The sequence below is a fragment of the Nuphar pumila genome, chromosome 2 (assembly GCF_984573655.1).
Source record: "Nuphar pumila chromosome 2, dmNupPumi1.hap1.1, whole genome shotgun sequence".
NCBI lineage: Eukaryota > Viridiplantae > Streptophyta > Magnoliopsida > Nymphaeales > Nymphaeaceae > Nuphar > Nuphar pumila.
In genome coordinates, this window is record NC_143250.1 from 84,713,889 (window position 1) to 84,849,805 (window position 135,917).

General features: G+C 36.4%; 4 protein-coding genes across 5 annotated transcripts; 2 read left to right on the forward strand and 2 right to left on the reverse strand.

Moving 5' to 3' along the window:
- The first annotated feature begins 6,459 nt into the window (after positions 1-6,459).
- Positions 6,460-7,195, forward strand: LOC149845902 (histone H3.2-like). The gene has a single exon (XM_089997782.1). The coding sequence runs from the start codon at positions 6,584-6,586 to the stop codon at positions 6,992-6,994; it is 411 nt and encodes a 136-aa protein (XP_089853908.1). The 5' UTR covers positions 6,460-6,583; the 3' UTR covers positions 6,995-7,195.
- Positions 7,196-9,693: 2,498 nt separating this feature from the next.
- LOC149845903 (protein MOS2-like) lies at positions 9,694-11,728 on the reverse strand. Its single transcript, XM_089997783.1, has 2 exons — positions 10,928-11,728; positions 9,694-10,272 (listed from the first exon to the last, which is right to left on the reverse strand). Exons 1-2 carry the CDS (start codon positions 11,462-11,464, stop codon positions 10,057-10,059), a joined length of 753 nt encoding a protein of 250 aa, XP_089853909.1. The 5' UTR covers positions 11,465-11,728; the 3' UTR covers positions 9,694-10,056.
- Positions 11,729-12,330: 602 nt separating this feature from the next.
- LOC149845904 (uncharacterized) lies at positions 12,331-55,150 on the reverse strand. Its single transcript, XM_089997784.1, has 9 exons — positions 54,945-55,150; positions 34,989-35,232; positions 34,709-34,858; positions 29,082-29,139; positions 28,918-29,010; positions 28,634-28,732; positions 26,790-26,881; positions 12,922-12,981; positions 12,331-12,828 (listed from the first exon to the last, which is right to left on the reverse strand). The coding sequence occupies exons 1-9, from the start codon at positions 55,124-55,126 to the stop codon at positions 12,559-12,561; spliced, it is 1,248 nt and encodes a 415-aa protein (XP_089853910.1). The 5' UTR covers positions 55,127-55,150; the 3' UTR covers positions 12,331-12,558.
- Positions 55,151-93,760: 38,610 nt separating this feature from the next.
- Positions 93,761-101,142, forward strand: LOC149845905 (putative inactive purple acid phosphatase 29). 2 transcript variants are annotated; one of them, XM_089997786.1, is made up of 4 exons: positions 93,761-94,094; positions 97,250-97,668; positions 98,009-98,465; positions 100,808-101,142. In XM_089997786.1, exons 1-4 carry the CDS (start codon positions 93,836-93,838, stop codon positions 100,843-100,845), a joined length of 1,173 nt encoding a protein of 390 aa, XP_089853912.1. In that variant the 5' UTR covers positions 93,761-93,835; the 3' UTR covers positions 100,846-101,142. The 2 variants fall into 2 exon arrangements, with proteins under 2 accessions (XP_089853912.1, XP_089853911.1); XM_089997785.1 differs by having other exon boundaries at positions 93,804-94,094; positions 100,813-101,142.
- Positions 101,143-135,917: the final 34,775 nt, after the last annotated feature.

Sequence of the window (135,917 nt, forward strand, 5' to 3'; positions counted from 1 at the left end):
CCTATGATATGATAGCATTTGAAACAAAAACAAGTACATTTAATCAAGTGGGAGATAGTTTGTCTTCCTGAAATAGAAAGTGAAAAGATCAGGTGCAATATGATTGCACAAATATTTGTGCATTAAGCACCTGATCATGGGGACAGGGCCTGTCAGTTGTGGGGCTCAGGGCCTGATGGAAGGCAATCAGGTGCTTAATGCACGAATATTTGTGCAATCATATTGCACCCGATCCTGACTCGAATAGAAAGTGGTTAATTTGGGACTGAGGACAATGAAAGAACTAAACGAAGCCTGCTTAGCCAAAATGAGTTGGGTGGCAGCATCTAGATCACTAAGCGCTTGGGTTATATTGGCAGGGACCAAATACTTTCGAAGAGAATGATTTTTGGTTGAGGGTGCATAAAAGCCATTGTTCTTATGGATGGAAAAACATCAAGGCATGAAATTATGTATAGTGAGCCAAGACAATCAATGGTTAGTGATCAATGGCTGTACTATTAGCTTATTGTTAGTCTTTCCTCTCAACAAAGTAAGAATGAGCTAACGCTCTACTGCCAGTGAAGGTGGCCGATATAGCACGTAGGCGTTCCTAAAACCAATGAGAAGCCCATCCAATTGGCTGGCTGAAATTTAATGTGTGCAATGTTTACAAAGAAGCATGTAAATTGGGATACATTCTCAAGGACCAGGTGGGGTTCTTCAAAAGTGTAGGCTGGGTGGTTCACAAGGGCCAAATAAGATAGGTGATAGTGGGTGTGAGATAAGATCGAAAGAGTGAAGTTGCAATCCTTGGCAACAAGGCTGACGATATCATCACAAATGAAACCGTCATTGCTTTCCTATCCAGATGCGTGATTCACATAGATTTCAAATTTCCTTGTAAAGACAAACCTGTAGATAACATTTCCTGTTTTGTACCTGTATTTTGTGTTTTGTAATCCTTAGAATCATGGGATAACATCCTATATAAAGCCATGTACATGAGTCGAATATTATCAAGAAAGTTTTATCTCCATTTTTCTCTCTCGTCATTATGAATATCCATTTAACATGGTATCAAAGAAGTGGCTGTTATGTACTGGGATTGTGAATTAGTCCGTTGTCTCCATCAAAGTTTTGTTCTCTTCACAAACAAGCTGCTCAAATCATTGTTTGTGAATTTGGTGAATGTTTGCAACATCAGCACTGCTCTTAAAATCCTTGCAGAAGAGTGACTTGATCAACGTCAAGTTGCGCATTTGAATGACTTCAGAAAATACAAAGACGAATGGTGAGAGAGATGCAGACTCGAACGTCAACACATTCTTCTTACATCACTTAGATAATCCAGGTACCATGTTAGTCTCACAACCTTTAACCGATGAAAATTATCTCATGCGGAAACAAGCGATGTGCATATCCTTTGAGTGCCAAAAACAAGCTTTGATTTGTCGATGAATCGATTTCAAAACAGTGCTTCCACTTCATTTGCGGCTTGGCAAAGATTCAACAACATGGTTCTTTCGTGGATCTTAAATTCAATCCACAAAGTCTTGTCTTGTAGCATCATATATTCGGACTCGGCGTTTGATGCCTGGACAAAACTTCACGATCTAATTTTTCAATCCAATGCACCGTGCGTTTATCAAATTCAATTTGAAATCATCAACCATAAGCAACTTCAATCATCAATTGCTGTTTATTTTACAAAGCTTAAAGGGATGTAGGACAAATTAGCTTTGTATGTTCCATGTCGAACATGTTCTTGTGTAGCAATGAAAACAGCTTAGGAGATGCATCAAAGAGATAGTGCAATTTTTAATGGGTCTCAATCATGGTTATAATACCATTGAAAGTCAAATTCTTCTTATAGACCCAATTCTATCAGTTTTAAAGACACATGCACTTGTTTGTTCAAGAAGAGAGGCAAAGAGAAATGTGTATCTTTCTTTCACCCTTTGATCATACTATCTTGGCCACAACCATTGAATATGGGAGCAGCAAGAATGTGCCCCCAAAACTGTACTCAAAAGAAACTAAAATGAGGCTTCGTCAGAATCACCCAAAGACCCAAATGCGATCATTGTGGAAAACTAGGCCACATCAAAGCTCGTTGTTATCGGCTACATGGTTATCCTAATATTGCCAGCAATGCAAATGAAAAGCCGAAGGCAAATTCAGCGACCACCAGAGAGGTTGCCATACCTCAAATCACGCCTAAATAATACAAATAATTCATGGCCTTCATATCTCAAGGTAAATCGGAACCCCATGCCAACTTAGCAGGTAAAACCTTTAATCTTTTCCCTCACTCTCCTTATTGGATTGTTGACACATTCGCCATTGATCATATAGTATCTAATATAGACTTTCTCCATTGTAAACACACATGGGTAGTGTCAATTTAAATCCACATATATGTTTGACTAACGTCCTATGTGTTTTCAATTTCAAATAAAATTTGATTTTTATTAGCAAAATCATACGTGATTTGCCATGTGATATCATCTTCACTGATGAAAATTGTATTTTTCAGGATCGTAACTCGAAGCGGATAATTGGAGTGGGTAAACTGCAAAATGGTCTGTACATGTTTGAGTCCAAGGGTGAAGTCACTCACTCTATTTTCAGTTTGGGTCATCTTTGGCATCATCGTCTAAGACATATTTCACATCCTTGTATTCAACCTTTTATTGATTTCAATAAAATAACATCTAATAAATTTGATGGTGTATGCTCTATTTGTCCACTTGCCAAACAAACTCATTTTTTTTCCAAATAGTAACATTAGTTCCACATCACCCTTTCAACTCATACATATTGATTTACGGAGAGGATACCAAACCCCATCGTTATTAGGTGCACACTATTTTTTAACTATTGTGGATGATTATACTCGTTTTACTTGGGTTTATTTGATGTGATACGAAGTGATTATGGGAGTGAATTTGTCTCTAATGATATGCAAACATACGTTCAAAGCTAAGGAATAATTCACCAGCATATTTGTATCTCAATGCCTCCACAAAATAGAGTAGTTGAGCATAAACATCGAGACCTCCTTAATATAGCTCATGCTCTATGCTTCCAAGCTAATTTGCCAATTAAGTTTTTGGAAGAATGCATATTAATCACAACTTACCTCATTAATCATGTACTCAGCAAGACTCTAGCCAGGAAAAATCCATATTAACTTTTGTTTTATAAGAGCCCTAACTATAAGCACCTTAAAGGTTTTCAGTGCTTATGTTATGCTCAGAATATCAATCATTCTCACAAATTTGATAGCAGAGCCAAAAGATGTATCTTCATCAAATATTCTTTTGCCCAAGTTGCATATTGTTTACACGACCTTGAATCACATACCATTTTCACCGGTCAAGATGTAGTTTTTCATGAACAGATCTTTCCTTTCCCATCTATAATGTGTGCATCAAATAATATTGGGGTTATTGTTCTACTGGTTGCCATACCTGAGTTCATAACCGACAACCATCATCCAAGCCAAGTAGTTGATGTCAACCCTGTTAATGATACCTAACTGACTCGTTCAATAGAACCCACATCGATTTTTCACATCAATCCAAACTCGTCTGAAACCACATAACCTGAATCGTTTGATGCTATACCACTTCGACTTTACACCAGAGAGTAAAGTCAACCTTCCCATCTCAAGGATTATAAGTGTTATGCTACATTTGCCTACCCCCATCGTCGAATGCTCAAAGTGTAGCAAAAAAAGGTATACAATATCTCTTTTCACGTTACCTCACCTATGAAAACTTTTCCACTACTCATTGTGCCTTCTTTGTAGTTGTTATAAAAAATTCTGAACCACAGACCTTTACCCAAGCCATGAAATGTATGCATTGACGAGAGGCTATGTCTGTCAAAATTCAGGCTGTTGAAGATAATCACACTTGGATGGTTACTTAACTTCCTTAAGGCAAACACCCAATTGTTTGTAAATAGTTTTATTAAGTCAAGTATAAACCATATGGTTCCATCAAACTCTACAAGGCATGCCTTGTTGCCAAAGTCGATTACTCTCTCTTCTCGTGTATCACCAAACTGGATGCACATTTGCACTTGTATTCATAGATGACATTATCATCGTTGAAGACTATATGGTACAAATCGACCAATTAAAGGTACTCCTCAATAATGCATTTCACATCAAAAATCTAAGAGTACTCAAATATTTTATGTTGATTGAAGTGGCAAGTTCAAGCAAAGGTATATTTCTATTACAACATAAATATACCTTAGATATTTTTGGGGATCATGGTTACTTGGGAGCCAAACCATCGGAGTTTCACATGAAACAACATTTTAAGCTAAACTCAGTGAATAGCAAGCTACTAAATGACCCAACTCATTATCGTCACCTAGTTTGATAAATCTCACCATAACTCGTCCGAATATAGCTTATGGTGTAAATATTCTAAGTCAATTTATGTATATATGCACCAAAGAGGCCAAAACTCAAAGGTCTACTTTGGGATATTACACTATGTTAGGTTCAAGTCCCATATCTTGGAAAACAAAAAAGCAGACAACAGGGATCATCAGCAAAGTATAGATTGATGGCTCTTGCCAGTTGTGAGTTGACATGGTTAAAATATTTATTGATGGCCCTATGAATCAAACATCATCAACTCATGTTGATGTTTTGTGACAACTAAGCAACATATCACAATAAATCCTATTTTTCATGAGAGTACCAAACATATAGAAATCAATTGTCATGTCATAAGAGAAAATGTCAAGTTGGGCTTAATCAATCCCCATGTTCCAACTTGAGGGAGATCATGTTGGAGATAAAATCAAAAGAGATTGCCCAATACTTGCCAACAAGGCTGCATCCCAAATGAAACTGTCATTGCCTTCCTATCCAGATGCGTGGTTTACATAAATTTCAAATTTTCTAGTAAAGATAAACTTGTAGATAACATTTTCTATTTTGTAGTTGTATTTTGTTTTCTATAATCTCTAGAATCATGGGATAACATCCTATATAAAGTCGTGTAAATGAGTCAATTAATATCAAGAAAGTTTTATCACTATTTTTTTTTATCAGGGAAGGTCCAATATAGTTCTATCCAATGTTACAGAATTACTACATTTTTTTTCAAGGGAAGGTCCAATATAGTTCTATCCAATGTTACAGAATTACTACATTTTTTTTCAAGGAAAGGTCCTAATCATGCCTCGAAGTCATAATATTCTAGCTAAAACCTTGTTGTTTTTCTTCTTCTTCTGATACCATGATCTGCCTATGGGTGGATAAACTCCCAAGTTGGCTACCTTTTGTTACATTGTATAGTATTTTTTATAGGCAAGTTGGGGTTAGTCCGACCCATAGTAACAAATATAGCGAGATTAATGAAAATCTCGTGATAATATCGCGATAAATTACCCGAAAGTTTAAAATGACATTTTCTTGCGAGATTTTCAAAAAATCATGAGATTTATGAAAAAACATAAATACCACGGTTTAAATATGATATTTACTTGATAAATGGTTATTTATCATGAAAAAAATGTGTTTTTTATTTTTAAATAAATTTTATTAATATTTTCTTATAATTATACAACTATACCATTGGTTTTTGAACATGCAACGTCCCATGGTGACGTGCACTAGCTGCTCCTACCAGACAAGGTAGGACCCCCCGTTGGATGTATATATTGTATAGTTGTGCTTTTTCTTTTTGTGAATTTATTGATAGGTATCTTACAAACCCCATCTTGACTATCTAAGAAAAAAAATTATAGCCATGAAACTTATAGATGACCCGGCCAAGTCATCCAAACATTTGGTGGTATAAGTAAACCATAGTCTATAGGCTTGCCCACAATTTTGGACTAAATAAACCCACTTCGAATCAGTCCTCCTCTCTTTCATAGACTCCTTAGCCAAGCCCAGTTTAATCTTGGACCAGTTTCCCCTGACGTAGCTTGACTTGAGAGGTTGCAAACGGGTCGGACTTGAGCTGGATCTTATCAGATTCCAATATAAATATGAAATATAGAGCACAGATCTGAAACCGGATCAGATCCAAGGCGGTACATAAAAATAAGAAGAAAAACAAATTATTGACATGTAAAAAATGTAATTGAGTCTGATTTTGAATGGGATCAATTCAAGATCCAACTTAAAATGATATCCAAACCCGAAAGTAATCTGATTGAACAGATCTGAATTGGATCTAAATATACATTAGTGTATTACTTGAAAGATTCATCGAAAGAGCGCGCAAAGCGCTCCAAACGAAAACCGCCCGCGCGCGCGCAGAAAAAAAGAAGAAGAAAAAGAAACACAAAAAACGGAGGGAAAAGAAAAACCACGATCGATCCGTGTGCGCGGACGAAAGAGATTATCAGCCGTCGATAAAATCAGGATCGGACGGTTCGTATCCTCTGGCAAAAAATTTAAAAAAAGATTTTCCGATCCCGCCGTCATCTTTCGCTCCCTACAAATACCGCTCTCTCCTTCCCCCGATTACCATCACCAGTGAGATCGATCTCTTTCCCGTCTCTACTCGGTTTCTTCTCTTTTTTACACTCTCTATCTCACCTGTCCTCTCGGTATCGATCAATGGCTCGCACCAAGCAGACCGCCCGGAAATCGACCGGGGGGAAGGCTCCAAGGAAGCAGCTCGCCACCAAGGCCGCGCGGAAGTCTGCTCCGGCGACCGGAGGAGTGAAGAAGCCCCATAGGTTCAGGCCGGGAACCGTTGCGCTGAGGGAGATCCGAAAGTATCAGAAGAGTACTGAGCTGCTTATCCGGAAGCTGCCGTTCCAGCGCCTCGTCCGCGAGATCGCCCAGGACTTCAAGACCGATCTGAGGTTCCAGAGCGGCGCCGTGGCTGCCTTGCAGGAGGCGGCTGAGGCTTACCTTGTCGGCCTCTTCGAGGACACCAACCTCTGCGCCATCCACGCCAAGAGGGTCACCATCATGCCCAAGGACATCCAGTTGGCCAGGCGCATCAGGGGAGAGCGCGCTTGATCGATTGCAGTAGAGCATCGGTAGAAGCTTTGGCGTCGTCCTACTAAAAGTGTGGGTTTTTGTCTAGTCTTTTTTTCATGTCTTTTCTTTCTCTCTCGTTAAAAATGGTGCTTCCTCATACCATGGACGTACTGTTTGTTGGTCGGATTATCACCTCTCTGTAATTATTTTGAAATTCCTTCAATGAAGCATCTTTTACCCACTTGTTTAAAGTGTGAAGCGTAGTTTTCTATTTTCTAAGCCTACTACTGTGTATGACCAATGCCGAACTTTTGGAAATGTATGAGAGATTGTAGCTGGGACGGTAGTTGAGAATTTGGGTTTGAAATTACTGCGATTGTTTGGTAGAATGATATTGAAAAGGCGGTTTACTGTAAATGAGAAACGAGATGAGACATGCTTCCCTCAAAAACCAAATTTTGGTGAGATCTGTGGGAGTGAAGGCAAGAAAGAAAACATGGTAATTCGGGAAGAATAACCATCACAAGACTATCATGAGATACAAGCAAGGTTGTCGAAGGTGGCCAAAGGGAGGGATGGTGCATTCATATCAGAGAGAAAAAACAGTACCAGCTAGTCGATTTATCATATGTTACAGATGATAGAAAGGATGAAGCCCTCACATCATCTAACAAGGAACATATTAATGCAAGCAAGAACAAATGAGAATTTGCTTTCTTAGCAACAGTAAATTTTCTCCAATCTACCGATTTTGAAATTGAATTTCCATTTGTGATTCATTAAATTATTTACATAATTATTTTTTTCAATTTGAAATTAGAGGGAGAGATCACGTTCAAATATTTTTACATTAGAAATGGATCTCCATATGCTTTTGCTTGATGCCCATGTTTCCTGCTTCTCCGCAGTTTTTTAATATTTTAAAAGGTTTTGTGACGTTCCCCTTCTCGTCTATGAAAACCCAATCAAACTCACTGAGAACCAGGTCACTTAATGGGCCTGTCCCCCTGCTAGGTAAAACCCCGGGTGGGGTCACCAACACCCGAGCCCTTAAGCAGCCCACCAGTTAATCTGCACTCCCACTAGACCATATGCGCAGATATGAAATACGAGCACTAGAGATAAGCATATCTCACACCTTATCCGATGCAAAAAACAAGCCCGGTTTGGGGATCTGAGATTCAGTGTCTGTTTACCTGGAATCGAAACTTGGCGTCATTCCCATGCCAAATTCAACACATATGATATCCATGGCAATCAACGCACCCTTGGATATTCGGGCGCAAAAAGGTTAACTAGAGAACCCACCATTAAAATTTCAAATGATGGTTCCATCCATTAACGTCTAGCTTTCAGAATCAGCAGTTGCACATCACCAATGACCATAGCGACAAATATCGCGAGATTTATGAAAATCTCACGATAATATCAAGAGAAATTGCCTGAAAGTTAGAAATGGCAATTTCTCGTGATATTTTCAAAATATAGCGAGATCTATGAAGAAACATAAATACCATGATTTATGTTTTAAATGGCTATTTATCATGAAAAAACAGTGTTTTTTTATTTTAAAATAACTTTTATTAATATTTTTTATAAAAATTATTTTTAATTGCCAAGATTTTGCCAAAAAATGCGAGATTTATGAAATGTTTTCAAATTCTCACGATTTTTTGAAAAACCATATTTTACTGTTTTTAACGTTTGTCACTATGCCAATGACGACCATACTATCAATGAATCCCCATCATTCTTAGTTGACATGCAATCTTAGCTAGCCAATCATGCTCACGCATTCAAACCATACTATCAATGAATCCCCATCATTCTTAGTTGACAATGTTTAAAATAGGAGAATGAAAGTCACTCGGTGAATTATTTGAGAAAAGATATTGGTGTTGGTGCATATGGGATAAGGCATAGTCTACAAAGGATGAAAGAAAACATTGTTCATTGTTGTTTGCTATGTATCCTCTTCTAGTTGAATAGCGTGTGAGGTGGGGTGGGGGATAATCAGAAAGGATTTACAGATATGGGTGCCGGTTTTGATCCATCACAGATGCATTAGAACAGTAAAGAGGTTGAACTTGAATTGAATGGTAGCTACTATTTTACCCAGTATGATACTCAGGATTACAACCAGATATTTGTTTTGTCATTGCCCTTATGTGATTGTCTTGAATGCAGATGTAGGCCATTTCTTTTGTGATGTATGTGCTCCTTTTTAGTGCTAAACACTTGCCAACTTGAATTTTTTCCAAATACCGCTGGTAAATGAACTGAACACGTTCATTTTGGCCTAGAGCTCAGGTTTTAGCGTCATCTTGTGCACGGTTGCTTTGTTCAGTCACTTTTATAGTTTATAAATTGGTTGAGTTTAGTTGGGATCAGTACACTGCCAAAATTAAACATATTTGAATCAGACCCAGATCCAAGTACACGCTAGATCCTTTGTAAGAATCAACTGCAATTTGGGTGATGTTCAGAATCTGATCCATTGCCATCCCTAATCATTAGTTACACGCTGGGAATCTCTCTCTCTCTCACTCACTCACACACATGCATGCATGCACATGTAACATTTGTTCATCAATCAGGTCCTGCACGCTCCATACGCATGTCAAAGGAGCATTGTCGCCTCCAATTTTATCAAGATGCAACTTCTAGTGATTTCAGTCGTATCAAGTCAAGGAAAAAAATCGATGATTCATGGTAACCACGGTCGAATATAAAATCTCTTGCCTGTGAACAAAGGAAATTTCGTAACATAGATGCATCTTCCAAGCCTTTCAGTGCTGTCAAGTGATTGATAACTTGAAATCATATCAAATGCAAACATAAAATAAAATATCTGGACGCAGTAAGTGAGCATTCATGCCCGCCCAATTCAAAATACATATATTAAGATCAACACACGCTGATCATTTCAGAGGTTTCTGCATCCTGAACCATCCATCCCAGTCTCTTCTTCTGCATCTCTCGCTACAAGCTTGCCAAAAACACATTTATGCTTCCCATACAGAATGATAACTGGGCCGCCTCGCTTGGGGAGGGCACCCTCCAGAATATCTTGGTTTACTACTCCGATTATTTCCTTGATTTCATCCATGGATATAATGCATTTTGAGGGCCAACAACATCGCCCACTTACCCTTTTTCAAGTAGAACTTACCTCTGAATTCCTTGCTTATCACCCTTACCCGAATATGATTGGTAAGCCAGGAAATACCTTTTGCTTCAACTTGCCTTTTATCGACAAACTCATCCTCCCTTCTAATCCCCTTCTCCCTTTTAGCATCATCACCATTCTTACTGTGCTCCTTTCCATCTTTGCTTCTAGAGTGAAGCTTTTCATCTCTTTTCCTATTATCATAATCTGTTCTACTCTCTTCATGGTGGGCTCTACTTCTATCATAATCTGTTCTATTCTCTTCATGGTGGGCTCTACTTCTATCACCACTTTTCTCTGACCTCCTCCTATCTTTCTTCTCTTCATAACCAGCCCTTGAGTCATGATCTCTTCTGTCATTTTCGCGAAGGTTTTGATCCACCCTTTCCTCATCTCTGCTCCTATCTCTTCTCTTTATAACCGATACTCGAAGCATAATCCTTCCTGCTACCTTCATGAAGGCTTTTATCTACCCTTTTCTAATCTCAGCTCCTATCTCTCTTATCTTCATGACCACCATGCGATTCCTTTCTCTTCAGTCGCTCATCTTCATCCCTTCCATCACGATTCCTGTCCGTCGACTCTATTTGATCATGCTTCGCTGTTTCCTCCCTCTGAGATCTCTCCTCCCGAATCGAGTCCCCTCTCGACTGCCCAGCAACATTCCTCCCATCACCACCCTGACCTCTCGCACCCACCCCTTTCTCCGCGAAAATTTCACTCTTCATCTGTCTCCGTGTCTCCGGATCGACCATAGCGCCAAACCCTCCCCCCATTCTCCTCGGGTGCTCATAAATCGGGACGTCCTTCTTTGCGTTCCTTCCGATCCCTTTGCCTTCTGACCATCCATAGCTAGCGAGCACTGCGGCGGCGAAGCTCTCCACCGGAACGTCACGATACTTGTCCGGACCATCCTCGTCTGCTAATTTCTCCATGTCTTCTTGGTACTTCTGGTCAAAGAGGCTATCCACATACGAATTCCCGGGCTCCGCCGGAGGCGGAGCGGATCGATCTTGTTGGTCGCTACCATTAACCCTATTCCTGAGGTTTAGCCCATACCCAACGTCCGTTTTCGGCTCGTCGTCGACGTCCACGGCCTCGAATTGGAGATCGGCGCCGGGGAGGTTGATGTTCTTCATCTTCGCCGGGAGCCATGTATTCTCCTGCCTGGGGATCGTTACGGATCTGGGTTTTAGGGTAACGGGCGCGGAGCTATCGAACTCGGTGACATATTGGGGTCTTTCTTCCGCTTTCTCGGCGGGCTCGTCGGAGAAAGTGTAGGGTTTGGTGATTTTGGAGGAGGGTTTCGAGGGGATGGAGAAGGACGTCAACTTCATCATCTTGGGTACCGAATCGAGAAGAAGAAAGAAATCCTATTCTTTTTCTTTTTTCAACAACAGGAGAAACGAAGAAAGGGAGGTGAAAGAATTGGTAAGGGAACTGACCTTTTTCTTGTGGCTGCAGCAAATCGAATGCCCTTCTTGATCAAGAGATGATGGTTGCTGGAGAAGGCCTCAGAGAGAAATTATTAAGGTTTAACACGAGAAGAGGTTCAGGAACGAAGACTCGCCCTCCCCCATTTCGAGCGTTTTGGTTCGTTACATTTCTCTTGTAAACGTGGCAGCATTGGCATCTTGGCTGCACTTTTAAATGCTTTTCTTGTCACCTTTAAATGCTTTTCTTGTCACTTTTAAATGCTTTTCGTAGAGATAGGCTCTTAATGAGCTCAGGCTGGGCTTGGCTTGTGACAAGTTGACAAGCTGGGTCCAAGCAGAAGTTTGCCCTTGACAAGCCAGCCTGAACAGCTCAAGCTCGGCTCACCTGCCCTAGCCATCGATGAGAAGCAACAAACAAGCGACGAGTTCCATCTGGTTATTTTGGATCTGAAGCCCAAGGCATGAATTTGCTAAGAAACCACCCACAATTCTAAGGCGTGAACAAACAAGGGATCTCAGATTCATATACATCCGAGATCCTCAACTTTCCTTGCAATCACGCTAGGCCAAATATACGTGAATCTCTCTCTCTCTCAGATAGCCTTGATCTTAGATCCAAGGCAGTAAAACAGCGCCTTTGGAGACCTCCAAGAACGAGTCACTCTTGACCGAGTTCACCAATCATAGGTCACTCGTGTCCAACTTTGCTAAATATCAACTTAATCGAAACATACTTTGCGATAGTTCAGCCTTTATGTAATTTTTTTTTTGAAATTTCCATGTGTGCATCTGGGCATCACCACCCAGTACTTGTGATGGAATACAGAAAACTTCCATTTGTTACAGTATAGATCTCAACTAGGCCGACAACAGAAGGGAAAAAAGAAAAATCAGGAATTCCCGATATTTAATAGGACAAAAAATGTCACAAGACTCACAACTAAATGCAAGATCCAATAAAACTGATCTGCTCGACTCATTCAAAGGAACGGTTACCATCAATTAGTATCTTTCTTGCTGCTTTGTAGAGTAAAAACTACATCATCAGGGGAGGAATTAGAGGATGAAATGCTTGAATCAGATGCAAGGCTCTCATCACCAGCTTGTTTAGAGGACCCATCAACTTTGCTCTCATCAGTTGAATCAGGGGGAGCACTCTGATTGGTGTAACTTAGACCGTTCCCGATCAGACTTTTGTATATCGTCAAAGCCTGACCCATCATGCTAGCAGGATTTGCAGCAGTACTAGGAAGCAATAGAGTTGTACCCTGCAAGGAAGCAACAGAAACTCAGGAATGGCATCTAAAACTCAGGAGAGAAAAAGATGGTAGCATGTCTTTTAATCCTCCGCTATTAGCAACCTCTTTCGCGATTTTGCTGAATGCATGTATATACTGCTCTGCGATCCTCAAGCTAGCTGCCTGCACACAAGGAACTTACATTCAAAATCTCTGGACCACCCCAGTTAAAGGAACCCAAACACGACGGGTATCTATCTACATGAAGCTCATTTGCAATCCAGATCCCTTAATGGAAGCAAATTTTAAAAGTTTCACAAATACAATTTTCAGTTACCAGATATTCCAGGAACCAAGTGTGATAAGCACATTGTATCCAATTATTTCAACAGAAAAGAAGGAAACAAACCCGATCAAGAACGTGCCAAAGATATAATATTTAACCAAAAATATAAGCCAACAACACACACATATATGTATATATGTGGAGAGAGAGAGATGAAATCAAAGCATGTCATCAATAATGCAAACAAACTAGAAATGTGAATATCTCAAGAATATTGTGCTTAATCCTGATTCATCAGTTTTCAGCGGGGACCTGATAAGCTTACCATGAACAACTAATCAGGTAAAAGTGCAGCTCATATAACCACAACGATTTTTTGGCTTCACCTCGCCCGACTATGAGTGCCCACTTGCTTACCTAACCACAGTCTAATGTTACAATAAGACCACTACATCTGCAGTGTCTAATAGCAAGTGGTACAAACAGAACAGGCACAATGAATTTTACTGTTGGTTTGACTGAGTAACTTTTTTTCTAGGGATATCGTCACATTTGAATACTATTTATAAAGATGATATTCCTAATATGTGTTGACTTTTTTCGGTTCATTATCTTGTATTAGTGGAAATTTTCATCTCCAAATAAGCAGTTATTGTTAAAATATATGTATATATATACTTATATATATAGTATATTTTTATTCTTTTTTTTATGTTATTGTCAGGAGTATTTTGATTTTTTCTCCTTGTAATAGAATCTGTCCTCTAGGGACAGTCTTTTATTTATTTATATTTATTTTCTTGGTCCTTTTCCCAAAAGACCAAGGGCGCTTTGAGCATTCACCCAAAGAGTTGTTGGGGCTCTCCAATGGTCATTTTTATGATCATTGGGAGCTCCCAATAGCCTCTCCCAGTGTCTGTTTTGTGTACAACTAGGAGTTGAACCCCTCTTGTATAAATAATGCTTCTCTTAAGCATTTATGCTCAATAAAGATCAAATTTTTTTATTTTTTATTTTTTATTTTTCTATTTAGCTTCTTAATGTGTTATATGCACTTAGTGCTTGTGTTGTTGCCCCTTTGCCATTATTTTGTCCTATCGTGGACTTGTGCTTGTGCACATTGTGATTATGATCTTGTAAGCTCTTAGTAGCATTGGTTTGTGCCAGTGTTGTGAAAAGCGTTGAGGCGTAGCGAGGCGTAAGCCTCGAGGCGTAAAGCGTAAGCCTCAAAGTTTTTTTTTTAAAACTTAAAAAAACTATAAAAAATATCTAAAATTATAAATAAATAAAAAAATCTTTATTGATGAAGCAACAACCAACAAGAAATAAAAAATCTCAAAAAATAGTGAGTTCATAAAAAATAATAGTGAGTGAGTTCATCAAAAATAAAACTTTAAGCCTTAGGATTTTTCTTCATAAGCTTGAAAATACAACACACATATCTCCAATATTTAAGCCCAAACAAGAATAGTGAGTTCATCAAAAATAAAACTTTAAGCCTTAGGATTTTTCTTCATAAGCTTGAAAATACAACACACATATCTCCAATATTTTCAAACTATCACAATGTTTTAGCAGTATTTTCATGAAACATTATTAAAGTATTTTGTCATCATTTTTTCAAAATAATGAAAATTTGAAGCATGCAATGATATTATCATGAAACATTGTGATATTTCCCCTTCCTAGATTTCTGATTTAACATCTTTTTCTCAATTTCATATTATTTCTATCTATTATCTTTTTTCTATTTTCCATAGTTTGGCATGAAAGACAGCCTATTTCTATTTTGTTTCATGACTTTTCCATTGAAGGAAGGCAAAATGTCAGCCAGCCCTTTCTTTTTAATTTTCCTTTTTTTTATGATATGCAGGCTGGAGTTAGCCGGTCAGGTCTTGAACATGAGACTCTTTGTTGTGACAGTGCTACTTTACAATCCAGCTATCTCATTCTTTTAGGCCTGTCAACATGTCACCTAGCCCATGTCGACAGACCTAAACAGAAATTCCACAGGTTCCCATGTTGATCATCTATGTCACATAGGTGTGGGTGTGTGGTTGTGGCACTTTAAAAAAATTGGGGTGCGTGGTTGCGGGAGGGTACAAATTTGCGCGATGCAGCACCTTTATTAAGGGGCTTATGGTTTTCCACATTAACTGAAAACAAAAAGAATAAATTAGAATAGTTGAATGCATTTTCTGTGCATGAACTATAGCAAAAAGAGGCGTGTACGCCTCAGTCCGAGGCGCGCCTCGCCTCAAGGCCTATGAGGCGCACGCCTCATGGGTGTTGCGCTTTATACCTGCGCCTCAAGGCACAAAGGCCCTCGCCTTGAGGCGAGGCGCGCATTTTGCGCCTTGAGGCGCACTTTTAATAACACTGGTTTGTGCTTATGCGCTTTTGTGATCGTAATCATGTAAAGCCCTTAGTGACATTATTTTTGTATTTTCCGTTATTTCATTACATGGTATCAGAGCAAGAAATTATTCTTGACATTTTGCCTCTTTTGGGTCTTGGGATTCTTTGGCTCAAGTTCGTGCTCCGTGAAGGATTTATCATCGTTGTGTGGCTTGGATTCAAGGAAAATATAGACCTGGTATGTATCTTATATCTTTAAGTATTTTTTGTGTTATCTATTCCATGCATTATGCATGAGAAAACACTTATTTTTTTTATCGTTAAAAAATATATATATACATATATATATATATATATTTGTTATTATTATTAAAAAAATCTTTTTAAATGTTTTTTTAATCATTATTGGACTTGTTTTTTATTAAATATCTTATAAGACTTATTTGTTTATTTTTGAAAAATTAGATATATGTATGTTTAAATCATGTTTGAATCTTATTTTTTCAAAACTTGCCTTATTTGATATATATGTATACAATCGTGTATGCTTGAGCATATATTGTTGGCATTTAGATGCTTTATTTGAACAAGTCATGATTATAAATGTCGAATCATGTTCATATTGTTGAACTTGGTTTTGTTCTTTTTTGATAAATTGCTATATATTTTAAAATAATTTGAGATATTTCAAAATAATGATGTGTGTATTTCACAAGTATAATTTTATGAAATTTTGCTTGAACTTGTGTTTAATATTTTTCTTTATTCTTGGTGTATTAAAAGTATCATATAAAGTGTTAAAAATTATAATCTAGTTTATAAAATAATTTTTATTGATATTTGATCTTTGTGCACTTATGATTGCCTTACATGACGAATAAGATTGTTTATTCGTGCATAAGGTATTGAGCATAATTTCTTAAGGAAAGTCATTCACTTTAATAAATGTCTTTTATGGGTCTTTTGTGGGACAACAGTTATGATATTAGGTGTTTATATTGTGGATCCTTTTTATGGTACTTATGATTATGTTATTAGTCTCATGGCATTATTTTACATGCGATTTAAATATTGTGTTACATACTTGTTATTTATAAAATATAAATTTTTATATTGTACCCTTAGTACCTTAAATGTATCACTTGCATATATGATTAAATTTGTTCCTATGCATGTCTTTTGTATAAGATATGTGGCTTTAAGTTATTTAGATTATTGCATATACATGAGCTCTTTAGATCTCTTTGTGAGAATCCATAATTAGTTGTACTCTATGTCACATAGGTGCGGGTGCGACACGGGTGCGGCGCAATTTCAAAAATTTTGGACACGGGGACTCGGCTATATATATATTAAAATAAAATAATATATATATATATATATATATATATATATATATATATATAAGACTCGGTCAAAGTTGTGCCCATTAGGGGACAGGTGATGAGTTGTGAAGGCATTCTGTACACTTTCTTCATATAGGAATAATTCACTTTTGGGCACTTTCTTCATACACTGTAATAATTCACTTTCTTCATACAGGAAAAAACCACAAAAACTTGAGTTGTGCCCATTCTGTACTTAAAACTTGAAAGTGTACAGGTTTTTTAGTTGTGATGGGTTTTTTTCCTTACAGCTGTAGCCCAGAAAATTTTTTTAAAAAAAAATTCAAAATTTTTTTTTCCAAAAAATGGACCAAAATGACCCTGGGTGCGTTGACCGCACCCAGGGTCAGGTTGACCGAGTCCGAGCCGCACCCGTGTCCGCACCCGTGTCGGTGCGTGTCGACGCGGGTGCGGCGACCTTGGAGCTGAGTCTGTGTGACATAGGTTGTACTTGTGTATGCGCTTGATTTTTTATATGGTCATTTGAGAATCTCTATATATATTTTGGTCCTCTTTAATGGCATTGATTGTCACATAGTAGACTTGTAATCTAGATTGAGATATCTCTCTATATAGTTTTCTTATATTAACAATGCTTATGATTGCATGTGCATATGATTGCACTATATTCAGTTCCAAGTTTTTCATCTACAGTTAATAGATTTGATTTGAAACTTTGTTTTTTCAAATCGGTTCTTAGATTTGAACTCACTTATTTGGAAAATGATTTTCATGAGTATTTATTGCCTTCTTATGGCATTTGTTGCATCCATCACAAAATTTTATATGATGCATCATTTCTCTTGGCCTTGTTATTTTTTATTCAGAGATATTATTGGGGTGAGTTGTGTGCACCTTGTTTTATGTCAGTTTAGATTGTCAACTTATAGATTGGCTTTAACCGGCAGTTGTTTGATCTGAGTGTGTTGTATTACTCATTTGTTATATGGTCATTGTTATTATGGATGCTTGTAACTCTGTTTATCTGTGATGACTGTTTCAAAAGATGGTTAAAATTAATATTTTTATTGATAACATTAGTGTGTTTTCATTACAATCTCTCTTACCTTTTGTATTTCCTCCTATAATGTCTCTTATCTAAGTATCATTATATGTAGACAAGAGATGTTTGTTCACACCTTCGTATGTGTTTTTAGCTCATTGTTGGCATTGTGATTATACTCTTGATCTAGTCGCTGATACACTTGATTTTTTAGTGTCATTATATGTAGACAAGAGATGTTTATTCACATCTTCTGTGTAATTTTAGCCTATCGTTGGCATTATACTCTTGATCTAGTCGTTGATACACTTGATTTTTTAGTGTCATTATACGTAGACAAAAGATGTTTATTCACACATTCGTGTGTGATTTTAGCTTATCATTGGCATTATACTCTTGATTTAGTCACTGATACACTTGATTGTTTGAGTGTCATTATATATAGACAAGAGATGTTTATTCACATATTTGTGTGTGATTTTAGCCCATCGTTGGCATTATACTCTTGATCTAGTCGTTGATATACTTGATTTTTTAATGTTATTATATGTAGACAAGAGATGTTTATTCACACCTTCGTGCGTGATTTTAGCCCATCTTTGGCATTATACTCTTGATCTAGTCACTGATACACTTGATTTTTTGAGTGTCATTATATGTAGACAAAAGATGTTTACACTTTCATGTATGATTTTAACTTATCATTGACATTATACTCTTGTTCTAGTTATTGATACACTTGTTTTTAAGTGTCATTATATGTAGACAAAAGATGTTTAAATACCCCTTCATGTGTGTCTTTGGCCCTTTAGTGACATGATGATTATGTACATTTGGTGTTTGAGGTTTGGAGGCCTAGTGAGGTGATTGCTTGTGGTGGTCAAACTATTGTTGAAATTTGCAAAATATTACTTCTTGATATTTGTGAGAATTTAAATCTTTTCATATTTTTTGCAAATTAGTGTTAATTTGTAAGTACCATTCCCTTTGTTACGAGGGATTTTTTAGAATCTTTCCATGAAATTTCAAAATGTTTTCTACTTGTGTCTCTTTATATAGGGAAAAATGTTTATTGACAAAGATTTCATGGATTTTGCATACTTGTGATGTTTAATAAAAATCTTATTCTTTATATTGTGAGCCTTCTTGCGTGTGTCGCTTTGTGGGTTTTTCAAAGTGTATTCCTTACAAAAACACTTGTGTGTTGTCCACTTGATATTGGTGGACACTTTTGTTCGTAATTGAAGGCTATTTGATTCTTTAAATTAAAACTATGCATTTTATTGATAAAAATAGTTATTTTTATTGTCTTCTTATGTGCATTAAATATGCTTTAATTGCATGTTGGATATATATGTGTGTTTCGTATTGATTATCTTGTTCACATTGTTGCATGCATAAATTTAATTAACTCCTCTTTTCTTGAGGGTTCTTTTTTTAGTGTTATACTTTATATATATGTTGTTTTAGTATAAATTGATGATTTGGCTTAGTTGAAGAGTTTTTCTAAAAATTTCGAATATTATTAATACATCATTGTTTATCACTTCTTGATAATTGATGTTTTTTAGTGATTAAGTTCCCTTATGATCAATACTTATGTTTTCATGAAAAATATGTTGATTTTGAGTCTATGATTGTCTAAATTTGATTTCATAAAAAATTCTCTTTTGAGGTATGCTCCTCCTATTTTTCTTAATGATTATCTAATATTTCTCAAAATTATCACTACTTTGCTTAAAATTTTTTCTTTGAGTATTATTCTTGTTCATAACATATCTATTTGTTTTAAAACTTCATAACTATTTGGTTAAAATACCTTCCTTTTGTAGTTGGGACCTTTGTTGTGTTTTCTCTACAGGTTCTTAAAGATGCGATGGATTGATAAAAAATATCTTTGATGCATCATGAAGATGGAGATAACCGATGAAGGTGATTGAGAATGATCACCAATAAAAGACATTTAAAGCCTTGTATTTGCAAAACTCTCTAATATGTCATAAATATGGAGATTTCCATTGAAGACACTTGAAGACTTGGACCCTTTCCACTGAATCTTTGTTGTATTTTCAAACTTTCGGTATATCACACCGTAAGTTTGAGGAGGGGTGTTAAAATATATATATATATATATATATAGTATATTTTTTTACTCTTTTATTTTCTGTTATTGTTAGGGGTGTTTTGGTTTTTTTCATTGTAATAGGATCTATCCTCTATGGACAATCTTTTTTTTATTTTATTTTATTTTTGGTCCTTTTCCCAAAAGACCAAGGGCATTTTGGGCATTCTCTCAAAGAGTCATTGGGGCTCCCCAATGTTGGAAGCTCCCAACTGTTAAAATGTAGCTCCTAAAAATCATTATTGTAAATATAAATATATATATTTATATACATAGAGATATATCTACATATAATATATTATATGTACATATATCTCTCTCTATATATAAATATATATATTTATATATTTATCTACCCGAAAGGGTATTTTTGTCATTTCCTGTTTTGCGCATATTCCCTTTTGGAATATGTTGTAACTTTCTTTTTTATTTTTCGTAATTCTTTTTTCTTTTTATTTTTTGATATTTTTAATGTGCATTGGGGGTCCCCCAATAGAGTCGTTGGGGGCCCCCAAGAGTCACAAATGTGACCGTTGGGGGGCCCCAAGAGTCACAAATGTGACCGTTGGGGGCTCCCAACGACTCCTTTGGGAGCCCCCCCTTTTGCACCTTCTTGCATTTGTATAAATAGGGGTGTTCCCCCTTCTATTTCTCAAGCTTGAGAGTCTCAAGCATTTGCTTCTATTTTATGAATTACATGCATTATTGCATGTTTATTATTTATACGCTTTTTGTGTATTTTGTTCAAGTGTTGTGAGGGTGCTTTCATGCACTTCTTTTATAAAGTATTTGTGCGTGTATGCGTATTGTCTCTTCGTAGACAACTTTACATGGTATCAGAGCTCGGTTGGTGATTGAAGATCGTGGGATCTTCCTTTGTTCGAGTGCCTCGAAAACCGTGCCTTTGGATCTTTAGAGATTGAAGTGGTGGATCTTGCTTCTCAAATATTTTAGAAGGATCTTGTGCAAACTAGAAGTTGAAACATTGTGTTGGTACGCCCTTTTTCTCCTTCTCTTTACGCATTAATGGGTGAGAAAGAGTCTCACTTTGCCCTTGGCTTCAAGTTGAATGGGTCCAACTATCATATTTGGGCCGGGAATATGGAGGCTCACATAAAAGGAAAAGGATTGTGGGGTTATGTGCAAGGCACAATTCCGGAACCGGAACCCAAAATAACCGTAATGGACGGAAGTGAAATCAAGATTCTTGAGGGAGAGAAAATGATCAAAGCTCTTGAAGAATACTCCAAGAAGCACGACGAATGGGAAATGAAGAACTTCAAGATTCTTTCTTGGTTCTTCGCATCCGTCGAAACAAAGATTAATGCCAACATTATTAAATTCAAAAAAGCATCGGAAGCTTGGCATTATCTCGAGAAAATGTATACATCAAGAGATCTATCCCATAAGTATTACCTTCAAAAGAAGGCCCTCTCCCTTACTCAAGGTGAAATGTCTATTAGGGAATATTTTGCCGATCTTTCCTCTATTTGGGATGAGCTCTCTATGCTTGAACCAAAATGGAGTGGAGAGGCAATTGAACTCCGCCACAAGCAACTTGAAGAAGATCGGTTCTTCAATTTTTTGAATGGGTTGAGACCGGAATTTGAGCAAATAAGGTCATCACTTCTATACTCATTTACTCCTCCCTCTCTTGAAGATGTTCTCACCAAATTAAGTGGTGAGGAGACTCGTATGAGTTTATGTAAACAAGGATCAAGTGTTCTTATGGTCCCTTGTAATCATGAAGAAAACAATGAGGTCAATGTCGTATCAAGACCCGAAAATAATGTAAAGACCTATCGTCCTCCTCATTTTAAATTCCAAAATCAAGGAGGAGATAGTGGACAAAGAGGAAAGAGGGACTATAGCAAGACTATATGTCATTTTTGTAAGGAACCGGGGCATATCAAGCCCGTATGTCCCAAATGGAAGAAGCTTCTCGCTATGGCCACCACCGGTGCACCACAAAAGGAAGAGGCATCATCAAGTGGGTCACTCTCGTTGAACCAAATAATGGAAGCCCTTCAACCTCTTCTCAAGAGAGCTACATCCGGTGCCGCCGTATCTACTTCTTCCATTCCAGGTAAAGTCTCTTGGCTTTTGAACTCAGGTGCATCTTTTCATATGTCCCCAAACATGTTTTCACTTTCCGATTATTCAAAAAATGTTTCTTCATCCTTTGTTTCCACTGCAGATGGAACTTCTCTTGAAATTAAAGGAATAGGTAATTTTGAAACTCAAGACTTTTTTATTCCAAAAATTAGATTTATACCTAAACTTAATTTAAACCTTCTCTCTGTTTCTCAACTCTCGGACCATGGTTGCGATATTAAATTTTCATGTGATAAATGTTTAATACAGGATCACCGGTCCGGGAAATTGATTAAGGAAGGCTTTAGAAAAGACGATTTATACTATATGGAATCTCTTCAGGTTCCAAAATCCTTTTGTAATGTTGCCCGAAACAAAGATATAAATGTGTGGCACAAAAGACTTGGTCATCCTAATATCACCAAGTTATATTATTTGCATTTTGCAAAGGACCTATGTAAAAGTTCTTTTTCTTGTAATGACTGTATTCTCGGAAAAATGCAAAGTTTACCTTTTGAGCAAAGAACTATGTTCTCATCTAAAACCTTTGAAATTGTTCATTCCGATGTTTGGGGACCCACACCTGTTGTCTCAAAAGGAGGCTTTTCTTATTATGTTATTTTTGTGGATGATTTCTCTAGATATTCATGGATCTTTTTTCTTAAGTTCAAAAACGAAGTTTTTTCGTGCTTTAAAACCTTCCATTCAATGATCAAGAATCAATTTAACAGTAACATAAAGATTTTTAGAAGTGATTCTGGAGAAGAATATCTCTCCAACCAATTTAAGATATATCTTGAAGATCACAAAATTATTCACCAAAGATCTTGTCCTAAAACCCCTCAATAGAATGGGTTGGCCGAAAGAAAACATAAGCATATCATTGAGACCACTAGAACCCTTCTTATTTCCCAAACATCCCTAAAAATTTTTGGGTTGAAGCAGCTCTTGCTTCTGTTTATTTGATAAATCGCTTACCTTCTAGAATATTAGGGAAAATATCCCCTTTTGAGATTTTATATAAACTCGAACCAGATTATGATAGGTTACGAGTCTTCGGGTGTAAGTGTTTCATACTTACGGATAAGAATGACAAACTCTCTCCCAAGGCTATCCCCTGCGCTTTTCTTGGATATTCTGAAACTCAAAAGGGATTTCGGTGTTATGATCTTCGAGAAGATAAATTATATGTCTCTAGAAATGTAACCTTTTTGGAAAATGAAAGTGGATTTGAAAAAAATGTTTCTCAACAAGAAAATTTTGATTACTCCTTCCTTTTTGACTTATTGTCTAGTAATGATGATGATGATGTATCATCAAACCATGATGAGGACATTGAGGATAATGTCGAAGAGCATAACCAACAAGAAGGTAGGATTTCAAGTGATCCAATAACATACTCACGTAGAAACCAAGACACCTTTAGAAGTGCTATTGATCAATATAGTGAACTTGTTCTTGTTCTCGATCATCGAAGATCTGAGAGGAATAGGAGACCTCCAACTCGTTTTGTCTCTTTTGATTCCTTTTCACCCCGATATAGGGCTTGTCTCAGTGCCATTCATTCTTATTTTGAATCAAGAAATTTTCAAGAAGCTAAAAAATGTATAGAATGGCAAGAAGCTATGCAAAATGAACTTAATGCTCTTAAAAGAGCTGAAACTTGGGATTTCCAAACTCTACCCATAGGAAAGAAAACTATAGGTTGTCGATGGGTTTTTAAGGTTAAAACTAAGAGCGACGGATCCCTTGAAAGGTATAAAGCTCACTTAGTTGCTAAAGGGTATGGGCAAGAGTATGAAATTGATTATGAAGAAACTTTTGCTCTTGTAGCCCGAATGGTTACCGTTAGATGTCTTATCACTATTGCATCTATTAAAAATTGGAATATTTTTCAAATGGATGTGAAAAATGCCTTTTTAAATGGTGATCTTAATGAAGAAGTGTATATGGATGCTCCACCAGGTATGGAGATTCCTAAAGATAAAGTTCTTCGTCTTCGAAAGACCCTTTATGGTTTGAAACAGGCCCCCAAAGCCTGGTATGACAGATTTACCAGTGTAATGCTGGAAAATGGTTTCTCCTCATGTTATACTGACACTGCTCTATTTACTAGAAAATCTAAGGCAGGGATTGTAATATTATTACTATATGTTGATGACATGTTAATTACAGGTGATGATGTTCAAGGAGTCAAGGGTATTAAGTCCGTCTTGACTTCAAAATTTGAGATGTCAGACTTGGGTTTTCTGACATATTTTCTTGGAATTGAGGTTGCCTATTCGCAACGTGGTTATTTTCTATCTCAGTCTAAGCTTGCTTGTGAGATTATTGACAGATCAAGAATTTCTGATGACAAAGTATGCGAAACTCCTGAAGTTGTGGGAGCAAAAATGAAAATTGACGACAGTGTTCCTCTAACCGATCCTACCCCTTACAGGCAGTTGGTAGGTTCTTTAATGTATCTTAGCATTACTCGACCCGATTTGTCACATGCTATACACATTGTCAGCCAGTTTCAGCATGCTCCTACAACTGTTCATATGAGTGTTGTGCTTCGCATCATCAGATATTTGAAGGGAACGGTGAATAAAGAAGTATTCCTATCCTCTTCTTCTGAATTAAAATTGCTTGCTTATACTGACTCAGATTGGGGAGGTGACCCTAGTAACCATCACTCCACCACTGGTTTTTGTATTTTCTTAGGAGAATCTTTGATCTCGTGGGGATGTAAAAAGCAACAGAAGGTCTCCTTATCATCCACTGAAGCCGAATACAGAGCCATGACATCTACCACCATGGAAATAGTATGGATTCGACGTCTTTTGGAAGATATGGGAGTAGTTGTCAAAGAACCAACAAAGCTATGTTGTGACAATAAAAGTGCAATCTACATTGCCAAGAACCACACCTTTCACGAGCGAACAAAGCATATAGAGATGAATTGTCATTATGTCCGAGAAGAATACTTGAAGAAGGTCATTGATCTACCATATGTGACATCTGAGTATCAACTTGCCGACTTCTTCACAAAAACTGTATGTTCGCCCAAATTTCATTTCCTTCTTGACAAACTTGCGGTTATCACACCGTAAGTTTGAGGGGGGTGTTAAAATGTAGCTCCTAAAAATCATTATTGTAAATATAAATATATATATTTATATACATAGAGATATATCTACATATAATATATTATATGTACATATATCTCTATATATATATAAATATATATATTTATATATTTATCTACCCGAAAGGGTATTTTTGTCATTTCCTGTTTTGCGCATATTCCCTTTTGGAATATGTTGTAACTTTCTTTTTTATTTTTCGTAATTCTTTTTTCTTTTTATTTTTTGATATTTTTAATGTGCATTGGAGGTCCCCCAATAGAGTCGTTGGGGGCCCCCAACGGTCACAAATGTGACCGTTGGGGGCTCCCAACGACTCCTTTGGGAGCCCCCCCTTTTGCACCTTCTTGCATTTGTATAAATAGGGGTGTTCCCCCTTGTATTTCTCAAGCTTGAGAGTCTCAAGCATTTGCTTCTATTTTATGAATTACATGCATTATTGCATGTTTATTATTTATACGCTTTTTGCGTATTTTGTTCAAGTGTTGTGAGAGTGCTTTCGTGCACTTCTTTTATAAAGTATTTGTGCGTGTATGCGTATTGTCTCTTCGTAGACAATTTTACACCAACGACTCTTTGGGAGCTTCCAATAGCATCTCTTAGTGGCTGTTTTGTGTATAAATAAGGGTTGAACCCCTCTTGTATAGATAATGCTTCTTTTAAGCATTTATGCTAAAAAAGATGAATATTTTTTATTTTGTGTTTTTCTATTTAATTCCTTAATGTGTTATATGCACTTTGCCCCTTGTTGGCTATTGTTTTGTCTTGTACTGGACTTGTGCTTGTGCACATTGTCATTGTGATCTTGTAAGCCCTTAGTGGCATTGGTTTGTGCTTATGCACTTTTGTGATTGTGATCATGTAAAGCCCTTACGGGCATTGTTTTTGTATTTTTCGCTATTTCATTACAATTATGACATGACTACCATGATCGGTGCACTTTCCTCCTATAGTCTGAATGCCAATCTCTAGAGCACCTAGCAGACATGTTTTCATTGTGTGGAGATTGGACAACTTTTTGGAATTTATAGGCACATATTTGCTTGAGCTAGACAATTATCTATCCATGCACACAAAGTACATAAGCATGTGACATGATATTTTTTAAAAGCTATTCAAAGTCCTAGTTAGTCAATCAACAGTTCAGTTATGGATTGACATGAAAGGAAGACCATAAATTTGAGGTTGATGATCTTACAATTGATCATTTAAGAGGTGACATACCCTAATATAAGTTATCCGTTTTTTTAATTTTGATAATATCCTTGTGTTTTGTTTTCCTTTCAAGACTGAATTAGAAGCTAAATGCATGTCGCCAAGCCATAAAAGGATAACAGTAATGGCAATGACAGCCCCAACCAAGGATCACAAAAACAATGATTACAGTTGTCCTCCATAATATAGTCATGCTCCTGTATCATGAATATTTCTACCAATCAAATAAAGGAAGCACCCTTAAGAACAAAACTAACATTTGAGAGATAAAAAAGTTTTTATAGAAGAACAAAGTTGCTCAAGAAAAAAGAAATAAAAAAACAAAAAGAACCATGAGTACCTTTCTCAACCTATGTTTTAACTTATTTAAAAATACCATAAGTTAAAGACAAAACACTACCTCTACACCTCCATTTGCTCTGATTGAGCCTGACAACAATGAAATTCCTTTTGCAGTTGCTTGAGCTCTAGCAATAATGGCTTCAGCTTCTCCTAAAATATATAAAATGTGGATCACATATGATGCACAGAAACCAACTTTTCCCATAATCATTCCTAAAAGGATAAAATTAAAAAAGTGCAAGAAATCACATGCTATTGGACAGAGAGAAGCTAGAATATCATTTTGAACTCTTCTTTTTTTGAGAATAAAAACAATTTATTAGAACAGCAATAAATAGTGGAGTTTTTTTTTTTACTTCATTTTATCTTTGTCATTTATTGCTCTTTAATATTATAAAAAATGCAAAAAGAGAACATAATATATTGAGCAGAACACAGGCAATTTTACTTGTGGTAGACAGATTGCAAACTGTGCAAAGTTTATGGCCACTGAATGGAAAATGGCGAAGTCACAACCCATGAAGTTAAGCCTTAGGGATGCCCAAGCTTAGGCAGCTATAAATTCAACAAAAGAACAAAAATTAACATGTATTCACAAGTAGAATCTTGTTCCTAAGCCTCAAGGATGATATTTCATACAGGCAGGATCCTGAGGACCTATGTCTACATGCTGCAATACAATTAGACAAGGAAAAGATGGCCCCACCCAAGGGTCTTGATGAATATTAAGCCAAACTGTTTGATCTAGGTAGGTAGAATACAATATTCCAAACTTTTATAAAAGCCAGAAAAAGATGAAACAGTTTTTTTCTCAATGAAGAAAGATGAAATAGTTTAATACAACCCAGTTTAAAATGAAAAAGGATTGGTGGTTCAAAATGATGAAAGTATTGAACAGGTACGAAATATTTGTTCAATCAACTATATAAAGGAAGAATGTTGGTTACAGTCACATGATGGTTTAAGCCTTCAAAACTCACATAACAATGAGGTAACATTAAGCTCACATAAATTACAGTGAGGACATAATATCGAGTGATAGTGGCATCTTGATAGTTTTGAACCTCTTCCACATGAAAAGGGAATGTAAATGAAAACAAATGTCAAATTCAGAAATGCTATAGATCAACTCAAGAAGCTCACTTTATGGAGTTAAAAATAGGAACACAAACAGCATTAGAATAGCACCAAGGCATACACTTTTTCCTGTTGAAAATATTCTGGCAATTCTAAATTCATAAATGGTCGGCATTGGTTTAATTCTTAGTGAAGCATAATAACTTGAAAAGTGAAGAATAAGTTGTTAAATTTATATCATGTCATCCACATAAACAAATCATTTTGTTACTCCAATAAGTTGCGGCGATGCACAAGGACGCTATGTCAAATGACCAGTCAAGTGGACAAAATTTAAAGGAAAATGGAAACACATAAATAATAAAAAAATAAATAATAATAAAGGAAAAAGTAACAGTTGAATACCAGCATAGGCAAAAAAGGTGCAGTAACATTACAGCAGATGAGAGTTAAAATCATTATCTCCAATGCTTGATAGCTTGCCAGAGTCGAAAGTGGACACCAAGATTTTTTTTCTTTTCCTCTCCTTTTGAATATTATAAGCTTCTCTCTCTATCTCACTCACCCTCTTTTCCTTTTGTATCAGACTAATTCCATCTGACTTTCGTGCACACACACACACACACACACACACACACACTACTGTTGAGATGCCTTATTATAGATGTTAACACCTTCTCCCTCTTTAGCAGCATATGCACTTATACGGCACCTTTGAGCTATGAAGTACAGATTCAAGACTTACTGTTTTGGGTCAAACTAAAATAATGAGGACAATAGACAGAATAAAATACACATGATAATTAAAAGGAGACATTTTCTTACCTTTAGCTCTGTTCACCTGATCCATCATCGCAGCTTCAGATTCCAAAATAACAGAATTCTTTTTCCCATCAGCTATGTTGATATTAGCCTGCCTCTCTCCTGTTCAAATTGACATTGATATGGTCATATATGCACATCAGTGTGAAAGAGACTTACAGTAATGTATTCCTTCTGCATGACATTCGTATGAAAACTATATGCTAAACTGTCAGAATCTTCTTAAAACATATTTTTTTTTTAACCACAGACATTATGCCAGATATTGCAATAGCTGAAGGAAAAACCTTCAGATTCAAGCACTTGAGCACGCTTCCTTCTTTCGGCTTCAGCTTGCATCTCCATAGCAGCCCTCACCCCAGGGGGAGGAGATATATCCCCTACAAAAATGTTGTGCTAATGTTAAAGCAATAAATCATCATAGAAGTCAAGGTGACTACAAAAAACTTACTTATCTCATACCGCAGGCACTTGAGACCCCATGCTGTGGCAGCTTCATTGATTGATTTCTGCAATCACAATGCATAATTAAGAACTTTGTTCACATGCCCTAAGGAGTTAAGACAAGTGTAATGTCTCTAAGAGGCCAAGTTTTAGTTATTGTACATATTCATTAATTGATATATATTGCATCCCGAATTTCAAGCACGCAATTTTGATCCCGGGACTTGTGGGTTATGGGCTGCATCTAGCCTTGAGAGAGTGGGGTATCTATCTTCAACAACTTCCAGGCCCTGGTGCAGACTACTTCTCTGGGTGCAATTAGGCTCAAAGGATGCTCCTCGCCAATAGCTTTCCACACACCAAGAATTGCCAAAATCGGCCGAGTAGTTGAAGAGATATGGCCTGCACAAGCTGGCCACAAGCTGTAGGTGGGACCCAACAGATTGGATCATCATGATCTGGAATTCGGTTGAGTTTGCGTCCAAACCAGAGGCTCTAGGATTTTTCTAGGGATGTGTGAAGAGGCCTAGGACAATTAGATATAGTCTTGAACACTTGGATAGGTTGGAAAAGGCATGAAACAGCCACACAATCCAAACAGATCCAAACGGCTAAATCGGGTAGGTCTGTTTAGGGTAATTGGGTTCTATGGGTCATAGGCTGAGTCAAGGGCTTGGTCCATGATTTGGATGTGATGTGGACAGGTTTTGGGATGTGGGTTGAGGTCTGAGATGTTGGAGAAGGTGCATGATGGTTTTGAAAGTCAGAATTGTCTCAGTACGTGGACAACACTCACTCGATAGGTGTAATTACGAGCGTTAAGGTAGATTCAAGTTGTGGGAAGCTTCAACGAGGCTTCAAAGGTTGTGTCAGGTTAGGTATATCTCTGATATACCTTTGGGAATACCAACAAGGGACTGGATCAGCAGAACCACGACTGGAGAGGAACATCACGATAAATTCTCGGTTCAGACGTCACCACTGGTTAATGCCTAGGAGCTAGAAGGGCTTGGGCCCTTGCAACGATTCAGCCAACCTTCTAGTAAGGGGCTGGATTCACGTCCAGGTAAGAGAGAGAAGAGAGAGAAACATGAGAGAGGTGAGAGAGAAGAGACTCAGAAAGTGCAACTTTATTTCATCAATTCCATAATTCTATCTATTGTTATAGGAGATTTTCATGCCTTTATTTATAGATTTAGAGGCTAACCTATAAAACCAAAACACCCTCTAGTTGTCAAAAAAAGAGTCCTAAGTAGCAACAAGAACTAAACTAGAAAGAGAACTCTATAGTCCTTTCCTGATAGGACTCTTTATTAAGCTTAGTTTTCTAAAAATCATAAAAACAAATAAAGTAGTATAATTGGACTCTACTCATTCTCTCCTTGGAAGGAGGGAGATGCCCCCCCCCCCCCCCCTTGTGGGCCTCACTGGCTTGCTCTCATTCGTTCCGGTGTTGACACATGTCATGTGTTGGAGATGCCATCTCAATTCCAGAAATCTCATAGGAAACTGACACTTGTCTTGAGTAGGGCCCACTCCTGATCCATCGCCTAAGTTGTCATCAGCAATGTGTGGGTCCCACACTGACTATGTTGTCTACCTCAACACTGGATCTTAGACGTTATTTGAATCTGGATCGTTGGCTGGATCTAGTTCTCCTCTTGGGCTAGAACTCTAGCTGGATTTGGGTGAGGGACAACTGCTGGACCTTGATCCATATAGACCCAACACAATTCTTTAAAAATAAATAGATCAAATACTAATATCCAAACCAAAAGACCCACGACACCCGCTTCATTGGAGCAAAAAATTAAAACATCAAATCTAACCAAAATTAAAACACCAAAGCAAATTGAGGTTGATTTCAGACCATAACAATATATATTGCGTGCTTCTATGGTGGTACCGTGGTACACGCTTGATTCACAAAGATCTAAACTCCAAATGCAAAATCTAGCCTTTAGATCATGTTTAACATGTTTTATTTACAATTTTTATGTGTTAAAGTTGACTGAAATATACTATTTTATACCATTTTTAAACCACCCTTGTTTTCATTAATTGTGAGACGTTGATTTTACAGTCTTATAAATTGAATCATATGATGTATTAGACATGATAAAACCTTCTAATAAGTAAATACACCATGCTTAACACATCTGTATGGTTTGATCAAACATTTGATGGATAGATCCATATAAACAATGGTGTGTACCACCATATATTTTCCCATATATATAAATGTATATAGGGTAACTGGAATATGTAAACCAGCAAAATATGTAAACTGGTATGCACCGAGATTTTCATAGTTTTTTTTTTCTAAAATTTCACCGCACAGATACGATCTAGATGTTTGGTTTTATAGAAACAGACTCTTAGATCATCCGGTTACGAGGGTTAGATTTTCAAAAACCTCTACGAAAATCTCAGTTCATACTAGTCTACATATTATAGTTTCCCTTGTATATAAGTCCCAATCTCTTGGAGTGAACACACAAATCAAAGTGACCGAAGCCCTGTTACTGCACAATAGAAAAAAAGAAAATTATCTTGTAGTTTTTAATTCACATTATATGTGTGGTCTCACATCTCAAAGCATGTTACTTTGTAAAAATGTAAATGGCAGTTCAAGAGTTATGCTTCATGTCTTCCTCATAGGGCCTTCATTTCTTTGTCTTTACCAGTTTTCAAGAAATCATTTATTGATGATCCCTACATCTCCCATTCTCTATGTAAACTTAATTGTTTTGGTAACACCTTTCCTTTTCTCTCTCAACCATTTGTCTTCCTCATTCAGCCTTCCATCGTTTATTCCCAGTTTACAAGAATTCATTCATTAATCCCTCCCTCTCTTTCTCTAAAAGTTACCTATAAGGTACCCACCTCTCTTTAAAAGCTTCTTATCTCTAATTACTCTTTCTCTCATTCTCAAAGCACTAGCCCTACTTTTCTAATCTTTCTATCCTTCTGGAGTGTTCATTGGAGGAACCACCTCTCTCTCTCTCTCTCTCTCTCTCTAACCGACAGATGAAAAGGGAGACCACCACTACGATTTCTTCCTCAAGAAACCACCATCTCTCTCTCTGTCTCTGCCTTAGAAGCGCTGAACCCTTAGGATGAAGAACTTGGTGATGTGGAGGTGGCAATCTCGTGCTTCAACCCCAAAGTGTGGCGAGTAATGGCCGAAAATAAAATCAAGCTCCTCCATTTCATGTTCTGCAAATAGTCGTCTTTGCCTTTTTTGTGTTTTGAACTTCTCTCTCTCTCTCTTGATTTTGTTTGTGTTTTCACTTTTTCCCTTCTGATATTCTTTTTTTCTTTTTTAAGTTTCCATCTGAAATTCTTAATGGATGCTTTTCCGCTTCACAGTCTGTAAGTAGTTCTCTTTTCCTATTTTCTGCTTTGGGGTCTTGCTCTACATGTGTATGCATGTTTCCCCTTTATTTTTGTTGTCATTTTGTATTTTTTTTACCTGATTCATTATCTTATTCTTTTGCTGCACTCAGTTACTTTTCCTTAATAATTTTAATTCTTTTTGTTTGTTTTTGTGCTTTGTGTGTTTTGGTGTTTTTTTTGCTTGATGTAGCAAAGAAAAGGAAGGACGGAAGCCATGCAAAAGGATGTTGCTGTTCAAGATGGAAAAATAGATGAATGCTGTTTGTTGCACAAGATTATATTGGTGAAAGCCAGTGGTACATGTTATATGTGTTATAATACATACTCTTTTCTTGTGTATTCCAAGATATAAGTTTTTGAGTATGCAAGTAATGCTTTCAGCATTGTTTGTTTGTGAATTATGGTGTTTTATTAATATTCTCTTTGGTTTATTTTATTTTCCTTTTTTTATCATTTCTTCTACAAGTGTTTAGGTTTATTTATTTATTTTTTGTGTCAGCCCTTGTTACCTTTTCTCATAAGGAGAGAATAACATATTTTTTATTTTCTTTGACTATATTAATAACACGAATTGTGGCAGTTATGAGCTATAAGAACTGTTCAATTGTTAAAAAGCACCACAATACACCATGGTGTTATACAATTCTTCTTTTTTACATTCCATAAAACTTGAAAGAGAGACCGAAACACAGCAATGTAATAGTTTAGGTTACATAATAGATTGCTCCAGTCCCCTTTCAAAATTTTAAATTATTCATCGTTTTAGATCTTATCATATATTCTTTCTTTTTGTATTCTTATTTTTTCCCATGCAAATGCACGGGCTTTTTACTAGTATATATATATATATATATATATATATATATATATATATATATATATATATATATATATATATATATTAGAGAGAGAGAGAGAGAGAGATTCTGCATGGTCGAATGTTTAGGAATGCATATGCAGTTATTTTCTGGCAATGGTGATGCTGGAAACCACCGAGGCCAGTTTTTAGAAATGCCAATACATTTCATAACGTTTCTCGGCAATGGTGATGCTGGAAACTGTTGAGGTATGTGTACCATCTCAAATATGATATGTCTTCTGTCACTGGCTTTGCTGTGGCCAGAAAATGGTGATGTCTTTTTGCATGAGTATTCTTGATATGAATACTTGGGTCACTTACACCATTTTGACCAATGAAAGGCTGGTAATGGATTGCCAGAAACAGTGGTGCGGCACCATCCATCATAGAATTAATCCAATGCTAAACGGTACCAAAAAATGCTAGAGGGCATGACAGTACATTCAAGTATACAAGAACACATTCATACACACATATACACATTTGTTTCTCACATGAAACCATACCAAATTAAAAAATATTTAGATAATTGTGTGGTGGAAGTTGGTTGGTCAAACTCAAAAAGGACGAGCAATGTGTTCAATTTTTTTTTCTCTAAGTCTTATTTTTAAGTTTCTAGTTGCAAAAGCAGCACAAGAAATATCACTTATCTAGAGCAAGACTCTGGCTAAACAATATGAAAAGTATCATATTTTATTACAGCTAAACTATTACAAAAAACAAGAAGCCAAAAAAGGGCCAATTTCATCTGCTCCTTACACTACTATAATGAAGATGGGAGACTTTATTGCAAATAAAGAAACTACTCCATGCTTTCAGACAAGTAAACAGTAGGCCAGCCTGTTAATGGGTCAACTATCCAACCTGGCATCCATATCCTAAAATATGGATCAAACGACGAGCCCCAACTTATGCCACATGAACATTTAATTTATGTTACATGTTCCATGTAAACATGACATGACATTGACACAATCAAAACTGCATCTGAGAGTCAATAGATACAAAAACTGCCTTTCAACCATATTATTGCTTCTGATTCCACATGTTTGGATCAAATCCTAAAACTATTCTTGCATGTTGATTTTGGATTTACAATCTAAGTCAGTTATGGGCCCAGCTCCAGCAAGGTCAATATAACAGTTAAAATCACAATTCAATAATTCCAACAAATTCAGTTCCAACAATATATAAAGACATCAGAATGCAGTTTATCTTTTTCGAGGACAAGATGTTCTAAGTTACATGTTAAATGGCATGTCAGAGATTAGAGAAAGGGCTGCTTCATTTAGTTTCTAATGACAGAAACATGTATCATGTTACTGACTATTTTGAAGCAAACTCCAAAACATTTTGAGATTTCATTTTCATCATACCACTATATTCTCGTTCAGTGTATCCCGTTCCTCGAAAGTCTTGTCCAAGGTAATTTTACCAAGCTCACTACGCATTGTTGTTTGTGCAAGCTGAATAACTGCAAAAATTGGATTCTCGACGCCATATGATGCTAGGAAAGGATCAACAATCTGGAAGAATTCCCAGAGAACATGTTAATCCACACAAAGTTTCTTCTCACCTGGAATATTTATATTTGCATCTCTAGGAATCCATAAAATATGAAATGAAAATGCCAAACTATTGTAAAGCTGGAAGTACCTTTACATAGAGCACTCCATCTATTAATATACTGACATTATCTTTTGTGATGGCAGATTGATCTGGGATAGGAATGGCTTCTTCCTTTAGAGAATGCACATAGGCTATGCGGTCAACTAGTGGTATCAAGATGTGAATGCCCGCATCAAGGGTCTTGACATATTTGCCAAATCTTTCAATCACAAAAGCCTTCTTCTCAGGGACAATACGAATGCCCCAATTTGTTGGTGGAGAAAGTTCATATCTATGTAAGGAAATTGTATGAGAAAATAAAATCAGTGGTTTCCATCTGTGGAGGAAAACAACGGAAGGCAATATATGCTAATGAATAGAGATTTGCTTTGTGAGAAGATGTATTAGTCTCTTATACAAAAACTGACCATCACAATGAGACAAAAGCGAGCTGAACATGCAATTAACAACTAAAATTCCTACTAATATGTCATGGGCATACACTTGTTTCTTGTATATAGATTTGAACTTGCAAAAATAATGGAAGACTAAGAGAGAGAGAGAGAGAGAGAGAGAGAGAATCGTCTTCTGTGTGTCATTAGGTCTAATCTCCTTTAGGTTAAGTAGAGATTAACCAAAGGAAAAAAATTACATTTAGGTCCCTCATTATTTATAAAATATCAAAACAGTCAACAACAAAAACAACAACAACTACGCCTTCATCCCAAAACAATTGGGGTCGGCGATATGAACCAACAAAGAAAATCATTCTGGGTCTTCCACATGAATCCTTCTCCTCCATTCATTTCTATCCAATGTCATGTCCTCGGTGAGGTTCAAAGCATTCATATCCTTTCCTATCACCTCCATCCATGTCTTCCTAGGCCTACCCCGACCTCTTTTAACTAATATATTTTTCCATTTCTCCATCCTTCTAACTGGAGCATCATTAGGCCTTCGTTGAATATGTCCAAACCACCGTAAACGATTCTCTCTCATCTTATTTTCAATGGGTGCAACGCCTACCTTCTTACGTATCTCCTCGTTCTGAATCTTATCTTTTATTGTATTTTCACACATCCATCTCAGCATACGCATCTCAGCTACACTCATTTTTTGATTATGATGTCTCTTGGCAGCCCAACATTCCGTACTATATAGTAAAGCGAGCCTAATAGTCGTCCTATAAAACTTTCCCTTCAACCGCAATGGCATTCTACGATCGCACAACACTCCAGTTGCGCTCTTCCATTTCATCCACCCAACCTTTATCCTATGATTTACATCTCCATCAACTTCTCCATACTTTTGAATGATAGATCCCAAATATTTGAAAGAATCATCCACCGGTATTTCTTGCTCACCAAGCTTCACTACACTCTCATCACTACTTCGTTGCTTACTAAATCGACATTCCATGTATTCTGTCTTAATCTTACTCAACTTAAAACCTCTTGCTTCCAATGTCTGTCTTCATAATTCTAACTTAACATTAACCCCAGCTCTAGACTCATCAATCAAAACAATATCATCAGCAAACAACATACACCACGACATATTTTCTTGAATTGATCTCGTAAGCTCATCCATCACTATAGCAAATAGGAAAGGGCTTAAAGCAGATCCTTGATGTAACCCAACCGTTATAGGAAAATTGGTTGTCACCCCTCCACAAGTGCGGACATTGGTTACTACTCCTTCATACATATCTTTAATTATACTAATGTACTTGAGAGAAACACCTTTCTTCATCATTGTCCACCAGAGAACGTCCCTAGGTACTCTATCGTAAGCCTTCTCCAAATCAATAAAAACCATATGCAAATCTTTGTTCCTCTCTCTATTTCTCTTAATAAGTTGTCTAAGAAGATGTATAGCTTCCATAGTTGATCTTCCAGGCATAAAACCAAATTGATTCTCCGATATCATGACAACCTTCCTCAACCTAGACTCAATCACCCTCTCCCAAAGTTTCATAGTATGACTCATGAGTTTTATACCACGATAGTTTGTGCAATCTTGTATATCACCCTTATTCTTATATAGAGGCACCAAAGTACTCTTCCTCCACTCATTAGGCATCTTATTTGTCCGCCAACTCTTGTTAAAAAGATTTGTCAACCAAAAGAGGTCGACTTATCTTAACACTCCCCCTCAAGCTGGAGCATATATATCAATCATGCTCAGCTTGTAACAACATTTTGAGAAACCGGACCTGGCAAGAGGCTTTGTAAAAATATCTACAACTTGATCCTCAGAGATTACATGCTTGGTAGAGATATGTCCAGCTTGAACCATATCTCGTACCTAGTGACAGTCAACTTCAATATGTTTTGTCCTCTCATGAAATACCGGATTATTGGCTATATATGTGGCTGCCTTGTTATCACACATCATCACCATAGGAGATGAAACCTTCACTTGAAGATCAGTCAGCACAGTTCAAACCCACATTAATTCAGTTGCCGTTTGGGACATAGCCCTATATTCTGATTCAACACTTGATCTAGCAACCACGGTTTGCTTCTTGCTTCTCCAGAAAATTAAGTTACCTCCCACAAATACACAAAATTCTGTGGTAGACTTCCTATCCTCTATAGACCCAGCATAATCAGCATCAGAGTAAGCAACTACCTCCAAATTGCCTCATTTCTTGAATAATAACCCTTTTCCAAGAGAAGATTTTAAGTACCTGAGTATCATCATTGTAGCATTTCAGTGTACCTCAGTCGGTTTGTCTATGAATTGGCTAATCTTGCTTACAACCAAAGCAATATCAGTTCTAGTCACTGTCACGTATAGTAACTTCCCTACCAATGAATGGTAGCTTTTGCTATCAATAGGTTTCGACCCTTCATCCAATAAATGAACTTTGTGATCCATGAGAATATTTGTTGGTTTGGCTCCCAACATTCTTGTCTCTTTTAGTAAATCAAGAACATACTTCCGTTGAGATAAAACCACGCCCTCACGGCTCCTGGCCACTTCTATGCCCAGAAAGTATCTAAGGGAACCAAGGTCTTTTGTAACAAAATGTTTTTGAAGATGAGCATTCGTAGCTGCAATATCGTTCATGTTATCTCCTGTAAGGATAATATCATCCACATATACTACCATAACTACTATGCCTGAGTTAGTTTTTTTAATAAATAATGTATGGTCTGACGCAGACCTATTAAAGCCAAACTTTGACATCACCTCAAACAACTTTTGAAACCATGCACGAGGACTTTGCTTTAGACCATATATAGCCTTTCTTAATCTGCACATCTTCTGACACTCCCCCTCAACCTCGAAAGCGGGAGGTTGTTGCATGTAGACTATCTCAGACAAATCCCCATATAAGAATGCATTTTTCACATCTACCTGACATAAATTCCATCCATGGTGTACGACTAAAGAGAGAATAAGACGAATGGTGCTCATCCATGCAAATGGAGAAAATGTCTCAAAGAAATCAACACCATATGTCTGAATATAACCTTTGGCTACTAACCTAGCCTTGTACCGTTCAATTGAACCATCTGAATTGTACTTAATGGTATATACCCATTTGCAACCAACAATGTCCACATCCAATAGGGAATCAACGAGATCCCATGTCTGTTGAGATCGTAAAGCATCCATTTCATCTTGCATAGCCTGCTTCCATCGGCTATCAAGTACTGTCTGTTGATAATTCAGAGGAATAGTTTCAGCAAATAAGGCTGAGATAAATGCTTTCATTTTATTACCAAGTCTGGCATCTGATACAAACTGAGACATAGGATATAAGGTACATTGTCGTGTCCCCTTTCGCAGAGCGATTAGCCTGTTATCATCAACAGAAATATCATTGTTGTTAGGAGTACTTACCTTAGGAGAAGAAAAAGATGGAGGCACTGGAGGGGTTGGAGATCTACGCACATATACCAATAGAGGATTCTGAAACCGTGAGGAAGATGGAGTTGGATTTGGTAATGGGGGCACTGATTCCAAGGAAAAAAGAGGAACAGGAAGTGAAAAAGAGTCATTTTGATCAGCTTGCAGCCTAGCACCCGTACTGGAATAATATGAAAGAGACTCCAAGAAAAATACATCCGCACTGACATACTCCCGACGAGAAATCGGATCATAGCATCGATACCCCTTTTGATTTTTTGGATAGCCTATAAACATACACTTAATGGCTTCAGGTGCTAATTTATCACGGTCAGGTCCGAGTTTGTGCACAAAACAGACACACCCAAATACCTTGAGCGAAAGAGAGAAGAAAGGTACAGTAAGATATAGGATTTGCAAAGGACTTTGGTCTTCCACGGATGATGACGGCATGCGGTTGATCAAATAGCATGTCGTGGTAACCGCATCACCCCAATATGAAGCAGGAACATTGGATTGGATCATAAGGGTGCGGGCTACATCAAAGAGATGCCTGTGTTTTCGCTCAACCACTCCATTTTATTGGAAAGTATAGGCACAAATGGTTTGGGGTTGTATGCCATGGTCTAGATAAAATTGCAACAGTGCTTTGGTTTTAAACTCAAGGGCATTATCAGTGCGTATAATCTTAACAACAGACTCAAACTGAGTTTTTATTTCAATAACCAATGATTTTAGGATACTGGTGTTAAATTATGTAATCAAATCATGTAATGTTATATATATATTTTATATATATATAAGGTAATATATATACATATATTAATATATATATGTATATGTATCTACTTATTATATATATATAATATAGTTCTATTATTTAGCCATAGGGGTAGTTTAGTCTTTTTCATTTTTGCGCATATTCATTTCTTGAATATGTATTGTATTTTTTCCTTTTTTATTTTTTCTCTTTTTTTTTTTTCTTTTTTTATAATGAATGTACTTTGTACCTTGAGGGGCCCACCACTAGTTGTTGGGCCCCTCCAACGACTATGTGGGAGCCCCTCCAAGGTTCTCTCCAAGCCCTATATAAAAGGCTCTCCTCCATTGTATTTCCTAAGGCTTTGGGATTTTAGCCCAAGCTTGTGTTAGTGAAACTTATGACTTTTGGGTTCGTATTTGTGCATTTGTGAGATTGTGTTGTGCATTGTGTGCACAAGTGTTTCAAGTGTTCTTGTTGGGCGTTTGTATATGCATTTATTTCCAAGAATATTGTAATATTGTTCGTAGTATCTTGTTGGAGATACTTTCACATGGTATCAGAGCCTCGTTTGAAGAAGGAGGATCGTGCGTTTATTCTCTTTTGAAGTGTCTCGACTTCAAGACTGAAATTTTTTTCAGCAAAGACGACCAACCACAAGACAGGAACACCTACCAGTTAATCTTCACGATGATGATCTGATCGCCAACGTTCGATAACAATCTAATAAATTTTTTTCAGGTCAAATCACTGACTGCAACATAGTTTAACAGCCTCTACCTAGGACGACACCAATCTGATCTGAGCTGTGACTTCAGATCGACGTACTTTTTTTATGCGTCACGATGATCAGACACGGACCTACAAGCAGAGCACAATCCATACCATCCAAACCTTCTTCACGCTTCCTGATCAGCAGCAGCCTCATCACCACAATCAACAGCTTCAGATCCAATCGTTGTTTTCATATCAGCGTCTTTTGTTTATGCGTCACTATGACCGGACACGATCAGAATAATTTTTTTTCACGGCATCCAGTTTTTTTTTTCATAATCTGTAGCAGCAACGTCATCCGATCCACGACATCCAGTCCTTCTTCACGATCAGCGGCAACAGCGTCATCCCAGAAGGGAGACCTGCTCTGATACCATGTTGAATCTGTCAGCCCTAGATTCTATTTTAGAGAGAGAGAGAGATGGACGAGAGAGAGGGAGAGAGAGTTCGATCTTTTCATTAACCCTAATCACTTATTTAAATAGATGATTAGGTGGAATGTGATTACAAGTAGGCATACGTAATTATGCTAAATTACGTATGACCACCCCCCAGATTTATGAATATTGGTTTTAACAGTAGAGAATGACTCTTACCCTCTTGGCATGACTCACATATATTATTCTGCAATTTATGAAAAAAGGCAAACCATGTTTACTAATAACATGTCTAACTATCTTGTCTGATGGGTGTCCCAAACGCCCATGCCATTGATGAACATAGGCCTTCTCACTAACACACGCTACAACATGACGAGCCTGAATGAGCTGCATCACTTTATTCAGACTTACTTTGTATAGATCATTGTCACTTGTTCCTTCTAGGATGACTTTCACCGTTTTGCATGCCTTCACAACACATCGGTCATGGAAAAATTCAAAAACCACATCATTATCTTGAGAAAACTTTTGAGAACCGAGAATAAGTTTTGTGAGATAGTTGGTGTAATGAAGAGGGGCGGAAGCACCAATAAAGCAAAAACACTCTTTAAGAGTGATCACAAGAGCCAAGAACACAAACACTAAAAGTGTACACAAAAAACCCACAAAAGGAGAAAATGACTTAAAGTCATAAGTTGGATATTATTGAAGAAAGAAAAAAGAGGGTGAAAACCCAATGCCATTACAAGTGTGAGCCTCCTCTATTTATAGAGGAGGAGAGCTAAAAGAGGGACCATAAAGGGAGCTCCCTTCTAGTCGTTGGGAGCCCCAACGGTCATAAATATGATCGTTGGGGCCCCAACGACTAGATGGGTGGGGCCCCTTATGGTCCTTCAAAAAGAAAAATAAGAAAAAGAAAGGAAAAGAAAAAGGGGAAAAAGAAAGAAAAAAGAAAAAATACAAAAGGAAAAAGGTACATGGTAATTTACCAAAACACCCCTATCGGGTTTTTGGTTGTACAGAAAAAGAAAATGAAATAAATTATGTATATATACATATATGTATATATATACTTATATATATACGTATGTATATATATATATATAAGTATATGTATATATATATATATATTTATATATACATAATTTAACATGCCCCCTCAAACTTTACGGGGAGAAGACCGAAAGTTTGCTAAGAAGAAACATAAATCGTGGAGTTGGGAGCGCTTTGGTGAAGAAGTCATCCAGTTGATATTCTGAACATATGGTAATGTGATAGTTCCTCTGAGATATTCGTCTCGAACATAATGGCAATCCATTTCGATATGCTTGGTCTGCTCGTGAAAAGTATGATTGCTTGCAATGTATATCGCACTTTTGTTATCACAGCAGAGCCTGGTGGGAGAGGAAATGAGGACGCCCATGTCACCAAGGAGACTTATGAGCCATACGATTTTCATAGTTGTCATTGCCATGGCCCGATATTCAGCTTCAGTGGATGATAGTGAGATCTTCTGCTGCTTCTTGCATCTCCACGAAATGAGAGATTCACCTAAAAAAATGCAAAGACCAGTAGTTGAGATACGATCATTGGGATTTCCTCCCCAGTTAGCATCAGTAAAAGCAGTTAACTCAAGAGATGAGGAAGAGGATAAGAAGAGTCCCTTGGAGATGGTATTTTTGATGTATCGCACAATTCTCATTACGGCTGCCATATGAACTGAAGTAGGTACATGCTGAAACTGGCTTGCTGCATGAACCGCATGAGCTATATCTGGACGGGTGATGGATAGATAGGTGAGGGATCCAATTAATTGATGGTAGGGGGTTGGATCCTCAAGAAGAACACCATCCTCAAGTCTCAGTTTTGCATTGATAACTTCGGGAGTCTCAACTTTCTTTTCATCAGCTATTCCTGACTTGGTACAAATGTCTGCAGCTAATTTCATTTGAGATAGGATGTATCATCGCGCGGAATAAGTTACTTCAATTCCTAAAAAATATCTCAAGTATCTAAGGTTAGACATATCAAAAGTTTCTTTTAACATAGACTTTACATCATTTACCCCCTTTTTGTCACTCCCAGTGATGATCATATCATCAACATATAACAGAAGAATAACAATGAAGTCACCTGTCTTCTTAACAAAAAGAACAGTGTCAGTATAGCAAGAAGTAAATCCTAAATTGATTAATACATTACTAAACTTGTCATACCAAGCTTTAGGAGCTTGTTTAAGTCCATATAAAGCCTTTTTTAATTTTAAAATTTTTCCATTTAAATTCATACCTGGAGGAGGTTCCATATAAACTTCTTCATTTAAATTTCCATTTAAAAAGGCATTTTTGACATCAAGTTGAAAAATTAGCCATTTTTTAATAGAGGCTATTGCAATAAGAGCTCAAACACTAGTCATTCGAGCAACTGGGGCAAAAGTTTCATCATAATCTACCCCATACTCTTGAGCATATCCTTTGGCCACTAACCTAGCCTTATATCTTTCTAATGAACCATCACTCTTAGTTTTTACTTTAAAAACCCATCTACATCCAATGAGTTTCTTGCCATTGGGTGAATCAATGATTTCTCAAGTTTGTGCCATTTTAAGTGCATTAAGTTCAAGCTCCATTGCTTTATTCCAATGAGCATATTGTTTAGCATCATTGTAATGAGATGGTTCATGAAATGAGTGAAGAGCTAGTAGACATGCTCGAAAGTTTGGAGAAAAAGAATCATAAGATACAAATCTATTTGGTACTTTAGAGATACGATTTGATCTTCTTTGAGACGTTTCTTCAATCGACTCACTTTGAGAGAATTTTTCAAGGGCACAAGGTGGATTTCTTTCATTCCTTCTAGAGTAGACTTGTGTTTGTCTTGATACATTTTCTTCTAAATTTTGGTCATCATTTGGATGTTCAAAATGATCTTCTATGAGAGATTCACTAGGATCAACATGATCATCTATGATGTTTTCTTGAGGTAACAAGTCAAATAAAAAAGAATAATCAATATTTTCATTTGGTTTATGCGAAAAACCATTTTCTTCTTCTAGGAATATGACATCTTTTGAGATATAAAGTTTGTTTTTTAGTATGTCAAAACATCGATAACCTTTTTGTTTTTCGCCATATCCTAAGAAAATACATTCAATAGCCCTAGGAGAAAGTTTATCATTTTTGTAAGTTAGAACAAAGCATTTACATCAAAAAATTCTTAGTCTTTTATAATCGGGAGACATATTGTAAAGTTTTTCAAATGGAGAAAGATTTTTCAAAGAAGATGAAGGGGTTCTATTGATAAGGTATGTTGAGGTTAGAACCGCTTCGGCCCAAAAGGATTTTGGAATATTTTTTGAAATTAATAAAGTTCTTGTGGTTTCTATTATGTGTCTATGCTTTCTTTCCGCAAGACCATTTTGTTGCGGAGTGTTGGGACAAGAACGTTGATGGCAAATTCCATTTTCTTTTAAATAACTTTGAAAGTCATTGGACATATATTCGCCTCCCGAATCGGACCTAAGAATTGATAGATTTCCTAAAAATTGATTTTTGACCATTGCATGAAAATCTTTAAAGAAGGAGAAAACTTCGGATTTGCGACTTAAAAAGTAAATCGAGTGAAGTCATCAATAAAGACTACATAGTACGAAAATCCTCCTTTGGATAAAATAGGAGAAGGTCCCCATACATCAGTATGAATAAGTTCAAAAGGTCGAGTGGTGAAATAATTTCTTTGAGGGAATGGAATAGCTTTATATTTCCCAAAAATGCAATCTTTACAAGTCATATGTTTGTCTTTACAAGTATTATCCAAAAAAGGAAAAAGAGACATATTTACAAATTTTGGATGACCAAGTCTCTCATGCCAAATTCCAATACTTTTGTCCTTTATAAGATTGCAAAAAGACTTTGGAGGTAGAGTCAAAAAGTCCATAAAATAAAGATCACCCCTTCTATGGCCTTGCCCAATTAGCTTCCCTTACTGGAGATCCTGCACGGTGCAATCTTTAGGTGAGAAAGAGACTTGGCATCCATGATCGGTGAGAAAAAAGATTTAGATTAATCTTTGGAACGATTCTTACTTTAGGAACGAAAAAGTTTTGAGAAGTTTTAAAATCAAGTGTTCCAATACTTTCAATTTTTAAAGATGTTCCATCGACCGTTGAAACATAAGAAGATATGGGTTCGGAAAAAACATTAGAAAAAGAGTTTTTATGAGATGTCATATGAAAAGAAGCACCGGAGTCTAGTATCCACATACCTGGAGGTGATGAAGAATAGGCGATGACGGCTTCAGATGTTGAAGAAGAAGTCTTGAGAAGATGTTGGAGAACTTCAGAGATATGATTAAGAGTTTCTTTGATATCTCCCTCTTTGGCACTTTCTTCTTCCTTCTTTGGAGAATTTTCTCCAACAGCGACCACTTTTCCCTTAAGCTTTGGACAAACCAGTTTAATGTGTCCCGGTTCATTACAATAGTGACATATCACTCCCTTTCTAGACCCATTATTTTTGTTAAAGTGGGGAGGTCTATATGCTTTTACATTTGATCTGGGCCTAGTAACGGCCAAAACTTCATCATTCTTAATGCTTAGGCCAAGTCGAGTTTCTTCTTGGCATATTTCGGCAAGGGCGTCTTCAATGGGTAAGGCTTTACTTCTATGGAGAAGGGATGCCCTAACTTGTTCAAATTCCGATCGAAGACCATGGAGAAATTGAAAAAAATGCTCCTTTTCAATTTGTTCCCTTCTCAACTCAATATCTTCCAGAGCCACCCATTTAGGCTCAAGAAGAACAAGTTCATCCCAAAGAGGGGTTAAAGAGCTAAAGTAGTCCCGGACACTCATATCCATTTGTTTAGTGGAACGGATTTTTTCTTGACAAAAAAATTGTCTAGCAAGATCCTTTTGGGTATACATACCCTTAAGGAAGAACCATGCCTCATTGGCCTTTCTAAATTTAGCAATATTAGCACAATTTTTGAGGTCCACATTGTTCATAAACCATGCCAAAATTTTGGCATGGTTACTTTCCCAATCCTCAACTTTGGATTGATGGTCATTGATAGCTTTGATGCGCTCATCACCATCTAAAGCTTTTTCAACCTCATTTTCGATTTTAGTGAGAACAAGAGAGGGTTCGGAAGTAGTTCACATAACAAAACCCCAAAGTTTCTTACCTCTTAGATGATTTTCCATAGCGGAGGCCCACATAAGATAATTGGACCCATTGAGCTTAAAAGAAAGCTCAACTTTAGAATCGCGTTCCATAGGTACCGAATAGTCTTCCTTTCTTCAAAAGCTTGAGAGGCACACGTCCCAAGATAACAAAGAGAAGCCCAATCACCAACCTTGCTCTGATACCATGTAATGAAGAGGGGCGGAAGCACCAATAAAGCAAAAACACTCTTTAAGAGTGATCACAAGAGCCAAGAACACAAACACTAAAAGTGTACACAAAAACCCACAAAAGGAGAAAATGACTTAAAGTCATAAGTTGGATATTATTGAAGAAAGAAAGAAGAGGGTGAAAACCCAATGCCATTACAAGTGTGAGCCTCCTCTATTTATAGAGGAGAGCTAAAAGAGGGACCATAAAGGGGGCTCCCTTCTAGTCGTTGGGAGCCCCAACGGTCATAAATATGATCGTTGGGGCCCCAACGACTAGATGGGTGGGGCCCCTTATGGTCCTTCAAAAAGAAAAATAAGAAAAAAAAAGGAAAAGAAAAAGGAGAAAAAGAAAGAAAAAAGAAAAAATACAAAAGGGAAAAGGTACATGGTAATTTACCAAAACACCCCTATCGGGTTTTTGGTTGTACAGAAAAAGAAAATGAAATAAATTATGTATATATACATATATGTATATATATACTTATATATATATATATACGTATGTATATATATATAAGTATATGTATATATATATATATATATTTATATATAAATAATTTAACAAGTTGGCACATATAGAATATCATTCATATGAAAGTTATAACCAGAAGAGCAGAAAATGGAATTTCCAACATTGTAAATTCTCAAAACTGTGCCATTACCGAATTTTACGAAGTCGCTCCCTTGATATTCGGATTGTGTAGACAGATTGTTAAAGTCTTGCAGTAACATGATGTGTAGCTCCTAAATTTGGGTACCATCCCCCATCATCAATCTGAGGAATATTTGCAGCACTGTAGACTTCATGTGCTCCTGATGTGTCCTTGTTTAATCGATACACCTTGCACTGAAGGGCACTGACTGCCATATGACTCTAGTTTCCATAGGCATGGCAGATGATACCACCAGTCGTGTTACCCGTCCCCTGCTGATTGAAGTTTCAGTTTTCATTGTTCTTGTTTTGAAACCGACCATTATTTCTTTCGCTATTAGAAAACCGATTCTGACTACCACTTTGGTTTTTAAAATATTGATTCCCACTATAGTTCTGATTTTGACTGGGTTTGATTGCAACATTGGCTATGGGATTCTCAAGATTCGATCTATCCAAATCTTGAAATTGTGATTCTTGAACCAACAACATGTTAAATAGAGACTCAAGTGTGATAGGAGTATCTTGAGTATTTAATGAGGTTCTAAAGGAGCCATATTCATTCATAGGAGGCCCAACAAGTATACTTATTATGAGATCATCATCATCAACGGGTTTGGAAGCCATGGCCAGTTGATGTGTAATGGCTTGGGCTTTATTGAAATATTCGGTTATGGAGTCTAAACCCTTCCTCAGATTGTGAAGCTGAGATTTCAACTGTTGTATCCTGGCTCATGTGTGAGCAGCATACATGTTTTTTAGTGATGACCACACACTGAAAGAGGTTCTCAGGCCAACGACCTGCCTGTGAACTTTGTTCGTCAAAGAGGGTAGGATCCAACTAAGAAGTTGATCCATCCTCTGCTATTCCAAGAAACTGGGGTTTATGACAGGATCCTTCCCTGGTTCAGAAGGGAGAAATTCACTCAGGCATGGATTAGAGCCATCCACATAGCCCATGAGGTTATAACTTTTCAAAAGTGGGATAAACTGGGATTCCCACAAAAGATAGTTGTCAGATGATAGTTTGACAAACATAAAATATTGGAGATTAGTCACTGCATGAAGCATAGGGAAAGAGCCTGTCATATTGCTTGAATCAATCGACATGTTGGTGTTGGACGAGATGATGTTGCTGCTGCTATCAATCATGAAGATGAAAACACATCACGAATCTACACTCTCGGGTTGCAGGATTGCAACTCTGATACCATGAAAGAAATACGCCAGTCACACAACACACGATCACACACACAAACTCAAGGTTTAACGTGGTTCGGCTGCACAGGCCTACGTCCACAATCGACAAACATAAAATATTGGAGATTAGTCACTGCATGAAGCATAGGGAAAGAGCCTGTCATATTGCTTGAATCAATCGACATGTTGGTGTTGGACGAGATGATGTTGCTGCTGCTATCAATCATGAAGATGAAAACACATCACGAATCTACACTCTCGGGTTGCAGGATTGCAACTCTGATACCATGAAAGAAATACGCCAGTCACACAACACACGATCACACACACAAACTCAAGGTTTAACGTGGTTCGGCTGCACAGGCCTACGTCCACAATCCCAACTCTCTCTCTATCTCTCTATGATTTCTTGAGATGAGAGATTCCTGTTTATCAATATGTATACATGAGTTTGAGTTATAGGACTCCATAACATGTTGGAGTTCTTTTGATTTCAACTTCTTACTTGGATCAATCTTATCTTGAATCCCATTTGGATTAGTCTTCTCATATCTTCTTAAACCTTCTTTATCGTGATCAACTGTGTTTCTTCTTGAACCTTCTTGCATGCCATCAGCTTAAGTGGGTCCCACTTGTGATGTGGTGTCCACGAACGGGTTATCCTTAAAGATTTGATTGTTCATATCTTGTCTTGCAAGAAACTTTGTCTTGTAAGATCTTTTTAGGTATACATAGCTTTAAAAAAGAACCAAGCCTCATTGGCTTTACGAAATTTGACAATGTTAGCACATATTTTGAACTCAATATTGTTCATAAATCATGCAAGAATCTTGGCAATGATTACTTTTCCAACTATGTCACATGGGTGCGGGTGCAGGTGCGGGGGTGCGGCACTTTAAAAAAACTTGGGTGCAGGGGTGCGGCAAAAATATAAAAAAAAAAGTATATATATATATATAATTTTTAAGTTTTAACAGTTAACAACAATAACACTAATGAAATAAAAAACAATTATCATAATATCATCAAATCAATTCATCATCATGCATGCAATAAATCAAATTAACAATCTACAATTCTATTCAACATCATAAAAACTAACACCCGCACTAATATAATATATCTATGTATAAACAATATCATGTTTATATTAACTATGTAATAGATAGATTTTTAAGAAAACGAGCCAACCGAACTGAGTTTTTCATCAAATGGGTATTTTTTTTTCAAAAATGGGCTTGTTTAGCCGAGATTGAGAGAAACTGAGGTACACAGTAAGGGGGAAAAGATTGACTAAAGAGAGAGAGGCACACAATATGAAAATGGGGAAAAAAATAAAGAGAGAGAGGTAGTCGAGAGATTGAGATGAGTGGAGAGAGAGAGAGAGATTGAGATTGAGAGATAGATTGAAGGAGAGAATGAGAGAGAATAACGTACCTCAGTCGCCAGTGTCGGGGTGTCGCAGCTCAACACTCGCCGGCGTCGGGAGGATTAGGGCAAAAAAAATTTGCCCTAATCCTCCTCTCCTCAGCCCATTTCATTGGGCGAGTTTTTTTTTTAAGTCCAAAAATTAGACATAAATTACTCTGGGTGCATTGACCGCACCTAGGGTCGGGTTGGCCGCACCCGTGTCGCATCGCGTCGACGCAGGTGCGGCACCTGGTTGGCTGAATCCCTATGACATAGTTTCTCAATCCTCTACCTTAGTTTGATGGTATTGAATGACTTTCATACGTGCATCACCTTCTAAGGCTTTCTCTTGAACTCCTTCATTTTTTGTGAGCTTTAGTTGTGGTTTCAGGATGATGCCCATAACATACCCCCAAAGTTTCTTTCCTTTGAGATTGTTCTCCATAGCAGATGCCCACATCATGTAATTTGTGTCATTTAGCTTGAAGGAGAAATTGATTTTTTGTTCATGCTCTATTATTGAAGAGAGGGATATTAAGAGAAAGAGGAAGAGGAAATAATGTGCAAAAGCACATTTAAAGAAGCTTTTCTCACTTTGAATCACCACAAACACAAGATCACTTTGAAGAAGCACTTCCTCAACAACTCGATGGCTTTGATACCATGTAATGAAATAATGGAAGTGATAAAAACAATGCCACCAAGGGCTTAAACAAGATCACACTCACAATGTGCACAAGCACAAGTCCACTAAGGGACAACACAAATAGACAACAAAGGGCAAATACAAGAGAAACAAATATAGGATCTTATTGAGTAGGTGCTAGAGTAAAAGCATAAAGAATAGGGGGGATCACACTCCTATTTATACATGAGAAAAGGAGAATAGAGAGAGACCATCGGGGGCTCCCAAGAGTCGTTGAGAGATCCCAACGGTCAGATTTCTGACTATTGGGAGCCCCAACAACTCTATGGTTAAAAAGACCATAGAGGACCGACCGTTGGGAGCCCCAACAACTCTATGGTCAAAAAGACCATAGAGCCCTACGGCTCCTTTAATTTACAAAAAAACAGAAAAAATAAAAATAACAAAAAAACTATTTTTAATAAACAGTTTTTATTACAAAGAGGAAATGACTAAAATGCCCCTATAGGGCATTTAACTATCACAAAGATTAATAACGATATATAGGTATATATGTATGTATATACAGGTATATACATACATGTATACATATATTTTAACAGGGTGTGCCAGACAGCCAATAGGTCTATAGTCAAGCATTTTAGCTCTTTTCAAAAGATCATGCAGATACTTCGTTTGACACAAAAACATTCCATCATGAAATACACAACCTCAATACCAAGAAAATAATGTAGATTTCTCAAATCCTTTATAGTGAATTCTCGTTTTATTTGGCCGAAAAAATCATTCACGAATCTTTCATTGTTTTCAGTAGGAACCATATCATCAACATAGACAAAGTAATATTCAGACGTCCTGGTTATGACAATAAAAAAACATACAGGGACCAATTATATGCTTGTTTGAGCCCATATAATGCTTTCTTTAATATATAAATGATTTGGAAAAGATGTGTCTTCGTACCCAAGAAGTTGCTTCATAAAAACATTTTCATTCAAAAGCCCATGTAAAAAAGTGTTTTTTCACGTCTAACTGCTTTATTTCCCATCCCTTCACAGTGGCAATGGTTGAGACAGTTCTAACACTAGCTGGTTGGATGATGGCAGAGAATTTCTCATAAAAATCAACCCATTTAATTTGATTAAAACTGCGAGCAACAAGATGGGCTTTCAATCTTTCTAGACTTCCACCAAACTTCAATTTGGTTTTAAAAACCCATTTGATCCTACTAAATTCATGTTTGGCTCCCATGGAAATAGGTCCCATGTTCAGTTAACCTTTAATGTTTATGTATCTTCATTCAGGGCTTCCTTCCAACTAGAATCGACCTTGGTTCTTTTGGGAACGATGCATACATAGCCACATGCAAATTTGCATATATCGAGTTTGGTGTAGAAACTGGTCATGGTTTGAGTAATCATGATATGAGTGGAGCTAACAATCTGATTAACTTGATTTTGCTGATTATCATTCTCATGATCCCCATCGCCATGATTGTCACCATTATCAGGTTGGACATTTTCATCAACTTTAATGGGTAAGTCTCATCTTCTGGATTTAAATGTTGCTGACCATTTTGAAGAATTTCATTTTGAAAACCTTCACATGCCTTGACAACACATATCCCTTGTGTTTAACATTGTAAATATGCAAGGCAAAGATTTCAGATCAAACTTATTTTGCGCATAGTCTTTTAAATAAGAAAAACACCGGCAACCGAAAATTCTCATAGTAGAGTAACCTGGATATTTCCCAAAGAGTTTAAAATATGGTGACTCCATGTCTAAATTTCTAGATGGCAACCTGTTTATTAAAAAAATTGTTGTAGAAAAGGCCTCAACCCAATATCTTTTTGGCACATTGGCATGAAAAAACATAGTCAACCACAATTTTGTGATGTTTCTATGCTTTCTTTCTGCAACACCGTTCTGTTCAATAGTACAAATTCAATGGTGCTAAAGCAGCTACAATGCCAAAAAGGTTAGAAAGTGATGTAAGTAACAATGCAATACCTTTCAAGCATGCAATAAACACATAAAGCCGACCATAAGCTGTTGTAAACAAAAAAACTATGTCATATTGTCCCTAGTACGATAGGAAATTTTTGAACAACTTTTTGTCATATTGCCATTGAAACCACCTACCATATGGATTGCAACTCATGTATAAATATATGTCACTACCAGTAGAAATATAAACGGGAGTTTTTTAGCGTATGGACGCAGGTGCATGCGTACCAAACCACGTTAAATTGCTTCCTTTGTTGTGCGTTTACTCTAATCCTCATTTTGCTTTATGGCATTAGATAATCCCTAGTGATTTTGTCCTATTGTTACCACAGCCTCATCGTCCTCTATTTCTGGATTATCATCTTCACTATACCCCTATCCTTCAACTCTTAATATGTCTAACTTTGTCATGTTAAAACTGAGTTAATCAAATTTAGTATTGTGGAAAACTCAGATAATGGTTCTTGTGGAGAGCTAGGATATGCAAGGATTCATCAATGGGGAGACATCTATACCACCTTTAATGACTATCGAAGGCACTGTTGCTGAAGGGATCAAACCCACAGTATGTGGCTTGGAGAATATTGGATAACCTACTAAAAGGGTGGATAATAGGCACACTTTCTGAAAGTGTGTTTGGACTTGTCATGGGGCTTGAGACATCGAGAGAGATATGGACCTCCCTTATAGATGCGTTTGGGCAAGATTCTCAAGAAAGAAAATTCTATCTCACCCGAAAGATGTCAATTCTTAAGAAAGGTTTAGATTCGGTTAGTGAATATCTTAGAAAGTTCGAATCTATTTGTGATGATCTTGCAACCATAGGAAAGCTGGTTGAAAATAAAGCCAAAGTATTTTGGCTTATTCAAGGTTTGGAACAGGAATAATATCTCTGTTACAAAGCTAAAGTAATGCTAACACCTCCTGTCCCAATGCATAAGGACATTATATTTCTGTTACAAAGCTACGAGACTTGAATCAAGCTTAATGGGTTGAATAACCAGGTGCAAATGGCATGCTTTAGCCAAGCAGGCCAAAATAAGAAGAGAAGTAATGGTCAATACCGTTTCAACTCACAAGGTCGTGGATTTGTTCAGGGAGGAAATGTCAGTGATAATAAGAAGAATAATGAGAGCAGATAAAATGAAAAATCTGATCAATCAACTCCTAAGCAAAAAGAAAAATAAGTTTCCTATCAAATTTATGGAAAGAAAATCCATTATGCTTCAAAGTGTTTTAATTGGTTTAACCATACTTTCCAAGATGAGGATGTACCTCAAACATTCACAGCAATGGCTATATCAGATAGCCAAGACTCAGAGTGGTTTCCCAATACAGGTACCACAACAAACATAACAAAAAAATAGGTAGAATACTAAACTTAAAACCTTACATTGGCAGTGATTCTATAATGGTGGGAAATGGAGAAAAGCTTGCTATCGCTCATACAGGAGATGCAAGAATTAATTCAAACCCTCACCTATTTCCTTGAAAAACATTCTTTTTGTATTCGATCTTAAGAAAAACTTATTGTCTGTGAGTCAACTAATGTCCATATTTCCTTATATTTTTTTATTTTCTTCAACTAATTGTGTTATCGAGGACATGATAATGAAGAAGGTGGTGGCAACAGACAGTAGGAGAGAACTCTATGCTCTTGAAGAAGGCCATATTGGACTATTTTCAAATCGGTTTAGGTAAGTTTTAGATGAGAAGTGGCATGAGAGGCTTGGACACCGGCATCACGGTATTTTTCTTTCCTCGAGAAAAAAAGTTTATTGATGCCTCTGCATCTGAAAACAAAAGCTCTATTTGTTGTAGCTGCCAAATGGGAAAGGCTTGTTGGTTGCCTTTTCTTGAATCAAATGAAATAAATGAAGAGCCTTTTTGAAAGTGCACTCCGATATTTGGAGACCAGCCCCCATTTTATCTCATGAAAGCTACAAATATTATGAGGTCTTCATTGATGATAAAAGGAGATTTACTTGGATATATCCCTTAAAGCGTAAGTCAGCCTTTTTTGAAAGCTTAGAGCATTTTCAAAAATACGTTCAGTGCCAAATTGAAAAGAAAATTAAGATTCATCAATCAGACTGGGCAGGAAAAAATATTAGTATCCAGTTCACTCAATATTTCGATAATCTGGGAATAAAATATCAAATACCGTGTCCCCATACTGCTGACTTGGCAATGATCTTTATTAAACAGGACTCTGGTCAATCCCAAAAGATGGATTTTGACATATAATGGAGATTATAAAGCTTCAGAATGAAAAGTAAACGACAAATTACAACCATGGTGCTGATGCTGAAAACATCAGCGACTGAATGAGATTAATCGCATGCAGTCAATCTTAAAAAAAGAGGCATCAAAGACAAACACATTGTTTAGGGATTTGATAACAAAAGATACCACAAAATGGAACTTCCAATTCGATCAAACGAGCTTTGAATTCCACAAGCCAAAGCATGCTTTACAGTATGTACGGTCCATGGAAATGAAAGCCAGTTCAGCGGAATTGAATTCCCTTTCTGATCCATGGATCCATATTCCCGCAAAAAAAAATAGGGAACCTGAGTTCTGCATTACACGCAATTCGTAAAAAAAAAAAGTCGCAATTCTGTCTAAAAACGCCACAATTCCAAGAATTGAACATGATATTTACAATCGAAAAATATGCAGGGTAAATAGTTCCAAGAAATCATACTCAAACACCAGAAAAAAAGCAAAGGATCAACTGTTTCCGGCAATTCACAATACAAAATTCCCAAACGTGCTGACAATTCCGAACCCATTTGAAGAAAAGTGCACCAATTCCGGATGCGAAAAGATGAAAAAACGGAAAAACCGTCCACAACATCAAACGACTGATTTATAGGGAGAAAGAAAAAGAGAGAGAGAAGGGGATATCCAAACCGACCTTACGCCTGGATCGTCTCGGCTCTTACCAGCACGGTAGCCACGAACTAGGCAAAGCGATTCCGGAGGGCAGAGAGGGAGAAAGGTAGCGGCATTAAGACCGGCGACGAAGCTCTCACCGAGCCTCGGATGACTCAGAGATCTCAGAGGCAGACGATGACTCGCTCGCCATATGGTGGCCATCCACCACTAGAGTTTATGTTTCCGGCGGAACGGTTCGCCGGGGGGGGGGGGGTGTTTGCGGGGAGGCGCCGGACGGCGGAGGCGAAGCGAGGCCAGCGAGGAAACCAGGACTGCAGAACACGCCGGCACCCGGGAGGAGTCAACCAAGAATATGATTCAGTAGCCAATGGATCGGCTTTTGACAGGTACCCGACCCGAACTGAACCCAAACTTTAGTGAGCGTTTGAATGGAGAGACATTGTATCCACGCAACGCCCATTGTAACGACCCCAGCTCATACCCAAGAAAAAGTGATAATTTTTTTTAAATAAATGCGAAAACAAACCCAAAAACCCGAAGCCTTTACAATTTCACTCATCATTGAATAACCAACCAATCACAAAGAATCTTATAGTCATCTTTCATACCAAACTAAAATCAAACCAAACTTCATTTATTCAAATGTAAAGAGTTGATATATAAGTAAATGAAAATAAAGAAAGCAAAAAAAAAGATGAAATAAATGAGTCTGTCGTATAGTCGTGTGGTCCTCTCGTAACTCTTCTTAGAAGCAGGTCACTTTACTAGGCATTTGAGGCTGCAAAAAATACAAAAATTAAGGTAAGTCCAATAAGAACAAATAACATAAATAAGATTCATGCAATATTTTAGAGAAACATAAATATAACATATTCATAATTCAAATAATCATCCATGCAACATAAAACATTTATTAAGCATGATGAAATATTTAATAACAGAGATTACAATCTAAGCATTAAAAACATTAAACATGCATTAAAGAACAATATCATGTATTCATCAATATATCATAATTAAGGAAACAAGTAAATATTCATGATCTAATGCATAACAGAAATATGCATGATTTCAATGCAATACATGCATAATTTATTATTTTCAATTAAGTTTTTTTTTATATGCATGTCCCTATTAGGATGCACACACATTTAAATTTCACTTTTTATTATTATTACCCGCAGATATTTAAAACGGGTAAAAGTTTTTGAGGTCAAGTAGGGTCCCTAGAATAACTTAGCACACAAGTATTTTATTACTGGATTCCAAACTTAGCCCTCGGGCGATATCAAGAAACAACACCATCCATCGAAATATTAGAAATCAACATCTAATGTCGGGACACCAGGGACATCAGCATCTACAAGTGTCAGTTTTCTTGGTATACCAAAACAACAGTTGTGTCTATACACCACCTTTAGGCAAAGTGACAGACTCTTTCTAAAATCGTGACCAGGAGAAGAACCTCAATATTGAGTTCAGGGACGACAACAACAACGCACACAAAGTTTTAGTATCTTCACGGTCCCCAAACCACTAAGCCCAAAATTATCTTTTCGTGAAAAGGAACATCAAGAGAACGTTAATTAAATTATTTTCTTTCTTATCTTATTGTTAATATCAATTCCATAAATTTGCAAATCAACATGCAAACATAAGCTCGCAAATTAGCACACGCAACTCTTCATGGTCTACCACCCGTGGCAACAATAGAACAGTGCAATTAAAATCACAATATCAAATATGACTTTTGCAATGTATAAACAAGTAAAACAAGGAGCACATCGGCTCAAGACATCCCACAGCCCATGATGATCCATCTTGATCATCTATGCATTCTTATGCAAAAATCATGAATAACATGCCACTATGCATTTATTTCACACGTTTTTCAATGCACAATCATATATGTCAATATAAAGATGTGCATAAAACAATAATATTCATATGCATATGCATGAGTACACACGTTCATGTTAAATGCATGCTTCCATTCAATTCACATATCCATGTCAAATGCATGCTTTCATTCATGAATTATTTCAATTTAACATGTACACGCTCATGCCATTATTTACGTGTAAAAACACATCAATTCAAGTATGCACTTGCACATGAAAGCAACTATGCAATAATACTTTGATTAAACATGATATACTAAGTGCAAGCATGTGAGAAATTTTGTTCTTTTGCATGCATAAAGCAAAATCTATTATAATGAACAAATATCAAAATTAACATACCAAAACTAAATTTTTATTCCAGATTCAAATAAGCACATAGGATGAGCACAAGTTGGACATTAATAAGTACAATCCGAACCACGTTTATGCATAAACTGAGCATGCAATAAGATCCGAGGCATGAACAAATCACACTGGAAGTCTAGACATAATTCACACAAGCGTATCATGCTTTAAAACTTTTTCTTTTCCATACACAAGTCTTTTCCAAACTCCGCTCGAATTGGGTCACACCAACAATATGAACATGTGTTATGATTTGCATTTTCTCTTTTTTCAACAACACTACTATCTGTCGGTAGTGTATGCTCATGTACATGATCCACATGAAATGATATAATTCTGCATCCTTCGTCAGGGTGCAAATATATATAAAGATCATTTTTAGGTGGCTATTAGAACATTTATAATTTCACAAGTAAACAGATTCAACTGGCTACCCGGTTCGGATTTCATGTGTTCGGTACAGGGTTTGATAGTCAGATCCCCTATGTTCTGTTCGTGACCTAATCCAATTATTTTGCTTGGGATCAGATATATATGCGGGTGTGATCTCACACCATTGTCATCTATTTTTGGTACTATACTTAGGCAACTTAAGCAACCGATTACAGTGGAGGAATTCACATAGGTGACTTCAACTCAATGAAGAGAAAACATAACACGCTCTTCCAAGATCACATTGGTATATATATATATATATATATATATATATATATATATATATATATATATATATATATATATATATATATATATATATATATATATATATATATATATATATATATATGTAGTCTTCAGGCACCTGGCCCAGTCGACCCAGTCGGCTGGGTCTGTACCTTGCTAAAACCCACCCAACTCAAGCTGAAAAGGCCTATGTGATTGTCACTGCTCATACTCACTGTCCCTTCAGCAACAACAAATGCATAGCCTCTTTTGCAACAACTCTTCACTTTCTCAGAACTGGCCTCTTGGGAAGGCGAGATGGCTCCTAGACTTGGTCAAATGAGTCTGCTACAGAAACTGGCACTGATTCAGTCGCATATGCAGCAACACAGCCACTTGCATGTGGATATGGTTTCAGTTCAGTAGACAAAAACCTCAGATGGTTGAAGAGAGAGGGACTTGATCTTTTCACTCACGTGGTAAGGTTGGTTGATGGTGATGACTGGGAAGACCTTTATTTATGCTCCACATTTCTTGTTAGGTATGGTTTTTGTCCCACATCCATGGGGTCGTTTTTCCAAATAAAGGTCGGTTATATTAATTTGTCTGTGTGTTTGTGTCAGCCAATTATATGATAGGAATGATGTGTAAGATCCAGACATAGGATGCTTCACACGCAGGACACTACCCCATGTGCACCTCTAAACTAACACAAATTGTCATTTCAATTCAAACCTGGATGCAGGTTCATGTGCTATAAGTGATTTTCCTTACCCATGTGAAACAAAAAGAAAGAGCAATGGTATACACTAGAATTACCTTCATTATATGGAAAATCCTCAACAATCCAGGGTAAGTCACTCAATTTTCTTTTCATAAACTAGTAGTTTCAAATGAGTCTAAACATGGTGGGTTGTCCAAGGAGTAGCAAATATGAGATTAATAAAAGTGTAGCCAGAGGATAACTCTTTAGGTTTCTACTTTTCATACACATTGACCATGCTATCAAGGATCTCCACCATGCTACTGGACCACATAAAACCTATGAAGGTTCTTTGGATAATCAAGTTTTTTTTTCTTTCCTTTCGTTATGACAATGTGCCAGCCCCAGCCGACCAGTGGGCTGGGACTGGACTGTTCCAGATTCAGTCTTGGCTGGAGCCAAATATATATATATATATATATATATATATATGTGTGTGTGTGTGTGTGTGTGTGTGCGCGCGCGTGTGTTATAATATTTTCCACATCAACAGTGGTCCAACACCAATCTCGACAGTTGTCTGGGACTGAACAACAGACTGTCATGTCCCAGCCAACTGTCCAGGCTGGGACTGGATAGTTGTTCGTCTTGTCTCGGACCAAAACCTCCATAAATTAAAAAATTTCACATTAACTTAATATACACATATTTTTATTTCCATAGATTTAGTACTATTTTAAGAATAACAACCCCATGTTCACCTGTCCATAAATATACACATGTTCAGGGGACAGATCTGTCTAGAATGGATAGAACAGACAGAACAAACAACATGGACAGGGGCTCAAATCTGGCCAGATCTGCCCAATTTTACAATGGCCAGATCTGTCCAGATCAACCCGCTAAAAATATGAGACAAAACTGTCTAGACCTTACCAAAGTGTTCATACAAGGCAAAACCTATATATATATATATATATATATATATATATATATATATATATATATATATATATATATATATATATATATATATATATATATATATACTGAGAAAACATAAAAATATGCAAAAAAAATCGTAGGAATATAAATATCACATAATCTAACCTTCCTACATCGATTCCCATGGATTAATCCATGAAAGATCAAGATAGAATTCATGGTTCCTCATAAAAAAATATTGCCTAAAGCTTATTTAGGCTCTTTTTCTCATACAAGACAAGAGAAAGACCTGTACCATGAATCCGAGATGAAGAAAATGATGGTAGATATTGAAAAACATGGGTAAATGGTTGGAGATGGCCCAAACTCCTCCTCTTCTTCCTCCTTTTTTCTCTCTTTTCTTCACTTTATCTTTCCTCCTCATTTTTTTCTTTTTCTTTCTCTTTTCTCTTTTTTTTTTGTCTTTTTATAGGCCCCATAGGGGAGGTTGCCCCTCCTTCTAAACTGGGTTGGAGAGAGAGAGTCTTCCTTTATTAAGACTCACTTTCTCCTTTGTTTCCAGTTTTTTTAAAACTCTTCAAGTTTGACTTTTCAAAACTTGGTTTAAAAAGAGACTCTAAGTCTCTCAACCTTTCTAGATGGTTAAGGGCTCTTGAAAGAGTCATAAACAAACAGAAAAATCTAATTTTGAAATTAAATTAAATTAAACAATTATTTATTTATTTATTTATTTAATATTAAATTATAAAAAATTTTCTGAAAGTTTCCAAAAATTACCAAAATAATGTGAGAGGCTTCTTAACACGATTAAACTCTAATTTAAAGGTTTTAGATGAATTTAAAGTTGGAAAATTTGTTGGGCATGGATTTGGATCTAGATCCAAATCCATCTCTAAAATCCAAATGAATTTTGAACTGGATCAAACCCAGATTAACATGGGTCTTGGATAGGGTCCAAATTCATATTAATTTGGATCAAATCCCTCATATCTAGTCCAATCCAAATCCGGGTCCAACCTGACAAACTGCTCAATTTTTAGAAAAACATGATTTTCGGCTCAACCATAGCCCGAATCAAGAAAAATAAAATATTGTTGCGCTCAGAATTCTGAGACACATCCAACGACATATAACACGAATATCAAATTCCAAATTTTGCCCAAAAATAACTCAAATTTCACTTAAATTTAAAAGTAAAAAATAAAACTTTTTCTCACGTTTCAATTGGCTCGTCTTGACCTTGTCGATGACACCTGGGCCAAGCCCAAACTTAAGAGCATCAATCTAAAATCGAGTCTCAAACATTTTTTCTCTCAGACTTAGCCAAATTTTTAAAAATCTCATAAAATGACTAAGTACAAAAATACATGATATTACACCCATAGCATGGGGCCCACGTGCCCACGTAAACGAATGACACATGGACACCAAGGACACTGCATCTTGTGCATCCTTTGGGACAAGTTTTGGTGTTCGCCTATATCCCACCCTCCTGGGAGGACATGACATCTTAAAAAAATATGTTTTGGTGTCTTCGTTCGAGGCTGTTCATGGACAAAACATGATGCCATTGCCCATGGCTATTAACGAAACAAACACCCTAGGGTATGGGAACGGCAAAACAGGGACACAAACGGGTCGATCAAGTTTGACTTAACACTGAATCCCTATTTTAAAGGGTTAGGAAGTTTTTCTCCAAGATTTTATTTTTACTTGAACAAACCCTTTAGGGCTACCTTCAATTTGCTTTTCTTAATAGTTAAAATATGAACTCGTCTGTGCAATTGGCAGCATCTGGTGACGTCCTTGAATTTTGCATGCACCTCTATTTTCACTTATTTGGAAATTACCAAATTGTTTCTCGTGGGTCCAACATACAGGGATGAAAATGGGTTGGACCCAGACTGGGGATTTTATAGTTTTTAGTTGTTCTGCATCCAAATCCAATGGAATGTCCATACATTCAGTTGTTTCGGATCCAAACCATTTGCATCCATACCCACAAACCAAGCAACCTTAGTTTGTAAAAATTGTGAACATAATGGATATAATGGATATGGTTTGCATCTCGTTTTGTCCTAATTATATTCATTTTTTTATAATAGTAAGAAACCATTTAACGACGGGGTCTCTTAGTGGGGCAGACTTCCTACCATGTAAATTCTGGTTAGACCACTATCCGCCATGCAATGGGGTACATCCAAAGGCAGAGCGGGGGGGGGGGGCAGAACTGGGTTGTAGCCTAGTTCTGCCTCCCGACCCAATTATTATTATTATTTTTTAAAGCCCAATCCTAGCCCAACTCTGATTCTTGGGTCGGATCCATCACCTGGCAAGGGCGGGCACCTGCTCGTGCTGAATCTGACCCGTTTAACTTATTACCCCTCAGCCCCTCTTCTTCTTCAATCTTGATTTTGAGTGACCTAGCCCTTGCCCTCGTCTTCCCCAAATCCCCTGACTCCCAATGACCGATCCAACGTCGCCAAGCCGCCCAACTTCTTCTTCGACGGCGGTCGAGCTTCTCCTCCAAGCCTCTGGCATTGCTCCTGAGCTCCTGAGTGAGCGAGACGACGAGACACCGACCGAGCACGACGATGAGACACCAATCTTTTGGGTAATTTGACTAATCAAATATGTGCTAGTTTGATTTAATAAAATATAGGTGGATTAGAGTGGATTTAATCAAATCAACTTCGAAGTAGGGTTGATCCTGACCTAAAACAATTCACTGCATTTATTTTTTATCAAATTTTATTCAAAAATAAATAAAAAATTTACCCATTTTGGAGATAAATCCTATTTTTTGTTTCTGAATGAGCTCCTATGCATATATTCCTATGTATATATTATATACACATATGCAGATGTCTCTCAGTCTTTTATCCTATGTTAATTGTTTGACTCACAAATTAAACTAAAGTGGAAGATGATTGTTGACTGTTGATGGTAATTTATGTTTTTTGGTGCAATAATTCTACTTTATCTACTCATTTTAGTTGGAACAAAGCTAGGAGAAGGTTGTGAATCAATGACTTCAGAATTTTAGAATAAATCCTGATTTCTGAATTACAGAATCAATTATCTACTTTATCTACTCAAATTATATAGAATTATAGAAAAATCCTAACTTCTAACTTGTGTTTTAATGTTCTGATATCCAAATTAATTATCGTTGGACAGTAGGAGAAGGTTGTGAATCAGTGAATTTATTTGAAGGATAAGAAGATATATTTGAATGTTGTGAATTAGTGAATATCGTTTTAGCGGTGCTAACTCTTATATAGTTACTCTCCTAGTGAATTGTGAGTATATGCTTAACTCTTATCTAGTTGCAACTTACAAATTTATTGTTGTTATTTGTCCTGATCCATACTCTATGCATGATTATTAGTTTGTTATAGTTGTTAAGTGTTAATTGTTATAGTGTTAATTTGTTAATTGGTATAGACTTATGATATTATATTGGTATTTTTCTGTCATTTATCACCAATCAGTAACTGTATCTGATTCAGTATACTTGTATAGAATTGTAATGATTAATTATGTAAATTATTGATAGTTTACGTGTTTGATTAATAATTTTATTATCAATCAGTAACTGTATCTGATTCAATGTACTTGTGTAGAATTGTAATGATTAATTGTGTAGATTATTGATAGTTTATGTGTTTGATTAATAATTTTATCACCAATCAGAAAATTTTATTGAACTTAGGGGCCATGATGAATCTTTATCTTTATTGAATCGTGGAAATTTTATTGAACTGGTTGATTATTCTAGAAAAATGAATGCAGATGTTGGTAAAGTTGTTTTGACTAATGCTCCAAGAAATGCCACATACACTTCGCCAGATATCCAGAGGGAGATTTTGCACATTATGGAAAACCGAGTATAAGGTATGATTCATAATGAAGTTGGAGATGCACTGTATTGTATCCTTGTTGACAAAGCACGAGATGCATCTAAACGAGAATAAATGTGCATTGTATTGAGGTTTGTCAATGAAGAGGAAATTTTAATAGAATGATTTTTTGCAATTAAAAGTGTTAGTGATACTACCTCGTTGAATATGAAAAATCAAATTTCTGATATTCTTACTAGTCACAACCTTCAAATTCAGAATATGCGAGGACAAGGGTACGATGGTGCTAGTAATACGCGGGGTGCTTGGAATGGGCTCAAAGCTTTATTTTTGAAGGATTATCCTTAGGCATATTATGTCTATTATTTTGCGCATCGTTTGTAATTAACATTGGTTTCTGCAGCTATTCGTGACATTTGGTAATTCTTTTCTCATTTGGATAATGTTGTTAACATTATTACTTCTTCGCCTAAGCGTGTTGGTGAGTTTAAAGCTGCATATAGAAAAGAAATTGAGCATTTGTTAGAAATTGGGGAACAATTGAGAGGAAGTGGGGCTAATCAGATTGAGAACTTGCATAGAGTTGGAGCTACTCGTTGGAGTTCTCATTATGAATATGTAAAGAGCTTGATGGATATGTACGTTGCAACATGTAAAGTATTTGAGTGTCTAATTGAAAATTCTCCAAGTGCTAGATCTCAGGCCGAAGTTGATGGTGCATACACTTGCATTACAAGTTTTGAATTTGTATTTGTCTTGCATTTGATGAATCGAATATTTACAGTTACTGATATTCTATGTCATGCCCTTCAGAAGAAAAATCAAGATATCTTGACTGCTATGAGATTTATATACACTACAAAGATTGTGCTTCAAGCTTTGAGAGAAGATGGATGGGAAGAATTCCTTCAAGCGGTAACATCATTTTGTTCAATAAATGATATTTACCTACCTGACTTCAGTGGTTTATATATGGTTGGTCGATCCCGCGGTCATGAGTATCCCTCAGTTGAGCATCACTATCATTTTGATGTTTTCAATAAAGCTATAGATTTCTTGTTGGTGGAGTTAAATACTAGATTTAATGACACATCATTCAAACTTCTTTCTCTTAGTGTGACATTGGATCCTAGAAACTCATTTGAATCCTTTAATATAACTGATATTTGCAAGCTTGCAGAGAAGTTCTATCCTCAAGATTTTACACAACAAGATATATTTTACTTGAAAGCAGAGTTACAACATTATCAGATTGATGTGGTTTTTGATCCTTGATTTCAAGTACCTACTCTACCTGATTTGTATCAAAAGTTGGTTGCAAGTGAAAGGTCAAAAAGTTATGTCATGCTAACTAGATTATTTCATCTTGCATTGACATTACCAGTTTCTACGACCACTACAAAATGAGCATTTTCAGTGATGAAGCATGTGAAGACCGAAATTCGTAACAAAATGGATGACGGTTTTCTTGTTGACTGTATGACATTGTACATCGAACAAGAATATACTATGACTTTAGTTATAGATTCTCTTATAGATGAATTTTATGTTGCGGGTAACCGTCGGAGTCCATTTTAGTTGGTACTTTTGTATTTTGATTTATCTTGTAATAAATAAAATTTATGCATTGTTATGAACTTTAAATTATCACACCAGTGTTATATATTGACATTAGATAATGTTTAAGAACTTTTCGTTGAGGTTGAGAAAGACTGCAGCAGATAGTTTGATTTGTCCATATGAAATATATTTTTATTAATAATTGTAGCCATTTTTATTTTATCTAAAAAAAAAAAATTGGGGGCACTGCCCCCAACCCCTGACTATCACACCAATTTTTTTTTGCTACACCCCTGTTTGCCCCCCCCCCTCACATGAATCCTAGCTACGCCCCTGGGTACATCCTAGTACCTGATCACCCTCTTTCTTATGTGAAAGAGAGTATATCTCGATTGTGAGAAAGAACGGAAAAATTCCATATGACCCAATATGTCTGACAAGTCATACTATATGTCAACCCAAACTGCATCTTCTTTTCTGAGACTCTGAAAATGAACCTTTGAAATACCAATGAACATTATATTAAAGAAAACGAGGTTAAGTACTATACTTCACTTTGATGTGAAAAAATAAGTTTATTGACATCATGATATTTCTATTTAACATATTCTTTTTATCTATACCTAGATTGAAAGGTTCATTTAGGAAGACAATGAATAAAAAGAAAATTATTACGGACAGAGCGAATCCTTGGAATGATGAGGGGACAACCATGTTAGTTGTGTGGCCCAGATGGAGGGCAATCCTGTGCTTAATGCACAAATTTTGTGCCATGTGATTGCACCCCATCCGGACTCTATATTTATATCCATAGTGACAAACACAAAACAAGAAAACAGTATCATACTTTTCTCATAAAAAATTAGATTTTTCCCCATATTTTTTGTCAATAAGAGATATGCAACCCAATTTTGAATGTTAAGCATACCGTAATGGACCTAGTATGGTCTCAACATGCCTTCTTGCAAGAAGCTTACACTCGGCCCAGCCCAGTAAGGGATCATTGAAGTCTCATTTAATAAAAAGAAGGCGAATTGAATCCTGAAATTAGGTTCATTAAGTGCATTATGTCTAAATATAACACGCTTGACCACTGTTGGATCACAACCTGCTACATCAATAATTTGATAGTCCTGACAAATTTAAAATGACATGATAAATTAGATGCATAAACTATCACTAACCATAGATATTTTAATAACTAAAAATTTTGAACTCATTATTCATCATCAAGTAGTAAACGTGTCATTTTTTAATTACAATAAATGTGACATTTATTATTTGTATAATTATATGGCCCACATTAGCGACTAGTGATAATACTACTGCATGGGTCCATTGTAGCTTATTAAAAAATTAACTAAAGATCTAAACAACTTGCCTTTGCAGTTTTCAAAGAAAAGTGTTCTTTGGTATCATTCACATGTTAGCATACGCAGGTCATAAAAGTTATGTATTACGCCAGGACAATGATGTAGGTACGACAGGAAGAGAAGGTCTATGATCCTGGTGGCGGTTTCTCCGTGTAAATATCAAAAAAGAAAAAGCTCACAAAAGTCTTGGGTTTAGCTCGAGCTCAAGCAACCAAGCTTGAGATCAGATTAGTGAAGCTGTGGCTTGGGCTTGAGTCTCTATGTTATCAAGCTAAAATTAAACAATCTAAGTTTGGACTTGGCTTAGCTTAATTGCTTATATGCACCCTTAATCATACAATCTTTAACCAAGGTTCTACATGGTTGGAGGAGTTTTTCGTAGGTTTATAAACTCAAGTAGATTAATGGTACCTTGATCAATGGAACATTGAGTGTTGACGTGCTGATAAACTCTCTAAGGGCTTGCGATGGAGGCACGGCCACTAAACTAGAGTCGGTCTCCTGAATACGAGTACATGCCACATGTACTATGCGAAAGCCACAAGATCTAAACTAGACATAAACTATGAACACTAATTTTTTTTTTGTTTTCAAAAATAAATGAATAATTATACGAAACTAACTAAGGATTAAATACATACATATACTATATGCTTAAAAATGATGTGGATACGACAATGACTCAATCCACGATTCAAGATCCAAAAGGATCTTCACATGCGGAAGCTAAAGACAAGACTGCTAGGATCCGACAGGTTTCAGTCTAGGGTCATTTTGACCCAGATGTCTTCCAAACTAATAGAAAATGCTAACACGAGATCTGTAGGCGACGCGCTCGCCTTTTCAACGAATCTAAATTCATGAATTTCTGACACAAATGATCGAGAAACAATAATAACACCATAGAGGACTGGTGTTTACAGGCTGGGACCCCTAGAACTGTCCAGTAGGGACAAACCAGAACGAGGAGGTTATGTAGGGATTCGGTTGAAGGCTCAAACACAAAAGTTTTAGATATTTTAATTATGGAGTCAAAAAAATAAAAATCACACAAATCAGAGGTGGTATGACTCCGATACTATCTAAACAAGAGGATGGACTAGTACAGTCCTGAATAGTCACCTGAGGGACTAGTCTTCACTATTATAGGACACTTTTTACAATCAGGATTATCGATTCAACCAATATAATAAACCTGAAAGTTGTATCTCCATGTGTTATCTTTCCAACGAGATATTACACATGATTTTTTGTTATATATATTGGAATATATGTTGCAAATAGTGTGATTGTGTCTCACAAACAGAATGTCATGAATCCGAGTTAAAGTCATACACCATTCAAACAATTTTTTTATTTAACCAATTTTTAGTTTTAAGTTTACTGTTCAACCTGCACACAATAATTTCTCCAATGAAAAAATCGCCCTTCTTCCTTATCCCCAACTCTGGTTAGACTAACAAGGATTACGAAAGCAATATCAAGTTTAATCTAACTAGCATGAAATTTTTAACTCAAGATTCAATACTCAAAAATACTAGTTTTGATCAGACAAGATGCAAAAACTAATATAAAACTAGGGTAAGTTCAATCAAACTAGATTTACAGACTAAAAAATAGTCTAAATGATTTAGAGGTTTACAACAACAACAACGAATAGTGAGCGACAAGTGTATTCCTCCCTTCAACTCGGCAACAACACAAGGTCAAGATGATATCAAGTCCGCTGGTACATATTTGACCCAGCACACTCCATGACTTTGAATATTTCAGAACTGCCTCCTCAACAACGTGAAAATGTTGCAGCTGGTACACACAAATTTGAAAAGTTTGTTTCAAACTTGGACAGCAACACGAGCTCAACACACACGGTTTTGCACGACATGGTTTTGGATAGCACCCTAGGGACACATGACCAGATTCTCGTCCAGCTGCTCACACGCAACTCTGGTTCATGTCCAGTAGCTTCACACGGTCTGCACCAAGGAATGGTTGTAGCAGACTTCAAAAAAATAACCCCAAGATAGGTGATGAGCATGAGAGTTCCATCATAATGTTTTCTTCCATAATTTTTTTTTTCAAAAAAAAAAGCGAAAAGTGCCCCCCCCCCCCCTGTCTTTTCTAGCCTTCTTAAAACTCCACCCAACTGAGTTATTATGCAGAGGATGTATTCAAGACCACCTCTCATGTGGCCAATAGAATTGCACCATTTGAAAATAACTTTGCCGCCTCTTTACAACAATAAAAAAAGGTCATAAAGCCTTACACGACTTTCTTAAAACCTCTTAAAATGATTTCATGATTTTTTTCTTGGAACTTCATAATCATACTTCACACCTTTTTTGAGCTTGGTTAACCAAAACTAAATGAGGTCCATATTGGTCCAGCCCCAAGGGCACCAGATTTGAAGGATTGGATCTTGTGTAAGATCCAATACTTCAAATGAATCTAAAAAATTATCTAAATAACTTAAGATCAAAAATAAAATTGAGAAAAATATAAAAACCTACCAAATACTCCTATACACCCTCTAGTGCCCTAAAACAATCTTACCGAACACAAGAACTATTCAGATTCATAGAATTCCACACCTAAAAATAAATAAATAAAAATAAAAAGAAAGAAAGAAAGAAAATAAAAAATACATAAATGATTTCAACATACAAAAAAATGGAATCACAAAATTAAAATAATTTTTCTGAGATAATTGAAGCAAAATTCTCAAAAAATTAAATGTCGAATAACCAAAATATCCATCAACCCAACTGGACCCGAAACATGCTTTTTGACATGGGTCGAGAGTGTTGTAATGCATATTGGGTCTTTGTTTCTCACTACTATCTGGATGCTTTGCATCATCCCCTCTTGGGTCGAAAGGCTTTATCCTCGCAACCTTGTTCTTCTTATGCGAAGCTTCATAATCTTTACAAAAATTTAAAATAAAATCAATGCAGAATTTGTCCCCACAAATAAGAAATAAACTATGCAATGCAAATAAAATCAAATATGTGCAAAAATAATTATGTATGCAATGTAAATTTTGCAAAATCCTTTTGATCATGGACCACACACCATACTTTTTAATCATTAATGCATCAAATTTTTGATAAGATAATGTAAAAATAATTGGATATTCACATAAATATTCATGTAAATACATCCAAATATCAAAAGATCCAACAAAATTATACACATCAATATTCTTTCCAAAATTCAATGCATAAAGTTTTTTTTGGAAGCAAGATTTCATCTAACACATGATATTTAATAATTTTGCCTAGAGTTAATGTTCAAATAATTTTAGAAAAATTGGAATCATCAAAATACATTTTTTTTTATTTAGCATTTCACATAAAAGCTAGGATTTCTTGCTAAGTTCACTAAAAGATGCAATTTTCTTGTCAAAACTATAATTGAAACACATTCTAAAATTCAATAATTCAAATGAACATGCATTTTTTCTAGTTTCAAATGCAATGCTCATTGCATGTCCTAGAATAACTAAATCCTGATGAAACCAAAAAAAAATTGGGACTTTCACACGCAAAATATCTAATGTTTTCAACTCATATTTATGAACAAAATGGATAATTGAAAGCTCTAAAGGCTCAACATGAGAAGTTTCTTTCTCCACTTCTAAATGCTCGACAAAATGTTTTTTTTGTTGATCCTCCCTATCCTCATAATCATAAAAAATAGATAGATCTTCTTGCGCATAAGTTCCTTAAGAACCTCATCAACTAATATGACCTCTTCAAAAATAGGTAGAGATTCTTCTTGGACTTTCTCATCTACCTCATCGAATATGAGATTGTCAAGGAATTCACGAAAAGGTTCTTCTAGGGGTTCTTTCACAAAAATATTCAATGTAGGATCAACCTTTTTGCACTGGGACTGTTCCTCGAGATTCGAACCAACTTCTAAATTTTTGTTCTCTCCTATGACTTTTTCAATTTTTTGAGGTTCTAAGTCATAAAAATGAGGTTTTCTTCAACCTCACAACTTGCATACGACGCATCTTTAAACCTAACCCTGGAATTAGCAAACCTAAATCAGGTGGGGTTGGGTTGGAGACTCAATGATGAGAAGGTCACACGAGTACCCTGTCTCGGTTCCTTATGCAAAGGATTCACATAACCTAACTTCAAATATGAAAAAGTAGGCTCCCATTTGGATCTCTTAAGTGGAACCAAAATTCTACCTAGATATGAATGTAGATGCAGATTTGACTCACGATCGCAGTCATACCGACTATGAGATCCTCAGGATCCGTGCACACCATGCTCAGATTGATGCTCTCTTTTAATCAAGGCATTACAAATTCTCAGGTTCAACTGCACGACTTAATTTCGTAAGTCATGATTCTTATACCTAAGATCTCAATTTTTGTTTTTTAGTTTAGTCTCACATCGACCATGACTACTCAATCACCCAAACATGGTGAAAATGACTCAAGGATACTCTAGGATTAGAATAGATCCTAAAATGAGGCTCTGGTACCAAAATGATGAAGGCACAACCACTCAACTAGAATCAGTCTCTTAATACGAGTACATGCCACGTGTGCTATGCAGAAGCGACAAGATCTAAACTAAACTATGAACATTAATATTTTTTTGTTCTTTTAAAAAATAAATGAATAACCATACAAAACCAACTAAGGACTAGATACATGCATATACGTGTACGCTCTGATATAACAATAACGTGGATCCAATAATGGGTAGATCCATGATCCAAGATCCAAGATCCAAATGGATCTTCACATGTAGAAGCTAAATACAAGACTGCTAGGATCCAACAGGTTTCAGTCAAGGGTCATTTTGTCCTAGATGCATTTCAAACTAACAAAAAGTGACAACATGGGATCTATAGGTGACACATTCTCCTTTCCAATGAATCCAAATTCTTGAATTTCTAACCACAAATGGTCAAGAAACAGTATGGACACCAGAGCAGAGGAATGGTGTTCACAAGTTAAGACCCCTAGAACTGTCTAGTAGAGATAGACCAAAACAAGAAGGTTTTGTGGAGATTCGATCGAATGTCCAAACATAAAAGTTTTAGACATTTTAATTGTGGAGCTAGGAAAATAAAAATTACACAAATAGGAGGTTGTATGACTTCGATACAATTCAAAAAGAGAACATACTGGTACAATCCTAAACAGTCACCTACAAGACAAATTTTTTTTGTTCTAGGTCACTTTTAACAGTCAAGATTATCGATTCAACTAATATGATAAACATGAAAGTTGTAGCTGCATATGTTATCTTTTTAATGAGCTATTACACATAAAATTTTGTTATCTATAATGGAAAATATGCTGCAAATAGTGTGACTTTGTCTGACAAACAGAATGTCACAAATCTGAGTTAAGGTATTACACGATTCAAATAATTTTTTTATTTAACCATTTTTTAGTTTTAAGTTTATTGTTTAACCTACACACAGACACTTAAATGGTAATTTCAACAATGAAAAAATTGCCCTTCCTTCTTACCCCCAACTTCGGTTAGACTAACGAAGATTAAGAAAGCAATCCCAAGCTTAATCTAACTAGCATAAAACTTTTAACTCAAGATCCAATGCTCAAAAATACTAGTTTTGGTCAGACAGGTTCTTGTTTAGGGTCTCCATATGGCTTGTATTTCCCCTAAGACTTTTATTGATTATGGCTTATTGAGAATCGAGGTTGGTTCTTGCTCTTCTTGGGATTGACAATGCTGACTTAATTCTTAGGTTTTGATTTCTTAGACCCAAAATCCTTGTTGTTTCCTGCCTTAATTAGTAGAGAATCATATATGACTCTCTTATGGTTGGCATACATCCAATTGGCAGCCTTAATGAGCTCCACAAAAGTTTTAAACTTTTGGGTGGCCATGAGTCCCTTTAATGGCTTATTAAAGTTGTTCATAATGAGTGAAACTCTTGGATGAAGTCCTTTATATGATGGCATACTGATCTCCACCAATTAATAAAGTTCTAAGCATCTTTATTTTTTTTTACCGAAGATCATAGAACATATTAAACATTGATAAGGCATCCTTTTTCTTAACGAACAAAACTGGAGCACCCTACAGTGAAACTCTCGGCCAAATAAAACCCTTGTCCATCAGTTCTTGCTGTTGCTTCTTCAGTTCCTCCAATTGTGCAGAGACCATGGGATAAGGAGCTCTAGATATTGGGGTCATACCAGACACCAACTCTATAGCGAAATCAACCTCTCTTTCAGGCAGTATACCTGGCAAGTCATTTGGCAAGACATTTATGAAGTCGTGAACCATGTCTAGGTTCTTCATTGGGGTTGTGTTGGGGTCTATCAGAGAAACACTAGCCAAGAAGGCCTCATAACCCTTCTTCATGCATCAGTGTGCTTTCATCGTTGAGATTATCCCTCATTTGCTTTCCTTCTTACTCGTTTTATACTCAAGTACAAGCTGATTAGGGAGAGTAAACCGTATACCACACTCACGACATATCGTACAAGCATAGTGCTCGTACATCCAGTCTATGCCGAGAAATACTTCATAGCCCACCATGTCTAGTAAGATCAGATTGGCAGAGAGGTTCTGCCTTGAGATGATCACTTCTACATTGAGTAAATAGGTATGAGCAATGGATCTACCACTTGATGGTGTGATAATTTTCATATTATAGTCCAAAGTAATCGGCGTTATATCAAGCAACTTTACAAACTGTGCAGATACAAAGGAGTGTGTGGCGCCCGTATCAAATAAAATTTTGGCATCAAATCTAGCAATAAAGATAGTACCTTCGATGACGTTCGTATCCTCTTTTAACTCCTTTGCAGAAGTTGTGTAAACTCAAACAGTTGCTCTCCTCTGTCCCTAAGCCTGGGACTACTGCTGGCATTGTTGCTGGGGCTGTTGGGGTCGCTGCTGCTATTGCCCTCGAGGTGTGACCTTTGCTCCTTCTTTCGCTAGTCTCTTGGGACAATTTCAAACAATGTGTCTCATCTCTCCAAAATACAGGTACACTCCTGTGAGTCTCTAGCAAATTTATGTTTAAGTCTTCTTGCAAATAGGGCACACCATGGCAGGCTGTTGTGGTTGATTCGTACCACCCTACTACACCTTAGCCTTCTTCATAGGCGGTGCTTTGCTCGATTCAGCTGCAGGTCTAGGGGCTTTGTTTCCATTACCCTTTAACTTGTCAAACCTCTTAGGCTGAGTCTTCCTAGAAGACTCCTAATCATCATGTGACACGAGAATTGTTGTTACTATTTGTTTGGGGTTAATTTGGTCATAAAAAGAATTAAATCTTGTTTTTCTCACCTGAAGCACAATGCCTATCTCGATGGCCTGGTTGAGGTTCTGGGGTTAGCTAGTCAGTACTCGGGACCTCAACTCGTCTCACATCCCATGAACATATTTCTTTGCCCACCCCGTCATTCGTCGTGTATGTATTTGAAATTTTTTTGGGAACCGTTGTCTAGAAGCTTTTTCGAGAACATAAAGAGATTTGTTTAGACGACAAATATATTGTTCCTCTTTAATCAAATATCCTGGACATGCTTTCATGTAAATTTACTCATTCAGGTCTCCATGTAGGAAGGCATTATTGACGTCAAGTTGATATAGGGGCAAATTAAAAATTACAGCAAGTGCAAGAAGGCATCACATAGTAACGAGTTTCGCGAGAGGCAAACATATCATGATAGTCTAATCCTTCTTGCTGAGTATAATGTTTTATAACTAAACAATCCTTATATCTTTTAATGGATCTATCAGATCAATATTTTAATTTTATATACCCATTTTGAAGTGACTGTCTTTTTTGCTTTTGACAATTTGGTAAGTGCCCACGTGTTGTTCTCCTCTAAGGCCTTGATCTCAGCTGCCATAGCTTCTATCCACTTGTCATCTCATGGCTCATCATTGAACCAAACAAAAATAAGAAAAGCAAAATGTTTTTTTCAAAATTGAGAGAACGAAAGGTAGTGACACAAGGGATGACTAGTACCATTCATCTTGGATGATGTGGCATGAGCATAGAGCACAATGTAGGAACATTGGTAATCTTTGAGGTATGTGGGTCTAGTCCTATTGCGGGTGGATCTTCTAATTTCAGCTTTGGCCTTGGGTGGTAGGTGGATCTGGTTTATTGTTTGGAATGGGCATTCTCATGACTTGATTTGGCTCAGGTAACTCGGTTTGATCTGGTGAAGGTGGGTCATTTGGATTTGATTCAGGATCATTAGGTTGGTCTTGAATACCAAGTTCATGTGTTTCCATAATGGGGTTTGGTAAGACATGATTTTATAGTGACTGGTCTATGCATGATTGAAAAGAAAAAATACATTTATGAAATATGATATCATGACTAATAAATATGAAATTATTTTCTAGATCAAACATTTTGTATCCTTTTTGTACAAAAGGATATCCAACGTTTTTTCCTTTTATTCTCTTGATGATTAGTTAGTTAGGAATTTGATATAGTACAATTCACGTTTAATTCTTAGTGAGTCTTTCTCTTCTTTCTTGCATCTGTTGCTTGTTAAGTTAGTCCAATACATTAGATTATATTTATTTATTCCATGTCTTTTGTTTAGTTTATTTTCTTTTAATCAATACGTTTTTATGATTTAGTTATTTAGCATTTATTTTTAGAGTAGTTCTTAATTAGTTAAATTTAAATTAATTGTTACTTAAAGTAGTTTGATATCACAATTTTGGGAATTTTAGAAGTTGCACTTGGTTTCCTTTATTTCATATTCAATTAGATTTCAATAAGTTAGTTAGTTAATTAAGTTCATGATTTTCTTGTGTTAATATAGTTAGTTTGTTTTAGTTATTTCAAGATAAGTTAGTTTTTTTATTGTTATAAGTTAATTAGTTAGTTTTATAGTTTGTTATTAGTTTGTTATTTGGTTAGTTTATAAGTTACATGTTAGTTTCTTTCTTGTTACATGTTAGTTAATTTGTTAGAGGTTGTTAGATTCTTGTTTTTCTTGATTTTTCATAAAACTAACCTTAGATTTTGGCATAGTTTTCTGTGTTTTTGTGTTATCTTTTTGTTTTATAGGGAAGCGGTTGTGCGTGTGATAGGTAATCAAAAGTACTCCTAAAGAGCCCTCTAAGGTCCCCGAAAGGTCTCCTGAAAAGGCCCTTCGAGCCCTCAGAATAAAATATTAGTAGCTTTTATAAGCTTGCTAGTCAAAAGGGAAGCAATGAAGATCGAAAAGGACTAAAGCTCAAGCAACTGAAGACTTTTTTTTTCTTTGAGATTAGGTTTATTTATTTCATTAATTTAGGTTTGTAATAAGACCATTTATTATTCTTTTTGAGCCTTCTGCAAGAGGGTAATTCACTATAATAGTAGTTACTTTTATTTATTTTTATTTTAAAGGCAATAAAGCTTGTCATTTTGTGCAATACAAAGTTTTTTCTTTCGTTCCCTGAGTTTGACCTGGATCTCACTCTAGTGTGAGCTGGTTTTTATTATTTAGTGTATGGCTTTCATAAAATGTTTTTATCAAAAATATCTCTTTAAAAATTCATTTTATAAAACTTATACCACTAGTTTCCAAACTGGGCGTAAATTATGATGCCATTGAACAAGCCTTCAATATGTTGCAATATTGGATGAAGAGTTAGTGTGAGAAAGGGAGAAAGAGTAATAGAAAGACAATTGTATACATGGTTTGGCCATGAAAGGCCTACGTTCACGATGGCAAAGGTAAAGAGGTTTCCTTATCATATCAATTGTATACAAAAGAGGCCGTATATATAGTTGTGCACTATCCCTAAAAACTTTCCATTGAAAAGAGGGATCAAATGAGGAAATACATATTTGAATGAGATATGAGTGATCCTTGGAGTTATCCATATAAGTTACATGGATCTAGAATCATCGTTGTATAGTTGTCATGCTAAAATGACACCTAAACCCTTGCCATGAATACCATATCTTTCATCACTCCCTTTCAAGTTAGGACTAATATACCATGAGCACCCAACTTGCATAGGACCTCTTGGAATTGAGACTTTGCAACAACTTTGATGAAGATATTAACCAGGTCTAAGCTTTGGGTAAATGAAGTGTAAATTTCTCCTCTTTGAACTTTTTTCTCAAATATAGTAACAGTCAATTTTTATATGCTTGGTTCTTTCATGGAACATGGGGTTGGTAGCTATGTGAATGGCTTCCTGATTTTCACATAACATCTTTATAGGTTCCTTATTCTGAAATTCAATTTTGCTTGCTAGGAATTTGATCTATACAAGTTTGCAGGTGGTGGATGCCATGACCCTATACTCTGCTTCGGTGCTAGATTAAGTGACCACACCCTGTTTCTTGCTTTTCTAAGAGACTAAGTTTCTCCTCACAAGTATACAGATTTCCTATTTGATGAGCTTCCATTCCAGTTTGCATATGTGTAACCAAGTATTTTTGAGCGTTTGTTACACTTCATCCATAATCCCTGACCTAGTGAACTCTTAATATATCTCAAGATATGTTCCACTACATCAATGCGCTCTTGTTTTGGGGCATGCATGTATTTGCTCACATATGTGATGTTCGGCCTAGTAACGGTTAGGTAAATTAGTTTTTCAACAAGTCTCTGATATTAGTTTATGTCTTCTAGGGGTTCATTGAAGGTAGAGTTGAGTTTGTGGTTGACTTCGATAGGGGTGCTTGCAGGTTTGACTCCAAGTTTCTCAGTTTCCTTTAGTAGGTTAATAGAATATTCTCTGTGATAGGAATGGACCTTTCTTAAAGTGAGCTACCTTAATTCGTAGGAAGTATCTTAGATTTTCTAGGTCTTTGATGTTGAAGACTTGATGAAGGTACTCCTTGACATTCTGGATTTTCTTGAGGTTGTTGCCCATAATTATAATGTCATCAATATATATGAGGATTATGGTGATGTCCTATCGGTCCTTTTTTATGAATAATGAACTATCTATGCTGCTCTTCAATTTTTTTTCCAATAAGAGCAGGACTCAGTCTGACATACCAGACCTTGGGGGATTGTTTGAGGCCATAGATAACCTTATTGAGATTACAAACAAGGTCCTTATTTCCTTTGTTCGGATGTCCACAGGAAATTTTCATGTACACTTTTTCTTCAAACTTTTCTTGAATGAAGGCAGTTTTGACATCCAGTTGAAACATTCCTCAAAAGAAGAATTTGGAGGATGTTCATTTTTGCAAGTATAGCTAAGGTCTCCTTATAGTCAATGCCTTGGGTTTGGCTGAAACCCTTAGCAATGAGGTGAGCCTTATGCTTTTCCATAGTTCCATTGCTTTCGTAATTGGTTGGGTACGTCCATTTACATTCAACGACCTTTTTTCCTTTTAGAAGAGGAAGGATAACCCAGGTCTTATTTTGTACATGGTTTGAAGTGTAATATCACATATTTTCATACTTAGTCATTTTCAATTTTTTCGAAAAATTGGCTAAGTTTGAGAAAAAAGTTGTTTGAACCTTGATGATAGACTGATGCTTTTGAGTTTGGGCTTGACTCAGGTATCATCAATCAGGTCTAAACGAGCCACTTAAAACATGAGAAAAAGTTTTATTTTTTACCTTTAAATTCAAGCAACATGTTATTTTTGAGCAAAATTCAGAATTTGATATTCATGTAATATGTCATTGGATGTGTCTCAGAATTCTGAGCGCAATAATATGTTATTTTCCTTGATTCGGGCTACGATTGGCCTAAAAATTATATTTTTTCAAAAATTGAGCAGTTTGTCAGTTCAGATCCGGATTAGGATTGAACCGAATCTGATGGATTTGATCCAAAATAATATGGATTTGGACTCTATCCAAGACCCATATTAATATGGATTTGATCCAATTCAAGACCCATTTAAATTTTTGAGATAGATTTGGATCTTGAATCCAGATCTAGATCCAAATCCATATCTAATGATTTTTTTCAACTTTAAATTAATCAAAAACCTTTAAATTGAGGTTTATTAATGTTAAGAAGCCTCCCAAGTTAATTTAGTAATTTTTTAAAGCTTTTAAAATTTTATTTATTATTTATTATTAATTAATTAATTAATTAATTAATTAATTTAATGTAATTCCAAAAAACTATTTTGAGGGTTGTTTAGGACTCCTAATAGAACCCTTAAATACACCTAAAAACATCTAAGAAGGTTAGAGAAGCATAAAGTTTCAAATAAAATAAAACTTTGAAAAAGTCAAACTTTAGAGTTCCAAAATTTTGAGAACTCTAGGAGAGAAGAGAGTTACAACTGGGGTTGCACTCTCTTCTCAAGCCCATCTAGATCCCTATAAATAGATCAAAAAAAAGGAGAAGAAAAGAAAGAAGAGAGAGAATGAGAGGAAAAGAAAGGAAGGATGAGAAATAAGAGGAGTTTGGGCCATCTCCAACCATCTACCCACATTTTTCAACTTTCACCATCATTTTTCTTTAATTTTTTATTCATGGTATGAGTTTTCTCTCTTGAAACAAGTGAGAAATTGATATAGATTGGATTTTCATGCAATATTTTGATGAAAATCCATGGAAAAAGTGTTTATATGGATGTTTTCTCTAAAATACATGGAAGATGATCCATTGATCTTCCTCCATGGATGTATTTTTTATTCTTTTCATTGTTTCAAAAATAAAAATTGCTGTGCATATTTTTTCTATGTTAAAATAAAATTATATTCATGTTAGAAGTAGCTTGATATGTGTTCTTTCATACTAGTTTTGATCTCCATGAATGGTACATGATATGTAACGTTTAATGTAAGCATGCTAAGGATGAATACATGGTTGAATATGTATTTTCTTTCATGAAAGCATGCTAAGGTTGAATGCATATGGTTATACATCATGCTCATGTGTATGTATACCTATATAGGAATGCATATTAGATATATATTGTTGTATGCTTAAGTCATAATCTGTCTAAGTTCGTCGTGACTCCATGCATGGTTTTATCTTCTAACTGTGTTTGTGCTCCTCCACTTATATTTTCCCCTGCAGCATGCACTTTATTGCACATATTGAATTTCCACACTATGCACCTTACTGCACATAGTGGGTTCTTGCAATAGGTACTATGCATTGTAATTTCTGCAGATTTCTGCATTGGCGCACTTCTGAAATTTCATATGTTGGAACATCCAGATTTTTTTTAAAGTGATTTATTGTTCGCTTCAGGGCTTCATAGTCTGACTGGAAAACCAGTCGAGCCCTGCTCGACTGACCAGACCTAGGCAATTGTGTTGTAGCCTCATCAGGCTTGTTTATTACAGGCCTGACTCGAGCCTGCAAGGTCCCAGCCGAGTGGGCTCGGCTGGGCAGCGAGTCAGCAGTCTAGTAGGGATTGTGACTCGCTATCACGGCTTCTGCTGGGCCCTACCAAGCTAGTAGAACCGAGCCCAACTGGTCGGTTCTGCCATACCTATTAGGCAGCAGGCTTCTTTAAAAAAAATAAGGCTTTTGAAATAAAAAATTTCTGCTAAAACATAGTGGTTTGAGCTAGCTGGCAGCCAGCCGAGTCTCGGCTGACTGCCAAGCCTTGGCAGCCTATGACAAACAATGTCTAGGCCCAATCTGGGCCATGTGGCACCCTGTCAGACCCAGCCGACTGGGTTGACTGGGTGCTGGTCTGTTTTTTTTTTATACAAAAAAAAAATGGTGTATGAAATATGATTTCGAAAACAAAGTTTTTATGAATAAAAGAGATTTTTTTGGACAGGCGGGTTGCCTATTTGAGTTCAGCTGGGTTGGGGCTGAACCCTAGTCGGTAGTCTTGTCTAGGCTTGATAAGCCAACTTAATATATATATATATATATATATATATATATATATATTTTATACGCTGTAATTTAATATGGAATTAGACATTTAAAATGCATGATAAATTTCCAGATTTTGGTTATATGTATGTGGGTTTGAATACATGTTGTGAATGAAAACTTTCACATGCATTGAATCGATGTGACATGCTTAAGTATTATGCAAGGTAAAATTTGTTTTCAATGCATATATATACATGAACTAACATGTATTTCACATATGCACGAATGTATGAATGTTCACCTGTTCAAATTGAGTTGATTCATGGGTGGAAACATGTTTATAAAGTGGTCACATGAAAGCACATGCACATGAATGTGGTGAACATATGCATACGAATGTTTTAACTCATGCACAATGTTATTCAACATATATGGGTGTGTATCTTAAAAGCATGTTGACATTGTTGCATTTATAGCATGTTGTTATGATCTTCGCATATGATGCATCGATGATCAAGATGAATCATCGCGGGCTTGGTGAGCCTTGAGCTTTGATGCTCCTACTTTACTTGTTTTGCATGAATCACAAAGATCATATTTATGTTATTTCTATATTGCACTGTTTGATTGTTTCCACAGGCTGGAGTCCCGTGATGAGCCTCACATTTGGAAATGCAAAATTATGATATTACTTGGGCATGCTAAATTGCAAATTGATGCAATAACTGTTAATAATAACATAAAGAAAAGAACAGTGTAATGTACTTTCTGAGATGCCTCATTGAGAGTAAGGAACTCTTGGAGTTGCGATTTTGAGAAAACTGAAAGGATACAAAAACTCTGTGTGCATTGTTGTTGCTTCTGAACCCGATATTGAGGTTCTTCTCCAGTCATTGGTTTTAGAGAGTTTTCGTCACTTTGTCTGGGGGTGGTGTGTAAACACAACTGTTGTTTTTGTATATCAAGAAAAATGACACTTTTTGATGTGTGGTCCCTGGTGTCCCCAACATTAGATCAGTGGTGTAATGTTCCAAAGACTATTTCAATCGAGGGCTAAGTTTGAAACCGAGTAATAAATTATAAATTGTGTGTTAAGTTATCCTGAGAACCTAACTTGACCTCGGGGATTTTACTCGTTTGGTGTATCAGCGGACAATGATAATTAAAAAGAGAAACTTAAATTGTGTGAATTTAATAGAGACATGCATATGGAAAAGAAAACTTGACTAAAGATAATAATGTGTTCAAACGCGTGTGTTGAAATCATGCATATTCCTGCTATGCATTAGATCATGCATATTTACGTGTTCCCTTAATTGTAATATATTGATGAATGCATGATGTTTCTTCCCTACTGCATGCTAAATATCTATATTGCTTAACTTGTGGTCCCTGTTGATTATTAAATTATCCCTCATGCTTAACAATTGTTTCCTATTGTATAAATGCTTAATTGAATTATGAATTTGTCATAAATGCATCACTCTAAATTATTGCATAAATCTTATCTGTATTCTTTATGCTTATTTGTTTTATTAGAGAGATTCATACGCAAGATTCTTTGAATTCTGATACCCTACTTTTTGTATTTTTCGCAGCCTTAGATACCCAATGGAGAGAACTTGCTTTTGAGAAGAGCTACGAAAGGACTACACGACTGCATGACAGATTCTTTGGATGGCATGGCTCTTTCTTTTGCCTTATTTATTTTTGTCTCAAACTATATGCATTTTAATAAATAAAATTTGGTTTGATTTAGTTTGGTACGAAAGATGAGTATAAGATCCCTTGTGGTGGTGGTTGTATTTAACTGTAAAGGCTCCGAATCTGTGTGATTGTTTCTACACTTGTTTTAAAATAAAAAATTTGCACTTTTTAAGGGGTATGAGTTGGGGTCGTTACATGAAGTTCCTCTTACATAGCTTCTTTCCATACAAGTGACTTAATAACTTCCTAAAAGTTAGAGGTCTCTTGGGAGTCAAATATTCTGCTAAGGTAGGCTACAAAGCTTTTTGGCCGGTGATCATATGGCAGGTGCTCTTCAATGAGATGAGCAGTGACATTGTATGTGATGAAGTCCCTAAGTCCTTTAGATGACCTTGGTACCCTTTCAAATCTTTTGAGAGGGCCGGTAATGGTGGGCTCAAGCTCATTGTTAATTGTTTCTTCGTTGGGCATTTTGGAACATGTGCTCATTTTGAGGTTGAGGAGTGTCAGGAGCACCTGTGACAAGGAGATCATCATAAATGTTTAGGTTGGGTAGAACAGGAAGGTTGTTGTTGTCCTCCCCTTATATGTGACCATCATTCTGAATTTCTTTGACAAAGTACCAAGAATTTTTTGTCAAAGTTGACATCTCTGGAAAAAACAGACTTTTCAATTTTCCCCAATATAACATTTATACCCTCCTTTTTTTTTGTATGATGAGCAACCCAGAAATATGCATTTGGTTGCCCGGTGGTTCAATTTGTCATGATTTTTAGGAGGGTTCCAAATATAAACTGTACATCCAAAGTTGTAGAAGTGATCGATTGACACCTTCCCCCCTTTGAGGATCTCCAAGGAAGAGTTGCCATTTAATTTTTTACCAAGGAGACGGTTAATTCGGTAGCATGTGGTGGCAAGTGGCAACCACACCGATCCAAAAGTGTTTTGGGATGTTGGTTTGGAACATCAGAGCTCTGGTGACTTCTAAGAGGTGACAATTTTTTTTTTCAAACTCTATAAAATGTTTAAATATTCCCATCCATTATCTGTTTTAAGAACTTTGATTTTTGAATCAAATTGCGTCACAACCATTTTGTAAAACTCCTTCAAATTGAAAAAAATATGATATTTTGGACTTCAACAAGTAGATCCATGTTGCCTTTGAAAAATCATCCATGAATGATACGTAGTATCTACATTCCGAGTAAGACTCAACTGGGGCAGCTCCCCACACATCGGAGTGGACAAGTTCAAATGGCTTTTCGGACATTCTTTTCGAGTGGGGAAACATGACCCGAGTAAGTTTGGCATATCGGCATATAGCACATGAATGAGAATCAAATTGAATTCAGGCAAATGAGTTTTCATGGAAGAATCAGATGGATGGCCCAATTTAACATGCCAAGGTCTGCCATCCTTATTTACCTTGAGACTTAGAGTGGTGCTTTCTCGATCAAGGATGTAGAGTCCCGAAATCTGTTGTCCTTTACCAATCATCTTCCTGTGATCTGGCTAATAGAAAGAAGATTGGCGTAAGAGTGGGGATCTGAAGCACTTTGTTGGCAATGTCTTTAATAAGGTGAGTTTTACGTTCTTGAGGGAAACTTGTGACCCGTTAGCAATGGTGACCGGCCTGTTGGCCTCAGATTTGTCCAATTTGGATAGACTTGAGAGGGATTCAGTCGTGGTTCGTAGCTTCGGAATCCACTATCCATGTATATGGTTTGAGAGAGGACGACACAGTCACATATATGGCTGACATTTTGAAAATATCATGATATTAATGTTGTAAATTGAAAAAATGATATTAAAGATAAAATATCATGATATTTTCAAAATATTGAAAATGTATATATATCATGATATTATCGTGATTGTTTTTTAAATCGATTAGTGTAAGGGTATTTTCGATTTAAAAAAAAGGGATACACATGTCTTTACTAATTTTTTAATATGTTAGTTTGGGTATATAGTATGTATACATTTTTTTTTACTTTTGGTAGTTTTACATGTTCACCTCTTAAAAAAGTTAAGAAACTTGACTTTTTCAAAAAAAAAGAAAGAAAGAAAGAAGGCTGAATATCCAGAGAAAAAAAAGAAAGAAAGAAGAGAAAGTGGAAGGGAAGGGAAGGAAGGAAGAAAGACGGAAAAAAAAAAGAAGTAAAGAATATAGATGAACGAAAGGAAGGATAAAAAAAGAAGATAAAGCTGGAAGGAAAGGAAAAAAATAAGAGAAAGTGAGAGGAAAAGAAGGAAAAAAATTAAGAGAAAGTGAAAGGGAAGGAAGGAAAAAAATAAGAGAAAGTGAAAGGGAAGGTAGGAAAAAAAAAGGAAAGAAAAAGAAAGAAGGAAAAAAGAAAAAAGGAAGTAAAAAAAAAAGGAAGGAAGAAAAAAAAGAAAAGAGGAGGAAAAATAAGAGAAATGAAGGGAGCTGTTGTTGGCTGCCTTTGCATCAAGGGAAGAAAGAGGAAAGGAAAGAAAAAAAAAACTTAATTTTGAAATCTTAAGATTTTCACGAGATTTTATTAGAAAACTTATAATATCCTGATATTATACCTTACCAAAACCGATATTTGTGATTATGGGACAATATATATATATATATATATATATATATATATATATATATATATATATATATATATATATATATATATATATATATATATAATGTGGTATAATAGATTGTACCTACAATCTAGTTTGAATCTCACAATGTGCAAATACTTTTGGCACAATTTAACTAACATGTTGGATTTAGTAGGAAGACTCTTGGATTCTGGTTTTTTCGACAAAAAAAAAACATGTTTTTATAAATAAAAATTTGATACATTCGTAACCATTGATTATTGGATCGACAAAAAAAATGTGTACGGTCAGATTTCAGCAATCCAAAAATCAGTTTCTACTAAACAAAACTTGTAGTTCGCTAACTATGATATATATGAGAAAAAAACAAATAAGGGGTTTTTGTCCCATTTGCTAGGTCGTTTGCACATACTGTAGCAAATTTTGACATATAAGGTTGAACTATGTTTTGGATAATATTTTTTCAACATAAAAATGATATTTTTTAAGTCATAAAATTTTGGTACATTATGAGCAATTGATTTTTGAAAATCTTAAGAAACCTAAATGTATGCTATAATCACGTGATTTAAAACTTGTTTTCCACTAAATAATGATTAAAGATCATATCTATATTGTCTCATCAATAAATATACTCGATTTTTTTTTTAATTTGAAGCTTCTGTTAGATGGAAGTAAGCAGGTGCTCCGGGAGCACTTTATCATTACTCTATCTATACTATGTTTATCCAACCTTGGCACATGGGGCCAACAGACAAATAAAAAATGTTTAGTAATCATTAAACTGACGTGAATGCTTTTGCTTCCCACTCTTACTTTCTTAAATTCCAGATCTCTCCCTCTTTAATCCCACGTAACACATTTTAATTAATTTTCCTATCTTTCATGAGTAGTATAAATATAATAATCGGTTTTTTTTTTTCTTTAAAGGCAAGCTGGGGTGAGGCAGACCTCACCAGTTAGGGCCCGAACCAAACCCCAGGGTTCAGGTATAATGATAAGTAATAAAACCCAATTAAGAATCAGGTCCGAACCTGAAGGTCCGATTAATACATGGACTCAGATATAATTTGATATAGTTTGTGAAATTTTATACCAGACTTGGACCCGACCCAAGTTTCGATTAAGACCCACAACTTTTCAATATAAAAATGATAAAAAATATGATTTTATCGGGTATGGTCTGGGTTTGATTCATGTAGCTCTTATCACGCTCCAGTATGGTTTTTCTTATAGTGAATCTGATTAGACTCAAGTCCAGATCCAATACCATACTCGAAAACTTGGTCCAAGTCTGGGTCTGAACCAAACCCAACCCGACCTGTTGACACCCCTACCACCTGTTATTAACATACCAATAGAGTTTCAACCTGCAAAGTCCTACCACAAGAAGACATGCACTGACAGCTCCTATGGTCGATACCAATGATTCAGCTGTATCGGCCGATATTGAGACTCAGCTGAATCAATCTGTATCGGCCTAAAAATAATAAAAATTTATTAAGTGTCAATCATTACGTGACACATGTTAAAACTATTAAAATAATTTAAAAATAATATTTAAAAATATTTTTTATATTTATTAAAAATTAACCGTATCGGCCATGCAGCGTACCGCCCTATTAAGGACGATACGCACCGATATTGATAACATAGGTCGATACTTAGCCTTTTATTGAAGAAATATATCATTTGTTTGGTAGTAGTAATTGAAAGAAAATATTTGTTGAGAATTCAAAAAATACAGACAAGCCTGACAAAAAGGTTGAATTAGTCTCACTCCGTTGCGAGGGCTTAATTGGGCTGGGTGAGTCTACTAGGCAACGAGGGTCTATCATGCTACGAAATGTCTTTGACCTACTTGCCCACCCAAGGCTCAGCCTCTCAATGTTAAATTAGGGGTGTCAACGGGTCGGGTTTGGTTCAGACCCAGGTGAAATACGACTTGGACCAAATTTTGGGGTATGGTATTGGGTCTAGACCCAGGTCTAATCGGATCTACTATAAGAGAAACCATACCTGGACCCCATAAGAACTACATGAACCAGACCCGGTCCATACCCGATAAAATAATATTTTTTATCATTTTTACATTGAAAATTTTAGGGTCTTAATCGGAACTCGTGTCGGGCCCGGGTCTGATATAAAATTTTACAAACTATACCCGGGTTTATGTATTAATTGGCCTTTGGGTCCAGACCCGGATCTTAATCAGTTTTTCTTATTTGTCACCATAATCAAGTCTACTATAAGAGAAACCATACCTGGACCCGATAAGAACTACATGAACCAGACCTGGACCATACCTGGTAAAATAATATTTTTTATCATTTTAACATTGAAAATTTGAGGGTCTTAATCCAAACTTGGGATGGGTCCTGGGTCTGATATAAAATTTCACAAAGTATACCCGGGTTCATATACTAATTGGACCTTCAGGTGGTCCATACCTGGTTCTTAATAGGGACCCAGACCCTATAGGGTTTGGTCCAGGTCAGGTTCCGTTAGACTAGGCGCGTTGACACCCCTAGGTTAAATATGTGAGCATGTACGCATGAGAGAGAGAGGGGGAGAGAGATCTAAATCTGAAAGCATTAGTTTAGAGTCTTTAGACTTTAGATTTAAAAAAATGCATCATGAATTCATGATTTGAAAGGTATTACAAATAGAGTTGGTAAATGAGTCGAACAAATCGAACAGAAAATGTTCAAGCTTTCTTGTTTAACAATATTTTGTGAGGTTGTGACTCCTGCTCGTGTTCACGTTTAGCTGACACTAAAAAAAATGGCATTTAGGGACAAAATTATAGTGGATTTTTTTAGTGGCAATGACACAATAGAGTATAGTGGCACCCAAAATTGTTGCCCCACTAAAAGATACAAATTATTGGGATTTAAAATTATCATTAAGCTCGTCCATGAATGAGATGAGCCGAACATGAGTTGACTCGTTATACTTAAAAAATATATATTTTGGAAATATGGTAGCTGCCAACCACTTTTCTAATCTACCACCTGCCTACATCGAGTGAATGGTGTTTTGAAGCTGCTTTTCACAAATCTGACCCTACAGATATGTTGGGCATAGTCAATTTGCTAAGAAACGACACTTGCATCATATTTTTTTTATAAAAAAAACATAAATTTTAAGCCTTAAATATTTATGCAAATTTTAAAATTTTGATTTTAAATATTATAAAAACTTGTCTGTATATCAGAATCAAACAATTCAAAAAGTTGATTCCTATAAAAATTGAGCATGTAGAACACATCTGTATGGTCAAATTTAAGAAAAACATGAAAAAAAATATTTAAAAGCCTAGTAGGTTGGCAGTAAGTTGAAACAACCTACTAGATGTATTTTATATATTTTACTTAATAGCTTATATCATAGTTGCATAAAAACCATATTTTGCCCTATGTATCATGTTTGAAGCATACCAATACCTAGTAGTGGTACAAAAATGGTTTCAAAAACATTGAAACCAGTTTAAAAAACATCAATAAACTTGTTTCTACATGCATAGGAAACCAATTTCTTATATAAATTAAACCAGTACCAAACTTGGTTTCATCTATAAAGGCATATGAAACCAGTCCCTAAGAATATAGGAAATCAATTTCTTAAATAAGACCAATACCAAACTTGGTTTCATCTATGCTAGCGACAATAATTGCATCTCTCAAACAAGGTAAGACATGGGATAATAGGACCTCCAAGGCCTCCTCTTACATCTTTCTTATATGTGTAGATCTAAATTACTTTCATTGAAACTATTAACCGGCTTCTCTCACTAACATTGAGGCGGTTAAGTATGGTTATTTTTTTTCTTTAATGTAAATGTGATTCTTGTACTTTTTATATCAATTTCATGATTGAGATTTGAGAATATATACAAGAGATCATTCTCAAATTTCTATACACGTTTCATAGATTTTTGCAAGAGGCAACCCTTACATCATTAGCTTGAGATTGTTCTATGTTTTTTCATTTATTTATTATCTTAAAATATTGCTTTCAATATTTTGCTTTTACATGTTGCTTGAGACATTGGCCCATTATTGTTATACTTATGCATAGTGAAATTACATGATATTTTGGTTTTTAGTGCTTTTGCTTTTCTTAGTATTTCTTTTGTCCTAATATATATGATGATATTATTCTTATAACATAAATAATGAGTTATAATTTTCAGAACCTCTTACCAGTATCATGGAAACCATGTACCAGAATCTTGTATCAATGTCAATTAGAAACTCGTACCAAAATTTTTAGATACATGTTTTAAAAAAAAGATATCAGAAACTTTTGATAGCCTTGCATACCCTAGCTAACCATTATCTCGTACATGTACCTGTCTTTGGCAACTAAGGTATATATATATATATATATAAAATGAGAGTTGCTAACATGTATTACTTAAATCTAACCATACATATATGTTCGACACAGTTGATCTACTAGGAAATGGCACTTGGATCATATTTTTTTGATGAAAACGTGATTTTTTAAGCCTTGAATATTAAAAAAAAATCTTAGACCATTGACTTTTAAACCTCATAAAAACTTAACTGCATATTGAGATTGATGATCCAAGAATAAATTCCTATAAAATCAAGCATGTAAAGAGCATTTGTGCATTTAGATTTAAGAAAAACATGAAAAAAACCTTCCCAAGCCTAATTAACATGATGGTTTGCTAAAAAATTGGGTGCCCACCACCCATTATGCCCCAATTAGCTGTTTATTGGGTGGTGGTATTGTGATATTATATACTCATGCATAACACCATTTCTCACTAGCACTTTTAACCTTGCTCACTCACTCTCTCTTCTTTTTCTCTCAAAGACTTGGTTTCTCTTTGTTCTTTATTATTACCTTTTTGAGACAAAAGAGGTTTTTCATGGTAACTGTGTCAAGTATTATAATCTCACTTATTGTAGGGCGTGGATTGTTATTTTGAGAAAAAAGCAAGGCTTAGTTGCCTTGCAACCCGTACATTAATCCTAGTCAGTGGCGGAGCCAGAAGTTTTTTGTTGGGTGGGCAGACTTCGGGTGGTGATCATTGACCTCTGTCGGTGGTGCAGTGGCACGAAGCTTCCATGGTGGTGAAGATCATGCATCGAGATCGAAAGCCTGTTTCGGTAGTTGAGCAACCTCCTTCTCTGTGGTGATCCAGCAGCAAGCCGAAGGTCTTCCAACTGAGGTGCCTCCTCAGCTCTCTCTCGGAGGGGACGGTCCTCGCCACAGCATCGAGGCAGAGCAACTCTGTATTGCAGGGAGGCGTGATCTTCACTCATGCACGACCCTGCTCTGATCTTCTTCGACAAGCATTCACAAGGAAAGAATGCAACCTCCAAATCGTGGGGAATGAAGAAGAAGACCCGAGTCATATCATATTTCGACTCGGTTTCTAATTCTGGGGTGGGCGACCGCCCACCCATGCCCACCCCTGGCTCCGCCACTGATCCTAGTGGGACAAATCTCTCTTTAAAGGTACACATTAAACACTAGTTATCATTTTATTCGACCCATCGATTATCTTTTCTAAAAGAAAGGACAGGGGAAGGAAGGACCCAAGTGCCTGAGAGTCATGGTACCAAATAAGTCACCTGTTTATAAGTTTGTATCCATCTAATATTAAACTTAACTGGTTTAACGGTAGATTAACCTTAACATATTTATATAGTGCTAAGGTTCCCCAAAACACCTACTTTCACCTTTTAAAAATCATGTTTGTAGGTTGCATCCTCTCAATCGGACCTTATAAATGTACTTAATTTATCTGATAGGAATTGCGTTTTGGATAATGTTTTTCAACATAAAATTGTGATTTTTTAAGTCATAAATTTTGGTACATTATGAGCAATCGATTTTTAATCGAATATCTTAAAAACCTATATGTATGCCATAATGACTTGATCTAGAACTTGTTTTCCACTAAATAATGATTATAGATCATATCTATAAGGTCTGATCATTAAAATTTCAAGCTGAAATTCTATTAGATGGAAGTAGTGCTCTGGGAGCACTCTATTATTATATATATTATGGTTAACGAAACTTACCACATGGGCCAACAGACAAATAAAACATTTTAAATGTTTAGTAATCATTTAACTGACGTGAATGCATTTGTTGAGTCGCTCTCCTTTTCACCATCTCTATTTTTCTCATTTAATGCATTTAAAGTTGATTATTCTAACTCTTTCTCTCATTTAAGGCATTTAAAGTTCATTTTCTCTCTCTCTCTCTCTCTCTCTCTCTCAGCCCACGTAACACCGCATTGTCTCCGTGTGTTTCTCGCATTTATTAATCCCATCAACGTTCATATAGTATAAATATAATAGTCAGATACATAGCTTTCTTTTTTCTTTAAAGGCAAGCTGCCAATGAGGTTTGAACCTGCAAAGTCCCACTATACTAACCACGCGTACCAAATTTTGAGCTGGCTTGTTATACTTAAAATATTTGTATTTTGGAAACTTGGTAGCTGCCTACCAATTTTTAATATACTACCTGCCTATAATGGTGTTTTCAAGCTGTTTTCGCAAATCTAACCCTCCAGATGTGTATGTGTGTATGTGTTGGACATGGTCCATTTGCGAAGAAATGACACTTGGATCATATTTTTTTCGATAAAAAGCATGATTTTTTAAGTTTTGAATATTTATGTAAATATTAAACGGTTGATTTTAAATATTATAAAACCTATCTGTGTATTAGAATTAAAAGACGGGAAAACATGTATCCTTACCGAGATTGATCCATGCTCCAACTGTTGTATTCGGTTACTATGTTCAAGGGCATGTTATCAGATGATCATCAAGGAGATTATCAAGGAAATAAAACTGGATCAGACGATTATCAAGGAAATGAGATCAGATTAGCTTCTTTCAAGAATTGAACAAACCAACAGTAGATTTCTATAAAATTAAGCATGTAGATCAGGTTTGTATGGTCAAATTTAAGGAAAACATGAAAAAACCCATTTAAAAGCCTAGTAGAAAAACAATAGACAACTATCACCTTTTCTATGTATTTTATATATTACACTTAATAGTTTATATCATAGTTGCATGGAAACCGTATATTTTCCAACTGATCATGTTTCAGGTATTGGTACAAAACTAGTTTAAAAAATATTGAAACCAATTTCAAAAACACCAAAAAACTTGTTTTTACATGAATATAAAACTCATCCATGAGAATATAGAAACCAATTTCTTATATAAGTGAAAAGTATCAAACTGGGTTTCATCTATGATAGCGATAATAAGTGTGTCCCTGTCAAACAAAGTAAGACATAGGATAATAGGACCTCCGCAACCCTCTCTTACACCTTTCTTTTGTGTGCGGTTCTAGCTTACTTCCATTGAAACCATCGAGCTTTTCTCATTTCCATTGAGGCTGCCAAGTGAGATTATTATTTTTTTAATCTAAATACGATTCTTGTACTTTTTGTATCAATTCCATGATTGACATTTGAGAAGACATGCAAGAGATCATTCTCATACTTGCATATACTTTTCATAAATTCTTGCAAAAGGTAGCCTTTACATTATTAACTTTAGATTGTTCTATGTTTTTTTATTTATTATCTTAAAACATATTGCTTTCAATATTTTGCTTTTACACATTGATCCATTGTTATGGCTATACTTAGTGAAATTAGGTGATATTTTGTTTTTTAATGCTTTTGCTTTTCTTAGTATTTCTTTTGTCACATATAAGTGATATTATTCTTAGAAACTTGCACCAAAATTTATAGATACATGTTTCAATAAAAATGTACTCAACTTTGCATACCCATACCAGTATCTCATACTCGTACCCATCCTTGACAACTAAGGTTTATATATAGTAGAGCGCAGGTGCTTGAACATTAAGTGGTTGTGATATGATGGGTTTTTTAGGTTTTTTTCTTTTATTTTTAAATTTTGACATGTGATTTATGTACCTGATTTTATAGGGATAAGCTCTCGAAGTGTTTGATTATGACACGTGGGTAGGTCTTTCTAAGGTTCAAAAAATCAATGGTTCAAAATCTTAGTAAATTTTGAGGCTCCAAATATCATTTTTTTCATTGAAAACACATGATCCAAGTGTGGATTCTTTGTAAATCGACCATGCCCAACACATTTATGTGTGGTCAAAACTACGAAAAAAAATACTGAACTCTACTATATATGAGGGCTCTACTATATATATATATGTGTGTGTGTGTGTGTGTGTGCTAATCATTTTTTTAGCTAACCGCTATGTTAATTGGGCTTTCAAAGAGTTTTTAATATGTATTACTTAGATCTGCCCGTGCAGATATGTTCGACACAATTGATCTACTAGGAACCAACACTCGATCATGTTTTTTCAGTAAAAAACATAAGTTTTTAAACCTTATAAAAATCTATATGTGTATCGAAATTGGATGATCCAGTCACTTCTTATAAAATCAACCATGTAGAGCGCATTTGTGAAGTCAGATTTAAGGAAAACATAAAAAAAACCCTTCAAAAGCATAATTAACATGATGGCTTGCTAAAAAAGTGGTTAGCAGCTACTACCTTGGTTCTCTCTTTATACATGTAGGGTAAATATTGGCTACTAATGAAGGTAAGAAACTAATGAGTAAAAATTACTATTTTCTTTAAAAGTTTTTATTTATTTTTAGATCAAAGTATTATGGATGTGATCTACATGGTTTATTTGTTAGAAAACTTGTTTTGAATCATATGACTATGACAAGTAATTAGGTTTTTAAAGGAATAAAAAAATCAACAGCCCATAATGTGCCAAAATTTCATAACTCAGAAGATCACATTTTTACATTGAAAAGTATCATTCAAAACTTGATACTTAGCAAACCAATCATGATGAACACATCTATGAAATTAGATAGAGTCCATTCTAACTTGCACTTTTGATTTCTAACTCATTAGTTCCTTACCTTTATTAATTGCAAATATTTATAAGAAAAATATTTACAACTAATGAAGTTAAGAAACTATATATTGAAATGAAAATAATAGGTGCAGGTAGCCAATATTTTACCCATAATATATATATTTTATTTATATGAGCTGAGCTCATCCGAGCACTCTGTGTTCAGGTTTGGACTGGTTTAAGCTAAGCAACTCGCTAGCTACACGAATTAATGACAAAGGAGATCAAGACGAGCCGAACCGAATCGAGTACGAGCTGCTCAGTTCTTTGACCAGCCCTAATCACATTTTTTTTTCAATATGAAGATAAAATTGATGGTTTTCGTCGGAGACAACTTCCACATACCCATAACACCCTTTCACTCAACAAAAACATCAGCGGGACCCTTCCTGTGCGGCCGTTTCCTAAAGGGTGATTCAGTCATTTTAAAAAGCGAAATGCCATTCTCATTCTCCTGCCCTTCACACGCTTGCCTCTATATATATATATATGCCCGAGGCGCATAAATACGAAAAAGACTCCCAGAGATAGACAAAGAGGAAGAGCTCTCAGACTCAGAGCTCGGAGGCGATGGAGCGAAGTGGGTGGGTTTTCAGGAGAGTGGGTGTGGTGTTGGTCTGGTGGGTCTGGGTTGCCTCGGGCCTCCGGTTCTCGGAGAAAGGGGAATTCAAGATCCTGCAGGTGGCCGATATGCACTACGCCGACGGGAAGACGACGGGTTGCCTGGACGTGCTGCCGGATCAGGTGGGCGGCTGCTCCGACCTCAACACCACCGCCTTCATCGAGAGGATGATCCGAGCCGAGAAGCCCGACCTCATCGTCTTCACAGGTAAGTCCCAACTTCCAACCTACCTCTCTCGGTCTCTCTTAACCACCGTCCGTCTTCCTCTCTAGGTTTCATACTTTCCTTTGGGTTCTGATCGGGAGTTGCTGAGGGAGGGAGGTGTTTTTCTGAAAATTTAGGGGACCCTCTGTGTCTTGGTGGAATTTTTGTTGGCTCTGAGGGTGATTGAAGGTTTCCGTTGGGTGCTCCTTCTCTACCGCGTATTGTCCGATTCGATCACGAACAGAAAAGGTTTACGTCGTCTATGTGAAATTACCGCGAGTTCCCTATTCTTTTTTTAAATGACGCCTTTGTGGTTCAAACGAGCCACCCCCAAACGGCGAGGGTGGTCTGAACCTGATGGACCTTTCGAGTTTTTGGAGCCTCTTCTGCCAATTGGTAGTAGAGAAAGTTCACTCTCTCTAACATTTTCCGGTAACATTCCGGTTCCAGATAACCGGAATACTTTCCGGACCACTATTCTGGTTTCCGCTCAATCTGGTGCTGTGTTTTATGGTTAAAGTTGAGCCTAAAATCAGTCCAATCAGATTGAACTTTGAAGGCGTTAATGTAAATGTTAGGTTAAAGTTGAGCCCAACATTTTTTTTGCCATGTTGAGAACCCTCACCGAGAACAGGACGGCTTAACGGGCCCGCCACCTGCTAAGTAAACCATGAGTGGGGTCACCGGCACCCGAGCTCTTACTGAGTCAAACGGTGGGAGTCGAACATGGGATGAAGGGGTCGGCACCTTCACCCCAAGCCTCCTACCACTCGGGCAACTCGGGTGGGTGTAAATAAACATCTTATTGTCGGTAAGGACTCACCCCAATGGTAGCGGGAGCTCCGGAAGAACGTGTTGACTCGTTTGTCTCAGGGTCGATTCTCACTGGGTGTGTTATTGCCTTTAACTGGTGGGTGGGTGGATAAGTGCTTGGGTGTCGGTGACCTCACCCAGGGTTTACTTTGTAGAGGGGCGGGCTTAATGTTGTCAGTATCGCCCTGAATCGTTGGGCCACCCATTCAGCCGTACCGGTTCTCAATGACGGTTTCGTTTAAAAAAAAGTAGGATATGGGTACTAGAACCGTAGAGGGTGCATCGTTGATGTCATTTGACATGGTCTTGACATCACAACTTTCCGGCATTAGTGGGTTATACTGGCAAATCTTGCTAGATTTATGAAAATCATGCAAAAATATCTCAAAAAATGTTGGCAACCTTATAGATGTGTACGCTCTTTTAATGAAGTTTCAGACCTCTTAAACACAATGAAAGAAAAAACAATAAGAGAGAAAAGAGAGAATGAGAGACAGAATAAGGAAAAGAAAGACGAGAGTGGAATAAAGGGGCATGAGCCCCTTTCTTAGGGTTTTTGTTAACTTTCTCAACCTCCCAACCCTTTTAAATTCATCTCCAATTCCAGCCCAAGGTTTCTAAAAACATTTTTGTAAATTTCAAAAATTAATTTTCTTGTTAATCTCATGTTCTAACTAGCTATATATTTTTTTAAAGTTTTAAAGCTTGTATTATGTAAATTGCATAATATAACTATACAGTATATATATATATATATATATATATATATATATATATATATATATATATATATATATATATACAAATCGCTGTGGGGCTCGTTGGAGATCCCAAAGCACTATAAATCATAGTTAAAAGACCGAACAACACTATAAATCATTGTGAGGCTCGTTGGAGACCCAAAAATACTACAAATCATAGTAGGGACTCATTAAAGACCCAAAAAAATCATAACAACAATTTGCTAAATAATATTGCCAATCAAATAACGATTTGTTGAAGAAGTGCTACAACAGTCATGATATAGGGGCCAAAATCAGAACATTTATAAAATCTGGATACAAGGTTCTGGTATTTAATAAAAACAAAATAGTAATTAACCATGAAAAATTCTGAAAATTTACAGGAATGAACTAGACACATAAACGAAGAGAACCCGTTTTACAGAATTGAAAAATGATCTCCCATTAGAGAAATAAAATTCAAACAAAATGGATCAAAATCTGAGTCGTTAAAATGACACAGGGTGACAGGGTTATGGTTTTCGACCCAAAACTGGTATGAAAACTGGTATGAAAACACCATCAAGTTGAACGATGCTACCCACGCTGGGAGGAGCCCTCAGACCCCCCTTTTCTGTAAGGGTAAAAACTTTGAATCAGACTCCATAACTCTTCAAGTTGAATGATGCTACCCACGTTGGGAGGAGCCCCCAGACCCCTCTCCTATAAGGGTAAAAACTCTGAATCAGGATCTACAACTCATTTAGTTGAATGATGCTACTCACGCTGGGATGAACCCCCAAACCCTCCTCCTGTAAGGGTAAAAACTCTGAATCAGGCTCCACAACAGTCAATGTGCAGGTCAGCCGGTGCTTGATGGAGCAATGTAAGATCTTCTGTTGGATGTGCATAGAAGCAGAAATAGAAGGGAGAGAGAGTGTGAGAGGGTTGATGTTCATGGCCTCCTCCAGGAGAGATTTCTTTCTCAGATAATCCTGCAGTGCAGAGACTGAGTCTTAAATAATCATCTTCGGGGCACTTAAGTCTTTACAACCACTCCTTTTCAAGAATCGTTATTTTTTTTGGCACCAATGAAGAAGAGGGTACTTAAGTCTTTGCAATCGCATCAAACTCCAACGCTAATTAATGCTGACAAACATGAGGATACGAGACACACATGCTTATGTGGTGCTCTTTGGGACCCCCGAGCATGAGATGTAGCTAACTGCCCTATTGGGGGAACATATAACCTGTTTTGATTGTCCCGTGTGGGTCATGGTTTTTAATACAATATTTTTCCGTTCAGTTGTTATTTGACGTTTCTGGGATGACTGCCAACACTCAAACAGTACTCAAGGAAAAACCCGGACGGAGATTCATTGTCAACTAAACTTGGCAACTCTTATCTTCGGGGCGTCATGCTTTAAGTACATCTCATTATTCAATGTGGGTCACGGTGGTTTTTTAGGCCTTTCTTTCTTTCTGTCTCTGTCTGAGAATCACGGGTGACAGAAAGACGTTTAGTAGCTCAAGATGGGAATGAAAACTTAAGTTACCAACGAGAATATTTTCATTTCTAGGCCTTTCTTTTCCCTTGAAACTTGGAAATTGGTCACCAAACAGGAGATAACATCTACGGTTTCGACGCAACCGACGCCAAAAGATCCTTGGAAGCCGCATTTTCACCAGCAGTTGCATCAGGGATACCATGGGCAGCTGTTTTGGGGAACCACGACCAGGAATCGACGTTGACGAGGGAGGGAGTGATGAAACACATTGTGACCATGAAGCACACGCTCTCTCTTCTCAATTCCCCATCAACTGCATCTTACAATGGTCAACAAGAACACCAGATTGATGGGTTCGGCAACTACAATCTGGAAGTCCTAGGGGTCGCTGGTTCGAAACTCCAAAGCAAGTCAGTTTTGAATCTCTACTTCTTGGACAGTGGGGATTACTCCACTATTCCTTCGATTCCTGGGTACGGTTGGATCAAACCTTCTCAGCAAGTTTGGTTCCAGAGGACATCCTCCCAGTTGCAGGTACGTTTTTGGTGGTTCTGCTTTCTCATTCTTTCTTTGATTCAATCAGTCACTTTTTTTTAAGTTGTTTCATTCAAAATGGTTGTTTATGCTCGTGGTGGTAAATGTCAACTTCCCCATATTATTCGATTCAATTATCAATACCAAGCATGCATTCCAGGATGATAGACTAATTAAAGAAATGACTACCAGCCAGGCATTCTTTAACATTCGGAATAATATAGTAGTGAATCGTGAGGCTGTAATTCCATCTAGCAAGTTTGTTGTTTATGTTCTGAAAGAAGACACTGGAATAGCGATCCTGCTGTTCTCATTCAAAAATCTTTGTTTATGCCTACAGAAGAACTATACAAGTGCACCAGATTCTCTGTTGGAAACAGCACCGGGGCTAGTTTATTTTCATATCCCCTTGCCGGAATTTTCCCTATTCGATGCCTCCAACTTGACTGGTGTAAAGCAGGAAGGGATCAGTTCTCCGTCAATAAATTCAGGCTTTTTTACCGTGATGGTGGAAACCGGGGATGTGAAGGCAGTGTTTACAGGGCATGATCATGTGAATGACTTCTGTGGTAAACTCTCAGGAATAGAGTTATGCTATGCAGGCGGTTTTGGTTACCATGCCTATGGGAAAGCAGGGTGGTCTAGGAGAGCAAGGGTGGTCCTTGCTTCCTTAGAGAAAAACAAACACAAGGGTACCTGGGGTGGAGTCAAATCAATCAAAACGTGGAAACGTTTAGATGACAAGCATCTCTCTACGATCGATGTACAAACGTTGTGGCAGAAGGACCCTTCATCTGGTATGCTTGGAAAATAGTTCCTTAATTTCTAAGCTCCTTAACCATAAGAATATGGAACCATGCTGTGTCCAGTATCATGAAACTAGCTTCTTCCAAAATATGTTGTATAATTTATGAAAGCACCCTGCCCATAAAACTACCTCGTGTGCTCTCAGGCAAGTTTAACCCCTTTATCACTACCTGCCTGATTGGCCAGGCGGGTTCTTCTACCTAATGGATATGGCCATCTGAACTATGCTCAAGCCTCTGATCAACAAAGTAAAACTCCATTAAAAACAATGCATGATCATGTTATTAATTGTAACTTAGAGGCTGATATATTTTTGAACAATGAAGCATTGCCGTGAAAATCTTATTTTATTGATTTGATTTTAATTGCATAAGTCTTCATTTGGTTTCTGTTTGCAGTTAAGCATTTTGTTGCATGCACTCAACGTCTCTGACGTTGAGAAAGCCTTTCCGGGTTTATGCCTTATGAGCTAGAATATTTCACAAAAAAAATATGTTAATTTCAAACAATTGGATTCCGCATTTTCATAATACTATCTGCAGTTCAAATTCGACCAAAGCAATTATACTGTCCCTTGCTCATCAATGTGAGAAAATCCCCATATGAAGTGTATGTCTTTAGTACCTTCCTGTTTCAAGTTGGAAGAATTGGAATATGAGTAGCCATAGTGAGTCCAAGGTTCCAGTTGGATGTTTGCCACTCAATCGCTGTAAGCTTTAGGTTTTCACAGTTTTTGTCTGTCTTCCGAGCTAGAACACTAAATATGTCTGCCTTTTTCTAAGGCAAGTCCTCTTATTTTGTTTCCAGAAATTTGAGGCTGGGACAACCCAGGTCGAAGTTCAGATTCTTTCAGGTTTGCCTTTGTTTTATGTTTTGGTTTGCAGTTTCTGTTGTATCCTTGGTTTCTAGGAGTCCATACTGAAACAGTTAGAACATTGAAGTGCTTCCTACAGATTCTGGATAAAACCTTACATTCCACAAATTCCTGAAAAGTGTGTTGTCATTTACTGACCAGTACACAACAGTAGTTACAAGAAAACCAATGTCACATATTCCTTTATAGCACTGATTTCTTGATAGGATGATTTTTTTTCCTGTCTTGACTATTCTTCTTCAAATCATGTCATGGTCCATTAGCCAGCCCGCCACACCTGTAGCCCCTCTCAAACCTTCATGTTCTTGGTTTTATCTAGAATGATCATCCTCTGATAGCCCTCTGCTTGATCAAATGCAAGACCAACATCAGTCAGAGAAATTTCATGGATATATAAAAAATTTACATCTTCATCTGCTTTCTCCTTCTATCCGCAGTCATTAAAGCATCCAACAAAGGAATGGAAACTCTGGCAAATGTTAGCTGGAGTTTCATGTTGGAACAATTCTTAAAATTCACTGAATTTGAACTCTTAAACCTGCTTCTTGTCAGCTCAGTTTGAAAGACATGGAAATAATATGGTCCGGTACAAATTTTCACATGATACAAAGTTGTATCTAGGGATGGCAGTGGACCGGGGCGGGGGGACAAGGTCTCCACCCCCACCCCGTTTCAAAATCCGAACCTTCATCCCCGCCTCCATCCCCGCACGGGGATGGATTTCAACCTCCACCCCCGCCTCCATCCCCGTTTCATGTCCTCCATCCCCAGTCCAAACGGGGGGGGATGGTGTTTTCCCTTAGTCTATAGTCATCCCTTAAAGGATTGGGGACGGGGCGGGGTGGGGCTAGGCGGAGATTGGGACGGGGCGGGGAAAAGCTTAAGTCCATCCCCACAAGGGGATAGATTTTAGCCTTCATCCCCCGCCTCCATCCCCGTTTCATGCCCTTCATCCCCTGTCCAAACGGGGCAAGGGGGGGGGGGGGGGGGAGCCCCGTTGTTCCCCCGGTCCACTGCCATCCCTAGTTGTATCGAAAATACCATTCTCAGGAAGAAAAACTTGTGATAGTTTTTAAAATATCTTAAGTATTATTAGAACCTTGGAGAACTGAAAAAAAAAAAAAATTGATAGTTATCAAATGAAAAGAAAATTCTTAAATTAGTAAGAAAATATAAAATCAATAAAATCTTGATATGTTAAAACGAAAAAACTTACTGTTATTTTATTGTGGTTCAACTTTTTGTGAATTGATTGTGGTAAATTCAAAAACTCACCCATAATTTACCCATAAAACACATTCATGTGCACCTCCTTCCAAAACATGCTTTAAGTCGGACCATTAATTTATCAAAACCTAAGTCCAGGGTCCCATCTCTCTGAATTTATGTCGAACTGTACTGATAAAATAAGTTGGAATTGGACTCCCTCTCTCTCATGTGGCTCATTTTTTCGTGCAGGACAGCGCAGGAAGAAAATAACTTCCACCAAAGTATGATGTTCAAAACTGTATGAGGTTTGGAGCCATAAAGATCGATCAACCAGGGAAGAAGAGCACTCCAAATGCAACCACAATGTTCAGCCTATGCTTTTATGTTTCTTTTTCCCTTTTTGGATATTACCTTGTGGGACATCTGTAAAGTGTTCATTGTATTGTGGATTTACAAGTCTCTGTTGGCATAAAATGTTTTAAACAAGGTAATTTCCGCATAATCTCTATTTTTATTTGGGATTCAACTTTAACATCACACACTGCCAGCTTCAATCGCTATTAATAGAAGGAACAATTTTTTACTATATTGATCATTTTACATCCTCAGATTATGGGAGCTCTGGTTAAGATTAATTCTTCAGGACCTTGGCATCACTGCCATGTCTAAGTCCTGTATCTGAGTACTGTCAAGGGCTGTTTTCATTGCAGATGTCGAGATTAAGGTAATCACTGGCTGGATGAAGGAAGGGGTACATGAAACCGCCTATTCTATCTCATCTGTTAGTTATTGATGCATTTACATTTTTGAAGGATGAGTTTGATTCTGAATCACAATCTACATAGTCCCAGACAGAGTTCTAATATGTGGCCTGGATCCACTCCAATTGGGTAAAATATATTGATTTTCATGTGTACAAATTAAAATGGATCCAACCAGATGTGAGGGTTTTATGAGGCAGAGGGCCGCTTAATTTTTGTTGGCAACTTGTTAAAGTTTCAGTTGTTCTTGCTAAGTGTATATGTAGGAACACAATGAATCGCATCTGGTTATATATATGGGTCAGATCAACCCAGGGGTGGAGATCAAGCCAGGCAGGGCTGGCTGGATAAGGGCCCCACAAGCCCAACCCACATTGAGGCCTGAGCCCGGCTTGCCAGGCCCTATGCATTTTGCACATGGGCCTGGCCTGATTAGGGCCTGATTATCTAATTGGGTTGGGCCAGGCCCGACTTTATTCAGGCCTGGGCTGCAAAGTGCAGCTGAGCCCATCCCGATTCGAGATGGGTGCATGTGATCCTCGCAAAATTTTTCCTCTTTGTGACTTCTCTCTCTTCCTTTTTTTTTTCTTTTCTAACCTCTATTTTCCTCCTTTTTGAAGGGAAGAAAATAAAAGAAAGAAAAGAGAAGAGAAAAGAAAGAAAGAAAGAGAAAAGGGAAACTGTTTTGCGCGGTCTCACTTGACCTTAATTTGAAAACATTTAAAAATTTAACTCGCCTCCGTTTTGAAAATTTGCGAAAAAAATGGGGAGACGGGATTCGCTCGTCGGTACGAGGTTCGACCGTTCTTGACGCCTTTACCAGGGGTAATCGAACCAAGGATCGAGTCTATGCCTTTTGCTTTGCCTAAACATAATCTAAGAATTTATTCTAACTCTAAATGCACAAAGAATCATGCTTGTGCAATGCGAGAATGTTATGCTCTTTTGAAAAGAAGGTTTTAGAAATTTCCAAGTATTCTGAGATGAACTTGGTACGGGAGTGAAGAAATGTTTAAATCTCACTTAGAACTTGAGATAGATCAGAGAAGTAGATCAGAATTTTTTGAAAAAATAAATGAGGAGGAAATGACTTGAAGCTTTGAAAATAGAAGGAGATGAAGTTTCAAAGTTTAAGAAAGATGGATTTTGAATCTGAATTTAAATTTTAGGAAAGGAAATGAAATGCTTGAGATGAATTTAAATTTAGATTTTGAAGTTTGAAATTTAGAATAGATCTGAGGGATCCAAATGGTATTTAAGAATAGAAATTGATTTAGGGAGTTCAGATGAGATCTGAAAATGGAATTGGATTTGAAATCTAGAATTGGGAATGGAGATTGGGTTTCGGATCCTAAAATAGATTCGGATCTGAAGTCTGAGATCCAAAGTGTGATTGAATTCTGGATCCTAAGATGGATTTTTGGATCTAAAAGCCTGAGATCCAAAGTAGAATTGGATTCTGGATCCTAATTGGGAATTGGATCTGGAGTCTGAGATCCAAAAGTGAAATTGGACTTTGGATCCTAAAGAGGGATTGGATTTGGAGTCTGAGATCCAAAAGTGAAATTGGACTCTGGATCCTAAAGAGGAATTGGATCCGAAGTCTAAGATCCAACATGAGTGTTGAATTCTGGATCCTAAAGAGAAATTGGATCTGAAGTCTGAGATCCAATATGAGTGCTGAATTTTTAGAAAAAATAGACTTGGAGTTAATTCAAGAATTTCTAAGTCTGATTTGAGTTTGGGAAAAGCGAATTTTTAGAAGTTGAATGTTGAATATACAGATGAATCCTAAGTCAATTTAGTCCTGGGATTTGAAGTTTGAAATGAATCAAGAATCTCAAAGTTAAGATTGAGCCTTTTGGTTGGAGCTTTTGAAAATGAATTTGAATTTTCAAAGTAAAATTGAACTTTGAAAATGATTTGGGATTTTTGAATATGGAATGAAATTGAAATCTCAAAGTTAAATTGGACTCTGAGATGGAAAATGAAATAGAATTTGAAAAAGATGAACAGGATTTGAAGATTTGATTGAAGAAGATATTTACATCACTTGGAGTTTTGAAAAAATAATTTTGAAATATGATGCAGTTCTATCCTAAATGATGAATGATTTAAAAAGAATTTTGAAAAGCTATTTCATTCTTTGGATGAATTAAAATAAGATTGAGGATATAATACATCCTTGACTATGGTCATTGAATGTATTATATAATAATCTATATTTAAATTCAGGTGAAAAATAAAATACATTTTGGTGCTTTTATAGAGTTTAAAATGAAATTAACTCTCAATATACCCTGACTATGGCCATTGGTATATATATTGAATTAATTCTAAGTTAAACTCTAATAAAATAAGAAAATATTTGAGTAAATATGATGAATTTTGAAAATGGATCCAGTGTTATTTCGTAAAAGATAAAAATACTAAGATTTGTCCACACCCTGGCTATGGCCATTGATGTGGATCATCAACTTAAGATTAATTTACCTCTTACGAAATGGTGCACGTGTCATTCGTGTTTCACCATTCGTGAGATTTTTAGAAAATGAAAGATAAAAAAAAAAATGAGATGAAACAAGTAATTCCTATGGTATATACATGCTCATACATTTTAACCTAATGCTTGAAATTTAATTTTCTCATTCACACCTAATTCATTATATTGTTCGGGTTTAGTTCAAAATTTACAAGAGTTACTAATTCTAAACAAAGAAATTGCAATTCTTATGAATCTCCTGCAAAACAGGATTATCATCACATAAAGTATAAAGAGCAATTTTATAAATTCTATTAAGGCTAGACATACTCGATGATACCTAAATATCTATGAGGGAATGGATACAAGTATGGGATACACCGAATTTAGTGAGAAAGCATATATTGTAATGTATGTGGCAAAGCCAAGTGAATGCCAATAGACTGAACATATGTTAAGACTGATATTAATAGGTGCTATCAGATCCTGAAATTGCTACCATGCATACTTGATAAGACAGTGCTAAGAAAACATCAAGGGCCAGTTAAAATATTTTATGGTGAAGATCAACAATTGAAACGAGACTGAAAACCATTATTCCATAGCAAGCGAAGGCATAGCAATGATTAATTGAACTTGGTCGCAGGGTCCAAATACAAAACCTAAGGATACAACACATCATCTAACAGACTGTTCTTAATATAATGTTGAGCATGTGATCCTACATTTATTTAATACACAGCTGATAGCCTAACCATATGGTACACTAGTCCAACGAATGATATATACAGAATGTCGCTTAAGTGACAATACTATCTATGCCTAGGACAGTGAGAATGAACACGATGTTTGGTGACTGATAGGAGTCGGCCTTAGTGCTATGACAGAGTATGGTGGGGGTTGGATGATGGACAATGCAGCCTAATACAGGGGTGAATTTAAAGAATCTGAGGCAAACACTAAAAGATGGACACAAGGGACAAATCCAGCTGAAGCCAATAACCTTGTGGCATAAACATCATGTGCCATTGGATGACTGCTTGACAGTCATTGGAGCCAGTCCAAAAGAGCCTGATAGGCCTGTGGGCCACCTTTAGCAGCCATAAACCAGTTTGCAATCACATTAGTACAGAATCTCGATGGTATTAACAAACAGACCCCTAGCAGCATCCGTTTACTGATTTAACACATAAACCAGTAGGACTGGGCAACACAATAAGATGAGCATGGATGGGAAAGCAGCAAGTATGGGAATTTGCGATGACAGTGGACCTGATATACAAGACGTATGCCAAAAAAAATGCTTTAGACGTGATGTTGTAAGTAATAGTCGGTGGGTGAGTATGCAAGGGTATATATATAAAAAAAAAATCTTCTATACAATTCATGGAAAATTTAAGCAAATTTCTGCAACAAAATTCAAGTTAGATCTAGCAATTGATAAAATGAGTGTTAATAAAAAAAAATTTTCAAAACCTGTGTAAGCTGATGTGGTTAGGAATTTGTTGAACAACCTGTGATGCTGAATCCTTACGCAGGTCCACCAATAAGCCTTTATTGTTCCACCTTAAAAAAACGAATTCTGGGATAGCCACATGAATCTGAGACTAAAAAAAAAAAATTCAAAATTAGATGATGATGCTAAAATCCCATGTAGGTGATTGAGTTTGTACAGGGCCAAAGCTTTCAGAGGGACAGACTGATAGATTTCCTATCAAAGTCATGGCTATGAGACAGTATAAGCTATCTGTTAAGCGAGGGACACTATGATAGAATACACGAGAGTAAGTAGTTCCATCGAATAAAAAAAAAGTTCTGATCCAAGGAGGAAGTTGGTCCGGGTACTTGAAATTCACCATAATTTCCAACTCAAAGAGAGATAAAATACACATATTGAATCATGAGCATAATACCAGAGATTTTCCCACAAAGAATTTCATAAGATAAACCCATCGCTTTCTGCTGAAGCAACACAAGCAGAGAAGGGGGAACTGGGTTTTCCTTATCCTCCTTCTCTTTTTTTTTATTTGTTCTACAACAGTAAGGGAGCTATAGTAGGTATGGAGGGTATTTTGCAGAAAATAAATGATTTTGCTGAAGGTAAACAATGTGAATCTAGCACAAGATGCCAGGTGGGGGAGAAAATCGAAAATCAGAGATGGGTTGCTACTTACAACACCTGGATAAAATGCATCCTCGCATCTTCTGGTCTTCGGCATATTTACATTGCCAGCACTACTGGCCATAGGAAAAGTGTTACCTGAAATGTCACCTGCCTCTGTTTCAAATGGATTCCAACATGTCCTTTGGAGGGTTTTTTTTTTTGGCAGATGATGTTGGCACCTTTACTCCTTTTCCTTGTAAGGATCAACGCGAAGAACATTCACAGAAACATTCCAGACCTATAAAAGATCAGGGTCTTCACACTATTGATGGGTTCGCCCTTGGTAAGACAGTAGTTGTCTGAGGAGGTTGTAACAGCAAGTTGGAAAGCTTATGGGAAAACAGAAATTACACTTCAGCATCTAACGAACTGAGCTAGAACACCATGCCCAGTTTAGTCTCCCATGATCGATCCCTTGGCCAGGCCACTAATTGCCGATACTACATCAATTACTTCAAATTCGATTATCCTTTTTTTTTTAACAGAACCTGAAAACAACAGTCTAAAACAATCTGTTTAAATCTAGCTATATCTGGTTTTTGATGATCATGACGACCATGGAGCAATATAACAGCCATACACCTGAGTTTGGAATTTAAGTAACATGTAACAGTTAATATAGGATCGTTGGTACTCATAGACATTAACGAGAATACAGGGACATTAACCAATTTCCATTTGCAGTCTCATTTCTGCAAAACACAAAGAACCCGAATTCCCCCAAACTGTACCTGACCGGGGCATCTCAAATCATTAGAGCAAATGTGAACCTCCAGGTGTTCCAAAATTATTAAGTCTGATTAAGATCCAATCCACACCAAAAAAAAAAACTTTTAGAATTGAATTATCTGAGCAGGAACGTGACATGAATAGCCACCCTTTTGGTAGATGTTAAGAATGTAAAAGTGGATGCACAACGTTAAATGGAAGAATTCATACACAATTTATGAGAGAGAGGAAGAGGAAAAAAAAAGAACTAGACGAAATGATATACAGCAATGCAAGATAGCGGAAAACATTTAACTGTATGAAAACCTCATGGTGATATTGAAAGATGAAATGCATGATACAGGAAGGCCTTATACAGAGCACACATAGCTCGATGTAGGCATTCTGCGTATCAAACAACCTGGGATTCATAGTAAATTGCCTTCTTCCTTAAACGTGAAGCCAATGAACCAACCTTCTCATCATGGAAAGTCCATACCCTTTCAGGAAAAAAAAAAAACCAACACCCTTGTCACCATCGTTTTCCCTCTTTAGGCATAACCCAATCTTTCCAAGACCAAGGTAGGTATGAACGTAATCATCATTCATGTGATCCCCAAACGTAGAAAATCAAATAATCATAGATGCATACTTATAAAGAACAGAGTGACATGGTATATGATGCTAAACGAAGGCGGACGATATCATGAAACGAATAGGAAACTGATGGGGTCGTGACAACATAAGAAATGCAGTTAACGAGACAACCAAAACAAGAACTCAGTTGTTAGAATCAAGAAAGCAGAAAAAAAAGGAGAAAAAAAAGAAGAAGAAAAGGAAAAAAAAAATCGTAATAAGAAATCACAATAACACAGAGAGGATGCCACCCAAAAAAAAAAGGGAACGATAATAAAGATAGGAAACTAACTATGCAGAAACCCCCAAAAAAAAATGTTGGAATCAAAAGATTCCGTTAATGTAGCGGCGTGATGGGTTGATTTACCACAAGTAAACCAACGCCATCACAGACGCTTCTATGAGGGAGAAATAAGGAAGATGCAAGAGGAATTGGGAAAACAAAAGGGAAGGAGAAAACAAATCATGCAGAGTCAAGGAAGATACGATATAAAGGAAAATTTAAAAGGTAAAACGAAGCAAAAGAGGGAGAAGAAGATTTTACCCAATTTCTGCAGGGATCGTTTGGACTACTTGGTGTTGCAAGGGTAGTCGGCCGGCTTTCTTCAATGGATAGAGGGGGATAGCTGGCTAGGAGTGGTGGTCTGAAATCCTTGCAGGGGTAGCCGACCTCCTTCAGCCTGCTGGTGATTCGGAGGAGCTTCAGAAGGGAGAACTGCAGATCCGTGAAAGGCAAAGGAGATGAATATAATCGATGGTTTATGGGAGGAGATCGGAGAATGATTAGTAGCCTCGACGATGGAAGCCTCCATCCCCTTGATCATTCACCCTATGCCCCTTTTATGAGAGGGTCGGAAGGGTCTGGAAGAGGAGAGGGTGGTTTTGCATCGACGGACCGAGGCGAATGAAGATGATCGAAGGGTTGGTGGATGATCTGCGAGGCTGTTGGTGATGGACGGGAGATGGAGGCTGTGATGGAGGTCGCACATGGGGGGGGGGGGGGGGATCGGCCATGGAGGAAGACTATCCTCTCTTACGAAGCGCCGCCCTCTCCTCTCTTACGAAGGAAAAACCCTAAGCCACCAATTTACGAAAAAGGGCTCTTTCAAAAAAGATTTTCAAAAGGTGTTTTTTCTAAAATGAGGTTTTTAGTAAAAGATGATTTTTAAAAGCTAAAACTCATTCGTTTTTCTCGTAAATTTTTCAATTTTTTGGTTTTTTAGTTTATTTTTCATTTTTTTGTATTTTTGGAATAAAATCCTAAGGCTTTATGAGAAAACAAAGATTATGATACTAATTTTTTTGTATTTTTCTGAGAAATATTTACAAAAGTGTTTTTCTGAGAATTTCATACCATTTCGGGGGAATTTCTTCAAAAGAAAGGGTTTGGACCCAGGTTTTGAGAAAATATTCGAGTTTTGATACTCGAATCGAGAAATATAACGTGATGGATCCAAACGTATACCGGACGAAGTGTCTGAGCTTTTCAGAAAGTTATTTTTGATAATTTGTTTGGATAATGAAACTCAGATTTGGATTTTGATGTAGATCCAGATCCGAAATTGAGTCAGATATGTAAAATGAATTTAATTTCAACGAAATTTGAGAAATAAAATGGAATTTAGATTTAAAACCGACTTAATTACCCAAAGAATGGGGAAAAAGGGCAAAAAGGGGATATTTACAACATTTTGAAAAATTTGGGGTGTTCACAGTGCCCGAAGTCCGACCGGCAGCTCGGCTCAATGGGCACCCTTAGATCAACCTTGATTTTACATTGGATCTAGAATTTGAAGAATGAGTACGATTCTGAGCCACGATCTAGTCTGCAGCACATAATACAGTCCCAAATATAGTTATAGTATGTGGCACTAGCTAGATCAACTGAAAATGAGTATTATATATAGACTTTTTATGTGGAAAAATTTAAACGGGTCAGGTTAGATTTTCAGTTTTGACCAGGACATAAACACGCTTGCTTACCTGTTTTATACCCAAATTCAAGCAAATCCAAAACCATTTTTTCTGAATCCAACTTGGGTTTGGATTCATACCAAAGGGACCTAACAATATAGGCTGGACCTAAATAAGCCCAAAATCAGATGTCCCATCCATTTTCATTCCCATATATGGTTTATTAAAATAATTACAGACCCAGTGAAAGAAGAGACTTGTGAGGACAAACAAGCTCTGATTAATTCCCTTCCCCAGTTATTTAATTTAACGAGACACGGTTAATTAGTTTCTTTTCCATGCATGACTTGTTAAAAAAGTTCGCAAAAGTGACCAAGAGTTTTCGTTTTTTTCGAAAGGCAAGCTGGGGTTAGGCAGACCCCACCAGTTACTATTCAACGTACCACTGAGGTTTGAACCTGCAACGTCCTACCACAAGGAGACATGCACCAACAGCTCCTACCAACCACGAGGAGCCCCCAGTTGGTGGGACCAAGAGTTTTGTATGAGCTTAGATGGCCACTTTTTTAATAGGAAAAATTTCAAATACCCCTCAAACTTTTTAGTTCATGTGCACACCAAAAGTTTGAAAGTTTTCAAATTCACACCAAAGTTTTTACTTGGGTTAATCAAATTGCCATAATCATGAATTAACTTTGGATAGCATTGGATTAACACTAACTCATGTTTTGAAGTTACCATATTGCCTTTATATGTGATATACAATTATTAATTTATCCTTATTTTAAAAGTTTGACCGTTAGGACTTAAAATGATACTTGAACTCATGACCTTTTTAACTAAAACAAAATGCTAATCACTATACCAAATACACAAATGTTCAATTAAAAAAAAAATTATATAACTGTGTAAATTCCAGCATACCAACCAATCCACTAATAGTACAGCCGAGTCCGTGTTTGGTATACATAAAGTTTCAAGTTTCCAAACATAAAATTGGTTGTGCTATAAGTGGGTTCAGTCATTGTTATGTTAATAGGTTTTAGTGTTGTCAATGAGTCCAGTACCCGACCCATCAAAATCTACCCAAATCTGATAAAATAATAAATTAGTGACCTGAATGTGCTATCAGTGATGGTCATTATCATTTGATTGACTTGCTGGAATTTATAGATGGTTATATAATTTTTTTTTTTAATTGTCAACAATTATGTTTTTGGTGTAAGCTAACATCATGTTTTATGTTAAAGAGGTTAGTTTTTTTTTATTAAATATATAATATTGGCAGCCTTACGATCAAACTTCTTAAATAAGGGTAAATTAATTTTTTACGATGAGTTGTAGGGGTAAAATGATAACTTTAAAACATGAATTAGTGTTAACCCAAGAACAACCCAATATTAACTCATGATTGGGACAATTTGATTAACCCAAGTAAAAACTTTTTTATGAATTTGCAAACTTTCAATCTTTTGGCATGAATTAGACCGAAATGTTTGGGGGGTATTTGAAAAAAATTCTTTTAATAAATATTATCAGTAATTTCTCTAGTGATTCGAACTGTGAACCACGTGTATATGGCACCTTAGAAAAATGAGGTACATGAATCTGCAAATTCAAGGAACTTTAATTTGTTAGCTTATTCTAAGTACAGTGGTGCAAGAAACTTTGAACCAATACATGCATTGACGTTGACATGGGCTTACTTTTTTCAATAAGCCAATGCGGCATGATGGTCCTTCCTTACCGCCGCAAGCCTTTCTATCACTCTGTCATGGGCATAGAATGTTTCACAAACCCGTGACACGTCAAGCTGCCCAGCCTAACGGCCAAAGGACATGTACCAACACCTTTTCATATGCTGAAGCATTTTCATTGGCCCTACACACCACCCCGTGCGCAACTGCCTTAGCGGAAGTTGATCAAGCACATTTTCAAATACGCAATACATGTAGTCCATATCGCTTAGTGCATAGCCATCTCATACCAACTATCACTTTCGAAAGAGGCACAAACTTTGCCTTAGCCTTGCGTGCCACGAAGCATGTTGTAGCCCTATGCGCATAACATAGCAAAATCTCGCCACTGAATAAACAAGACCTTACGTCCCCCCAGTCCGAAGACCAATTGATGATTGAACACCATAGCGAAGAGCACCACTCAGACTTATTCACCGTCGTCTAGGCATTCACTCGCCTAGCTCTAAGTCACTATACTCGGTTGAAATCACCTAAGGTGATTTCTAGGAAAATTAGCCATAACCCACACGCACCCCCGTGCATCTAACCACTACGCGTGGTGAAATTCCACTAGAAGGGGGTGAATAGTGAAATGCTAAATAGATCGATAAATTAAAATTAGAATGCAATAAGGCACAACTCATAAAACACAGAATTTATACTGGTTCGGTCAAAACTCTGACCTACATCCAATCCCAAGCAAACCACTTGAGCTTTCCACTATAACATCCGAGTTACCGGATAAATAGTACAACACCCTCTTCCTCAGAGGTCTTCTTCTCACAACAGAGAAGGGGCACACCCTCTTTCACAGAGGTCGTTTTCTCTCAACAGAGAAGGACAACACCCTCTTTCTTACAAGTCTACTTCTTTCAACAAAGAAGGAATACAGTGGAAAACAGAAAGTTGCAATACTTCCTATAGAACCTTCAGAATGATATGAATGCACGAATGAAGGATTCTCAAAATATATAGTTCTTTTCACTCAGAAGATACTCTTTGTCAAAGAGCTATTCTTGACTTTTTCTCTTTCTTTTCTTTTTCTTTTTCAAGGCTCTCTTTTAAATATCGAATAGGAATTTTTCTCATTGTAAGCTCACATGTCCATATGAAATAAGTAATTTGATTGTGTTTATATAGCCTTAGAAAAATAGTCGTTGCCTTTTTGAAATGATGGTCTTTTTGGGATGTGAGATGTGAAGTCATTTCAAAAACATCTTTATGGATTTTCGAAAATGTCTTTATTCCATAAAAGTAGTATTTGGGGTACATTAGTCGTTGTAATATTTTAGGTATGATATATTTTATGTAAAAAGTCTTTTTCTTATAATAGTACATTGAACGTTAGATGTGTAAGCCATCATGTAGTTTTGTCTTTATTCTAATTAATGATTTGTAGTACTTAAGTATTTTATTTAGAAATTGTCACTTCTTTACTTAAATGGGTGTAAGTACAATAAATGCTTTGAGATCTTTATTTGTAAATAATTATATCAAGAATTGTTTTATGATATGCTATTTAATGTCTACAGAGAGAATGAAGACTTTAAGCAAGTCGACATTCTTGAGTGAGATTAAAATAGTTATTTTTAAAAGGATTTTTAGAGGAGGTATTTAATGTTTTACAAAGAGAATGATGACTTTAAGTAAGTCGACATTCTTGAGTTGTAAAAAGGTAACTAAAGTCTATTCTAAACATATTATATTTGTTTTTTCTTTGTCTAGCCGATTTCTATGTTTTGTCTTTTTCTTACACATTTGAAATCATTTCTTTTTATTTCTTTTCAAGTTGTCTTGTACATGATAGAAGGTACAATTATTGCTTTTTGAAATCATGAGCTAATATATCATGTCAAAATACCTTTTTCAAAAAAGGTGCTTTTTGAAACTATCGTATACTTTTATGAAATATAGCTTTTTGGAATGAGTGACTTTTATGATAAAGTATGTAATATGCAATATGCATGATTTTGAAGGTTCTGTTACATATGACTCTAAAGAAGAAAAAAGTCTTCATCTTGAGGAAGTCGATCTCTTTAAATGATCTTTAAGAATGCATGTCTCATCAAGCTTTTTCTTCAAAAAGTATGATTGCACCACAGTTGTACTTGAACAGGAGGTCTCCATCCTTTTTTAGTGAGATATCCTTGCATCAAATACTCGTTAGATACATGGCAAAGCATATCCAGTCATAATATAACATTTTTCAAGAAGACATATTATCATATTATATTAAATCAAATATGACAGTGTATCATATTGTGTGTCATCAAAAGATAATTTCTCAACATTCTCCCCCTTTTTGATGATGACAAAATATGCTCCCCCTGTCAAAAAGATATTATGCATAGTAATAATAATATCATAAAAATATTGAAAAATGTCAAAGAGTATTTTTCTCCACTAGTGGAGACAGGATTTTCTCCCCCTTTGTCATGGACAAAAAGGAGGGGATCAGAGTAAGTAGAGTTATTACAGACCAAATGGAAAAAAGTATTTAAAGTTATTACAGACAACATGAATAAAGAGTTCATTTTGAGCCGGATGAGAGGTGAAACTTCCTTAGTGCATATTGGCCGATTTGCAGTGATGCTTGACTCTTGAGAAGGAGATCCTGGGTGTTCTGGACATTGACAAATGCTGAGAGGATGTCAAGGTCAGAAGTTGCTGCTTGATCTGCTTCTTGAGGGCCTTCGTCGTCAGAGTTTAGGTGAGAGGACTCTTCCTCATGGAGAGAGGAGTCATCAAACGTGCGGTTGGAGTGATAGACGACATTGGTTGCAAGAGGTATTTGGAAGAATTCAAGAATGAGGGTTAATCATGTTATGGAACTATGATAGACGACATCGGTTCCCTTCGGAAGAGACTGAAAGGAACAAAAGTTAATCATGTTATGAAAGATGACACTGGACCAGTTGGTGGGAAAGGCAGAGAAGATTGCATAAAGAAGAAGAGAGACTTCATTTGCAATAAATCCCCTAGAGGGCGACTTAGGGACTACATTGGAGGAAAGAATTTTGGACAACAACAGAGCATGAGGCTTTAAATTGCTTTCATGCCATGGAAAGTGGGTGGAGCGAGTGGAGAGGAGGACTTTCTTAAACACGGTTTGGTCGAGAGGAACTATGTTGGGGAGCTCAATCCCGTAGGAAGATATATTCAGAATGTGGCCTAACTTAGACATGTCGAAGGATAAGACTTTTTCATGAACCATGGAAGTGATAGTAGAGTGATCATGGTCGACAGAAAGGTTGGTGTAGAACACTTTGATGAGATGAGGATAAATGGGCATTAATTGTGGAGAGGCTAGGACATGAATAAATTCGGAAAGAGAAGTTTGTAAATCAAAAGATGGAAAGGCTTCAAGATGAACTAACTTGCCTGGTTGAATAGTCATGGAGTTTATGGAGTGATATGTGTGAATGAGATCTGGAAATCTCAACTCCGAAGCTTCAAGCATGTTAATGTCGGATGTGGAAGAGGATGCCATTTGCAAGTACTTTTGATCAAAGAGAGACTTAGAAAGAAGAGCTTGGAAAGAGCGATAGCTTGTATAAAGATAGAGAAAATTGAGTGGAATGGTGAGGGATGAACCAATCTATTAAATAGAAGGAAGAAAGTAATTGTGATAAGAAATGAATGACATTTGAAGTGAATGATTTTTAGATTTTAGTTTGAATAAGGAAATTCGTGAGTTGTAGCTTGTGAATGATAAATCAAATCAATTTTTGGAAGATAGTGTATTATATTAGTGTGTATGTCAAGAAGGACATAGTTTTACATAATTTTTCTATATAGATAAAAAATTTACTATGAGAGAGATTATCGAATTGTGAGATGTGTCATGAATTGAGTATGAAGTGTTCTATTAGACTTGATGTGTGATGAATGAATGAATAAAGTCAAGAAGGTGAATAATCTATGGATTTCAAATATTTTCGTGTGAGGAAGTGAAGAGGTGTAAGGATTGTTATAGAGTGAAAGAAATAATGGCCTAATAAAACAAACAACTTTTTATACGACGTTTTTACTTTATGTGAAAACATTCTAAATTCGTGAAGGAGTTTGGAATAAGACAAAAAGGATATATGAGTGAGAGATGCAATAATTTCTTATTTAAAAAATGTTTTTATGGATATGCGTGGAAGGAGTGAGAATAGTCATAAAGGACAATAATCACTTGAGGTTAGATATGAGATGTATGACATAAAGTAAAGTTATGATTGACATGAATTGATGTTTTGCTTAAAGGACATGGTTTCAATGAATCTCGTTTGGAGGGAGTTCATGGTTTTTAAAAAAAATAAATTTTTAAAAAAAATATAAAAGGGTCAATGGTTACGGATGGAGGCTTACTTCGTATGAGAGAGAGAAAAAGAAAGGGTGGTACAATAGTACTTATGAGAATAAAAAAAAAAAAAAGGACAAGTTATCGAGAATGAGTTTTTATAATAGTTTTTCATAAAAGGTGTGAAGGATGAAAGGACAAAAATAGATTGTACTTAAGATATGATATAAAAGATGATATAGTAAAACTTATACGTGAAATATTAAAGAGCTTAACTTTGAAAAAGGTGGTGAATAAAAAATAAGAAGGATAAACACTCGATTATGAAGTTTGAAAAGCAATATTTCTCATATAGTGGTTTTATCATGCTATACTTTACTTAAGTTTGTTAAGAAATTAAAGAAGTCATGAAAAGGGATATATCATTTGAATGTAAGAAACGAAAAAATGATCAGTAAAGGTCTAATAAAATAAGTGAGGAATACAATATCATGTTGAAGATTGGCTAGCTTATCGTAAGAGAGGTTTTCACAAAAAGACAAAATTGATAAAGAAGGTGTTATGAGATGAGTGATGTGAACGATGTCATGATAGTTTTACTTAATGTAAAAGGTTCTTATGGATATGTGTGAAAAGAAATAGGACAATGAGATATTAGTGATGTGTACTTGAAAGATGACAAGTTGAAAGACATAAAGAATGTGTCATGATGAAAGTATTTTTATGAAAATTTAGAGTATACGTGAATATGGAAACACAGTTTGACTATAAAGAAAATGTATATGATAGATAAAAGAAAAGATCGATAAGAAGGAATCGGTTTTTAAAATAAAACTTTATCAGAACTCACAAGATGTTTTAATCCAAATAAATGTGATTAATTATAAGTCACTTAACTTGCATATTCCTAATTCTCTTCTAATTTGTGTAAAGTCTTCGTTTTTAAAGGTTTAGTGAAGATGTCTGCTAACTGTTGATTAGTGAGTATAAATTCGAGTTTAATTATGTTGTTTAAGACTTGTTCTCTTAAGAAGTGGTGTCTTATTTGAATATGCTTAGTTCATGAGTGTAAAATAGGATTTTTAGATAAATTTATAGCACTAGTATTATCACAGAAAATAGTTGTATTTTCAAATTTTAAACCAAAGTCTTTTAAAGTTTGTTTCATTCAGATGACTTGTGTGCATGCTAGGCTAGCAGCTATGTATTCAGCTTCAGTAGTTGTTAAAGATACACAATTTTGTTTCTTACTAAACCATGAAACTAGTGAGTGCCCTAGCATATGACATGTTCTACTTGTGCTTTTTCTGTCAAATTTACTTCCAGCAAAGTCAGCATCACTGTATGAAATTAAATCAAATGTAGAAGATTTTGAATAAAATAATCCAAAATCAATTGTCTTTCAAATATCTCATTATTCTTTTTACAGCTTTAAGATGTGATTCGTTTGGATTTGACTGAAATCTAGCACACAAGCAAACAGTGAACATGATATCTGGACGGCTAGCAGTTAAATAGAGTAGTGATTCTATCATACATCGGTATACCTTTGTGTCCACAGACTTACCATCTTCATCTTTGTCCAGAATAGTAGTTGTGCTCATAGGAGTAATTTTTGAAGCAGTTGAGTTCATGTTGAACCTCTTCAGAAGTTCATGAGCATACTTAGATTGATTGATGAAGACTCCATCCTTGGTTTGCTTAATATGCAGTCCAAGAAAGTAGGTGAGTTCTCCCATCATACTCATTTCAAATTCTTTCTGAATGGACTTAGAAAAATCTTCACAGAGAGTGTTGTTAGTAGATCCAAAGATGATATCGTCCACATAAATTTGAACAATTAGGGTATGATTATTCACTATTTTCAAAAATAGAGTAGAGTCTGCTTTGCCTACAGAAAAACCAGTTTTTAATAAAAAAGTTTTTAGTCTGTCATACCAAGCACGAGGTGCTTGTTTTAATCCATATAAGGCACGTTATAGTTTGAAAACATGATCTGGATATTGTTTATTTTCAAAGCCTGGAGGTTGTTTTACATAAACTTCTTCATTTATAAAACCATTTAGAAAAGCACTTTTAACATCCATTTGATATAGTTTGAAATCCATATAGCTTGCATATGCTAAAAACATTATAATAGATTCAAGTCTAGCAATAGGAGCAAATGTTTCATCAAAGTCAATACCTTCCTCCTGGTTGTATCCTTGAGCTACTAGTCTTGCATTGTTTCTTATAACATTACCTGTTTCATCTAGCTTGTTTCTGAAGATCCATCTTGTCCCAATGATCTGATGATCCTTTGGTCTTGGTACAAGATCCCAAACATCATTTCTTTGGAATTGATTTAGTTCTTCAGTCATGGCTAGCATCCAGAACTCATCGATGATGGCTTCATCAATCTTCTTTGGTTCAAGTTGAGAAATGAATGTCATGTTTGCAATCTGTTCCAGTTGAGCTCTAGTTTGAACCCCCTTAGTCAGGTCTCTCAAAATCTGCTTTTGAGGATGATCTCTGATTTCAACAAATGTTCTTTGATGATCATCTTCATTAGATTTAGTTGTGTTATCCAGGAATAAATTTGTACTTTCAACATCATCATCGTTAGTCTGCTTAAGAACAGATTGATCAATAGATTCACAAAAACTGACATGCATAGATTCTTCAATAGTACATGAACTCTTATTAAAAACTTTGTATGCTTTACTATGACTTGAATATCCTAAGAATATGCTTTTAACAGATTTAACATCAAATTTATGCAGGCTATCTTTTGTATTAAGGATAAAGCATTTACATCCAAAGACTTTAAAATAGTCTATTCTTGGAGTTCTGTGATAGAATAATTCATAAGGAGTTTTATTTAATAAGGGCCTAATAAGAACTCTATTTGTTATATAGCATGCAGTATTAACAGCTTCTGCCCAAAAAGATTTAGCAAGATTATTATGTTGGAGCATAGTTCTAGCAGATTCCTGAAGGGTTCTATTCTTTCTTTCTACTATACCGTTTTGAGGTGCAGCTCTAGGAAAGACAAAGTTATGAGAAATAACATGCAAGTTACAAAAATTTATAAAAAACTCATTATCAAATTCTCCTCCATGATCACTACGGATTTTTATAATAGAACACGATTTTTCATTTTGTAACTTTTTACATAAAATTTCAAATTCACAAAACGTATCACTTTTGTTTTTCAAAAATATAACCCAAGTAAATCTTGAGTAATCATCTACAATGACAAAAGCATATTTATTATGATTAAGACTAGCTACTCTAGAAGGACCAAAAAGATCCAGGTGGAGAAGCTCTAAAGGTTTTTTGCTTGAAACAATATTTTTTGATTTGAAAGATGATTTTGACAGTTTTCCTAGTTGACATGCATCACAAAAGTAGTTCTTTTTAAAAGATATTTTAGGTAACCCACGTACTAACTTGTTTTTAGCTAATTTAGACATGTATTTGGAATTGACATGACCCATTCTCATGTGCCATAAATGTTGAGTGTCATTATTAGCTATAAGGCAATGTTCAGTAATGTTTTCTAGGTATAATTCATATATATTATTTCTTCTTATACCTTTTAAAATGATGTTTTCGTTGGTGTCTGCTATAAGACATGCATCATGTTTAAAGCTAACATTATAACCTGTGTCACACATTTGACTTATACTTAGAATGTTATGTTTTAAGCCTTTAACAAGGAGAACATCTTTGATAAGAGGTTTATCAATATTGCCAATATTACCAATACCAATTATCAAACCTTTGTTGTTATCTCCAAAGGTGACAGTTCCTCCTTCTTTATGATGAAGAACGGCAAAAAGATATGGATGTCCTGTCATGTATTTTGAACATTCACTGTCTAGTATCCATCTGTTCTTCTTCTTTGGAGCCTGCAAAATATCAAGTAAAAATCCTTTGTGGTACCCAATCGGGTCCCTTTTTGTTAGACTTAGGAACCCATATCCATTTTGATTTGGGTTTGTCTATAACTTTTAAGGAATTAAAATAATACTCCTTTTTAGGTTCAGAAGAACCTTTGACAAAAGTGGTCTTTTGATTCATACAAGAAGGTTTGTTAAAATGAGAGTATCCAATACCATTCTTGTAGAAAGAGACTTTTGAGACGATAGGAGTTTATCCAGGTTCTCTTTTCCTTTAGTAAACTTGAAAACCGTTTTCAAAAGGTTCTCAGTTTTACTTTTTAATTCTGAAATTTCTACTTGAAGATTTTTAGTCTTGGAGCTAGTAGAAGAGATTTCAGAAGTAATCAGAAAAATTTTCTTTTGTAACTCAGAATTTTCAATACTGAGTTTTTCATTTTTCAACATAAGCTCTAGATTTTCAGATTTCAAATGTTTATTTTTGAGAATTGTTTTTCTTGATTCTTAAAAAAGTTCCTGAAAAGCATTTTGAAGATCTTCAAAGGAGAAGTCAATGGATTCACTTACAGAGCTTTCTGCCATGAAGCACATGTTGGCGGTTTCAGCTTCATCATCACTTGACTCTTCACTTGTGGATGGTTTTGAATCATCTCATTGAGCATGCAGAGCCTTTTTCTTGAAGAACCTCTTCTTTGGTTCCTCAGTTTTGGATTTTCTTTTAAGAAGAGGGCAGTCACGTCTCAAGTGACCTGGCTTATTACACTGATAGCACATGGAATCTTCCTTAGAGTCTTTTCTTTCCTTGTGCTTATTTGGAAGTCGATTCTTTCTCATGAAGAGCTGGAATTTTCTGGTGAGTAGTGCAATTTCATATTCTTTTTCTGAGTCCTCATTCTCAGAAAGAGCTGAGAAGGCTAGAGTTTTCTTTGTAGGTTATTCATCTTCCCTTCTTTCCTTCATATGGACTTCATAGGCCATAAGATTGCCTATTAAGTCATCCAGGGTAAGCTTGGATAAATCTTGAGCTTCTTCAATAGCTGTAGTCTTTTTCTCCCAATCAGTTGTGAAAGATCTCAAGATTTTCTTCACCTTATCTGTCTGGGAATAGGTTTCTCCAAGAGATTTCAAGTCGTTGGTGATGTTGGTGAATCTAGTAAACATCTTTGTGATGGGTTCATCTTTGTTCATCTTAAATAGCTCATATTTTTTAACCAGAAATGAGATTTTGACTTCTTTTACTTTGTTGGTTCCTTCATGAATAACCTCTAAGGAATGCCAAATATCATAAGCAGATTCACAAATGGATATTATGTTGAATTCATTCTGATCAATGACACAATATAAGGCATTCAAGGCCTTTGCATTTAGATTTTCCATTTTCTTTTCTTTATCAGACCATAAGCTATAGTCTGCAGATGGAGACGTGTATGAATGCTCAATAATTTTTCATATCGCAAAATCTATGGATTTGAGAAATATAGTCATTCTGCATTTCCAGTATCCATAGTTGGAGCCGTTGAAGAAAGGAGGACGAGATGTGTGTTGACCTTCAATATCACGAGCATAAGAGGTAGATGTCATTTGTGTTGGAAGACTTGTTTTGTCGAAACCAGCAAACCTGCTCTAATACCAAATGAAATTCCACTAGAGGGGGGGTGAATAGTGAAATGCTAAATAGATCGATAAATTAAAATTAGAATGCAATAAGGCACAACACATAAAGCACAGAATTTATACTGGTTCGGTCAAAACCCTGACCTACATCCAGTCCCCAAGCAAACCACTTGAGCTTTCCACTATAACATCCGAGTTACCGGATAAATAGTACAACACCCTCTTTCTCAGAGGTCTTCTTCTCTCAACAGAGAAGGGGCACACCCTCTTTCACAGAGGTCTTCTCTCAACAGAGAAGGACACCACCCTCTTTCTCAAAGGTCTACTTCTTTCAACAAAGAAGGAATACAGTGAAAAACAGAAAGTTATAATACTTCCTATAGAACCTTCAGAATGATATGAATGCACGAATGAAGGATTCTCAGAATGTTCTGTTCTTTTCACTCAGAAGATACTCTTTGTCAAAGAGCTAATCTTAACTTTTTCTCTTTCTTTTTTTTTTTTCTTTTTCAAGGCTCTCTTTTAAATATCGAATAGGAATTTTTCTCGTTGTAAGCTCACATGTCCATATGAAATAAGTAATTTGATTGTGTTTATATAGCCTTAGAAAAATAGTCGTTGCCTTTTTGAAATGATAGTCTTTTTGGGATGTGAGATGTCAAGTCATTTCAAAAACATCTTTATGGATTTTTGAAAATGTCTTTATTCCATAAAAGTAGTATTTGGGGTACACTAGTCGTTGTAATATTTTAGGTATGATATATTTTATGTAAAAAGTCTTTTTCTTATAATAGTACATTGAACGTTGGATGTGTAAGCCATCATGTAGTTTTGTCTTTATTCTAATTAATGATTTGTAGTACTTAAGTATTTTATTTAGAAATTGTCACTTCTTTACTTAAATGGGTGTAAGTACAATAAATGCTTTGAGATCTTTATTTGTAAATAATTATATCAAGAATTGTTTTATGATATGCTATTTAATGTCTACAGAGAGAATGAAGACTTTAAGCAAGTCGACATTCTTGAGTGAGATTAAAATAGTTATTTCTAAAAGGATTTTTAGAGGAGGTATTTAATGTTTTACAAAGAGAATGATGACTTTAAGTAAGTCGACATTCTTGAGTTGTAAAAAGGTAACTAAAGTCTATTCTAAACATATTATATTTGTTTTTTCTTTGTCTAGCCGATTTCTATGTTTTGTCTTTTTCTTACACATTTGAAATCATTTCTTTTTATTTCTTTTCAAGTTGTCTTGTACATGATAGAAGGTACAATTATTGCTTTTTGAAATCATGAGCTAATATATCATGTCAAAATACCTTTTCAAAAAAGGTGCTTTTTGAAACTATCGTATACTTTTATGAAATATAGCTTTTTGGAATGAGTGACTTTTATGATAAAGTATGTAATATGCAATATGCATGGTTTTGAAGGTTCTGTTACATATGACTCTAAAGAAGAAAAAGTCTTCATCTTGAGGAAGTCGATCTCTTTAAATGATCTTTAAGAATGCATGTCTCATCAAGCTTTTTCTTCAAAAAGTATGATTGCACCACGGTTGTACTTGAACAGGAGGTCTCCATCCTTTTTGAGTGAGATATCCTTGCATCAAATACTCATTAGATACATGGCAAAGCATATCCAGTCATAATATAACATTTTTCAAGAAGATATATTATCATATCATATTAAATCAAATATGACAGTGTATCATATTGTGTGTCATCAAAAGATAGTTTCTCAACACGTGGGACATCTCTTGCAAGCCGAGAAGTCCTTAACTAAATCTCCAAAGGAAACATCCTCTGATCTGCTGGCACTGCTTAACCGAACAACGCTCCATGTTTGTGCCACCACACAGCGATGCACTAACGATGATACTGATGCCTATTGCATGCCATGCTACCACCGCACATTACCGATCAAGCGAACGCATACTGCGCGTTCCTACACTCAATGTGTTTTCCACTCAATAAAGCTCCACACTGCACATGCCCCATACATTGTGCCTTTCTGTAACAACTTGAAAAGCTCCGAAAACTTTGTCCTTAAACAATGTGTATCACATAATCAACATTCTCAGAAACAAGATTCACATGTTGGATTTTGGGTTGTGATTTGGATTATGTGAGAATGTGTCATACCGTGTCATGCCATTGCTTTTCCAGATTCTCAGCTGGGCATCTAATGCTCGTGAAAGTTGGTCACAAGCTCAGACTCATGACCAACTTTAACAAATTACAAGGCTTTAAGAATAAAAAACCTTTCTCATGTTTGCAATGCCCCTGTGATTTTTCTCTGATTATGATTCAAAATCACAAGAATATATAAGAATTCCATAATTATAGGGCTTTGCAAACATGTGTGTTGAAGACTTGAGAATATATTTTTTGTTAAATAACGATTTAAAAAAGAGAGAATGGATGAAATTTTGTGAGAGGAAAAATTCAATTCAATTACTTATCACGTGCAATGCTTTATACAAATAAACTATGAACTTGCTTTTTGGATAACTCTCATCCAATGACTTTACAACAACAACAAACCACCTTCAAACGTGGTTTAGATAAGAATCCACATAACCATGCAATTGGTTTATCAAAACAACATCCACACAGCTTGAGGATTTGGTTTATCCATAAATCTTAACCAATTCGGTGAGATCTTGATAAGATCTCTCTCTAGCCTATTTGGTTTATCTCTAACATGCTCACCCTCAAGTTGGAGCGTGGGGATTAATGACGCCCAACTTGGGCTTAAGCTGAAGAAACTGATTTTGTCCCAAAGGTTTGGTAAACATATCTGCACAATGCAGATTTATGGAAGCAAACTGAGTTTTGATAGAGCCATTTTTTTCCCCTTATGACATGACGATCAATCTCTATGTGCTTAGTACGCTCATTGAATACCAGATTTGCCACAATGTGTAAAGTTGTTAGATTGTCACAAAACATTAACATGGATTGAGGATGCTTGATTCATATGTCATTTAATAAATATTTCAACCATCTTAACTCACAACTAGCAAGAGCCATCGATCTGTATCATGCCTTAGCTGACGATTTTTCAAGATATTGGACTCTTTTCCAACATAGCACAATAACATTGAGGTAGATCTTCAAGTTTCTGAGCATGATGCCTAATCTAAATCACAATAAACGGATAATTGAAGCTCGTTGTTGGATGACAACAGTATGTCTTGCCTCGACGTGGACTTGAGATATCGCAAAAGTCTCTTTGCTGCTTCAAGATGTAACCTCCTTGGTGTATGAATAAACTAACTTAAGATATTGATACAATAAAGCTATATCAGGTCGTGTTATAATAAGGTATATCAGTCGACCCACTAGTCGATGATAATAGCTTGGGTCATTCAATGGCTCTCCTTCCTCTGAATTAAGTTTCATATGTTGCTCTATGAAAAAAAATGATGGCTTAACCCCCAAGTAGCCATGATCTCTGATTATGTCTAATGTGGATTTATGTTGTGATAAAAATTAGTCTTGCTAGATCTTGCCATTTTGATTCCCAAAAAATATTTAAGTACTTATAGGTTCTTAATGCGAAATACATTGTTGAGGAGGACCTTTAATTGATCAATTTTTGCAGTGTCGTCAAAAGCAATGATAATATCATCGACATATACAAGAACAAAAATACATCCATACTTTGTAAAGTAAGAAAACAATGAATAGTTAACCTTAGATTGGGTAAAGCCAATCCTCTGAAGAAAACTCAAAAATTTTGTAAACCAATTTCGAGATGACTGTTTGAGGCCATAAAGAGATTTGTTGAATTGATAAACTCGTTTTTCCCACTATCGGCTAAAACCAGGAGGCAAATTCATATAAATTTTTTCATCAAGGTCGTCATGTAAAAAAGCATTAATGACATCAAATTGATGAAGAACCCAATTTTTTACAGCGGCTACTGTCAATAGGCACCAAACAGTGACTAGCTTAGCCACAAGAGCAAATGTTTTGTGACAGTCAAGGCTCTCTATCTGTGTATATCCTTTTGCAACAAGACGTGCTTTATAATGTTCAATGGTCCTGTCAGATTTGTACTTTACTTTGTAAACCCATTTGTAATTGATAGGACATTTACCTTATGGAAGATGTGTAACAGTCCAAGTTTGGTTGTCTTCTATGGCTTGAATTTTGACTACCATCACTTTCCGCCAATGAGGACACCCTATAGCTTAGGCAAAAGTGTGAGGTTAGAAGTTTTTGTTAATGGCTACAAGGAAAACACAATGAGATAGAGAACATTTTTATATGCGAGATAATGAATAAGAGGATACCTTGTACCTTTCTGGTTGCCACACTGAGCGTCTAATGTGGGCAAGCAAAATATAGTGTAGCATTTATAATCCTTGAAATAAGGAGGTTGAGTTCTCTCTCTAGAGGATCGTCTGATTTTAACAGAAATAGGAGGTTTGGATTATGTCAAACTAGAAGGAGTTGGGTTGATTGAAAATAGATGAATAGATTCAGATGGATTGGTAGAATCTTGTGAACTCGGCATGCTGTGATTTAGAGGATCTGGTGTAGTGCCGTTCTGAGTGGCAGCATCAGTTTCTTGGAGGGAAAATGGACTATCTGGTGTGGAATCAAAGAAGATAATGGGTGGGACAACATCTCCATCATTAGGTGGTGCATATGTATCATATTGAAATAGAAAAATGTGTTCATGAAATATTACGTCTCTTCTGGTCATGGGACTCAAGATCACACAAACGATATAAGGCTTGGCCATATGGATATTGAATGAAAATGCATTTCCATGCTCTACTATCAAATTTGTGGGAGTGGTTTATATTGTGAGCATAGCATAGACACCCAAAAACTTTAAGGTATTTATAATTAGGACTTTTGTGGAACAAAATATCATGAGTTCGTCCATTTAGAGCTTTGCTAGGGACACGGTTTATGAGATATGTGATAGTCATGATACATTCCTCTCAAAATTTGATAAGAAGGTTTGCTTGAAAACGCAAGGCCTGAGCCATATTGAGAATGTCTCGGTGCCTGCGTTCGACCACTCCATTTTATTGGAGGGTATATACACAACTTTGTTGATGGAAAATACCCTGATTGTAGAAAAATGTTTGTATTTCATTGAAAAAAAATCACTCCCATTATCACTCCTAACCTTCTTATCACTCCAAACCTTCTGAATTTGGATTTTGAATTGGGATTTGATTATGGCAAAAAAATCTTGGATAAGAGAAAATGTTTTGAATATATAACGCATTAGGTAAACCCAAGTTGAACGAGAATAATCATCTATAATGGTTAGAAAGTAATGTGCACCAGATAATGAAGGACTTTGATACCCTCCCCATAAATCAATGTGAATGAGTTCGAAAACTGAAGTAGAGTTAATAACATTATTTGAAAATGGAAGACGCGATTGTTTAGCCAAAGGACATATTGAACATATTCCATCAAACTTGCAAGACTTTATTTTATTATAATCAACCAGATACTCAAAACGAGAATATGAAATATGCCCAAGACGATAATGCCAAAAGTGAGCATAACTGAAATTAGAGAGTGCGACTCCACTCCTATTTCAAACATATAAAAGCTATTTTGCACTTTACCCACTCCAATCGTCTGCTTCGAGTGACGGTTCTGAAAAATACAAGTCATTGGTGAAAACAACATCACATTGTAAATCCTTTGTCAATTTGCTAACATATATCAAGTTGTATTTGAAACTAGGGATAAGACATCGATTAGGCATATTTGGGAATTGATGCTTGCACTACCAATGTGGGTGACTGGCGCAGACAATCCGGTGGATAATCCTATTGGTGGGCAAATAATGGGTCGTGGAGAGTAGAACAAATATAAAGTAGAAACTATGTTATCGGTAGCTCCAATGTCTATTATCCAACAAGAAGAGCAAGAAAGGAAGGCTAAAGTTTTACTTGGTAGGTTGACTTGTGGTTTCAGTTTACCTTGTGACATAAGAGTTATGAGATGTTTATATTGTTCAGGTGTGATATGAGATATGACAACACCTTCACTTTGTTGTAGCCGAATTCACCCTTGCACTTGTGTTGCCATTGTTGGTTGAGTTTGGTTAACCATGAAGTTGATAGCATCAAGCCTTGATATGACTCAATTTACCACAATGGTCACATTTGGATCTTGGACGATTTGGATGTGGTCTTGATTGGAGAAATCTTGGATTCATGCATTTATTGTCCTTAGTCTCAATTGTGACAGCCAACATGCCGTGTTCATTAGATGACGAAGGAAGAACTCACATCTCTCTTTGCCTCTGATGAGGCCATATGCCTTTGAGACGGATGAAATCGGTTCCATTAAGAAAATCTGACTTCAAATAGAGTTGTAGCTATCATTAAGCCCCCATCAAAAATTTCATCAATCGGTTTCTTTGTTGCATGTCTTGTACTGCCTTCATTGCTTTACAAGAGCAAGTCAAATATGAGACATATGAGGCTAACTCATCCTACATTTCTTTGAGTTTAGTAAAATAAACGGCAATGGATTATTGATGTTGTTTATGGTTAATTATATCAAACTGAATTTGATAGATACGTGATGCATTTGATTGAGAAAAACGCTCATGAAGTTCATTCCAGACATCAAATGCAGTTTCTAAATATATAACGATTAAGGATAGATCCTTATGGATTGAGTTCAAAATTTATGAAAGCACCATTAAATTACACCTTTGCCATGCCACAAATAAAGTGGAATAAGTATCTGATCTTGAGACCGATCTATCAATAAAACCAAGTTTATTTTTTGTGCTTAGAGTCATACACATAGCTCGTTTCTATGTCGAATAATTATCCCCAATTAAAACTTGAGATACCAACACCGTACATGGGTTGTCCGAGTGATGCAAAAAATATGGGCTAGAGGCCGACTCCATTGATGAATCCCCTTCGGTGTTGGTTGATTTCACAGTTTCTGCATTCATTTTTCTTTGCGTAATTTTGAATTAAAAAAAATACTCCACCGTTGTGATTGGATCAACTGTTGTCCTGAAAAACAACTTTACAAATAATAGTTGACCACGATCATTGAAATGAATAACACCAACAGGCTGGTACTCAGTCCAGCAAACAAAGACGTGAAATGTAGCGCACGATCTAACGGTGGAATATCAGGATGAACAGAGAAAAACTGAACCTGGCTCAGATACCATGTTATAAATGACGATTTGAAAAAGAGATAGAAAATGGATGAAATTTTGTGGGAGGAAAAATTCAATTCATTTACTTATGCTTTATACAAATAAACTATGACCTTGATTTTTGGATAACTCTCATCCAACGCCTTTACAACAAAAACAAACAAACCACCGCAAAATGTGGTTTAGATAAGAATCCATGTAACGGTGCATTTGGTTTATCCCACGCAGCCCGAGGATTTGGTTTATCCACAGATCTTAACCAATTCGGTGAGATCTTGATAAGATCTCTAGCTCATTTGGTTTATCTCTAACATTTTTCAATAAATGATCTCTGCTGGTCAGCTACAAAAAATAGGCAATGCAGCTGGAAGTCTAAGCATTAAATGTCCCTTATTGTTTCAAGCAACACAGGTTGAGGCGATGCATTCAAATGACTAACAAACCTTACAAGCACCTAATCACCTTAATTTAGTTGTTTAAAATAATTGAGTTGGCTTTGTATTTGATTTATGTAGGATATAATTAATTAATATTGTTTTTTTTTAATTATTAGGTCCATTAATTGATTTATGATGCATGGAAGCATTAAGTTTGCAAAAGAACCCTCTATAAAGACTATTTGAAAACAATAAAGAAAAGCAGTGAAAATTGGCAGATGAACAGGTAGGAAGTCTGCCTAACCCCAGCTTTCTTTTTGAAGAAGAACAAAGAGAAAAAAAATGGCAGATGATGATTGGTAGAAAAATCCAAAAAAACTAAAAATTTTAATGTTCACTAACATGGTCCATGGAAAGGAAGAAAGAAGAAAAACAACTCGTTCTGATTGGTAGGCAAAATCAAAATGATAATAATTAAGCTTTTAGCCATATGTGTACGGCTTAGATACAATGGGACACAAACAAGATATCAGTTCTATGGAAAGGAAAAGTAGTAAAGGAGCCAACGGGGGGCTCCGCTTGTCTGATAGGAGCAACTAGTGCACGTCACCATGCGTTGAAAACCCAATGGTACAGTTGTATAACTGGTAGGGGTCTGCCTAACCTCAGCTTGACTTTTAAAAAAGAAAAGGAGAATAACGGCTCGTTTTGGTTGGCAGGAAAAATGAAAAAAATGACGTTAATAAGCATTTAGCCACATACATAAACATGAGACAAGTAAACAAGACACCTGTTGTGATTAGAGTTTGTTATCCCTCAACTTCACTTAGCAAAGTGAGTTTGTTGCCATAGTTGCAGGATTCAATGCTGAAGGCAGTTCATGAGAGTAATAAAAGATTTAGTAATTCGATACTATAGAACGTCATGGATTCTCCAATTTTCTGAATAGATTATGGACAGCAAATTGAACCATAATCTCCCTTCTGTGCATTATGTTTTCATTACAGTTAGAATTGGAGGATGCTTGGCCTTAAGACAGGTGAAGGTTCTTCAACTATCCCTATCCAACCATGAAAACTGCATGGTACAGATAGTTGAATTAACGTGGTTTGCTTGAATTCAGTAGTGGTGGTTGAGAGTAGAGGAATATGCAACTCATGTGGCGAGTAAATGGGCATGCAATTTGATTGTGTAGGATTATACACCAAAGATCCTTTTTATGTTTTCTCTTCGACCCTATCTCGCTTACTCTTAAAACTCCAGGTTAGTACTATATTACCATTTTTTCCATAACATTGTCTATTCTGTTGTGGATGGCAGGCAGGCCTATATTTCATGGCTTATTGGCTTCATATAGTTTCAAATGCACTAGTTTTCTAAAAGCATATTGCTTATATCTCACCAAAAGGTCTTATTGTATGCCTTCCCAGCAACTCTCGCTAACCCGAGTGAGCATTCAAACTCAAACATGTCCCACAAAAAAGGTAATCCTGAGATTGAGGATCCAGTGAGATAGCTGGATGGTTAGGTTGCACTATCATCACTGAGGGATCTTGGGTTCAAACCCAACAAAGGTTATGCTCCATCTTATATATCAACAAAAAAAGCCACTTCTAAGATTGAAGACCATATCAACGGCTGTTCCATCTTGCATACAAGACATATCCCATCTGTGAAAGATTTTTGAAATGATAACTTTATTCCCATGTCTTCTAGCCACTTTATCACTCACTTTGATTTTAAGCTTCTATGAGATGCACACACAAATCTTGATGGTCATCATGCACCATTGGCAGGGTGAAAATGATCCAACAGGTCAAGAGCTTTAGGACATGAGTTTTAGAAGTTGAGCATCATGTACCTCGGAGGAGGGACACCTAAATACAACTAAAGAGAAAGAAAGGACCAACTCTCTCACCAACATTTACCCCAGATCAATCGCAAGACTAGCATGACTCAAAGGAAGTTAAACATGCAGTGGATTCTGCTATATGTCTTTTTACCAGACACAGGGTTAAGACCTAGGAAAAGATGGCCCTGAAAGTGCAGTGCATGGCAGATTCAGATCAAATCTCCAATGCGGCAAACACTGTTTTGTGCCTCTCTTTAGATACAAGGAAAATCATTTAATGCTAGCTTAAAAGACTATATCAAAAAGGGGCCTAAAGCAAAGAACAAGCGATATCCTAAAGAAATCTTGTGCCCTAGGCTTCTTCCAGGAATTTTCAAGATAATTCTCAAGGAAGATATGATGATCTTGCTTGGACTTTGGAGAGTTTCATCCTCTAAGGATACGGAGGCAAAAATAGATCCTTTCTTACACTTGTTCATGAAACCATCGTTGACTTCACATATAGAAAAATCAACTGGTTTGCAAGAAGAATCTTGGCTGAAAAGTTGAGAACTTCTGAACCCTAGGCAGCAGATGGATAGATTGGTGACTCATGAAGCCTCGCCCACTTATGTAAAAGAAAGAAACCTACCCCTAAATACAAGTAGAATAGGAAAAAGCTAGAACCGAGTAGACGGGGGCTTTCTAATCACTTCTATGGCCAAAAAGACTATGATACAGTTCCCAATTACGCCATGACAAGAAACAGGACATTTCACCCTTTAAATGAAGATTTTGGGGGAATAGAGCCAATTAGCAAACCCAGCATTTGAACCAACAGGAACAAAGACGAAAATTTGATTTTCTGTTCACATTTTCAATTCAAGTAGTGAACGCATACAATATGACAACAAATGATAAAAATCGGCTATCAAGCACAACAATCAGTATAATTTTCATAAATCTCTATTCTCGGTTGGAACTATCCGCTTTTCCCCCTTTGTTCTAGGGAAGCTGGGGGTAGCACACAACCGTATTGAATTTGTTCGATTTGATTTCGCTTTCAGACTCTCAGCAAAACAATGAATTCGAATTCCACAAAAACCTGGGGAGAATGTGGATTTTACAAAGAAAAAAATACATAAACTCCTTATGGATTTCAGTTTTTTTCGGTACAAAGCAAACAACACAACCATAACATGAATTCAATAAAATGCCAGCAAAAAAAAAGGGAAAAAGAAAGATGAATAAGAAAAAAAAATCCAACCCTAAGCAAGCACGGTTACCAAGTCCACACAATAATCCACAGAAATTCAAGGGAAAAGGCCTCCAAGAAATACAAAGAATCAATATCTTTATGAAAGAATGAATATCGTCATCACACAAACAATCAAACGGAAAAATCAAGAAGAAGACAAATTTCAAGCAAATTCCGCAAACGAATTTCTCTACAACAGGATGAAAATACAACCGACCTAAACGAAGAGAAAGAAGGAAAAAACAGCAAGAAAGGGAGGATCGTTCAGAAGAACCCTAGAAGGAAGTGAAACCCTAGCACGATGAGCCAGATGATGTGGACGAGGAGGAAGGCCTGACCAGGGAACGCCCCGTTTCCGCCATTGCCGACCTCGCAAAACCCTAGCTTGGCGACCTCGGTGCCGGAGCAGAGCGCATCGGCGGGGCCGCACCAGTACGTGACGCCGTCGACGCCGCAGACGGGATGGGTGGTGAAGCACGTGACAGGGCAAGAGAGGGACGACCGGAGGCGGTCGGAGGATCCTTCGCCGGAATTTCCCTCGGGCAAACGGATCACCGAGAGGGACGGCTCGAGCTCACACGTGGACGGCCGGAGAGCGAGGGAAAGGAGAAGGAAGATGAGGGAGATGATAGGAAACCGCAGGGGGTCGGCCATCTAGCCGGAAAAAATTCCGGCCAAGTTTCCTTTCCTGCCAGCGACGGATTCGCTGGACCGAAAAGAGTGAAAAACGCGTGGGTACAATTCGCACGATGGACGTCAAAAAGGGACGGTCATTTTTTTCCTGTGACTAATATACCCTCGCTCCCTCCATGGCGTTGTGACTCGGATTTTGGTGAATCGGGTCGTTTTCCTCTTTGGAACTTTGTGCATCCATTTATCGGGAAAACCGGGATAATGTGGGATTTCTTTAGTCCCATGTATAACGCGATTTTCCAACTAAGTCGTAGTTTTCTGAAAATAACCAAGCCTACATTTGATGGAAGCTAGTTCTGGTCCGGGTCATTGGATTCAATTTGGTGGATACTAGCATTTGCATGAATCTTGGTCGAAGGAAGGAAAGCTCTATGGACACTCCTGTTTGCCAGTGAGGTTCTATCTGGGGCCTTCATCTTAGCATCCTCACCACCACTCAGGCAGCTATTCCGGCAACCCCGCCATGGTCTTGCATGCACCCGCTAACCCAAAAGGCGGCGATAAGTTTGGATACAGCACCATGGGACACCAAACAGACACCTTAGGTTTTCTGCTTAATTGGGTGCATCAAAAGACCCACTGAGAACCCAAATCTTTCATTAAATTCCTTCTCCTTCATGTCCATTGCATGAAATATATGCAGACAGATATGCTTTGACATTTCGACTAAGATTCACAAATTTGTAATGTAAAAAAGATTTTGCCGGGCATGGTCCGGATCTTGTAGAATCAAGGTACACTGTCTCTTATAGTGGATCCAACTAGCATCTCAAATCAAATCTATGTTTAATCCTAGATGAAACCAAACCAAACCCGACCGTTGACACCCCTAGTCTCTATCCATCACATCATAGAACTAAAGATTTTAAGGTATTGGAGATTTGAGATCCAAACCAAACCCGAATCAGGGTATAGGGTATAGTGTCCCTTACAATTTTTTGGTTCCTCGCCTCTCCCCAAGATTTTAAACTCCAGCTCTTCAACCTTTCGTAAAGTAGCAGCTTTTCTTATTGCCATTGAATGTGTTAGTTGCTTCTTATTTGAACACAACATTATTGACCTCTGCAAATTAGTATTGCATTTTTGTTAAATATATTGACTATCCATATTTTTGGCAATAGTGCAAGTTTCCTTTCTATCCATGTGTCAAGCCTCTTTCCTACTTCATAGTAGGATCAATCACCCAGTATGTAATATGCTAAATTTGTTGATTCTTGGTGTAGGAGTTGCTGCCTTCATGACAGTCTTTTTATAATAATTAAATAAATAATTTCCTATAAAAACAAAATAAAGTATAAAAGTAAACAGAAGGGCATACAGACACAAAATAGGCTATTGAAATAGGATTACAAAAAACAAATAGAATAAGTTATTGACAATGCAAAAAAATTGAAAATCATGTAAGTATTCCTTAATCATATTTCTAATACAAGATAAAGATAAATAACCAAATTCGTGAATGGAGGTATACCAAATTAGGGAAACAAAGCAAAAATTAGAGCCTCACATGAAAATGAAAATGAATGAAACAAACAAAAAAACAGAATATGGTGTTGAACATGCAAAGATAACTTGAGAACTATGCAATTCTTTTATAAAATAACATATTCACGATCATGTTTCAAAAAATAAAGTAGTATATCCACAAATGATATAAGAAGTTAAAGCACGACATCCTCATAGGCAAAGTAACTAGTTAAAGCACAACCTTGAATTGATGAGTGTCACCGGTCAGCAACACTCCTAATGGATCTGCACCAACCCAGATTATTTGAGATCATTCACACCTTTGATCCATGTTGGAGAAACAATAGCAAAGGTGGACAATCCTCCTCAAAGAGGGACGAGTTTGATGTTCACTTTATTCCCCTCAAACAAATATGTCTCTAGAGTACACCACCAAACAAAGGAGACAGTTTCTATAGGTGATTGAAGCAAATTTTATCATAAATGAGCTAGAGACAAGCATCCAAAAGCTATCAGCTATTAAACATGTTTTAATAAACAAAGATAGGCATTTCTTCTCGATAATCAGCCAATCAAGCACCGCAAATTGTTTTCTACATGATGCCCAAATTCACTATATCAAACCTGTCCAGCAAGACGCCATCATGGTAGGACACATTCCTCAACTTCCAAATATTCCAGCAAACAATATGGAAGGTAATGTCCTAGCACAATTTAAGCAACGGAGGATGAAAGGAAGACATCATCCACCACCTCAACTCAGAAATAAAATTAGAGTGTGGGACCCTTTTTTCTCATAAATTTTGCATGCATGTTTCCAAATCACTTGAGCAATAGGGCACAAAAAAATATATGAATAAGATTATTCGTGCTTGAAACAAAAATGGTATCTATTAGGCAATGCTACACCAAATCCCTTCAATCTATCATGTGTTAGAAGTTTGCCATATCCAACCAAGTAAGCAACCCATGCAGCCCTAAATGAAACCTTTTTTTGCCAGACAAACGTAAACCACTCATGAGTTGGCGCATCAAATTGAATGGTGTCCCAAATCTTCTTTTGATTTACCATTTTAGCGCAAACAGATCTTTTTCACCATAATCTGTTAGGACCGAAAGTATTCAAAAAGCCAATCAGATTAGGCCACCAGCTTTCAAGACCAAGTATAGGAGTGTGATGCCCCACACATAATGCCACCTCATCCTTAACACAAGTTTTTTTTGTCAGGTACCACCTATGTCTTTCCCTCTCAAGAAGTATTGAGATTAGTGGGGGACTCATCCGCTATGACACAATACATTGCTCCTCATAAACTTCTAGTTCAAAGGTACTTAGACTGCATAAATTTGGTCCACAGAGAATCCCCATAGAATATATCAATCGCAAGTTTTGTTAGATAAGCAAGATTTAGCTTCTCAATCCTACGAAGTCCAACTTCGCCTTCCTTTTTAAGTTTGCATGGCACCTTCCATGCCACCAGATGAGGCCTCCTATTAGAATCTGAATCTTGCCACAAGAAGTTTAGAAGCCTTAAAAGATAAGATCCAAAAAACAGAAATTCAATAAGAGTGTTTTGAATGAGTATTAGTCTTTTTGCATACGATAAAAATATAGCTTTTCAAGCTTACCAATGTTTTTTAGCAATAAGAGGTTGTCATAAAGATGTATTCAACTTACCCATGCAGAGAGGCAGCCCCAAATATTTCAATAGAAGGTTTCCCACCTATCATCCAAACATCTGCGAAACTTGGGCAGCTATCCCTCGATTCACGTTAAAAGGCACCATGATAGATTTTTCATTATTAATTTTCATACATTTAGAAACTTTATATTTCAAGAAGATATTCATGATTCTTTGCACTTGAGTCTCCGATGGATTGCAAAATAGTAGCACATCATCTGCATAAAATAGGTGAAAATGTCCTAAAAAAGCTAGACTACTTTTACAAACTCGATGTAAATTTTGGCATAAACCCAATTTCAGCCTTCATGGTAGCCTTTCTATTACAATAAGGAACAAATAAGAGGATAGGGGATCCTCCTGCCTCAAACCTTGGGAGCTCCAAAACTTTTTACCTGACACTCCACTAACTAGAACATGGAAGGAAGCAGTGGACACACATAGCATTATTCTATCAATCCAAGTTGGACGGAACCCCAGCCAAACAAGAGAGCTCTTCAAAAAAATTCAAGACACTCTATCATAAGCCTTCGATAAGTCCAATTTAAGACATAAAACAAAAATTTTCTTCTTATCAAGAGAATAAATAAGTTCATGAGCAAGCATAATACTTTCATGAATATCTTTACCTTTCAAAAAAGCCTTTTGATTCTTGAAAATCACTTTCATAAATATAGAT

What these genes read in the sequence shown, in the direction of transcription:
- LOC149845902 (XM_089997782.1), top strand. Translation starts at nt 6,584, where the DNA reads ATGGCTCGCACCAAGCAGACCGCCCGGAAATCGACCGGGGGGAAGGCT.
- LOC149845903 (XM_089997783.1), bottom strand. Translation starts at nt 11,464, where the DNA reads ATGATGAAGTTGACGTCCTTCTCCATCCCCTCGAAACCCTCCTCCAAA. An exon ending in GAAGGAACGCAAAGAAGGAC is followed by an intron (nt 10,273 to 10,927) that starts GTCCCGATTTAT and finishes GATGGAAAGGAG; the next exon opens with CACAGTAAGAATGGTGATGA.
- LOC149845904 (XM_089997784.1), bottom strand. Translation starts at nt 55,126, where the DNA reads ATGGCCACCATATGGCGAGCGAGTCATCGTCTGCCTCTGAGATCTCTG. An exon ending in CGAGACGATCCAGGCGTAAG is followed by an intron (nt 35,233 to 54,944) that starts GTCGGTTTGGAT and finishes TTCCTTACATAG; the next exon opens with ATATGAACTTTCTCCACCAA. An exon ending in TCAGCAAAATCGCGAAAGAG is followed by an intron (nt 12,829 to 12,921) that starts GTTGCTAATAGC and finishes GCTTCCTTGCAG; the next exon opens with GGTACAACTCTATTGCTTCC.
- LOC149845905 (XM_089997785.1), top strand. Translation starts at nt 93,836, where the DNA reads ATGGAGCGAAGTGGGTGGGTTTTCAGGAGAGTGGGTGTGGTGTTGGTC. An exon ending in CGACCTCATCGTCTTCACAG is followed by an intron (nt 94,095 to 97,249) that starts GTAAGTCCCAAC and finishes GTCACCAAACAG; the next exon opens with GAGATAACATCTACGGTTTC. An exon ending in GGACATCCTCCCAGTTGCAG is followed by an intron (nt 97,669 to 98,008) that starts GTACGTTTTTGG and finishes TTATGCCTACAG; the next exon opens with AAGAACTATACAAGTGCACC.